The sequence below is a fragment of the Solanum stenotomum genome, chromosome 1, assembly GCF_019186545.1.
Source record: "Solanum stenotomum isolate F172 chromosome 1, ASM1918654v1, whole genome shotgun sequence".
Lineage (NCBI taxonomy): Eukaryota > Viridiplantae > Streptophyta > Magnoliopsida > Solanales > Solanaceae > Solanum > Solanum stenotomum.
The window spans coordinates 15,622,229-15,763,432 of NC_064282.1; the positions used below are offsets into that span (position 1 = coordinate 15,622,229).

Below are 141,204 nucleotides of genomic sequence, written 5' to 3' on the forward strand. Positions count from 1 at the left end.
TACTAACAAAATTTTAAGTCAAGGAAAAAATAAGGACAACCCCTTAATTGGCTTAGATTTTTCGACAAAACTAGACGATGGCAAGCACACGCAATACTAAAAGAAAAAGATAATTTAGTATTCCCTCCGTTTTTATTTGTGTGTCATTAATCATTATTTTAGATTTCGTATTCCTTAAAAAACTATGTGAGTTGATCATTGTACCCTCATTTGATATTTCTTTATAGTCAAGTTTTCAATAAATGAACATAAACTAATTTATTTTGATTAATTAATTGACCAATGAACATAAATTAATCATTTAGTTTTCATGTGTTAGTCAAATTCATATTTTCAAGGCTAATAACCCTCAAGGATAAAATAGAAAGAATAGTGTCATTTATGCATTGATTTTCTAAAATGACAAATACTCGATCCGTCCACTTTTAATTGTCATGTTGCCCTTATTGAAAGTCTATTTGACTAATTTTCAAAGTTAAATTAAATTACATTAATTCGATATTTTTAAACAAAAAAATTAGATATTCAAAAGCTATAAGCAAAGTACTATAAATTGTAATTTTTTGCATATCAATATGATGAAAAATACATCATAAAATATTAGTCAAAGTTCTTATAGTTTGACTCTAAAAAATGAAATCATGACAATTAAAAGTGGACAGATGTAGTATTAAGGACTATCTATATTTAATAAGGACGATATATAAATAGAAACAAAGAGGATAACCAAGATAATTATAATTCAATTAATTCAAATAACATCAGTTATAGTTTTAAATTTCTATGTACAAACTGATGAATTAATCGCTATCTTTCATAGTTGAAAGGAAGGTTTCAATTTAATTCTATTAACAAAGTTCACTCTTATTTCCTATATCTCTCCAGATTTAAAAACATGGGTTATTTTTTTTCAACAAATGAACCTATTATCCTAATTTACTGTCATGAACTATTTGTAATTGTCTCTTATATAGAATTTTTACAAATTGATTTACACAGCTTTCAAAAATAGTCACGCAATTTAAATATGGTGGTGATTCACTACTCCATTTGTTTCAAATACTTGTCATGTTTTAATTCTTGATAGTTAATTTGATTAATTTTTTAAAATTAAATCAGATTAGATTAATATAATATTTTAAATTTAGATATTAAAAAATGACATGAAAAATACTATAAATTGTAACTTTTCTCATATCACCTTTTAGTGAAAAAATATATCTTAAAATGCTAGTCAAAATGCCTTTAAAATATTTTAGAATTATCAATTGTTGCGATTTGTAGTACCTTTTATATAGTTTTTATAAACATAACTTTTAATTCAAAAAACTTAAAGATCATATGTCCGAATCTATTCAAATTTAACTTTAAAAATTTAAAAGGTGCCACAAAAATTAGAATGAAAAGGAAATCTTGTTTTCCAACTATTGAAAGTTTGAAACATAAAGTGTTGTGTGTGAAAAAAATGGAAAAAAAAAAACCAAACCATCACCTATGATTAGTATTGACTTGACACGCTCCTTAAAAAATTATAAATAAAATCACAATTTTATTATAGTACTTTTTAACATAATAGATTCAATGATTTGAAAAATATATTGAAAAATGACAATAGTTAATAATAATGATAAGATAGAAATTAAGTGATAAATTATATCTTAATTTTATAAACCATATAAGTATAAATAGACATCTATTTTTATCACAGTGACAAATAAAAGTAGAAAAGAAAAGTAAGAATACAATCATCTTTAAAGTTTCATTCACATCCATGGAATGATATTAAACAATAGAATGCAAATACAATTAAAAATAAAAAAACAAAATAAAAAATAAAATTAAAAAAGAACCAAAAAACTCAAAGGACGACTTAAGGGTGAGACTAGAAATGCCTTTACTTTAAGCGTTTAAAATTTTGAGGCCGCAAAGTTATTTAGTGCTAATTTTATAATCTAATTTTTCTCTTAAACAAGATTGAAGATTCTAAAAAACAAAAGAAAGAGTATACAATTGTATTAAAAATAAAAGAAAGAAAAAATACTTAGTTCTTAATAGGAGTATTTTAGAGCTTTATACTAACTATTTGAATCTTCATAATAACAAATAAAGATTTTTATAATAACATCCAAAGCAATGTATATTGAGAACACATGGCTAATATATCTTATTAACTTGAACTAATTGTTACAATTATAATAATGTAATTACTCTATGAAGTCAAAGAAAATAATATATTAAAATAATTACTATGAGAAGGAAAAAAAAAAGATAACACTAATATTTTTCTATGTATGCAAATACAGTAGACTTCAAATTAAAGTTTGGTAGGTGGATAATGTTTCTAAGGGGTATTGGATTACTTATTGTCATTTTATTCTTTTCTTAATCAATCAAGTCATTATGGATATAAATATTTCTTTACATTAACCTAACATATTGAAGTGTATGAAGATTAATGATATCCTAACGGATTGTTAATGCTATATATGTTGATGATGTGCTATTGATTATTGAGTGAATAATATAGTTCCTTTGAAATATTATAATTGGAGAACATATAAATAATTTTTTGATATAGTTCGAGAACTCAATCTCAAACTCCAAATTATATTTTTTTTGTTTCTTATATTGTATTTTTCATGGTAAACAAAAATGACATGTTATTTGTTTAGAAAGTATATAGGTAGGGGTGACTACTCTAAACTTAATTTGTCAATATATAAATAGTCTTAAAGTTATTCAATATATATAAATATAAATAATTATGTATTTATGTTAGTATGAATTAAAATTTTCTTAATAATTTACTCTTAATTTTTTTTTTCAATTATAGGGCATATATTTTCAATTTTTTAATAATTTTTTTAAAATACGATCAATGTAATTATAAGTAAAAATGATAAGACAATCAAAATTTATAGTTACTTTCTACTTCTTAATTTGTCTCATTCACTTCAATTTGAATCAATTGATTGCCTTCAATTCTTTGAGGTGTTTTTTTTATAAAAAAAATATTTCAAGTTATAACTAATTAGATTACTGAATCAATTGAAAAAATAAAAATTAAATATCAAATTATAATTAAATATCATGTATTTTAAGAGATAATGAAAATAAAAAATTCAAATTTCTTATTAAATAAACATAAGAACTCTTTTCTAAATTTTGATTTATCCATTCTGTTGAGCCGCATCAAGCCCCACACATCACTAAGTGGGTTGCGTGACCCAAGCCAACCAACTCTATTAAGAAAAGAAAAATAAAATATATTTTGATTTATCCATTCTATTGATCCGCATCAAGCTCCACACATCACTACGTGGGTTGCGGGTCAAGCCGAGCCAACCAACTCTTTTAAGAAAAGAAAAATAAAATATAAATACATAAATTTAATTTAATTCTAATATTAAAATGTTCATATAAATATCTAGCAAGCATACTCCAATAACGTGAAAAAATAATATAGGAATGCTCTAACTGGGCTTAGCCACTATTAACGACTCTATATACAAGTCCCGATGTTCTTTGTGGAGGTAACGTTGGATATGACGTACACATTGTTATTCCTCAATGGGGAACCAAATGCAGATCATTTTTTTACCGATAGATTAGAAATTGTTTCTTAATCAAAATTGTAAATTTATGAAATATATTCCTCATTTTTTGTTATATTCATATTAATATTTTCTATATGCAAATTCTAGGATTTTTTTCAAGGTCCTTGAGTATTTTGATTTCTTTAGTTTTTTTTTTTTTATTGAATAATGATTTTGTATTTATGTAGATTGTTTGTAAATTCTTCAATTCTGTCAATTTTTTTGAATTATTAAATGTCTCGATATGTTTTTGTGAGACTTTTGTTTAAATTCTTTGATTATTATTAACAAGATAAAGTTGTTGAATTTTAACACTCCTGCAAATTTGTATACACCTGAAATTTGTTGCAGGTAGGTTGTTGTACCTCAATCAAAACTTGTATACATTTATTGTATACACCTACAAATTTGTTGAATGTATGGATCCTCAAGTGCCAAACTTTGATAAATCTTACAATTTCAAAGGTTGGCAAGCTTTGGAAGAAATTGAATATACATGTGCCAATTTACTTGGCTTACTCCCCCTTATTTTCGCCTTAATTTCATTTCAAGTGAATTTAAATACACCCTAAGTTTATATGACCAGTCTCACAATGGCAAGTGCATTCCACACGCGCCATATGATCGACACGTCAGTACCATGTCACTGCCATGTCAGTGCCACATTGATAATTATTTAAATTTTGAGTTTTTTATTTTTTTTTTGTTTTCTTAATTCAAAATTTTAGAAAGGAAAAAAAAAGATAAAGAAAATTAAACCAAGATTATAAAAAAGAAAAATAAAAAGTAAAAATTTCTCAAAAAAGATCAAACTCCACAGATCCAAAAAACTCAAGACTATTTTCACTAAAAACATTCAATCTTTAAGGCACATCATCAAAGTAAATACATAGTTACAACTAAAAATTTAATTTGAGATGAAAATATTATAAAATTTTCACTAAAAAGAGCTTTAAGTTCATCAAATCAATAAACACCTTCATAAGTAGTGATCCAGAAGCAAGAATAAGTTGTTGATTTTTTCATTTTTTTCGTTGTTCATCACATCTAAGAATAATAAGTGAGAATAATTTGAAATTATTTTCATTTAGTGATGGAAAATAAATAGGGGTATGAGTGTCCCGAAGAAGGAGAAAGAAGGGGAAGAAAGAGGTTCATCGAAGAAGAAGAAGAAAGGGATGAGTGGAGTTCGAAAAAAGGAGAAAGAGGGGTGTGGATGGAGGATTTGAAGAAAGAGAAATAGGGTGAGGGTGAAGGATTTCGAAGAAAGAAAAAGAAAGTGGGGAGTTCGAAAAAGTATATAAGGAAGTGGTCGGTGCAGGTGATGGCTAAGGGTGGCAAGGGGTAGTGGGGTGTGAGGAAGAAAAGGGCTAGGGTTGTTGGTGGATAGGGGAGGTGGGGTGTGAGGAAGATGAAGAAAAAAATTCTTATTGGCTGAAAAGAAAATAAAAGTAGCCCAATTTTTTTTTTCTCTTTAATTTTTAATTTTTTAAGCGCTATTCTTTTTTTTATTTGACACATCAGCCATTAAGAGGGTATTTAATTCACTTGAAAGTTGTTTAGGGGGGTATTTGAATGCCCGTATAGTTAAAGTATTAAAGTAAGTTTTGCAGCCAAGTTCGGGGGGGATTTGATGTATTTCCTCTTCCTTAAAGTCAAATGTTGGTAAGTTGTGAAGAAAGAAAAAAAATATTTTTCTTCCGTAGCATATTTGGAGGCTACTGCATTTGTCCTCTAAAAAAAGGGATGGTCATTCTTCATTCTCAAATACACCAAAAACAGAGAGAAAAGAAGAGTGAGGCATCACAGAGGGAAATAGTTTGAGGAAAAATAGAGAGTGTGAGCGATGCTGTAGTGAGGTGGAAAAATCAAAGGAGGTTATTTCTTTTGAGTGTGTAGTAGTCTTTGAAGTTTTTACTCAGACCTACAAGTGTAAAATTCCTATATTTGTTGCTCGTCTCGGGCCGTTATTTTCCCCTTATTCAAGAGGGTTTTCACGTAAAATCTTGATGTCATTATTGCTCTTTTCATTCTATTTATTCGGATTTATTCCCCACAATTGGTATTAGAGCACAAGTTATGCCCATTCACAGATATATTTTTTGTAATCTGTTGTACTATACTTAGTGACAAAAAAAATGTCTGGAGTAAAGTACAAGGTAAGAAAATTCAACGATGTCAGTGGTTTCTCAACGTGACAGAGAAAGATGATGGATTTGCTCGTCAAACAGGGTTTGCACAAGGCACTAGTGGAAAATCCAAAAATCCAAAATTCATGAAACTTGTGGATTGGAAAAAAAATGGATGAAAATATTGCTAGTGCAATCAGGTTGCACTTAAGTGATGATGTAGTTAATAACATCATCAATGAAGAAAGTGCATGTGGCATTTGAACTAAGTTAGAAAGTCTATATATGTCCAAAACGCTGACAAATAAATTATACCTAAAAAAGCAGTTATACGCATTACATGTGGGTAAATGTACAAATTTTTTGTCCCATTTAAATGTGCTTAATGGTCTAATCGCGCAGCTAGCAAACCTCATAGTAAAGATCGAAGAGGAAGAAAAAGTCATAGTGCTCATAAACTCGTTGCCATCTTTCTACGATAATTTGGCAACAACCATTTCTTACATGGTAAGGACTCTATTGAGCTGAAGGATGCCACATCAGTTGTTCTACTTAATAAGAAAATGAGAAAAAAACCTAAAATCCATGGATAGGCTTTTATAACAGAAAGTAAAGGTAAGAGTTACCAAAGAAGTTTGAGTAACTACGATAGATCCGAAGAACGTGGAAAGTCCAAAGTCCGATCAAAACAAAAATCAAAAATTGCTACAATTTCGATCAACTAGGTCACTTTCTGAATCTAAAAAGGAGCAAAGAATAAAGTAGTAGCCAGAAATGACAACACAGTTGTCGTGGTACACGATAATAACAATATTGTTCTATTCATAAATGAGGAAGAGAAATGCATGCACTTGGCAGGTATAGAGTCGGAATGGGTGGTCGACACAACAACATCTTACTATGCTACACCGGTAAGAGATTTTTTTTGCAAATTTATAGCGGGTGATTTTGGTAATGTGAAAATGGATAACACTAGTTACTCAAAAATTGCGGGGATTGGAGACATTTGCATTAAGGCAAATGTCGGATGCACGTTGATTTTGAAAGATGTGCACCACGTACCTGATTTGCGGATGAACTTGATCTCGGGAGTTGCTTTGGACCGTGATGGATACAATAACTACTTTGCAAATAAAAAACAGAGACTCACCAAAGAGGCATTGGTGCTTGCAAAAGGAGTTGCTCGTAGCACATTGTACAAGACAAATGCAGAAATATGTCAAGGTGAATTGAATGGGACTCACAAAGATATTTCTGCAGATTTGTGGCATAGAAGAATAAGTCATATGAGCAAGAAAGGATTGCAAATTCTTGCCAAAAAATCACTCGTCTCTTTTGCCAAAGGTATAAAGGTAAAACCTTATAACTATTGTTTATTTGGTAAGCAATATAACATCTCATTTCAAACATCATTCGAAAGAAAATTGAAAATACTTGATTTGATATATTCTGATTTTTTCGATTCAATGGAGATTGAATTGATGGGCCGTAATAAATGCTTCGTTACTTTTACTGATGATGCTTCATGAAAATTGTAGGTTTATATCTTGAAAACCAAAGATTAGATGTTTCAAGTATTTCAAAAAATTCATGTTTAGACAGAGAGATGAGTCAAAAGCTAAAACGTCTTTGAACTTACAATGGGGGTGAGTACACTTCAAGAGAATTTGAAGAGTATTGTTCAGACCATGGAATCAGACATGAAAAGACAGACAATTTCTGAAACCCCACAACACAATTAGAGTTGTCAAAATGGGGTTAGTCTGTTAAGTCGGCCCAATCCAACCCTTGAATTAAGTGGGGTTGGGCCTACATTTTTTTAGCTCATTTAGGAATGAGGCTTTTTAGCCCAACCTTATTTGGACCGCTAGCCTTGTAGGCCCAACCAACCAGCCTTAGAGGCCAGCACGTGGGCTATGAGTTATTAAAAATATTTACTATAAATATTCTAAGCAGTGTTTTATTTATAAATATTTTGTCAATAAATATTTGTAAAATATAAAATCAAGTTAACTCTTTTGTTGATCTTTTACATTTTAGGGTCATTAGCCCACTTTTGTCCTTAACTTAGCAGCTTTTCTCTTTCATTTTAGGCATTACGGTTTTGAAGTTTTAATGTTTAACAATACAAATTCGAGTTCAACAAATCATTTCAAACTTATTTGAAGTGTAATTTCAAGATCCATATTGATACATGTAAGCACTTATCATTTTCTAATTTATTTCTTCTCCAAAAACGAGCTGAATTTTGTCCTAATCGAGTTCATCTTTTGTGATAGTTTCATATATATCATCTTTTTTTCTTAATTATTTTCTTGATGTATGATATCATGTGTATCATATAATGTTATTTTTTTAATGGTGGATTATTTCAGTATATGAGGAACACGTTTCTTTTTGAAATAATTAACACAATGAGTATGACAAAACTTAGTGAGAGATAGAATTTTATTTGGGGCACAATGAGAAAAAATATTGACTTTTAGTACCAAAACTATATGTATGTATTAGTTACTTCTATTGAATGTCTCTAATAAATAAATTTTTGTATGTATTGATGTCGTGTTCATCATATATCAACGTTCGATACTCTTAGATACTCTTTCTAAGAAATCAATGTTCATTTTTTAGTTGAATGACCGACCCGTCCCAACCTGTGGATCGCTAAGGGCTGGGTTAGCTGCTATTTTATAGGCCTTTAATTTAAAAAGGGTCAAATCGTCCTAACCCGTTTAACTCTCTAGCCCGTTAGGATTAGATTGTGCCAGTCCATTTTGACAACTCTAAACACAATGGTGTAGCTTAGAAAATGAATAGCAGCATTGTTAAAAAGGTGGTAAGCTGCTCAGAATGGCTAAATTGCCTAAGTCACTCTGGGGTGAAGCAGTTCGAATAACACATGTTATCTTATCAATCGTAGTCCGTCAATTCAATTGGTATTTGACATTCCGGAGAGATTTTGGACCAACAAGGAGATGTCTCACTCGCATCTAAAGGTGTTCGGTTGCAAAACTTTTGCAGATCTACCGAAAGAGTAAAGAATCAAGTTAGATGATAAATCAGTTCCCTGCATATTCATCGGATATGGAGATAAAAAGTTCGGATACAGACTGTGGGATCCTATAAAGAAAGTCATCAGAAGCAGAGATATAATCTTTCGAGAAAGTTAAGTTGAAACTACTGATGATCAGTCCGAGAAGGCCAAGAAAAAGAATGGTATGGTCTCCAATCTTGTTACCATTCATTTTACTTATAACCATCACTTAAGTGCAGAAAGTACGATCGATGAAGTTGTTGAACATGAAGAACAACTTAATGAGATTGTTGAGCATAAGAGCAACTTGGTGATAATACCGATCAAGTGGACTATTGAGAAGAAGAACAACAACAATCTCAACCTATGAGGAGATCAGAAAGACAAAGGGTAAAATCATCCAAGTACCCTTCTTCAAAGTATGTCATCATCAATGATGAAAGGGATCCTGAAAGTCTTAAAGAGATGTTGTCTCACCCAGAAAAGAGCCAATGGATGAAAGTCATACAAGAAGAAATAAAATCTTTAGAGAAAAAATGACACATACAGGCTAGTTGAACATTCAAAAGGCAAAAGACAGCTTAAGTGCAAGTGGGTCTTTAAACTCTAGAAAGATAGAAATGACAAGTTAGTTAGGTACGAAACTCAATTGGTTGTAAAAGGCTTCGAACAAAAGAAAGGTATTGATTTTAATAAAATATTTTCACTTATTGTCAAAATTACTTTTATTCGAACTATTTTGAGCCTAGTAGCTAGCCTAATCTTGAAGTGGAGTAATTTGACGTGAAAACTGCATTCCTTCACGGAAATTTGGAAAATGATATTTATATGGAGAAACTAGAGGGATTTGCAGTATTTGTAAGGAAACACATGGTGTGCAAATTGAATAAGAGTCTTTATGGGTTGAAAAAGGCACCAAAGCAGTGATACAAAAAGTTTGACTCTTTTCTGAAAAGCCAAACTTACACAAAGACCTATTATGATTCATGTGTATACTTCACTAACAATAATTTTATTATTTTGTTGTTGTATGTGGATGACATGTTAATTGTAGGACAAGACGAAAAGTTGATTGCTAAGTTGAAGAGAGATTTATCCAAGTCATTTGACATGAAAGACTTAGGTTCGACACAACAAATTCTAGGGATGAAGATTGTTTGAGAACGAACAAAAAAAAGTTGAGGCTATCTCTAAAGAAGTACGTTGAACATGTATAGAACGCGCTAACATGAAAAGTGCTAAAATTGTTAACACGCCTCTTGATGGTCATCTAAAGTTGAGAAAACGAATATGTACTACTACAAAAGATGAGAAAGGGGGAATAACCAAAGTTCCTTATTCTTCAACAGTAGGGAGTTTGATGTATGCAATGATGTACACAAGACCTGACATTGCTCATGCAGTTGGTGTTGTTAGAAGATTCCTTGAAAATCCTGGAAAGAACACTAGGAGGCAATTAAGTGAATACTCAGGTACGTAAGAGGTACCACAAGAAACTGCTTATATTTTAAAGGATATGATCCAATCTTGAAAGGCTATCCAGATGTTGATATAGCAGGTGACCTTGATAATAGAAAATCCACTACCGGATATTTGTTTACCTTTTTAGGGAGAGCTATATCATGACAGTCAAAGTTGCAGAAGTGTGTCACACTCTCTACAACTGAAGCAGAATATATCTCAGCTACTTAAGTTGGCAAAGAAATGATATGGCTAAAATGATTTCTTCAAGAACTTGGATTGCATCGAAAGCAGTTTGTCGTCTATTGTGACAGTCAAAGTGAAATATACTTGAGCAAGAACACCATGTATTATGCAGGGACAAACCATATCGATGTGAGATATCATTAGATTCGGGAAAAGATATAGGACAGATCTATGCAGGTCATGAAGATCCCTACTAGTGAAAACCCTTAAGATATGTTGACCAAGGTGGTATCAAGAGACAAGTTTGAGCTATGCAAAGAACTTGTGGACATGCACTCAAGCTAGAAACTTAAAGTTACCTCCTTTAAGTGAATGAGTTTGGAGGGGGAGATTGTGGGGGTCTATCTTCATGTGCCAATGTTTGATAAATATATATATATATACATATATATGTGTGTGTGTGCGCGCACGCGCGCGCCAATTTACTTGGATGATTTTTTCAGTTTTCCTTAAAGTCAAATGTCGGTAGCCTGTGAAGAAGGAAAAAATGTTTTTCTTCTATAGCATTTTTCCTCGATAAAAATGAGGGTTGTTCGTCATTCTCAAATACATCAAAAATAGAGAGAAAAGCAGAATGATGCATCACAGAAGGAAATAGTCTGTGAGGAAAAATAAAGAGTGTGAATGATATTGTAGTGAGGTGGGAAAATCAAAAGAGAGTTATTTCTTCTGAGTGTGTAGTGGTGTGTGAACTTTTTACTGAAACCTACATCTGTAAAATCCTTACTATAGTGATATATGTTGCTCCTCTCGGACCGTGGTTTTTTTCTTATTTAGGAGGGTTTCACGTAAAATCTTAGTGTCATTATTGCTCTTTTATTCCTTGTTGGTTAACCGTATTGTTGTGTTCCACTTATATTGCTTTTATTACAACAAATATTATTCCTGTGGCAAGTTTATTCCCAACAGAATGTACATATTTTTAGTTTTGATGTTGTTGAATTTTAACACTCATATTGTATATACCTTTCGATTTTGATACATATGATAATCTATAGTTTAATCTATTGAAACACACAGATATTCATACACATGACGTATTCAACAGACTCAAATTGCAAAAGAAAAAAAATCTTATTTACCAATTTGTATATCAATTGTTCTACAAAAGATGGATACATACAATCATATATATAAGTTATAGCATAGCGTAGGATCCCATTCGAAAAAAAAGCTCTCTATCAAGAATTTTTTCATACCATGACTCGAACCTGAGACATCGAGTTAAGAGAGGAATAGCCGCATTCACGCACCACATCTTTTCGTGGTCTTAAATATCAATATTGATATACAAATAACAAAAATATATACAATGTAGTTTATACACAGAGTAAACAAATTCTATGTACACATAATATTATAAAAAAACAGAGAGAATACATAAAGTCCTCTTAAACTAATACTTTATTTTTAAAAAGACGTTTAAACTTTACGAAAATCCTATTTTATCAGGTGAAAAAGCAAATGGTATATGGGCTAACAAAGTTGTCAAATGTTTCTTAAATTGTATTCAAGTTATATAAGCTAACAATATATATATCACACTAAAATCTAATTAAAATATGTAGTTACAAATTCTACCCATCTCTTGTGCAAGTTCAATACTTGGCTTATTTTGGCACGTGCAGAACGTGTGAATCGCACGCTTCGAAGATAAGATCACAAAGCACTTCATCCGTGCCAAGCATATGCTTAGACACGCTTGGCTTCCTTCACACGCGTGAGAAACCTAGCCTTCGCATGCTCGCCGTCTACCACCCTCGATCTCTCCCTCCTCCGCCGGATCTTCGCCGGAAAACCTTCCGGAACACATAAATCTCCTCTCCTCTCCTTCTGGTTCTTTCTGTAGGAAATATCCTTCCTTCACTCTGCTCCGGCCAATTCGCCGGAATATTTATTCTTGTATAGATATGAATCTGGTTACTCAGCGATAATCGTCGGCTTCGGTGCATTTCTTACAACAACTAGATGCCAGACGAGACCGGTGTAAGTCATCTACGTCTTTTTTTTTGTGAATTTTTTGTTGAAAGCGATCTAAAGGATGATTTTTTCTAGATGACCAAACAAACAGGAGTGGTCATATAAATGTACCTTTGTTGAAAAAATATGTATTAATGGACCTGAATTGAGCAGAATGGAGATAGATGAATCTTGTAGCCAAGCTCAACTGAATTGGAATTGGATTGGGATGTAGCCAGATTGAAAAGAAGGTGGTAATATAAGCAAAATTGATGTCTTTATTAGACGGTGCCAAAAATCATGCTTTGTTTGTTAGCTCAGATAGTCGAAGTAGATGGATTGTTGGTAGCTTCTAGATGGATTTGGGAAGACTACTGCATTTTCTTTCATTTTGTGCATGGAATTTAAGTTTCACACCCAGTAGTGTATTTTTACAGTATCTATAAGTTACTTACCGCTTTCCAAAGAAACTTGTTCAAGCTTATTCTAGACTATCTGCATTTGGTTGTTAGCTAATCTCATGGTGTAAATATTGTGATATGGTTGTTTATAAAATGTAAAACTTTACGCATATTGACTTGCAATTTGGAAGAGTAAGATTCCTATTTGTTATAAGTTGGCTATTGGTGTTAAGATTTTTCTAGTTAAATGGCCAATACCTTAAGTAATGGCTCCATTCTTCATGTCTTCTTTGAAATGCCTTTTGTTATCTAAACATATTGATATTTTTCTTTTGAAGTTCTTTTGTTGAAATCAGGGAGCTGAAGAACCAAACTTCAGTAATCATATCAAAAATGTCTTCTGGAATACTTTAGTCCAATTATTATGCTGAAGCATGATAAGTGTAGGCAATGTCATCTATATCTGAGGTTTGAAATGTAGTAAAACTCGAGTAAAAGAAGTGGTAGAAAGCTGGAATGGCATCAGAGATGCAGAGATATGATACAAACGAAGAAGACGAAGAGATGGGAATGGATGTGAAAGAAGAAGATGATGAGGATGAGGACGATGAAGAGAAGAATGCTGCCATGCATGCAATAGCAGGTTTTGATGGGGTACATGGATCGAGCAGCAGTAATAGGTTTCAACACCATCAGCAATATCACGAGCAACCAACCCCAGGGGGATCCCGTAGATGTAGGCCATTAGAAGAGAAGGAAAGAACAAAGCTTAGGGAGCGTCAGCGAAGAGCTATTACTGCAAAGATCTTGGCTGGACTCCGAAGGCATGGGAACTATAACCTTAGAGTTAGGGCCGATATCAATGATGTAATTGCTGCTTTGGCAAGGGAAGCAGGTTGGGTTGTTCTTCCAGATGGAACCACCTTTCCCTCAAGATCACAACCACAGGTAACTCTCCTCCACCATTTTAAGCAATGTGCTTGTCTTTTTTTCCTGAAAACAAAGTTCACATATAGTCTCACCTTTTTTAAGTGAGGCAAGATGAAAAATCATCGATTTGGAGGATTTTTGTCTACTGATACTTGTGCATCAATCTTGTTTTGTTTCTAGTAGATCTTGAGAAAACCCAATTGTGGTGTTGTTTTTCAAATATCTACAGGGCACAGATACTGCTGGTGGAACACCCACCACAATGGTGGCTTCATCATCTTCACATATACCTACACAACATACTCCACCTGGTTCGTTGAAAGGTGTGCCTTCTGGGTTTCAGAACACAGACGATCAGAGTGCCTGTCAAATGAAAAGTGTTTTTGTACCTACTTCATCCCCTTATGATTCATCATCCACTGCGCGATCACAAACTTCGGCCACGGTGGCAGATGGACTAGACACACAAAATGACCCATTTCTTGTAGGTTCTGTGGATTCAATTGACAAGCAGGTGAAATGGGTAGCTTCAATCTGTTGTAAAACATGTAAATTAGTACGAACACATTTTCACTTTGCCAATTCATTTGTGTGTAAATCTGTTGAAGTGTCAAAGCAAGAAAAAAATACTTTTACAATCCTGTATATATGGTGTATCATATGTGTGAAGTTGACATTTTTGATTGAATACCTTTTCAAACCGTAGTTTTGCTGTTTCAATGGACCTGTAAGAGCATTTGATAATGTTACTGTTTCTGAAATACTTTGTTAGGTTGTTGACATGCACACAAAACTACAGGAGCGTGATTTTGCTGGGACACCCTACATTCCTGTTTATGTTATGCTACCTGTGAGGCTTCTGAACTTAGACCTTGTTAATTCTTCCTTGTTCTTCCCATTTCTCAATCTCCTGTATCTTTTCCCCATTTCCCTAGCAACTGGATCCTTTTGACATGGAATTTTTGTCTTCAATCTACTTCCATTCTTATTAAAACTTTAGAAGTCAAGGGCTGTTGTTTTACAGCTTTCTGCAAGTCATATGTGGATAACCTGATGTTTTTTTGCATGTTGTTATATTGGCAGTTAGGAGTTATTAATATGAAGTCTGAGCTTGTTGATGCGGATGGTCTAGTGAAGCAGTTGAGAGTGCTAAAATCAATAAATGTCGATGGTGTGATGGTGGATTGCTGGTGGGGCATAGTAGAGGCAAATGCTCCACAGGATTATAACTGGAATGGATATAAAAGGCTTTTTCAAGTTGTGAGGGAGCATAAACTCAAAATAAAGGTGAGATTGACATGTGTTTTGTTGTGACTCCATTTTTCTTCCACTTCATCTAATTCTTTTACGTGAATGAATGCAATAATGGGGAAATAGGATGGTGTTTTTACTATCAACTGTTAAAGATAAGTACTTAATTCGTAAACAAAATGTTCATTTGGTACTTGTGATTGTCACCATAGTTATTGCATCAATTTAGATTGCAATGTTTTGAGGTTTTAAGTGGAATCAGGTTGTGATGTCTTTCCACGAATGTGGAGGTAACATTGGTGATGATGTTTGCATTCCACTGCCTCACTGGGTATCCGAAATCGGTCGAAGCAATCCTGATATATATTTTACAGACAGAGCAGGACGACGGAACCCTGAATGTCTCTCATGGGGAATAGACAAAGAACGAGTTTTGAGAAGCCGCACCGCTGTAGAGGTATGTTATGTGACCTCGGTCAGACTGCATATACTCTTATGATTATGACCTAGTGCTGTAATGATAACAGGAATATTTGTGTAGTGAATGTCTTCTAGTTATTTTGAGGTTAGAGATCATTTCCCATCTTTCTTTCTTCTTTTTGGATCGAGGATGGGGTTGAAGAAGAAAAACAACCTCTATTGACCACAAAAACTTCCAAGTTCGCAGACGATCAAATGTGCTAGAGAAGTGAAACATTCTGAGTAGTTGATATATTTTTGATGTTGAAAGCCTTACTGACCACTAACGCTAGCACAATACGTAGTTTTTTTTGGGTAAGTAATGACAATTTTGGACAGAGAGGGTTGCTCAAGTGGTAAACATCCTCCACCTCAAACCTTGAGGTTGTGGGTTCGAGTCACCAAGGGAGCAAAGTGGGGGAGATCCTAAGAAGGGGTTGAAAAAAAGTGATGGCAATTTTGTTATCTAGCAAAAAAAAAGATTCAGAGTTGTGTATAATTAGTGGTTGTAATGATTCTATACCATTATTAAAAATAATTAGTGATTGTAATTAACAGGTATCTAACATGGGTTAAGTGATCGCCCAATGTGTTTTTACCATTTTAACTTGTATATTTTGGAGATTCTCTATTGTTCTCAGTATATGTTATGCTTAGCAGCAATAACTGATTGGGAGTTACTGTTGCTAAATTGTCAAGGGGTTACTCAAGAAAAATAAAAATCACAGCAGTTGAAATGGTGGTATTTTTGTTTAAAGAAGATTTGCTTTTCGTGCTGTACTCTGTGTATTGGAAAGGCGACGAGGGTCTTCCTCAAGTGATGCGCCAATTAATTTCAAAAACTTAAAATATTTAATTGCATATATAAATAACCAAAATCTCAATAGCAATAACATATGAGCAAATATTTCAATTCAAAAACTAAAAGTAGATACTAAAGTCTAGAACTTGAATGACTCAATAATTCATATTAATTAGATGCCATTGAAATTGTTGTTTCTGGGCAAATAATTACTATATTTATTAGTATATAACTAAATTGAATTAGGCAGAAATAAAAATAGAAGGACTAGATATTTTTTTAAAAAAAGGGCAGACTGCAGAAAATAGAAAACAGAGTATTAAAAACAGAGAAATGAGAAGCTGTGCACAGTGGCATACCGGTTAAGAGTCGCGAAAGAAGAGCAGAAGAAGAAAGAAGAACAAAAAGAAAAAGTTTCTGACTGTCGCGAAGCAGAGGAGAAAGAAGAAGAAGAGAGAAGAAGAAAAAAGTGCTGACTGTCGCGAAGCAGAGGAGAAAGAAGAAGAACATAGAAGGCTTACTTGAAGTTGTTGAAGTCTGAACGTTGGAGAAGAAAGTTACAGTTTGTGGCTTTGTGCAAATAAACCCTAATATTGCCTTTTAACCACCCGCCTTTGCGAGATCGCCTCACCTTGCTAGTAATAGGCGACCAGGCCTCGCCTCTCGCCAAAGGCGATAAGACGAGCGCCTTTCACAACACTGGCTGTACTCATCATATTAATTTTGCTTGTAAGAGGTGTTACAATTCACAGAAATCCAATTTTCTTCTTTATGTGACTACCTTTGTCAAAGATTTTGTCATACACAGATACTCGTAAAAAAAGATAATAGTGATATCTTACCTAGATATTTATCTTTTTGACTAATGTAGGTCTACTTTGATTATATGAGAAGCTTTCGAGTGGAATTTGATGAGTTCTTTGAGGATGGTATTATTTCCATGGTTGAAGTTGGACTAGGACCATGTGGGGAGCTAAGATATCCCTCTAATCCTGTAAAGCATGGCTGGAGGTATCCTGGAGTTGGTGAATTCCAGGTAATTTCTTTTTAATTCTCTTTGAAGTTGTGGTTAGTAGTTGACATAACTTAGATTTGTATGAATGGCATGCAAAAGAATTTGATTTGTCAAATCTTTCTCTGTTTATACGTCACTATATTCCTGTCTGAGGTCAGACTTGAAAAGCCAAGGTTTGTCTAAGTGATTACACTATATTAGGGTCTCTGTCAAAAAGTAGAGCCAAAGATGTACTACAGTCACATGTGTGTGACCATTTATGGCCTCAATATGACTTTCTTGTCTCCCATAGTTTTTTTTTTTTTGACAATTGATTCTTGTCTCCTGTAGTGTTATGACCAGTATCTGCTGAAAAACCTGCGGAAGGCGGCTGAAGCAAGAGGACACTCATTCTGGGCACGAGGACCCGATAATGCTGGTTCTTACAATTCACGGCCACAAGAGACTGGATTTTTTTGTGACGGGGGTGACTATGATGGGTATTATGGTAGGTTTTTCCTGAACTGGTACTCTCAAGTTCTGATTGACCATGCAGATCGCGTGCTTTCTTTGGCCAAGTTAGCTTTTGATGGGACATGCATTGCTGCAAAGGTTAGTCATCTTTAAGGAAATGATTTTAATTTATGATACATTACCAGTTGCTATATTCTTCTCACTACAAAATACAATGGCAATTTTGACTGTTGCTATAATATGACAACAATTCCTTTTCTTCTGTCTATAAGTGATTTCCTTTTATTTTCATTTTTATACCAATAACAACATACCCAGTGAAATCTCACTTCATTTTTATACCATTTACTTCTTATTTTCGTTATCCAAAAAATTATCCTTACGCTGATTTAAATAAACAGGGACTGTTCATAACGTGTTTTGAGCTTTCCTGTAACTGTCCTTACGCGCATCAGAGAACTGTTTCGTTTGCGTTGACGTTCTTTTTGTTTTTTTTCTAAACAAATTTCAAGAAGCTTGAATCAAGGGACAGATGTACATGACCTCATAAGAAAAGAATGAAAAACGATGTTTCCTAACCAAATTATAGTGGAACAGCCAGCAGTCAAGTTGAACTAACAATGTACTATTAGAGGCAATTTAGCCTTGAAAACTGAAAAGGAGGAGTAACCAACTTCTGTTCTGTCATGTTCACATTGCCGGGACCTTATTTATTCTCTCTCCATCTGTCCTCTTGCCCAACCTTGGTAACCTTTGCCTATGGAGAGCAACTTGGTAGTTAGAACTGAGAAATGACTCAGGGGTGGCAATCCACCAAGCCATTGCAAAATAACTTGCATTATTTACCAAGCAGGGTTTCCATATAGCTTATCCTCAAAATGATGATATGAACAACTACTTCTAAGTGATTAAAGAATTCCAAGACATGATTCTACCTCCTGGACTTCGGAGTGTAAAGTTTACAGCTTTACACTCTGAAGGTTCCACCTATGATCAGATTGACAAATTTGGAAAATTTATATAGCTGATCCAGCTAGTTCGGAATTGAGGCATAGTTGATTAATTCACTGGTCCAAAAGCCATTAATGACTTTAGGGTTTTCCGTATGCACAGCTGTAGTCTCAGACTGACCAAAACATTTAAGGAACAAATGTTGGTCGCAAATCCAGACTAGTTCTGCACTTCCGTTTCCAAGGCCATAGTGGAGAACAAAATGTTTGCTGCACAAAATAGCATTAGTCTGTTATGAAAAAGTGAAAACCTTAAAAACCAGTTTATAGCTTTATGGATATTTTCCCAAATGACAAACCCAACTCATACCTGCTAAAATCAAAAAACAATACCAATTTTCTCAGATTCAAACCCATACACTCAGAAGAGTTGTTTTCCTTAAAAATAGTTTAGAGCTTTAATGGTATTCTTGCAGATGACAAGCCCAACATTAACTCTCCAAAAAATAATAATCTCAAATTCAAATTCAAATCCAAACACACAGAAAAAAATTCCATAAAAGAGAACTGTTGTAAGTATGTTTTTTTTTTCTTTCTGGAGGTTCTATTGGCTGACTTTCCGATACTGTTTCGTGTTCTAGGTCTCACAAATCTGTTTTTGTTAAATGTAATCATTCAGGGTTTCTTGCAAATTACCCAGGTTGTTGAAATTCATGCACTTGAAATGGAAAGTAGATTATCCTTGCTTTGTCTTTTATTTGAAGTTTGCAAGAAGCAAAGAGGGTTTTTTAATTTTAGGTATAGTTGATCCAATTTCTACCATATTTTAAATCTAAGCAGCTATCAGGAATTCATTGGTGGTATAAGACAGCTAGCCATGCTGCTGAATTAACAGCTGGTTTTTATAACCCTAGCAATCGAGATGGTTATGTTGCGATTGCTGCAATGCTGAAGAAGCATGGAGCTGCATTGAACTTCAAGTGTGCTGAAATGAGGATGTTAGAGGAGGCAGTGGACTTCTGTGAGGCTCTAGGTGATCCTGAAGGATTAGCCTGGCAAGTAAGCTTTGAGTACTAAAGCTTGAGTTTCACCTCTGCTGAAGGATAAATGTCTACTAAATAGACAATTTCCTATCCCTACTTGCATAGTCGAACCATTATGTTAACTGCATCTGAAGTTATTTTGCCTTTGAACATCTCATAACAGGTGCGGAATGCGGCTTGGGATGTTTCTCTGCCAGTTTGCAGTGAAAATGCACTTCTGTGTCATGATAGAGGAGGCTACAATTGTTTACTGGAAAAAGCGAAACCGCTGAATGATCCGGATGGGAAACATATTTTTGCTTTTACCTACCTTAGGCTCAGTCCCCTTCTCATGGACGGACAGAACTACATGGAATTTGAACGATTTGTTAAGCGAATGCATGGTAAAGGATTTGAAGTCTTTTAACTCTTCAATCAATTATTTGGTTAGATTTGTGGTAGACTAGTTTGCGATTAAATTGGGTAGAATTAGTTGGATCAATATTCGAGGGTCCAAAACATGTCTACAAAACTTTAATATCAATATGAATTGGACTTAGGATCAGTGCTATTGTGAATATTCATCACATCACTAGTGTTGTCTTGCAAGATGATAATTGATAACTAGTTAACCGGGGCAGATGCTAGTTGATATCATGGCTGATGGACATCATATTGATAAGTCAGTTCATTGCCTTCATCGTCTAAGATTCTTCCAGTAAATAAATTGATTATAAAGCATGTTATTTATCTCAGTTAGTGCAAATAAATTGCGTCTTAATGAAGGTCATTATTCAGCCAGCTATTTATTGACCCATCATCCTCAAGATCATCTCATAGAGACAATTATGGTGACCTTGTGGTTGGTTCTTGTCTGTTTTGCAGGGGAAGCAGTCCTTGAGTTCCCATCGTAGTTTGGGAGAGCAAGCAATCTTCAAAATGTGCATAAGTTTCATCTTCCTTTGGGAAAGCAGGATTATATTTATTTTTATATTATAATGCAAGTCTAATTCAGGAGAGCAGGCAATCTTCAGCTTGTGCACATGTGGGGTTATATTTCTTTAGTACAGTGTAAGGATACACTTCTGAAGGAAAAATGATGAAGCTGCAGTGCTATCTGTGTATCTTCTGGTCAGTGTTGTAGCGCAACGTGACCTAAGATAAATTATTCGTGTTGAAGATGATCACATACCGTATTGTAGAAAGCAAAACTAGCTTAAGTTGCTGAAAGGATGGATTACTAGCAAGAAGTAATGAAGAAACTGAATCTTAAAACAGTGATGTACTTGTCATATAGATTATTCAATCCGATTGCAAGGTGTAGGAATTATGTTACATGTGCCTTTAAATAAGCATATATTCAGCTCAATAATCTTTGGAACTGCAAAATATGTTATGCAATTTTACTGTCAATTTGCATGTCTAAAACAAATAGCAGAAAGGAAGTGAGTACCAATAATCCTCATGCAGCGGCAAGTTATTTTCAAGATGAATTGGCAATTAGGGCCTGAATGTTGGCCAGCATCTCTTACCATTGGCATCTATATATTTAATCAGTAGCCTTTTTGTTAACCTGATAGGTGTGCTATTACTTTCAAGGTGAATTGACAATTAAAAGTTTAAATATTATCCAGCAAACTGTGTTCCAAGACAACATGCTAACACCAACTACCTGGTGAAAGTATACCAGATGAAAAGGAACAATTACTAACATCTGTCAACTGTGTAATCGAGACGGCGAGACCTGAACTTCCATTCATTTATATTACTGTAACTGAATGTTTGGGCACCCAAAATTTTGTCCCTCTGAGCTAATAACTGATGTGATCAGGGAACATGCTATCCTTTAGTAATTATGCCAACTAGTGAACTAACAAGAAATTTTTTTGCCTGTTCTCTACTAAAAGCCATCGTACTAACCTATACAGGGGCATTAAATATATTCCAAGACACCCTAAAGAAAAAAACAATGAGTATGACACAGACCAATATATGACTTCTTCAACCCAGTTCACCCTCACTCATCTGTCTAAAAAAAGACGCCCTGCTAACTCATCCCAGCTTTCTCTCCTTTTTTGGGAAATGGTGAGAGAGGACTCCCCCGGTTTTCCAAAATCCGGTCCTTCCTCTATGTTGCGGAAAGTTCCATATGCAGAAGGAGAATATGCTTGGGGCACATCCAGTGCTACTGCCCTTTGCAAAGCAGCCTTGTGTTCCTCCATGTGCTCCTTAGCGAGAGAGTCCCGTCTCTCCATTCTCTGCTGCTCGGGGATATTCATAGAATCTGTACTCTGATGCCTCTCCAACATCAACTGTGTATAAAGAAAATGGAAACAATTTCATGAATAACAGTATGAATGTTAGCTTTAACTGATCATTTTCCAAAAAAGTTTCTCATATTTAAACAAATCTGACGGGACAAGAATTTGTTTTTCAGATGCTGTACGCAGAGATTCCTCCTCAGGCTAATAAAGCTATATTTACACATCAAATTTCTTATGCATTTACCAAGACATCTACCACAACAACGACTCTGAGTCCACACCATGATTTCTAAACCAAAAAAATCTAAATGCACAAGGATCCACTTTCTGAAAACTGATTTTACCAATTTATTTTTCGTAACAAGGTCCTCTAACAAATCAAACTTCCTGAAGCCAAAAAATCTTAAGCATTTTTTAACTTTGCACCAACAGCAAGATCCTACTAAAGAATGGAGCTGTGGAGAACTTACATCAATTGTTCTTTGTGATTCTGTCAGTATCCGAAGAATGCCATGATCAGATGTCATGTTGCATGAAAGAACTATGTGCTCAAACCGTCCATCAACAGGTATAGCAGTCCTCACAATGGGTTTAATATTAGCAGAGCTGCAGCAGAGGCAAAGAGAAGAGAAGAAAAAGTTTATGCATCAGCACATTCCTGGTAAAAAGGTTCAAAGACTTGCATTTATGCACCTAAATCATTGCTTCGAAATGGTAAAAAAGAAGTTGGGTAATAAGATCTCTTTCTCTTTTCATAGCATACTACAGGAAGCTAGTTGGGATTAAGGCTTAGTTATTGAAACAGCTGTATTTGAGAAAACGAATGTACACAAGTAATTAAAGGGAAGGAATTTTGGCGCCACTTCATGATAATGAAACCAACCAGCAAAAAGCATTAACACTGCAAAGACCAATGCCCTTCAGAGAGAAGAACCCCTCCCTGTGGACTGCTAGTTATTGCTCTTCAACTTGTCTCCACCAAGTAAAAATTTTGTAGCCAAGCTAGGTCCTTAAACGGTACCAAAATCCTAATGTATACTAGTGAAAGCTAGCACATGAAATCCTGCCAAAGTTTTACCATTTTATTTTATGAATCTGTTTGTGGCAATGGAATTTCATATACCTGAAGGGCTTCCTGACAATAATATGATAAAGACGACCTGGAGCATAAAGGCGTCTTGGATCTTTTAGCATCTTCTCCTCCATCGTGAATGTATCCTTTAGGCACATTATGCACATCAAGCATGGGAAACTAAAGAAAAACAACACTTGTCAGCTTATGGGTCTGTCATACTAGCTCTTGGTATCATGAACGTATGACCTGATACAATGATGAACCAAATATTTAAGTATCAAAAAATGAAGGAAAAAAAAGCGTGGTATTAGTCATTCTTCCTAACAGTGATAATAACTCCATTCATTAAGCTTCCCACTATAAGTTAACAAGAAATTTTGGGCTTCCTATAGTAAAGGAAGTATATTTGATTTACTAGGAAATGGCTGTTTGTACAAGTGGCATACATCACATTGGCAAGAAATTCTTATTTTGCCGTGAATAGACAAAGATTTTGTCTTAGACTGTCATTGATTCTATCACGCTAAGAAGTTTTGCATTCGATCTTTAAATTTTCTCCATTTTGTGATCACAAAGTGATACTGCAAAGGACCTTCACCTCCAATCAAGAGCTTGGGGGTTCGAGCAGCTGGGCAATCAAAACTTATGGTGCGGGTTTCCCCATATCCAATAAAAGGTGAATAGGTGACAGTGACACCAAAAAGATAACGAGCAATGGACAGAGTCACATTATAAGATCGGAAAATTGAAAGTGTATAGCATCTCTCAATATTCAAAGTTTCATATCTAAAGCAAGTTTTCAAGAAACTGCTCGAGTTTTAGCAAAAGCGGCTCTCAGGACTTGTCTAGGCAAAATTTTGGAAATGATACCTTTATTCTCGTTTCTTCCAGCTAATTTATCGCCTATGATTTCACGTTTCTGTGAAATCATGTATTGGTTGAGATATATCCATTTTTTTATAAAAAATCAAGGACTAAGAATCTCGTGACTTTATTCACCTGACCAAGAAACAAAGAAACTTGACCCTTTTTTATGAGCTTGGTCTTACTTCACCGTCAAGAAAGGAAAGAAGATTTTCACATCTCGAAGTTTAACTCAGATGTAGCTCCCTTCTTTTTTTGGTAATATTCAAACTTGAATCTTTTGTTTTCTAATTTAAATAATGAAAAAATGGAATGTTAGTAGGGGAGGGGGGTATCCATCATTTGAGTCTCCAACAATTATTCCAATAATTACTTATCCGATTTGGTCTATGGCACTTGAACTAAGCTATTAATTACTCAATGTAACTGTTGTATTTTGATTCCGTATATTTACTTTAAAATCACATACAACAGAGACATCAAAGGTCATGCTAAAAGAAGAGAAGACCTGCAATCTTTTACCAGATAAGTGACTTGAAAGCATGTTCCAGTGCTACAGTGGTCCGAGGTAAGAAATCATCCTGATTGGTCCATGGCAAAGATGTGTCAAAATGTGACAATAAATTCTAGACGAACAGGTATATCTTGGGCATAGAGCATCCAACAAGAAAAGAAATATACACGAGATATTAGACCTTATCGATTATTAAAAAAGGTATCTTCCTAAATTGTGAATTAGACCTACCTTTCTAGTAGGAATTGCTTCACAAAAACAGAATGTAATGTCTACCTTCCTTCATATGTTTGTGTAAGTATAGATCTACATGCAATCCATAGATTTTGCTTCCAAATAACAGTTCAATTCCTTCAAACTAACAACATTTGATTCACTAATTGCAGGGAACAACTATCTGCTAAAAAATATAAGTGTCACTTCATCCCACAACAGCAAGGATAAGACACACAACTTACTAAAATATAAGCACCATTCAAATGCTTTTCGTGTTACATCTGTCTGAAGAGAAACAACTTATAAATGTTTCCCGTGTTACTTCTGTCTGAAGAGAAACAACTTATGTGACGTTAAACTACCTCAATACGACAGATACATTCACACCATGCAATAAGATCAAGCTATTTAACATTGCACTTCAAATATGAAGCATAATTCCAAAAGATACACTATGTGCCACTTAGGATCAAATTTAAGTAAAGAAAAAAGAACCTCCCTTATGGAACATTCTTTGGTAGAATGATTACATAGTCTCATATCAAAAAAAGAAAAACATCATCGACCTTGCATATCTGGTTGGCCTTTTTGTTAAGATAAGTCCAATAGTACAAGTCAAATCAAAGAAGATGTGTATCAGACAACAAAGAGAACCTGCATGCTTACCTGAAGTACAACAGAGTTTATGATGTCCGCATATCTCACAGCCAAATTTAGCGAGACACACCTTGTAGGAGCAATCGCAAAGCACCTAATCCTTTTTCTGTCTAAGAGCCCCAACTTTTCTTTGTTCTTCACAGTCAACATCGTCAACAGCGTTACCACCCCTGCCCCTAAAGAATGCCCAGCATATGTCAAGGTATAATCTGGATACCTCTCCACCAATTCCCTTAAAAGTTGTGATTCAGCTTCCCAAACCCATTCAGCTGCCTTCAGTAGACCATTATGAACATACCCCCCATCAAATTCTGCTTGTCCAAGTTTATCATCAAGGAGGACCAAAAAATCACTATCCTTAGCCATATTAAGACCCCTAATTGCTACAACTATATCAGTATTCTGATGATCAACATAAATCAAATAAGGAGACAACTTCCCTTGAGTATCTTCATGACTTTTTTTTACAATAACCCAATCTGGATCAATGCCATATCCACCAGGTGGAGTCGATATGGGATTTCTAATATCATCCTCATATACCGCCATAATATATCGACAGAACCTTGGCACAGGCTCAAACTCACTGGCAATTGCAAGTCCCCAATTCTCACTTTCACGGCCAGCAGTATAAAGGAACTTCTTCCACACCCAACGTACACAACCTAAGCAGTATACACATTCAACAACTGGAACACAACAGGCAACTGACATTGGCTCTACCAAACAGTCATCTTCTACCAATTCAAGAATGACAATTATTTTCAAGAAAACAAATGACAAAATGGGTTCAACAAATGGGTCATATCTCAATCAGGCAACAATATTGCTGAAGTTCAAATAATGGGGTACCAATATTCTCTGTCTAGAGCAGATATCAAGGTTTTGTTAAGCAGTTGAGCTAACTCAGTAATAAAGATTGGATCTTTATTAGTAAAATAAGAGAAAGAGGGCATTAAATTAACAACTACAACGAACTGAGCAAACAACAGCTGTAATCATCAATACAGACTTCAAGAATGGAACTTGAAAAAAAAAAAAAAGGAGAAAAAGGGTCTGCTTTTAAAACATGAAAAGAGAGAAATCACTGAAAATTGAAGGGAATAATGGGAGAAAAAGCAGTAACACACCTGCAACTACTCGTCAAAGACACCATATTTTTTGTGGGGTCCCTTACAATTGAGTGAAAGAATATATTGGGATTATGCCAAGATCCTTTCTCTAATGAGACTGTTTAATTACAACTAATACTAGTACTTTTTTAATGGTTTTTGCAAGAAAGATGACATATGATGATGGTTGATGGCCTCTGCTTCGTTGTGATTTATGTGGAGAAAACAGTTTGTATAAATTCTCTCAGGTTGGTAGAAGTTTCCTTTGAAGTGATAAGGCAAAAAAAAAAGAACAAAAAGGAAAAAAGGTTGTTTCTTGTGAATTATTGCCATTTGTTAACTTTTGTCACACTTCTACTTTTGTATCCTAGCAATCGTCTCTTTACTAATTTCGATAGAACTCTGCCTCTTCTTCTTTTTTCCAATCTTTTTGGTAATATTAAGTATTCATTTAGTCGGGGCTTCAATGTGGGTTCTGAACATCAGTTGAGAAATTAAAAAATATTAAGTATTTTTTTTTACTTGTCATAATTGTTAAATATTTGTAAATATGATGAAAAGTAGAGTAGTATAATATATAAACGGACTTTTTAATTTAATTTCAGCTGATATTTATATTTTTGATATAATCTAATACACACTTAAGTTATCATAAAGTTGAAAAGGTAAACGCATGATAAATCATGTGGTGTTACAATATGAACTGAATGGATTATCCTATCACTTACCATTCTAATTGGTCAAATAATATTTTTATTGACTAATTCATTTCATGGTTCTCCTGAAAGATAGTGTTACTGTTTTATAGAAAAAATCATCATTTTGTTTAAAAGTATAATTTGTAAATTATATATAAAAAAAAAAAAAAAGAGGGGGGGAGGTAAAGCACGTGGGTTTTCTTTTATTAAACTAATAAAGTAGGAATCGAGTACAAAAATATAAATTATTGAATGTAAAAAAATGCAAGAGAGAGAACGTCGAAGGTCCTAGTAACACATGTCTATACTTTGATATTAGGTTTGAGGTAGATTAGGAGATTGTTGTTGAACTGCTCTAAAGGTCAAAAGGTGTTATAACTGTAAAGTGATTTGTCTTCGAGAAAAGATTATGTCGTCTAGTAGATTACACAACAATTTCGATTGCGAGAAAATATCAATCCAAGATTTTCTTGACCCAGAAAAAATATGACAAACGTCTCTCCAATATCGACTCAACCACATGCCATAATATGGTTTATCCGCTTTCCAAATACCTTTTTTTTTCAATATAGTTATTTCTCAAATTAAGTGTCGAAGATAAATATAAATAGGCTGCTAATGTGGCTACTAAATCATTTGATTACATTAAATATATATTCTTCTTCGTTTATCATAATTCATAACTAGTTTGTGGCAATATTAACAATGTTTATTTGGACCACAATCCTGTCCAACATGATCACATTGAGCATATTAATAGATATTTTGTTTGTAAAAATGTTATATTAAATACTTTTCTATTTCTATAAGTTACAAATTAAGACTAATTAATTCTTAGCTAATTAAAAGTAGCTTATTTCCCATGTTCATCATTCTTTTTGTAATAAGTTTGGGTTTAATTTACGATAATTATTTCAACTTAAATATATTATTTTCAATCAACACAATTACGTTAGCACATAAAATTTCCATAATTTTATCAATTTGACAAAAACAATGTTTTATGTGTGGATATTTTATTAAAAGAAAAACACAACCACTTTTGAAAAAGTCTCAAAGTATTTAACCTTTAATATGGAATTCGAGCGTCAAGGTATTAACTTGGACCAAAATTATTAAGTTATTAAATACGATTTTTTTAGAACAACTTTCACTTATAACAAACATAAAAATCATATTTATATGTTATAACTATAGTTTGTATAATTGTGCTCCACAACAAATTTTATGTTTGCTGTGGAGCTTTTGATTTGTATAATTCGCTAGATACATCTAATTTTATACAAATTGTTCAGTTTTGTATAAATTCATTTATACATTGTAATTTGTATAATAAGATCTGTATTTGTATAATTATAAGTGTATAGGACGAAAATATATGTATTTGTATTTGTATATAGACTTTTGTCTCACTTTATACAAACACAAACGCATTTTATACATTTGTATACCAAATGGGTAATTGTATATCGAAAATGACTAATTGTATACCGAACCAGATGACAAAAAAATGAAATATTTCCTACGAATTACAAATAAAATACACTATGACTATAAAATTTAATTTGAATTAATAGTTTGTTATTTCATACAATTTTCCTTTTTTTTTAACGAACAAAAAAGGCAATCTGGTACTAAAAAAAAGGAATTCATCAAAATATTTACTTGAAAGGGTGTACTTGCAACATTTACAAATTTGAAGGTGCTAACTCTATAATTTAGAAACTGCGTGGCTTTATCATCAAAATGTTAAAACATTATCATATGTTAGATCATTACCAAAACTACCCTTCTTCCCGTCATATATGCAGAATATAAATTCTGTATTGCAATCAGAAAAAACCCTAGCTCTGCTCTCAGTGCTTCCGGCGACTATTTCAGTCGAAGGTCAAAACCCTAGATAAATCAAACTGGAAATCTAAATTCTCTGTAATTTGTTATCTCACTAATCTTTTGCCCTTTGTTTTTGCACTTCTGCAGGTACTTGGTGAAAATTCTAGGAGTAACAAAGTTCTATTGGAGCTGATTAGGTTAGTGTGCGATTTATATGCTGTTCAGTAATATATGCTTCGTTTTCTAGATTAAAATAGGCATTTAGTAATAGATAGTACATATACGTGTGTGCAGGTGCATCCATTGTTTTAAAACCTAGTATTATATGTATAGAAAATAATTTTACAATAATTTTATACTGAGTTGAATTTGTTGTCGCGGAGGGGTGATCAATGCAGTTATATTTTGAATCCGGTGACTTCAGCTAAAATTGCATTTACTATTTTGATAAAGTGATCCCACTTATCTTCCGCATTTCAGAAAGTTAAGCTAGGGAGTACTTGATGAAGAGATATGCTACTTTGGTGTAGTATTAAGCTATTTTACATAAAGGGTAGTTGGATATGTATTTTTGGTGTTTTGATCGAGAATGAAATGACTTTGCTTATTTTTGTTAAGCTATGGATTGTTTTGATTAATACAGACTTATTTTCCCTTTTAATCTATTTGACACAAAAGGGTAGTTGGATCTCCATTTTGGTGATTTTATCAGTTGATTATGTTTGCTTAAACAGCATTGCTGCAAGAAATTAAGTTAGACATGAACTTGGTTTTTGGCATGGTATCTTGATTTTGTATTAGTATAGAATTTAATGAGAATATAAACTATAGTGTGCCCTTTTGGTTTAGATTATTTTGAGAGTATGAACTATTTTCTTGACTGGCTTCTAAGTGTAGGAAGTGTCAAAAGTCAAAACCAACTTGTGAAGTGGATTAGTTTATGTTCCTCTCTCCATTTCCTTATATCTATTTTTTGGCCGGTTTGAAAAAAAGAGCATCTCACAGACATTATTCACATAACAGTACCTGTTACTGTGTAACCACCTAACAGGTTCTATTGGTTTAGACGCATACATTTTCTACTCTATGGGATTGTTTGGTAGAGTGTATAAGAATAGTGTTGAATAGGATGTTTTAGTAATGTTGATATTAGTTATTCTAACATTAGTTATGCTTAGATTATTTTTTATGCTCTGGTTTGGTGAATTAAAAATAGCATGCATTGCATAATTTCTAAAATTAATTATTTGTTCACAAATATTCCTTCCACAAATATGGTGGTAAGGATGTGGAAAAGGTTTTGAAGGGCAATTGTGTCTTAAACCATGCTTATGCATGCATTATAAACTCTTGCATTGCTAATACCATTTATTAGTTATACATAGCATAATACCAAATAGAGTGTATAACTAAGGCTTGCATTAGTTTAACATAGGCTAAAAAAGTTTACCAAACAAGGTATTAATAATACACAAAGCTAATGCATGCATTTTTGTTTCTAATGCATCCTTATCAAACGATTCTGATATGCTCTGCAAATTCAGTATGGTCATCGATATACGAGTGTTAATTGTAGTTTGTAGGACCAGAACCAGACACGTGACATTTATGCCTACCATAGTTGAATAATAGCTGCTTATAATCACTAGTCTGGTTCTTATGTGCCTTGGTTATTTGTAGGGATGGCTCCAAAGCAGCCAAATACAGGCCTTTCTGTGGGTCTTAACAAAGGACATGTTGTTACTAAGAAAGAGTTGGCTCCCCGCCCTTCTGATAGGAAAGGGGTAAGTTGTTTTCTGGTTTCCATGCTTTTGATCTCTTTGTTTCTTAATGTTTCAGATGTTACCCATTCTGGATATCTAACCAATATCTAAACTCATCCACACACAAAAGTGATTCTCAAAATCTAATTCGATCAGGACTTCTAATAGGTTTGCTTCTCTTTGTCTCTTGTTCAGAAAACCAGTAAGAGAATACATTTTGTTAGAAGCCTTGTCAGGGAAGTAGCTGGTTTTGCACCTTATGAGAAGAGAATTACTGAGCTTCTTAAAGTTGGAAAGGACAAACGTGCTCTTAAGGTAGCCAAGAGGAAGCTGGGTACTCACAAGAGAGCAAAGAAGAAGCGTGAAGAGATGTCCAGTGTTCTCCGTAAAATGAGGTAATTGACAGCATGTCAACTTGAATATTATACACTTTTATGACTATTGTGTTTGACTAGGTGCTTATCTTTGTCTTTTTGTGATCCAGGGCTACTGGAGGTGGTGAGAAGAAGAAATGAGTTGCATGCTAAACACCTCTCTTTGAAATTTTAGGGTTTAGAAATTGCTTTGCCTAGATCTACTTCTCATCATTTTTATTGTTGAAACACAACTCTTCTCTTTGTGATCTTTTGTTTCAGAACGAGAATGGGTCAAACTGTACCAAGTCTTGTATCTGGAATACCATATAGATTCCAAATATATTTTGAAATATAGGTACGGACGGGATCAATATAAAACACGTAATTAGGGTTTTAAATAATGAGATTTGTTTTGTTTGCCCATTAATTAAACCCCAAACCTAGGCTTCACTCAAGGATTTGAGGTGATGTAAAATGCCAAGATGGAAATAAAGAGTCAGGTGTTGAAATACCCAATTAAACTGGGTCAATATGGGTCGAAAATTACTAGGTACAATTTGGACGTACCATTCCTTAGTGCTTTGATCGTCCCAACACAACTGTTAGTTTTAAAAATATTGTTAAGATAAGATAAATTTATTTACCATATTTCAATTTCTTAAAATTAAAACAATTGCTGTCCCACAAATTAAGGGATCAATATTAGTCCTATTTGTGTGTATTTATGTCCTGCCTCTGGTCGTAATATTTCTTTTGACTAACCACGAGAATAGAATAGATTCAATGCTTTAATGGTCGCGCGAGAATTTAATATCACGAAATTTATAAAATAATACTTAAAATTTATCAGCCATTAAAACTAAAACACTATATTATTTTTCATACAAGACTATGTAGTAACGAACATTAATAATGTAAAGAAAAATGAAAATTATAACATCTTATCATTTATCCTTAATAACATAAGCATAAATTTATGACTGTAAAAAAAAATACCAGGATCTGTAACATAAGCAATGGTGTAAGTGAGCAACTCAATAGGAGCAAAGTACACAAATGTTTAATTGTGCAAAAGAAAAAGAATAAGAAGTTCAGAATTTTTGTTGTTTTAAAATGAAAGAAAATTCCTCTATTTATAAACAACAAAGAATAGTGTGAACAAATATTTGTTGTGCCTTATTGGAAAAGTTGCAACCCTTCGAAAAGTTCATAACATTTCATAAAAGTCACAATTTTTTCATAAAAGTTACAACTTTTCATAAAAGTCACAACTTTTTATGAAAGGGAAGACTAGTTTTGAAAATAAATAAATTAAAAGGAAATCTTGATTGTGGCGCCACGTAGGCGGGCCTAGAGTTCTCTTTTATATATATATATATATATATATATATACACACACTTATGATATATGATTAATTTATATATAAAAAATATGATTCAAGTATTAATGTATTAATATTACGTGTATAGTTGCATATTAGTTATAAGTGAACAAGGCAAATTAATATAAGAAAGCTTAAAAGAGAGCTCAATTCTTAGTAGTCACAACACTCATGAAATTACATTGAAAAAATTTTCTGAAACAAACAGTGTTCATACACATACACGAGTCAACTAAAGACATTTAACAAATGATATCTTGAAATCAAATAGTTATTTGCAACATTTTGTTTATTCTAATAGCGAATGTAGAACATGAAAGTTGAAAAAAAAACAATAACTTTTAACTTTAACAATCTAGTCGATCAATGTAACAATTTCAATGCCTCTTTTCGCGGGGGTTAGGATTATATAAAGGTGAGGTGAGAGGTACAGAGACTATGGCGGGGATGTTCTGACTTCTGTATGATAAAATACAGATACAGTCATAGCTCAACTCTATCACAAGTTAACCCGCTATCTTTATTCTCATTCACGACCTCTGTAGTATTTATTTGAGCTCTTCAGCAGTGTTACTGCTAATGAACCTGTAGTGACTACTCCTCTTTTCTCATTCGACCTGGCATGGATTAGAGCATTGGTCGAAATGCAGGTAATTTTCTGGCTGGCCTCAATAAGCCCTCTTGAGTAATTGACACTACGAGCTAGAGATCAACAAGCATTAAAAATAGGCACATTAACAAAGCAAGAAAATAAAACGAACAAAACACAACTTTGGCAGCTCACAGAATACACTTCTCAGAACTAGTACTTTACCTCTCCCTTCTTATTAAACATTTGCCCCCACACAAAGCCACGTGCATTATAAGCAGTCGGACTGTTGATCTATAAAATGATAAACAGTTAGAGCGAAGGCTGCAAGTAATGGAAACCACTAGTAAAGGGATGGTGGTTCTTAAAAACATCACGAGTACTTTAACTTTTCTTTCTTACCACAAACAGTATCCAATCATCAGCTTTCACAGGTCTGTGGAACCACATCCTGGGAAAAGGGACGGAAGTAAAAATGTAAGTACATTTGCATGCCAAGTGCCTTCCTTTAACTAGCAATAAAAGAGATAAAAGACACTCATGATTCAGGTAAGATATTCCTTGAACACTATTTTGATCTTTAAATTCCATGTGTAACGTTATGGGAGAATCTCATCAAAGACCTATCAGAATCTGGAAAGTTCGGATTTCCAGATTTTCATGTCAATAACACAAAAATCACTAATTTGGAGACATTAATTTCCCATCCTATAAGAGACAATTGTTACAAGAAGTTGTGATTAGCAAAAAGAGGTCCAACTGAGACCATCTGGGACGGGTTTCAATGCCCTCCAGCAACTCCTTCACCAGTAGTGGAAGTAAAACCTAGGCTTGGACGTCAATTACCAACATCACTCCACCATATCCCTTCACTGCCGCCTTCTATTGTTCTTTTACCTTTCTATTTATTTTCCCAACCAAAGGCAGGGATCAGACCCACACGGGTGTGTTATGAGCAGCCTTAACTCAGGTAAGGAAGGCTCTGTAGAAGTTTGTAAGGACTACAGATTGCAGGTTTCCCAACCCTGTATAATGCCACTTAACCATCAGAGGCCTAGTGGCAATTTCTTAAAGAGACCATAGTTCATGGCTGAAGAATCAATAGTTGAAGGCATGCATAGGCAAATATGTGATGTTGTGTTGTTAGAAGTAAATATTCATGAGTTTGAAAGGCAATACAAGCAACAATTTGATGATAAGCTGCTCAGGCAAACATCGACATATTCAAGATAAATATAAAGCTGGCACATTAAAGAAAAAAAAACAAAATGGTCTACAAGTTGTTGGAACTCACGAATGATCCAGACTAACAGAACTTGTCTCGAAACCCATCTTTCGGTGAGGATTCAGACTGACTGTAAGAAAGATTAGATCTGATGTATATGCTGCAACACATCTGCAACCAGCAAAAATATTGCATGAAAAGATGCAGACTGAAATATGGACTCAATTCTGCAATAAATGTAAAAGCTTTGGTATGCTAAAATAATATGTTCCTGATTTTAATTTCTTTTATGTTCCCTTTTGATGGTAAATATGAACCTACAAGGAAGAAATGTGATTTTGAAGAAAAAAATATACGACTTTTTAAGCACTAATATTAGCTATACACGGTCCCAAGTGGGAGTATACCCAAAGAAGTGCAGATAACAAAGTTGTGTTCACTTGTGTACCCCAAGTCCTCAAGTATCCTTTAGAACTCTTTCTCTATCAATAACAAATCTACTCATGAGAGTCTCTTGCTGACTGATTTGCTACCAAACAGACTGCTTTGCTCCTTTTAAGTATGAGCTCAGCTAATTAGATGAAAGGACTGATAGCTTACCTATGTAAAGCCTGGTCATCTGAAAGTTTTCCTTTTGCTCTGAACCAATATCTCAAACTGCGTAGGAAAGAGATGATGCAAACCTTGGACTGTCAATTTAGTTAATTACAGTTGCTACCTCAGAAGGGAAATTAATAGCTGAAAGCACGACCAACCTTGGAGGAGACTTGGTGTAATTAGTGGCATTGTTAGGTTCACAAAACCTTATTTCTATTGGCCAGGGAACAAAATTTGCAGTAGAAACCTTATTTCGGTATGTCCTGTCAAAATTCACTGTTAGCATCACCTAACCAAGGATCCCAAAAATAAGTAACCACAAACAGAATAAAAAAGCTTTATGCAGCTTCAATTTTCAGGTCTCGGGGCAAGGTAGGAAAATATGCAATCAATTAATCTTGATAACGTTATCCCTCACATTAATTAAATTCAGAGTTGTCAAAAATCATTTGAGGTTTAAATTAGTGTGCTAAGAACAAGAATGACCTTTATTTCTCAATTAAACCTTGCTAAAGGAAACGATAATTATGTGCCGTGTCAAGGCCTAATTTAAATTTTGTTAATTCACTACGTCACGATGCCTTTCATAAGATGGCAACTAATGAAATGTTTTGAATTCAAACAAAAAGAGGTCAACTTCCAACTTGTTGTGTTTTCCTTTTGACAGAAGAATCCAAAAGAAAAATCCCATATCCCCTTAAACCCAAATCCAAATGCTCCTGGAAAACACAATGATAAACCTAAAATAAAAACAAAACAAAGCATTCCTTTGTTCACATGTCAGACGGTTGCATTACAGGCTTTAAAAGCTAAATATGTCCCAGCTCGGTAGTTGGACCTGGAACCAGATTGCCACCACAAAAGGATGCTCATATTAACAAGAGACTTCCACCATCCTTACTCCTATTGCTAAATTGTGTACGCAGGGTTAGCATTTTCCAACCTTCTCTCACTTACATTCTCTTATGATTGTTCCTTTCCTTATTTTTTGGGATAACAAAGAGTTTTTGTCAATGTAGTCTAAGATTCATGTAGCTAAACCCAACTTGCTTGGGATAGAGACGTAGTTCTTATAATATAATTATAAGAATATTTTTTTTGCTTTTTCACTGGCTTGTTTATCCATTGTAGTGACTTGTTCGGTTAAAATTGTTTCCTAGGTGCTACAGTTGGAATTCCTAGTGTAAGTAGCTTGAGAGAAAATTAGATCCGAAAGGATTGATAAGTGTAACTAGGAGGTATTTCATAACATCAATAAAAAAGTCTAACTAGGAAGTATTTGTCACAAGAAGAACCATTTTGCTATATTAAGGATCTTACTAATCCCTATAGCTTTTGTGTCTACTTGGTTTCATTGTCACCAAGTTGTCATCAGTCATCATCATCACAGTCATATGTTTCCATCTGCGAATTTATAGGTGCTCCATCATATTTGGAGCTTATGGCATTTTCCTCCATAATGAGAGTTAAAACTACCTCTTTAAGGGTGATATGACCAATGTCAGAAACAAATTTCGTCGTACCGTATTCCAGATATCTTCTTCACTCTCTTTCCTTCTCCGCCTTGAGTTCCTTCTTCCTCCCTAGTTATTCCCTTCTTTCAGATGTCTAATTCACTTGTTCTCTTCTCTGCCTGTACCCTTCTCTCTTATCTGTTTTCATACAAACTGCAGCATCTATACTAATAGATGATATAGTATGGATCTCATAGTTTTGTAAAACCGTGTTGTAAATATCTCCATTCTCTCTCTATCTCTCCCCATCATCCCGCTTGAGTTATCCTCCCAATGCAACAGCATCTATTCTAAACCTCTTATTTCATCTCATTCTCCTTTTCCCTGTTATTCTTTTCTGTCACAAGTCCAGTTTCACTTCTTCCTTTTCTCTGCGCTGCCCTCTTCCGTATCTCTTATTTCAAAAGCGCCCGCATCTTTTCTGCACCTCTTTCTTTATCTCTCCAGCTTCAAATAGTTCTGCATTATTTCCATTTTTTACAACAGATTTTTTCCCAGGTCTTTCTACATGCAGTTTTTTCTTCCATCTAAAGGGCAGGGGTGGCTCAATGCCCTTTAAAAATGAGGCATATGGCTTAGGCCCCCAAAATCGAAGGGCCTAATTTTTTAGTAATAATAAAATAATTTAAGTTTTTTTACCAAAAAAATAAATAAAGAATGTTTTAATTTGTTTCAAAACATTAAAGAATGTTTCTATTTTATGGATCAATTTTTAAATTTAACTTCCACCTGATATGTTTAAGATTAAAAAATATTTTGGTATATATATATATATATCTTTAGTTTAAGATCATAAAAAAATAATTAAAATTTAGGCCTTCAACTTATTTTTGGCTTTAGGTCACTAATTAGTCTGCTCCATCAAATCATTCGTTATTTGGTATTCAATCTATTTAGAGCCAGACTCACAAGTTCTAATAAACATTAGATCTTCTAGAGTGCAAAAGAATCTACATAACCCGACTGAAATCTCATGTTTCTTTTCTGCTAAAAGGAAGTCTTACAAGTGAAGAAATGGTTAATCAGGCTTGCCATGAGAATTGTTTAATGAAACTCATGACTAGCAAAAGCATGTACTACTATATCCACTTTGAAGCCAAAGTATTCAAAAATATAAGACAGTTCATGCTGGAAAAGTTACACTTCCAAAGACACAAGTTCAATAGTGTAGTGTATCCCATACGATTTGCTAAATTACTTCCTCTTCACCTAATTATTTTAAATGGTTTCGTCAAGGCAAATACTTTTAAGCCTATGGACCACACTATTTACAACACATTACCACATAATATATGTGTACACCAAATTATAACAAATTTAAAACATTAGATTATGATGGCATAACTGACCTGGGAAGTCGAGGATCAGTCTTGCGCATTTCTCTCAAATCTTCCATTGACAAAAGCTGTGATTGGATTTCAACAAAAGCACAAGGAAAAGAGGGCTTAGAGCACAATCACAGACATAGCAAAGCTCATTGAACTGTAAGAAGGTTACCGTTTCTGGATCAGGCACATCAGGCATTTTTGCTTCTTGGTGATCAAATCCATCTTCATCTTTCTGTCACATTATATACCAATAATAAATGCAGTTTTAAGAAAAATATTACAAACATAACAACCAGTAAAAAGATAATGGTGTAATGAACACATAAAGTGTGTCATATAAAGTTGCATCTGACCAAAAAAGTTACTGCAATATTCTAGGCAAAAACAAGTGATCCATCGAAGTCCCAATCATCATTGTGAGTCTAGGGTTTTCGTGCAGTTGAATCAGGAAACGATCAGAAGAATAGGGTATTCCATGGTAGGAATTCAAAACGAGCAGAACAAAGCATTTCAGAAATGACTGAAAGTTATCAGCCGATCCAATTGTTTTCCCTAGTACACCTAGCTAACTTTCAACTTTCTTTGTTATTTTGTGAGATTAGAAGATTAAAAGTTAATATTAACATGTGATGCAAACATGATATCCACAGATGGAGAATATGAAGGACAATTTAATAGAAATCCCAAGTTGAGTTGAATTCATTCATAGCAACACTTTCTATATTGATACTTCCAATGCTTTTTCTTCACCGTTTGTATTTCTACCACAAATTCTCATTACATAGCATGCAAGTTCATGCCTTCACATAAATAAAATCAACTTGCTACAATCATATTAATTAAGGAAACCTATTTATGCTGAATTACAAAAGTGAGTCACAAAAAAGGGTATGCTAAGATGTGACCAACTTGATGAAAGGCTGATAAATCACCTGAAATGAAGCTAGCAGTGTGAATACGACATTCCCTTTCTGAATTGCATCCACCCTCCGTGTAGCAAAGCTCTTTCCATCACGTACACGGTAAACTTGATATATGATTGGAACTACAATCATAAGTGTGAGACTAGGTAAGATACAAGTTTTTACTCAACCAGATTTACATTGGTACATGAAGAAGAGGTTTATATAGATAATTCTACTGGGATCAAACACTCTATACCCTAGTGAACTGACTCCTCAGTCTAGAACACATGAGAAAGTAACAGAGTAAATAAGCCATATTAGCAAACTTTCTTCAATCTAACAGCAATCATTTAGTAAGTCAATAAATAAAATGTATTTCATAAATCGTTCAAGGCTTAAAATCCTACAACCCATCAATAGCCAGACAGGGAAACACTTTAGTCCAATACATGTTAGCCAATTATTTACTCATAATTTGAGGAGAGCAATGATGACATGGAAACCATATAGAATCTAACATTTAAGGTCAGCTTGTGAAGGATGATGATTCTTATATCTTGGCAACTAACCAAAGAGCCAGAGCAGAGAAGAAAAGTAAGAAACTCATATGGTCAGCAGAGTTCAGCAAGCTGATACATACTAGAACTAGCAGACCCCAACATGAACACACTGGTTTCTTGGAAGTTTTTTTCTTAATAGTTCAAACCACAAAAATACTAGTAATACTTTCTGATTTCTTGTAGATTTGTATTACTTCAATAACTCTGGCTATAGAATAAAAATCAAACCAATCTGAGGGTGTTATACTTCCTTAACTGACAGCACATGCAGCAAGTTAGCAACAGAAGAGGTTTGTTCGGTTCCTCCACACAACCCAAACAAGGCACAACATGAAGAATCACGGAAAAAGAAATGAGCTTTTATCAAAAAGCCTTCAGCATTCTAAGAACGGTTAGCAAAGTGGTTGATGCCTTCATTTAAAAGAAAGTCGCAATCCAATGAAAAGCAGCAGTTGAGCTACTAAAAATGCCTAACTCCTACAGGTTGGATGTTTTTCATTCTTCAGCACCGATATTTTTATGACAGACATAATCAGGGTGGAGAACTTTTGGCTATAATTATAAACAGTAAACAATGATTTAGGCTCCATTAAGCATCTAAACTAAGTTAGCAGCGCTACTACCAAGTCTGTTTTCTTTCTAGTTTATTGAACAAACATATATATGTACATATACTGATATACAAATATATGAAGTGGAATTTGAGGATAAAATAAAATAGAACTTGTCTTGAATTGGTTTTCTAGACAGTATACAAGAGGCCCCTTTACCAACATTGTGAAAGGTCTGATACCATATAAAAAAAGATATTAGCTCTTTGGAGCTCCTAATATGGAGTTTTGGCTACTAGAAACAAGGTTAATTCAGATTCCATGAAGAAAAGTTCACATCAAGAGAACTTCCCTAATTACCGGCAAGTATTCCATAATCTTAACCTATATATGTAAGAAGATAATTGATAATAATTATAAGTGCCTTGCAGAATAAGGTGGAGAGAGAACTGAGGTGAAGAATGCGGTAGAAAGCCAGACTTCAAGAATAAGAGTAGGGCTGTTTGAAACTGTAGAGGCTCCAGCATACCCCACCTTTTCCTTATGTTGAGATATTAGGCCTCAACCCCAACAAGCCACTTTCTGCGATTTAGAAGAGGGCTCCCATATGGGGTAGTGAAGAGGTCAAGAATTGATGTTGTGTAGGTAGGAAAGATTCCTGCAAAAAGTTGTCACCCCTAGCCAGCTTGTTATATATCTTACCAGCATCCAAGGATCAGTTGGCTATGCGGGTTAATGATTGGCAAAGGCATTCACTAGCTATACCTGCCTGATGCCCCTTCAATTAAAAGCCAATTTGTCCAATACCACACCAAAGCAACATGCCTACAGTAACACAGAGCTCACACTGGGCCTCTCATCCTCTTTCTGTGTCTTTTCTCGTTGGGGGTGGGTGCAGAGAAATCATTCTAGGTTCTAACCTCCACCTTAGAAAGGAAACCAAAACCGGCTAGAAATTCAACTAGATGCGAATATGTAGTTGTCGAGGGCACTAAGGAGCTTTACCATTGCAAATTGATTCTTTTCATCAGTAGTTTTGATTCAACCTCTGTTCAAAATGTTGAGGGTGTTAAAATATTAAGAATGCTAACAAACTGAAAGTAATAATATGTTTATATTTACTAATTAAAATTCAAAAGAAGGTTAAGGTTATTAACATAAACAAGTCTCTTTTTTCTGCTCAGCATTATGCAAACCTGTAATTGCGCACACGTTGTACCTCTTGGAAACCGAACACAAGCATGACATAAATTCTTTCACGCATTGCCACTCATTAAAAGGGAAGATTTCCAAAACAACACTAGATAAATCATACAGTTGTGCGCACTGACATAGGATTCCAAAGAACTCAAAGATATGTGCATTAGCTTATATTGGCTATATATTTCAGACATAGCATTGGCAGTAGGCATAGAGAATTAAGTAATCACTAAAAGGTTTAAAAAACGAAAGTGCTTAAGGCAAAAAATAATAAAGGAAAGCTACTTACTTTCAAGATCCCCAACAAGAAGGAAGTAGGCATGCAAACTATGAACAATTTTGAGAAAATCGACAGTTTTTGATGCAGCAGCCAATGCCTGCATATTAGAGCATAGAGAATGAAGTAATTATTGACAAAGAGGTCCCAAGTCATATGAAGTTAAACTCCAATTAAAGTGAGTGGCTCACGGTGTGGCGGGGAAAGAGGGCATTTTAATTTTACCTGCCCAATAAACTGACCTCCAAACACTTTCCCAAATCTAGGGGCATCTGGCAATGTTATACCTTGGAAAATGTTCACCTTCAACAGAACATTTATGTTAGAACTCCCAAATATTCCTATTTTCTAAGGGGACATTGAACTGGTAATACAATGAAACATCAATCCTCCAAAAAAGAAATGTTCCAAAGGGAAACAATCTGCAAGCGCATGTGATTGGATATAGCAATTATCCTGATCTACCAAATTATCTTTGAACAATTCAAGCATTCATAAGAACAAGTATCTTATTTCTTAAGCAAATCAAACCTTTAAAAGATCTATGAGCCTGTTAAAGAAAGCATATGAAATAAATGGAACCATTATCCCACAAAAGAAAGACAAGTGACTCGGAGTTCAAAGTGCAATGGTAAAGAATGAAATACTATCACCGGCTATGCACCAAGAAGTTCCTCTTTTGCATACTGCCGACAATAGGTTAAGCAGAAATAACCGATGCTTTGAGGGGAAATCAAAGATATTTTTTAGCATTGGACCTCATTGACTCCTTGGCCACATAGAGCCTAAAGGAGTCAAGTCCTGTGAGTTTTCTGAATACACTCATTACCCCCTTGTGCTGCAGTTTATTGAATAAAATTATTTCACGGCAAAATAGAAATATAAATAGAAACTCACTAGTAGCTAGAAAAAGGATCATTTCTTAGCCTAAGTAGTTAAGAATATCAACATCACTTATTAGCAGTATATTCCCGATGCAAGTCAATTAAGTCTCTACTCTCTAACATGAAGCGAAACCCATTTGCCTTACAAACCGAACTCCTCACTAGTTAACACCATCAGCTATCAGGTGCAACCCATATCTCTAAATGGGGAGGAGGAAAGACGAGAGAATTCTTTAGTGTTGAGAATTAAAGACAGAAATATAAAGGAGATTAAACTCCTACATTTTGTTAAAGGACATAGCATGTCATAGGCGGCAGCATACCCGAGTATTGGTACATAAATTGGCAAAGATGACTGAGTCTAACAAATTTAAGAAGGAAAGAACAGAAATTTACAGCCAACATATAAAGTAAAAGGCATGGGAGGTCAACGATTAGGTTACAGAAGGCATAAATAACATACCTCAATAGGCTCCAAGAGCAATATGTGTTCCACAAGTGGACACAGGTCTCTTTCTTGATCTGCGTTCCAAATTGATTTGGGCTGGAGCAGATTATTATGCTCATGAGGCAACACTAAGCAGGTCAGCTGCCATTAGAGAAAGTTAGAACATGTTACTCGATTACAGGAATCCTAACGATTCGAGGATCGAAAGATTGTCCAGGAGAGAACTCGAGGATTCAATCAATGGAGATGAATAGAAGAAGAGAGAAACAGAGAGAAGAGAGAAAGTGAATCTGTATATTTCATATCTTGTACAATGAGTTGATTACAAGCTATATAGTGATTGAATTGAACTAACTTGAACTTTTAAGCTAAAACAGAATCGGTTACTAACTAACTGCTTAACTAACTTTTCACTGAAGTTAACTAACACGTGGAATTGTAACTAATCATGTATCAGAACATAACTACAAAATGAGATGCAGAATCCCCTGGACATCATGAAATAACTACGGAAAAGAAAACCGTTCTATGGTTAGAAAGAGGCAGTACCTTAGACAATGCGATCACCTCGGCAGGCTGTTTAGATGTCGCCAAACCTGCCATAACATCTTGAACCTTGTAATCAACCAACATTTAAGATTGAAAGTCTAAAAGTGATTGAACATGACTGTGGTACTAATTTAATAGAGGCCAAAAAGAGACCAACAGAGAGGCAATAACTGAATCTAGACTCTGAAGCAACATATAAAAAATTTATACAGTAAAAGGTGATAACACTGAGTAGAGGCCATAACAGGACAAGATAGTCAATTCAAAAGATTCCTTAATTTAGGAAGTTGGGATCAAGAGAAAATTAAAAGGCAAAAAATTATACGAAGATGGCAAGGAGCACCTCACCATGACCAAAATAATCAAATTTTTTCAGCTGGAATTCAGGACGATTTTCATCATCAGCTTGGCTGAAACCGCAGACTTCTGCCTGGAAATAAGATTACCATAACAACAAAAAAAATTCAATCTCATGATTTATGTTCACACACACTCAGTACAACAAAGCAAAAACAACACTCAGAATTACCTCTCCATCCCATATGAAGTAAATTCCATCCACAGCTTCTCCTTCGCGGATAATATAATCTCCACAATCTGCAACGGTAACACAAAATAAATTGAAAAAAAAGGTGATCGTTTGATATTATAGTTTATCATCAAATGATAATGCGTCAAATACCGTAACTCTCACCTTTACAAATATTTTCTTTCTATATAGATCTACCATCAAATGAAAACTCTGTGAGAACTATGACCATAAACTAGAAGAAACAACTTAAGCTTTTCAAGTAAAAGCAACGCATGCCACCAACAAGGATTGTGGTGGAGTGGTAAGTACTCCTTCATCATTAACTAAGAGGTCCCGGGTTCGAGCCCCTTTGAGTACGGAGTCACCTTTGTTAGAGAGCGTTTTATCCCCAATGTGGGACTCCCGGCGCAAATCCGAATTTAGTCGGGCTCCAATGTGGGTACCGGACACTGGGTGGGAAACGAAAAAAAGTAAAAGCAACGCATGCCCACTTCTAAGTAGTAGAATAAGCCAATAAGGGCGGGGTATATACACTATTTCTTCAGAAAAAAAAAAAAACTATAAATCTATTAATCAAATGATGAATCTTGATTTTCTTGATATAGATATAATGAAAAATCCAGTACAAACTAGAATAAGACGAATTATTAAAATTTATCAAACTTATAAGAAATAGCATTAACTATATAACCTGACTAATGATGAATCTTGAATTCTTGATAACATAATATTGAATTCTTGATAAACATGATAAAGAAATTACCATAATGTTTAACCTTGACGAGTTGGGCAATTTTCTTGAGAGATGAACTGGGTAGCCTCTGCAACAATGGCACCTCACCCAAGAACTCAATCACTACACAAACAAGAATAACTCAAATTAGATCAAATTTCAAAACCCCAAATAGATTTCATTCCAATTCTTAAAGATTTACCTGATTCAGTATCCATATATTTGTATGAACAGAAAATTAAACCAAGAAATCGACCGTGGAAAGAATTCAATAATTTTCAGTGGAAAAAGGGCTACAGTTATAATGTGATTTTTAATTTTTAATTTTGGGTTCTTGTACTGCTTTTATATAGTCAAATTTCAATGAGAACAGTAAGGACCACACAATTATCGATTTCTTAAACGTGTCAAATTTGGACAATCGTTTACTTTAGGACAGTAGTGTCAAATTTGGACAAAATATGAAATCATGAAATGAATAAATTAGATATATATTGTGCCCTTGTTTTCATTTGGAGGAAAATAAAAAATTATTTTATTTTATTTGAAAATTTTTAAAGTTTAAGTTTGGTCATAAATTTGGAAAAAGTTAAACACTTAAATATATTTTTTATAAATATGATTTATATTTTCAATCTCTAAATACTAGTAAAATAATTCAATTTAATTCTTACAACTCCACTATAATATGAAAAATAAATAATATTACAATTAAACATTGTCGTTTGGTATGTATTAGAGTATGTATAGCTTATACGACATTTGATAGGTGGATAAGAAAGAAGTTATTCGTGCATATAATTAATATGATGTTTGGTAGGTGGATAAGAAAAAAGTTATTCATGTATATAATTAATATGGTGTTTGGTAGGTGAATAAGAAAAAAAGTTATTTATGTATAAAATTAATACGACGTTTGGTTGACAATTTAAAATATTAAGGAAATTTGTGTATTATTTATGCGGAGTAGAAGGTGAAATAATTAATACATGTATAGCTAATACATGAATAAAAAGTTAAAATGACAATATTACCCTTATCACTCCAACTTGACTACTTTCTTCTTCTACATAATTAAAGAAATATTTTAATTCAAATAAAAGTTAAAGCAAAGTTAAAGAAGGAGAGGATATAATTGTAAAAAATGTTATAATTTAAAAAATATATAATTTTATTAATTTTTAATATAAAAACAACACCCAAAGAAATAATTTATGCATAACTAAACCATGAATAGCTAATACTTGTATAACGAATGCATAGTTAATACTTGCATAACTAATACCCACATTACTAATATTTGTATAATTAATACCCACATTATTAATACTCACATTGCTAATACTTGTATAACTAATACACACTACTAATACATATATAACTAATATCCACATTACCAATACATGTATAACTCTATTCAGCTACCAAACGATCCGGAAATCAACCGCATGGAGTCATGTTTCTGTCTCCCATAACATCATTGGGATAATATTTTTAAAATAAAGAGATAGTAAAAAGTTGAGGTGATAAATAAATGAGGTGGTTCTTATAAAAAATAAAAAGAGTTGGGTAATACTTAAAAATAAAATGATATTAAAATGAAAAAAAAAGTGAAGAGGTTGTTTCCAAAATTATAAATACAATTTCAAGTTATAATGAGATTTATTTATTTTTTTAAAAAAAAAGTTGGGGTAATATTTAAAAATAAAGTGATATTGGGGATCTATTCTTCTTTGTGACATAAAAAGGTACTCCACATAACTAGTCAGTTATTTCAAGGGAAAAGACATAAATTTACCCTTAAACTTGTTTTAAAATATCAGTTACATGCTTAAATTATCATAACGATCTATTACACATCTTAACTGTTTAAACATGAATTTTTTTACCCTCTAAAATTGAAGTGGCAAAAAATAAAAATAAAAAATAAAAGATTTTACAGTAAAAAAAATAAATTAAAATCTTCATTTTACTATCATTCTACCCCCACCCTCCACCCCCAACCCAACGCCTCTTCTTCTTCTTCACAGGCAACCATCTTCTTCTTTTTTATTTTTTTCATCATTTTTTTATACCCAATTTTCATCCACCCCACTAAGGGTGTCAAAAATGAACCCAAACATAGGTAACCCGCCCAGAATTTTAAGAGTTGGGCTCAAGATAATTTGGATTGAGTTCAATCTCAACCATTCAAGCCTAACCAACTTTAAGAGAATCATTAATTAAGCCCAATTCAATCTCCAATTTCAACCCGTTTTAAACTCTTTACTAAGATATGTTCTTATATTAAAGGTATGAATTATTATTTATTTAACATCTTTAGGATTTATCTATCCATTTGTTACTTTTTTTTTTTGAAAAAAATAATCTTGAGAGTAAATTCGAATTGTGATTATAAAAGTTAAAAATCACTATGTTAAAATTATTGAAATTAATCGGGTCAAATTGGGCAGGTCAAGACCCAACCCGTTTTTTAGCCCATTTGAATCCAACCCATTTGAGCCCAAAGTAAACTTGGGTGGGTCAAGACCCAACTCGATTTCTAACTCAACCCATTTTACTATCTCCAATTTCAATCCAACCCGNGTCAAGACCCAACTCGATTTCTACTCAACCCATTTTACTATCTCCAATTTCAATCCAACCCGCCCATTTGACACCCCCACACCCCACTATACCTCCACCAATATCCTCCCCCCCCCCCATCATATCCTATTTTAATGCTTATTCGATTTCACAATTTTCATTATATTTGATTTTTCTCTTTGGCTTTGTTGGTGGTTGATAAAATTGATGATTAAGTTTAAAAAATATAATATAATGATGGATTTGTTGGTGTGGGGTGACAAAGAAGCGGGAATTGAAGGTGGTGGAGAAGAAAAAATTGATATTAACAATGGTGGTAGTGATATTTGGTGGTGGATTTGTACCTTTTGATGGTGATGATGTAATTTTGGCGATGAGTTTGTTTATGGGTGTCAAATTTTGTTGTGGATCTTTCTAATTTTTGTGGAGATAATGGTGATAGTATGATTTTGATGGTGAATTTGATCGTAGGTGGTGAAATTTATGGTGACTAGTTTGATTTTTATGGTGAAATATATAGATTTGGTAGTAATATGGCAGCAATGGTAGTGGTTTCATGGTGGTGTTCATTGAAGAAGAAACAATTGAATGATATAGAGAATTTTAGTCAAAATTTGATATGACATCTGATGTGACAGTGGCATGGCATTGATGTGGCGCAAGTGTAATACATCTTCCATTGTGAGAGTGGTGCTACACATCTTGGGGATTAAAAAAAATCACTATTTAGTAGCAGAGGTGTGTAATAGGTCACTATATTAGTTTAAGCGTGTAACTGACATTTCGAGACAAGTTCGGAGGTAATTTATGCATTTTCCCGTGATTTTAAATTTGAGTTGGACATGTGTTTGGAATTATTACTATTAAAATTGTTATTCTAGATTTCAGAATTACAAAAAAAATTGGTCAAAGGGTGTTTGGATTGACTTAAAAGTTGTCAAACCTATTTTTAGATCAATTTTTTACTTCTGGAAGTGTTTGGCAATTAGAAAAAATGACTTAAAATAAGTTACGAAGTTTTTGACAAGGTAAACAATGACTTAAAATAAGTCAAAAATGACTTAAAATAAGTCAAAAACCAAAACTAGGTCTCTCCCTACTTCTTATTTTTTGACTTGAAAGTCATTTAAATTTGACTTTTTATATTCGACTTAAAAGCTATTTTTTTAAGTCAATCCAAACGGGCATAACTAAGTATGAATGGATTGTTTGTGCCACGTGGAAAGGTCATATCAAGAATAGTCACCTATTGTATTATTGGCTAGTGAATCGTTATAAAATTATGTAACGACAAATATTTATTTACAAAAGCATTATGTAGATATGTGATTTATCAATGCGAGGATATTATGATATCTTATTTATGAACCATATTTTGCTCTGTTGATAAAATTATATAAGAATTGATTTTTTTAATGTAGTTTCTCACAACTTGTTAGGAACCCTATCCGAACGAAGGACTTCCTCTACCTTGAGTTCTATTTGGAATTAGGCCTCTAGAATATCTTCTCTAAGATACTTGTTCATTTTCATGTTTATAAAAGAAAATATAACTTAAGAAATTCAATTTGCATGTTCAAACAAACCTAATCATATTGTGATTTCATATTGCATGTCCAAATGGTTAAGGATAAAAATATAGATATAATATCGTTTTTTCTCAATTTAAATGACATTCTTTCCTTTTAAGCCTGTCCAAAGAGAATGTCACCTTTCTCTATTTGACAACTATTTAATTATACCACCCTCATTCCACCCCAGTTGAGTCTCACTTAACATTATTGTCAAGAGCAAAATTAAAAATATTTGTTTGACTTGATTTATTTTAAATGCTTTAAGTACTTTTATAAAGTTTGGTAAAATTTATATATAATATAAAGCTAGATAAAAAAAAAGTGATGTGGCACCTTTCTTTCGCCAAGGATCCTATTTATCTTTTTTCTCATTTTTTTGACATCTTTTGCTATTTTTTTTTATTATTATTGTAAAAAAATGAACAATTACTACTCCATTTATTCATATTCTTTAATATAAAAACATTAATTGTCTTTATTTCCATTACTCCCATGACTTTTGATTATCATAACTTCTAATTCATTTTAATAGTCATGTTTGTGATATCTTTTGGTATTCAATATTATGGTCCTATAAATAGAGGCAATAGAAAATTTTGTTACAAAAGAAATGATCAAATTTATATGTATAGTAGAGCTAAGGATTAACTTGGTGAAGTCATCTCATGTTTTTGGTCAAGAATCTGATTTTTTTTTATAACTTTATAAAATATTATTTTATATCTTAGTTTTTTTACTTATATGAGATTTGATTATTTTACTGCAGATTTTTTTGTTGAATGGAAAAATTTCATCTTTTTCTTGACATCCGATGAACGGAACGAATTTTATTTATATGTAAGTCGTACTTTTATTACTTGAATTTTATTGTACGAACTTGACAGGAAATTCAAGTAATGAAAATTTTATATCAAATGCTTAATGTGAAATTGCTGCAAAATTATTTTTTAATTTTCTTTAATGTAAAACTTAATGGTCTTAATTTTCATTACTCTCATGACTTTTTATTATTATAACCTCTAAAATATAACAATTAAATTCATGATATTATTTGGTATTCTATGTTGTAGTCCTATAAATAGAGATATTGTAAAATTTTCTTGAAATGAGCACATTTAACATTTTAAGTCGTCATGTTTTCAGTGCTCATTAAGTTGATGCGTTGGTTGACTTGAAAGAATAAGATCACGGCTATTGAATGGTGATTGTGGGTTGTGGAAGTGAACATCGACAAAAAGCTCGGAAGATTGTGCATTGATTTATATTTGTTTTAAATGTTTTAATGATTAAATCGTAAGAATGATATTGTATTATTTATTTATTTATTTTAGTTATTTCATCTCTTTATTTTGTATTTTATATAAAAAACTTATTGTTGTAAATTTATATAAAAAAAAATTGGTTCAAAATAGTAAGTTATGACTTTGTTGGACATAATTATCTATTTCTCTTCTTTTTTTGCCTTTAACTTCCTCAAAAATGTCTAAATATATTTTTTCCCCGTGAATTTTCAATTACGAATGCTTCACTACAAGTTTTAAATAACACTAAAAGCCACACAATCATGCCTTGAGTCTCTTGAGTTTTTCATCTTTACTAGATAATCTTTGGCTTGGAATTCTATTTATTTATTTATTTTATTTTTATAATATTGTAGAATAATAAATATATCAATTAATTGTTCTTTCATATTTTTAATGCAATACTTATGATCGTTATTTTCATTACTCTCATAATTTTTATTACCATCAACTCTAAAATAATTAATAGTCATATTCATGATATTATTTGTTATTCATATTATAGAAGCATTGTAATATTTTGGAGAGATGATCACATTAGTCTTTTAAATTGTTATGTTTTCGGTACTTATTTTATTCATATTTTAGTTTGACTTGAAGAATAAAATGAATGCTATTGAATGGTGATCGGTTTGTGGGAATGGATATTGACAAGAACTCTAAAAATTATGTATTGATTTCGTATTACTTCTTTTTATTTTTCAATGCATGATTAAGATTATGAGATTAATGTCGTATTTTTTTGTAGTTCTCTTTATGACTTCTCTTTGTTTTTGTATTTATAAAGAAAAAAATTAGTAAGTTTATATTTTCTTTTGGTTCAAAAGAGTAGCGTATGACTTTGTTGAAGGTCATCTAACTACTAACCAAATATTTTTCTCTATGAAATCAATTATATGTCTCAATAAATATATATTGATATCTTATCATCTTTCATAACCGTGCGAAGCGCGAACAAGTTAACTAGTAATATAATAATTTCAAACACTCATTCTAAGTCAAAATAGCAAAAACAAATTGAAATCCATAAGTTAGACATCATAATTTATGAATTTTTTTAAGTTATAAATTACAAATCAATCCAAACAGATGTCACATAAAGTGAGTCGGAGGGACTTGAAATGTTTTAATGGTTTACTCAAAAAGAAAAAAAAGTAATATGCTCTCGTACTGATAAATTGTTAATTATAAATTTAATTTTATTTATCAATAATGAATTCAATAACTCAATATATATAATTTAATAAAATATTTTAATGATTTAACTATCGATTACGATTCAATTTTAAACCATTCAAATTATGACTCTCCCTTGCTTGTTATTGCCCAAAAATATAATAATAAAACAAAGTTGATTTGGGTAAAAGAAATGAGTTATATTATTGAGTGGGTTGGGTCGAGTTAAAATTAGGTAATTTAAATAAAATCGGATAATTTTAATTGATTTGAGGTTTTCCTTCCAAGGAGGAGAGGGATATATTTGTTAAGTTTATTGACGACAAAGGTAAAAATAACTTGATTCTAACAACAGAACTTAAGTCAACCAATAAAACAAATTTGAGGGTCCATTTTCAACGTATATCCATGACTACTCCCGAAAAACCCTAATCTTCAAAACCCCTTCAAAGCTACACACTTCCTCCAGCGGCCGGCGGGGACTCTCTGTGCCACCCCTCTAGCCGGCGTCTCTCCGCTTCTCAAATTTACTAAAACCCCCAAACTCCATTTTCGTTTTGCTTCAAAATTTCACCCAAAATGTCGATGTCAAAGAGTTCCAAAATGCTTCAATACATCAATTACCGTATGCGTGTTACAATACAAGATGGTCGTCAATTGATCGGAAAATTCATGGCTTTCGACCGACATATGAACCTTGTGCTTGGAGACTGTGAAGAGTTCCGTAAACTTCCTCCCACAAAAGGGTCGAAAGAAGAACGTGAAGATCGCCGTACACTTGGTCTTGTTCTTATCCGTGGCGAGGAGGTTATTTCCATGACTGTTGAGGGACCACCTCCTCCTGATGAATCACGAGTCAAGGGTACTACTGCCGGTTCTGCAGTTTCCGGCCCTGGAATTGGTCGGGCCGCTGGTCGTGGTGTTCCTACTGGGCCGTTGGTTCATGCTCAACCGGGACTTGCTGGACCTGTTCGTGGGGTTGGTGGGCCTGCTCCGGGTATGATGCAGCCTCAACTTTCTCGGCCTCCGATGCCTCAAGTTTCTGCTCCACCGATTAATTACCCACAGCAGCCGCCGCCAATGATGAGACCGCCGGGTGGTGGGCCACCAATGCCACCGCAAGGTATGCAGATGCAAAGACCTGGGGGCCCTCCGCCTATGGCACCACCACCACATTTCCGGCCTGGTGGTGGTCCACCACAGTTTCCACCGCAGTTTGGTCAGCGGCCCATGGTTCCTCCACCTCCCATGATGAGGGGTCCGCCTCCACCTAGACCAGGAATGCCTGGTCAACCGCCTCACCCGGGTATGCCACCCCCACCTCCCGGTGGTCAGGTTCCTGTTTATGGACCTCCTCGTCCTGGTATGCCTCCACCGCCCAATCCTCAGAACCAGCAGCAATAGTAGAAATGGTTCGTACTGAGTTTATAATAATTTTTTTCTAGGTTTTGATATGTTAATTTGAGTTACTATTATATTATCGTGTTAATATTTGAAAATTCAGGGGATATAGAGGTAAATCTAACTTCTAAGTTAAAAAGCTTAATGGATTAGAATGCTTGGGAATTGCAGAGCTTTGTATATAATATGATATTATAATAATGGAACAATGGCAACGCCCTAGGAGGTAATGCCATGTATAATTGTATTGGAAGGAGTATAATCTATAATCCCTATTTTAGCTCAAATTCTAGTAATTCATGGAGAAGAATTTATGTCTCGAGCATTTTTTGATTTTGTATACAACTTCAAAGGGAATACAATCCTCTTTAGGCTAATTTTAGATCAAGCATGAGGAAAAATTATTGGTTTGGAGCCTCATTTAGTTACTACTATTATAATTATAGCGTGCAGTTAGCTCAAGCATCAGAAGTTATTTGATTTGAGGCTCCTTAAGTTTTTGTTGCAAATATTATATTTGTAACGTCCTTCTAATCTTATAGATTGGTCTAGAAAAGTATAATCTACATGATTGGTTTAACTAGCTCTCATGTACATGATTCTTTGGAAGGTTTTAGGTTGAGCTTCTTTGGTATCAAATTGAGAACAGACGACGTTTATGAATTCTTACATAAAGTTATTTAAGGACATTTTCTTTTTGGATGTTATTTTTGGACATATGCTTGACCACTATCTAATGCTAATGATTAACATCTTTTGGTAAGATGTTTTCTTATCAAATCCTTGCTGTAGTTGTGTTTATATAGTTTCTCTTCTGTTTTTCAGTAGTTGTGTGGTCTGCATAAGATTTGTTCTATGCCATCTGACAGACCTCTTCTATTGAGTTTTCGTTTTATGTTACACAGCAAGCTTATCAGACATGAAATCTAGGTCTGATGTGCATATAGTAGGCCTATTTATTTTGATGGATTTTGCTATGATTGGTTTAGCATGTCCTCTTTGAAAAATAAATTGAACTCTACACCATTTAAAAACATTTTCACCTACTCTTCATTCAGGGAGGATCTTCCACCTTTATGGTCATAGAACCCATAGTTGAACATGTACTGTCCTTGTTAGGTTCATCTTTTTTGGATGCGGTGAGGTTCTTGTCTGAAGTTGCTTGTTTATTGAACAAACGTTCTTCAGTCACTGCTATAATTGACCTTTAGTATCAAATAATCTTGGTTGGTGTTTGTTTGTGTAAGCCTTTCTGCAAAAAGTAAAGTTATTTTTTTTTTTGGAGAAGAGTGTCAAATTTTTCAATTTTTGTAAAAAAGGTTGAAATTTTATTTTGAAGTTGAAGAAGTGTCCAGACATTATTTTGATCCTTAACCTCTTTCCACTCACAAAACTTTCAGGAACAGTAGAAAAGCTACTACTACCACCAAACACATCAGCTTCCATAGACTATTCTTCCAATGAAATTCTTCAAAGAACGTTTTACCAAATGCTACTGTCTAAAGTTTGCAAATCTTCCCGCGAGTATTATTAAACACAAAAACATAAATTGTATACTCTCCATGGAAAGGATAGCCACCAAATATATGATGAATGATCCATCATGAATCTACTACCCTACCATGATAAGGAATGTGTATGACTTCCTTGCATTACTAGGAAAAGAACAATTTTATAAGAATCCCTAACCAACTCCAAGTCATTTAATGAAGAATTATTACAGATGCATCTCTTTTCTACTTTTTTGGATGCAACATATCACAATTGATATAGAAGCCATGATAGACTTTTTGAGCTCTTTACACTTGCAACTTTAAGGACCTTTATAACTCTTTTTCAGAATCTCCCTGCTGCTGCATTGTCTATAAATTACCTTTAACATTAATAATCAAAAAAAAAAAATTTCTCTCCTTCCATCCCACCCCTTGGTTGTGTCCCTGGTCCAGCTTGAATGATAAACTCATTTGTATTGTTTTTTCTGTGAACAGTGTAGAGTTCCTGTAAAGGTAAACTAAGTCATACCTTCTCCTGCATGCCTGGATGGCGGTGTTGCAAAGAATCACTGGGCTATGGCTATTTCAGCTATGTTGACAGGTGATCAATCTTCATGCTGTACGCACCCAACATTCATCGGTTTTTGCTAGAGTTTTGTAAAATTCGCGAGATAGGAGATTTCAAATCGATGTACTTTACATTATCTGTCTTTCTTAATATTAAAACTGTGATTATTTGATATCGACTGACGGAGGGAGGACTTTCAGTTGTGGTAAAGGGTGCTGGTATATGCAGCTCATGTCCTCTATTGATCTTTCTCTAGATGGCACATATAATTCTTCAACTTCACGTTACATTTAGTTTTGTTTGGATTATTTTATGCATCTAATAATATTAGAATACTGAACAAATATTTTGCTTAATTATACCTATTAAAAATCAGCCATCATCTTGCAATTGGACATGTTTTCCCCTGAAATTATTGAGTGCTTACCTTTTTCCACGATATCTTGGTATATTCTGTTGATATAAACAAAAGAAAAAAAATTAAGGTTGACAAGAAAATATTCAAATTAAAGTTAAGAAAAAGTGACAAGAGTCTTATTTATTGAGAAGATGGTGATAATTTTAAGATTAATGTTATTGAACTAATTTAAAAAGTTCATCAGTTTAATTATTTACATAAAGATTCACCTCCTCCTCCTTCGCCGCGATCACCATCTCCTCCCCCACCGGCACTACCATCCCCTACTCCTTGGCCATGGCATTGAAGGGCTGCAATAACTCGAATGATTATTGAAGTTGTTGTAACAATTTCAATGTATTGATGTTCATAATAATTATTGTAATTGTTTTTCTTCTCAGAAATTTCTTTGAATGACTTAATAAAAAAATAATCATTTTTTTTTTAAAATTCATATAATCAAAGCAAAACACTTTAGAAAAATAAGAATATTAAGGGAAAAAAGAATTGCAATAAAGATGAGGAATGACAACAACAAAAAAGAAAGAAGATGAACAAGGAAAAAAAGGCAAGAGGGAGAATTGAAAGAAAAAAGAAGAAAAAGTGAGGGAGAACTTATTATTTTGAAATGTGAAATTTAAAAGTTGGAGAAAATATTTTTTTAAAATTATCATAATTTTGATATGCACTCCAAATTTTTTTGGGTTGTTTGATTTGAAAACAAGTTACGATAAAATTAATTATGCAGAGATGATTTATGTTGAAATTAATTATCTTGATATTATTTTAAGGAAATGAATGTTTGACTTATTGTATTAAAAATATTATGAATAACATAATCTCTAAAAATTGTTTGTTTACCTACATAACCACATATAAGTGTAAAATGTGTGAAAAAATAATGTATAAAAGGAATTTGAGGGGGTATTTTTTTTTGTAATCATTTTATCCCGGTCCAACAATAGTTGTCTACTTTTACTTGATACAAGAATTAAGAAATAGTAAATGATTGAGGTAATTTTACCAAATCACCCTTATTAAATACAACTTATCTAAAACTTGAAAAATGAATAGTTTTTAATAATAAGGATAAAATAGATGCAAAATAGTAAATTATGATTTTATAAATTGAACAAGTATTGTTAGACATTCTAAAATAATAGTGGACAAATAAAAATAGGGGGAGAGAGTAATTATTTTATTCCAAAACAAGTTATTAGGAACTATTATTCCACATCAAAGACAAAAATAACTTATCCAAATATTACTCCCTCTGTTCAACATAGTTGTCTATTACACTAAAAATAGTTGTTTAATAATACTTGTCCAATTTAAAAAATCAAGAGTTAATTTACTTTTTGTGTGTATTTTATCCTTGCTATTAAATACTACTATTTATTATATAACACATTTTTCAAAGCATTAAATTTAATAAAGTCAAAGGATAAATAGTAATATCACCCATGTTATTTAGTCCCTCTGTCCCTATTTACTTGTCCACTTTTCCTTTTATAATTGTCCCTAATTACTTGTCTATTTTGACAAATCAAGAAATAACAATTTTTTTCATATTATACCCTCAATTAATTACTTTTAAAAAAGTAGAACTTTTTGAAAAGATTAAATTTTTAATTCATCTACTTCAAAATTAATAGGAGCGAAATGATAAATTCACTATGTCAATAATTGTTTTGTTAATAGGTGTATCAATTCAAAAATGGATTGCTAATTAGAGATATATGAGTATGATTTTTGAAGGGGTATGTCAAGTTAACCGTGCACAACTATTGTTGGAGAGAGAAAGTATTAATATTAAATAAGTTATTTAAGAATTAAAAATTGATTAGCACAAGATTACTTCTTTTATGTGCCACACACCAAACGTCCTCTGTGCACTAGTATGTCACATTTATTTCATTTGTAAGACCTGAAGTATCTTTTGACTCATTTTGCTCTGCAATCATGGATACTGAATCAGGTTAATTTTTACCTGTGAAGTTTCAGAATCCGAATGAAATTCCGAACTATTTGAGTTGTGAATTTGATTGTTTATTCCTCTTGTGATGCTCCTTTCAAGGAATTCTGTAAGAAATTATAATGTTTTTTTTTTTTTTTGGTTTTTTTTTGTAGTGATTGAGTTTTTGGGTGAGGTGCCATTGTTGCAGAGGCTACCCAGTTCTTCCCTCAGAAAAATTGCCCAACTTGTCAAGGTTAAACGTTATGGTAAAATTCATTCTTATTTTTCCTGAGTTCCCATAAATTTAGCTGCTAGTTTTTCTGTATTCTGTTCTATGTAAGTGTTGTGAGTTTCAGAAGTTACTTAGAACTTAATAATTTGTTTTCTGGATTAATACGACTATCGGAAACAACTGCTCTACCTTAGATTTTTAATGTAATGGTAAGTTCTGAGTACACATTACCCTCTCGAGATCCCACTCGTGGAGTTACAGTGGGTGTGTTGTTGGATTAACATAATTGTGGAGATTCATCATTTGATTAATCAGTTTATAGTCAATGAATATAGAGGGGTTATATCAGATTTTCAGGTATAGCTCTTTTCTTCTAGGCTGTTAATATTTGATACCATTGCAGATCGTGGAGATTATGTTATCCGCGAAGGAGAAGCTGGGGATGGAATTTACTTCATATGGGATGGAGAGGTAATTTTGAGTATTGTTTTTGCTTTGTTGTACTGAGTTTATGGTGAACAAAAATCATAAGATTGAGTTTTTCTATTGTTATGGTAAACTTATTTCCAGGCAGAAGTCTGCGGTTTCAGCCAAGTTGATGATGAAAATCGTCTTGAATTCCAGCTGAAAAAATTTGATTATTTTGGTCATGGTGAGGTGCTCCTTGTCATCTTCGTAAAATTTTTGCCTTTTGATTTTCTCTTGATCCCAACTTCCTAAATTAAGGAATCTTTTGAATTGACTATCTTGTCCTGTTATGGCCTCTACTCAGTGTTATCACCTTTTGCTGTATAAATATTTTATTGTTGCTTCAGAGTCTAGATTCAGTTATTGCCTTTCTGTAGGCTCTTTTTGGCATCTGTTACATTAGTAGCACAGTCATGTGCTACTGCTTTTAGACTTTCAGTCTCAAGTGTTGGGTGATTACAAGGTTCAATATGTTATGGCAGGTTTGACAACATCTACACAGCCTGCTGAGGTGATCGCATTGTCTAAGGTACTGCCTCTTTCCAACCATGGAATAGTTCTCTTTCCCGTAGTTATTTCATGATTCCTGGGGATTCTGCATCCAATTTTGTAGTTATGTTCTAACTTTCTCTAATGGCAGCTGACCTGCTTAGTGCTGCCTCATGAGCATAATAATCTGCTCCAGCCCAAATCAATTTGGAATGCAGACAAAGAAAGAGATACATGCGCCCTTGTGGAGCACATATTGCACTTGGAACCTAGAGAGGTATGCTATTTATGCCTTCTGTAACCTATTTGTTGACCTCTCATTCCATTTATTTCATATGTTGGCCGTAAAATTTCTGTTCTTTCCTGCTTTATGTTAATTATACTCAGTCATCTATGCCAGTTTATGCAGTTGGGAGTTTAATCTCCATTATATTTCTGGCTTTGAAACCTGTAACACTGATTCTTAACACTTGAACATTCTCTTGCTTTCTCCTCCTCCCCATTGAGAGATATGGGTTGGGCCTGATAGCTGATGGTGTTAACTAGTGAGCAGTTCGGTTTGTAAGACGAATGGGTTTCACTTCATGTTATTGAGTAGAGACTTAATTGACTTGCATCGGGAATGTACTGCTAATAAGTGGTGTTGGCCACTAGTGAGTTTCTGTTTGTATTTCTTTTTTGCCAAGAAATAATTTTATTCAATAAGCTGCAGCACTGAGGAGGTAATGAGTGTATACAGAAAAACTCACTGGACTTGACTCTTCTATGCGACCCAGGAATCAATGAAGTCCAATTCAAGAAATATGTTTGCTTTTCCCTCAAAACATCAGTCATTTCTGCTAAATCTATGCAAACGAGGAACTTCTTGGTTCATAGCTGGTGATAATGTTTCATTCTTTACCATTGCACATTGAACTCCGAGTCACTTGTCTTTCTTTTGTGAGATCACGATTCCATTTATTTTATATGCTTTCTATAGGAAGCTCTGTTAGTTCTTTTAAAGGTTCGATTTGCTTAAGAAATAAGATACTTATTCTTATGAATCCTTGAATTTGTTCAAGATAATTTGGTAGAGCAAGATAATTGTTCTCCTATCACCGTGCACTTGCAGATTGTTTTCCTTTGGAACATTTCTTTTCTGAAGCATTGATGTTTCATTATATTCCCAGTTCAATGTTCCCTTATAAAAGAGGAATATTTGGGAGTTCTAACATAAATGTTCTGTTGAAGGTGAACATTTTCCAAGGTATAACATTGCCAGATGCCCCTGTAAATAACAATGTGTTTGGAGGTCAGTTTCTTGGACAGGTAAAATTGAAATGTCCTCTTTCTCCACCACTCACTTTTATTGGAGTTTAACTTCAGATGACTTGGCACCTCTTTGTGAATAATTACATTCTCTATGCAGGCATTGGCTGCAGCATCAAAAACTGTCGATTTTCTCAAAATTGTTCATAGTTTGCATGCCTACTTCCTTCTTATTGGAGATTCTGACAGTAATTAACTTTCCTTTATTATTTGTTGCTTTAAGCACTTTTTTATTTTTACCTTTCTAGCCTTAAATGTTGCATGCCTATGCCATAACTGAAATAAATAGCTAATTCTCATATCTATGAGTTCTTTGGAATCCTATGCCAGAGCGTGCAACTTTATGATTTGATGAAACTAGTTTGTGTGCTGGTATGTTTGTTTAAGATAATTATCACATCCAGTCTTTTCACTGTGGGTGTGTGGATGCAACAGTAATATTAAGCTTTGGGGTCTGCTCGTTCTAGTATGTATCAGCTTGCTGAGCTCTACTTTCTACATGCGTTCCTTACTTTCTTTTATTTTATGTCTCTTTCTGTTTTTTGCCAAGATATAAGAATCAGCATCCTTCACAACAACAACAACAATATACCCAGTGTAATCCCACAAGAATCATCATCCTTCACAAGCTGTCCTTAAATATTAGATTCTATATGTTTTCCCTGTCGCCATTGCTCTCCTCAAATTATGAGTATATAATTGGCTAACATGTATTGGATTGAAGTGTTTCCCTGTCTGGACGTTGATGTATGACATACATTTTGTTTATTGACTTACTAAATGATTGCCGATTGAGGACAGTTTGCTAATATGGCTTAATTACTCTGTTACTTTCTCATGTGTTCCAGACTGAGGAGTCTGTTCACTGGGGGTAAAGAGTGTTTAATCCCAGTCAGAATTATCTACATAAACCTCTTCTTCATGTACCAATGTAAATCCGGTTGACTAAAAACTTGTATCTTACCCAGTCCCACACTTATGATTGTAGTTCCAATCATATATCAAGTTTACCGTGTACGTGATGGAAAGAGCTTTGCTACACGGAGGGTGGATGCAATTCAGAAAGGGAATATCGTATTCACATTGGTAGCTTCATTTCAGGTGATTATCAGCCTTTCATCAAGTTGGTCACATCTTAGCAATACCTTTTTTTATGGCTCACTTTTGTAATTCAGGGTAAATATGTTTCCTAGATTTATATGATTTTCTTTAGCAAGTTGATTAGATTCATGGAAGGCATGAACTTGCATGCTATGTAATGAGTATTTGTGGTAGAATTACAAATTGTGAAAAAAAAAAGCATTCAGGAGGAAGAATCAGAATAGAAAGCATAGTTTCGAAAGAATTCAACATAACTTGGATTTATTTTAAACTATTGTTCACCTTCTTCATTTGTGAATATCATGTTGACATGACATATTGATATTAATTTTTAACCTTCAAATCTCACAAAATTATGAAGAAAGTTGAAAGTTAGCAAGCTTCACTAGTGAAGACAATTGGATCGGCTCATCAACTTTCAGTCATTTCTGAAATGGTTTGTTCTGCTCGTTTTGATCCTACCATGGAATACCCTATTCTGATCTTTTCTTGGTTCAACTACTGCCCCCACAAAAACCCTAGACTTACAATGATGATTGGGACTTTGATGGACACTTGTTTTTGCCTGGAATACTGTAGTAACTTTTTGGTCAGATGCAACTTTATATGACACACTTTTATGTGTTCATTACACCATTATATTTATACTGATTGTTATGTTTGTAATATTTTTCTTAAAACTGCATTTATTATTGGTATATAATGTGACAGAAAGATGAAGATGGATTTGATCACCAGGAAGAAAAAATGCCTAATGTGCCTGATCCAGAAACGGTAACCTTCTTACAATTCCATGAGCTCTGCTATATCTGCAACTGTGCTCCGAGCCTCTTCTCCTTATGCTTTAGTTGAAATCCAATTACAGCTTTTATCACTGGAAGATTTGAGAGAAATGCGCAAGACTGATCCTCGGCTTCCCAGGTCAGACTCTGCCCACTGTTATGCCATCATGCTATGATGTTTTAAATCTGTTATAATTTGGTGCACACGTATACTATCTGATAATGTATTGTAAATAGTGTGGTGCATAAGCTTTAAAGTATTTGCCTTGAGGAAACCATTTACATTACTGAACTTGTGCCTTTGGAAGTGTAACTTCTCCAGCATGAGCTGTCTTATATCTCTTGAATACTTTGGCTTCAAAATGGATGCAGTAGTACACGTTTTTGCCTAGTCCCGAGTCTCATTAAATATTTCTCTCTGCAAGCCTGACTTTTCAGGACATATCATATGTCCTGAGATCTGAAAATTAGAAGATGCATAAAGCTTTTTTATTCTGTTTGTGGTTACTTATTTTTGGGATCCTTGGTTTGGTGATACTAACAGTGAATTTTGACAGGACATACCGAAATAAGGTTGCTACTGCAAATTTTGTACCCTGGCCAATAGAAATAAGGTTTTGTGAACCTAATAATGCCACTAGTCACACCAAGTCTCCTCCAAGGTTAGTCATGCTTTCAGCTATCTGTTTCCCTTTTGCGGTAGCAACTTTAATTAACCAAACTTAAAGTTCATGTAAGCTTGTATATAGTAGTATCCTCATCATGTTTGCGTCATCTCTTTCCTACACAGTTTGAGATATTGGTTCAGAGCAAAAGGAAAACTTTCAGATGACCAGGCTTTACATAGGTAAGCTATCAGTTCTTTCATTTAATTAGCTGAGCTCATAATTAAAAGGAGCAAAGCAGGCAGTTTAGCATCCCCATCTTATCTCAGCGAGAGACTCTCATGAGTAGATTTGTTATTGAGTTAGAGAAAGAGTTCTAATGGACACTTGGGTACGAAATGAACACAAGTTTGTTATCTGCACTTCTCTGGGTATACTCCCACTTGGCAGGGGTGGCTCAATGCCTTTAAAGATTAAAAAATATTTTGGTATATATATATCTTTAGTCTAAGATCGTAAAAAATTAAAACTTTTTATATTAAAAAGAAAGAAATAACTTGAATCTCAGATGAAGAAAATAATTAAAATTTAGGTCTCCAACTTATTTTTGGCTTTAGGCCACTAATTAGCTTGAGCCGCCATTGCCACTGCCACTTGGGACCATGTATAATAATATTAGTGCCTCAAAATTGTATATTTTTTTCTTCAAAATCATGTTTCTTACTTGTAGGTGCATATTTACCATCAAAAGGGAACATAAAAGAAATTAAAATCAAGAACTTGTAATATCTTAGCATACAAAAGTTTTTATATTTATGCAGAATGAGGTCATATTGCAGTGTGCATCTTTTAATGCAATATTTATTCTGGTTGCAGATGTGTTGCAGCATATGCATCAGATCTAATCTTTAATACTGTCAGTCTGAATCCTCATCGAAGGAAGGGTTTCAAGATAGCTAAAGTTAGTCTGGATCATTCGTGAGTTCGAACAACTCTTAGATCATTTTTTTTTCCTTTAATGTATCAGTTTTATATTATGGGGAATATGTCAATGTTTGCCGGAGCAGTTTATATAATTTCTTCGTGAAATGCTTCCCAACTCTTTCCATGTTATCACCAAATCGTTTATGTCCTTTATCTTTAGTTAAAGACAAACATTTGACATGCAACTGTACTTATATCTCCGCTTCTATTTACCTTTTCCAGGATTTGGTTTCACAGACCTTTGAGAGCTGATGATTGGATATTGTTTGTGGTAAGAAGGAAAAGTTAAAAAAACTTCTGATGTTTTTTAAGAATTGTCTCCCTTTTATTAGTGGTTTCCATTACTAGTAATCTTCCTTCTAACTATCATTTTATAGATGCACAGTCCGACTGTTTATAATGCACGTGGCTTTGTGACTGGCCAAATGTTTAATAGGAAGGGAGAGGTAAAGTACTAGACCTGAGAAGTGTCGATGTCTGAGCTACCAAAGTCTTTTATATGTTCTTTCTTTGTTAATATGCTTATTGTTAATGCTTTCTGATCTCTAGCTTGTAGTGTCATTGACTCAAGAGGCTTTATTGAGGCCAGCCAGAAAACAACCTGTATTCCAACCAAAGCTCTAATCCATGTCAGGTCTAATGAAAAAAGAGGACTATGTAAACCTGCAGAAGAGCTCGAATAAGTTCTATAGAGGTAGCGAAATAGAATAAAGATAGTTGTTTTAATTGTGGAAGAGTATGATGTATCTATATTTTATAACTATTATACAGAACTATCCCGCTATTGTCTCTGTAACTCTCATCTCACCTTTATATATAACCCTGCCAGAAGAGGCATTGCCATTGTTACATTGATCAATCTTATGATTGTTGCAAGTTAAAATGTTTGTTTTTTTTACAAGTTTCATCTTCTGTATTCACTATATTAGAATAAAAATGCTGCAAAATAATGCTTTGATTTCGAAATGCCATGGGTTTAAATTTCTTTAGTTCACTATCCAGCCAAAGTAAAGCGGTCATGTTTATTGACTCATCAAATTATCTTGAAATAATAATTTACAATCCATGGGTTGCAGTTATATTTCTTTATTTCCTTTAGATAACATAATCCAAGTAAAACTATTTTCAAAAGAAGTTTTTCGAAACTAATCTAAACGCAAAAAGATCTCTTCCAAAATTATTTTGCAAAAATCAGAACCAAAGTGTTATTTGTAAGAATGGCTCTATTTTGGGATGATTTTTAATTTTAGAGAAAATTACACAAATTAGACTCATTAGGTAAAGTAATACCCAAATTGGATCCAACCTAATATATTTATTCTGATTGGACTTACAATTCAAACTAATTATCCGATTGCCCTCCTTGTTCTATTCACTGAACCACTGATGATACAATTTACTTTGATGGTATTTATATACCTTGATAGTATCAAACAATAATTGAACAGTCTTCTCATTGAAGCACTGACTCTTCCTCCTTGATGTCATTAGAGTATGGTATCATGGAGTAATTGATTATGGTTTTCACTGAAGCACTGCTTCTTCCTCTTTGATACCATCAAAGTATATGTATATATATATATATATATATATATATTGATGGTATCAAGCACTAAACGAATTAGTAATTAAAAATAGAGGGATATGAAAGTAAGGAGGTAACCGTTTGTAAATAGTTTCCCTTTTTGGACAAATGTTCTTTTGCCTTAATTTTATCCATCAAATTGGTGATCTTTAATTTTTAACCTTTAATATTTTAAATAATAAAAAAAGTGGTCAAAAATATCACCGACCACGAGAAAAGAAAATTGTCTGACAAAAAATTACTTTTTTATAAGGTATAACAAGTTATGCACTTTATTCCTGCGGAACTTAATTATACTGTTAGAGACATCATAACCCACCAATTATGCCTTACAAGCTATAACTTAGTAAACTTGTGTGATAGAAACATACTTGTGCGCACCCAAAGGATAGCGGCTGCGGGTTTTCCTTGTCATAAAAAAAAAAAAAAAAAAAAGAAGAAACATAAGTTCAGTTTAAAAATGTTATACCTTAAAGAACTTCATAACCTATAAGTTATGTCTTAAGTTAGTTTCTACCGAACTACATCAGACATAAATTTATGTATCGCAAAAGGATCTTAAGTATTCCGCCAATAAAGGCCCACTAAATTGGTTCAGCCCAAATGCCCAATCAACACACAACTCCTACAGTTTATAGTTTCAACCACAGAAGAATTACAAATTACGTATCTTCCCCCTTAAGAAATTGTAAATTGTTCCTTTCGACTTCTCATACTTTCATCCTTCTTGTTTCGTCTGAGATCGTCAAATGCAGTCCTGCAAAGCCGCTCCCAGTAACTCACAGGTCAGTTCTTGCTATTTATTTTTTTTTTAAAAAATTGAATTGATTAAGAGGTGAATTGTGGAAGGAAAAAAAAAATGTAAATGAAATTTTGTATCTGATCTATTGGTTTGTATTCAATTTCTCACAAAAAAGGGTCGTAGAATTTGTATCCTTTTTTTATTGAATTGGGTTTTGTTTTGTACAGTTCTGGATCTCTGAATTTGAGGGATCTGAACTTTGAATTTTCGTTTGTTTTAGTGCTGATGATAAAGTTATACTGAACATTGTGATCTTTGTTTTCTGAATTTTAGCTAAATTGGTACCAGAGATTTTACCACATCTTGATTTCCTGTACCTTAATTCCTCCGAAAAAAAAATGGGTTGCCAATGTAAAGATAAGTGTGAGATTATTATAAAACTTGTAGTTTTAGAGAATGGTTAGTGTATGAATTATTGAGTATTGGAGTGAAATGCGCGTAAAAAGCTGATCAATATTAAGGGATTCAATATAGTGAATATTTTTCGAGCTCTTGATCACCAAATGAAAAAGAATACTGTATATTTCTTTAGTGTTAAATCTTAACATTCTCCCTAATGTACTTTTGGATCTAATAAGATTGATTGGTTTTGGCTCGTGTACAAGATAGAGCAGCTTTACTGATATTGATTAGCTTGTGGATCTCTGCTTTGTAGGGTACAGGAACAAACACGGAACAGGTGTATTCTGAATCGGAGAATTTTATTGAGATCGAATATAGTTTGGATAATGACCAGTCTCTGGATGTTGAGGACAGTGGTTCGGGGGATAATAGTGAGTTGGATCCAGAGGCATCACGATTAATTCCTGGGCTTCCTGATGACATTGCACTTTTCTGCTTGGCAAGGGTTCCTCGAAGGCATCATGTGCTTCTGAAATGTGTGTCAAGAAAATGGAGAGACTTGGTTAGTGGTGAAGAGTGGTACTCCTATAGAAAAAAACATGATCTCCAGGAGAGTTGGATTTATACCTTAGGTAGAGACAAGTCTGAACAGCTGTGTTGTTATGTTTTGGACCCAACTCGATTAAAAAGGGGATGGAAGCCCATTCTAGGACTTCCACATCGCTGCATAAGGAGAAAAGGTGTAGGCTTTGAAGTGTTAGGGAAGAAACTATTCCTATTCGGTGGATGTGGCTGGATTGAAGATGCTACTAACGAAGTCTATTGCTATGATGCTGCCATGAATAAGTGGAATCAAGCTACTTCTTTGGTGGTTCCAAGGTATTTTTCCAACTTGCTTTTATGGAAGCATTTTGAGTTTTTGACTCAACCTATAACTAATATTCACTTGCCATTTTTTTTCTGTGTACTCAATCTCCAAATGCTTGTATGGTTTTTATTTTTGAGATATCATTGTTATTGTCACATAACCTCTATCTTCCACATTTTTGTATTTCCTTTTAGGAACATTAATCTTTACAGAGATCAGTTTTGTTATGGAACTTATAGGTTAGGCTTCAGAAGACCTTTAGAGCAGGCATGAGTTGATTGCTTAGTTGCATGAGAAACCCTTTGGCTCTTTTGCTTATTGGGATTTTATTCGCTGTGATTATTGTGTTTCCTCCTAGGCTGGTGTCTTTCCCATTTGGTGAATGTATGTTGTTGTATAAGTTTTTCTCGGTTACTACCATGCAGTTCCACCCTTCACTTACTGATGAGAATAAGAGTCTACCAGTTACATATTATTATAGTCATTCAAGTTAGCCTTCTTAAACTTCATTGTTTAATTGGGCAATACACCAATCTGAATCGTCTTTTTTCCCAGGTGCTACTGTGTATCTGAAGTGTTAGATGAAAAAATCTATGCAATTGGGGGCATAGGGCCAAATTCCAATAATTTACCTTCCTGGGAAACTTACAACACGGAAACAACAAGTTGGACTTTGCATGAAAACCCTAACATTTTCCCAGATATTGAAGATTCTGTAGTCTTGGGTGGGAAGATTTACATTCGCGGGGGTTCTTCGCCTCTATCTTCATTAGTGTCTGCATTTGTCTATGAACCATCAAGCAACACATGGCAGCTGGCAGCTTCTGAATTAGTATCAGGTTGGTATGGTCCAGCAGTTGTCGTAGATGGGACGTTTTATGTGTTAGATCAGTCTTCAGGTACCAGGTTGATGATGTGGCAAAAGGATATTAGGGAATGGGTGGCAGTTGGGAGATTGTCACCCCTATTGACAAAGCCTCCCTGTCGGCTTGTAGCGGTGGGGAATAATATCTTTATTATTGGAAAGGGCCTTAGCACCGTCATTTTTAATGTTGAAAACGCAAGGAACATGGATGGTGTGTTAGTGAGCACTTCCATTCCAAAGTCAATATCTGATGATGATGTAATAAGTTGTAAAGCAATCACAATCTAAGTGTAGGAATATCAAGTGTAACAGCTTGCTGTGACTTGTTAATGTCCTTTACTACCATCTGTGACACATCTGTTTCGTGTATGATTCAAAGGGCTCCTGTTCAGCTGGCGTTAGGTTGGGACTCTCTCTTAAGTTATACAAGCAAAATCTGTTAGTATTTCTGTACTCTGAATTTCATACCTTGTACACATACTGTTGGATTTCCATTGGGAGGATTCAGATTTGGTGGGTAATTACATCTCCATTTGTATCTTTCTTGTTTCTCTAAAATGCTTTAGCTATTGACTGAAAGAATCTAGCTGATGACATGTTAACTTTGTAGCCATTTAGCAGGGCTACAGATTGTGATGAGCTTCATGAATATCATATCAATCAATCAAATATACTGCGATCTGTTTTATTATGACTTGGCTTCATGAAACTTACATAGGCAAATCTACCTTACAATAAGTGTGAACTTTGCCATGGTCTGCCTACATCTATAATGCCATACTAACAACTCTCAATAAGTCCGTTTTCTTTTAAAGGCAGGATGGATGAGTCCATTGCACGATTGTAATTTATCAATCATTTTCATACATTCCTTCATCTTAGTCAATACAACAGGTATGGCAGAGGCATTCTCCGAAATCTTCTGTTTAAGGAGCTGTACTTTCTGCTCATCTCCAGCTAAAATGGCAATATTTCCAGATTCAATTGGTCCTTCAACGTCTGTAAAGAGATCAAGATAACAATTACAAACAAAACAAAAAGTTCCTGAATACAGTAATCTAGTAAACTAGTAACATATGGTAGACTATCTTTGGACTGTCGCGATAAAACTTTGTACACTGTGGTTTGATGCTCCTACTATTGTCAAATATTAAACACTAATGAGAAGATTTGATTAGAGTGCATTTAGCACTCATGGCACATCACTGAGCTCGAACTCTGCAACAAATAAAAACCTGATATTTAAGTGGAGAAGAGTAGAGGGGCTGAGCAGCCTGTATAGATCATTTTTTCATTGTGTCTCATTTTTTGCTAAGTCTTCGTGGATTCCAAGAAATTGTAGGTAACTTTCGGTCTACCTTCTTCTAACACCTTCACTTATCATAGTTCTTCGCACTAATATTACATTTCACCAAATTTATATCCATTCAAACACCACACAATGACTTGAAATCAGAAAATGGCGTTCTTAGGTTTTGTCAAAACATTAAATCAATCAAATTGGGCCTCTATTCACCGCTTTTTCTACACAAACACAGTTTCAGAAACAGTTGAATGGCCTTTTCGAACATTCCAGAGCAAATATATGGAATTAAGACACTATGCATCTGATAAATTTAGAATAACATAATTGAGAAAACCCACGAAACGTACCGGAGCTTGGATCGCTGGAGTACCCAGATTGAGATTCGGACCCATCGGGTCTCTGAGCGGTAAGAATGGAAGAGACAGTAGTTTTGAGCTGAACCGAAATTGCTCCCCGGTACTCTGCTATTCTCTCAGCCATTTGGTTCACTTCTTCCTCTATTTCTTCCAGCTCCGATACGTCATCGTTTTGCTCTAGAATTTGCTGCTGAGGTTGACTCAACATTTCGTCTAGACTCGTTTGCATAACCCACTCTGTTAGTGTTCGTGTGTTTCCCGGCGGTGGTGATGGTGGTTCCGGCGAAGGACTGGAGGAGCGGAAAATTGAGGAAGTTTGAAAATTTGAAATGAAGTTAAGGACACCTTTTAAATATTTTTTAAATATTCTTAAACTAATATTAAAATCATTCAATCTTTTTTAAATATGTCATGTCATTTTTATAAAGAATAGTTGATAATTTATTAGAAACAATCTCTCTACATATATTACCCTTTTCAAACCTTGACTATACTAAATATATTGTTGTAACTTGTATGTCTCTATAAACGAATATCATAAAGTTTATAATCAACGAGATGCTTAACCACCCATTGAATTGAAAAATCCATTTTAATTACAATAACTCTCTTGCTCTTATTTTTTTTACTTGAAAGCGACACCATCACCTTTATACAAAATTTCAAGTTGTCACAATTCAAACTTCAATAAATTTTGTGAAGATTTAAATTGAGTTTAAACTAATTGAACTTCAATTATTATTTTTAAGTTCACAAAAGTGCAATTCAAACTTAAAAAAAAGTCATGAAGTTTGAATCGATGAATTTTAAAATGTAGTAAAATTTCTTGAACATATGAAACCCAAATATTTGTTTCATTTGAATAAAGAGTCAAAAATATCCTTAAACTATGTGAAATGAACAAAAATGTCCTTCGTTTATAGTTTGACTAAAAAATGGCCTTACCGTCAATACTTTGGTTCAAAAATACCCTTGTAGTCAATACTTTGGTCCAGAAATGCCCATATAGTTACAAAATGGGTCAAAAATGCCCTTTTCCGAATAAATATGTTATTTTTCTTTTTAAACACATCTTCTTCCTAATTAAAATATTATTAAAGAACACTATTCTTGTTTTCTTTCTTCTAAAATCACTTTAACAAATAAAAATGTAGGAAATATTTTTTTCTTCTTAATCTCATTTTATCAATTAAAATAGAATAACTTCATGTACCCTTTCAACATATAATATATGTCATATATATAAGATCATAGTATATCCATCATTAATTTATATTTATATAATGATAAAAAATAATGATAATAAAATAAGAAATATTTTCATTTTTGATTTTTTTTCTGTAATTGAAGTAAGATAAACATTTGCTAATTTTTTTAAATAACATTAATTTAAAAAGAATGTGTCAAAAAGAAAACAATAATATATTTATTTGGAAAATGAGCATTTTTGACCCATTAAATAACAATAAAAGCATTTTGGATCAAACTACAAACGGAGGACATTTTTGTTCCATTCGCATAGTTTAAGGGCATTTTTGAGCCAAAATATTGACGGTAAGAGCATTTTAAGCAGGAAAAAGGACAAATATACCCCCGAACTATTGTAAATGGTATGCAGATACCCTCCGTCATACTTTTGGGACATTGGTGCCCTTACTATCCAAAAATTAGAGCATATATACCCTTTATACTAACAGACATCCACATGTCATAAACGGAGGACATTTTTGTTCATTTCACATAGTTTAAAGGCATTTTTGACTTTTTCCCTCGAATAAATTCCACAAATGATGATGATCTTCCTGCATGAGCATATATTGAATAAATAAAAACAACAATTGAACATATCATCTCATCTATTAATATAGTAATAAATATCAATGTCTCACTTTATTAATTACAATGTCTCACCCTTCTAAGCATACAAGTCGCAAATTTGTTGTGAAGAGAGTTTGATATTTAAATTGGAAAGCAAAACATAAAAAAATAAATGACTTGGCAAAATTTTGATCTTGCAGCAAATTATTCATTTGTTCCCCAACGGAGTGAACAACATCTGCAGTTTATATAAATTCAAATTTGTGCATTGACAAGCAAGTCTGGGTGGTGTAGTCGGTTATCACGCTAGTCTCACACACTAGAGGTCCCCGGTTCGAACCCGGGCTCAGACATCATTTTGTTACATTTTTATTTTTTATTTTTTATTGCCTCTTCTTTTAATTATATACTGGATACAAGTGCCCATGTATTTTAGTATTTTTTAAAAAAAATTTATGTGATATAAGTAAAATTTAGAAATGTGATTAAATTTTAATATGATTTTTAGATATTTAAGTTGATAATTACTTTTGTTTGCGCAAATTTAATGTGAAGAGGTCCATACTGAAAGCATTTTTCGTTATCGATCATTGATATCTTTTTAGGAAAAACTATAGAATATGGCAAACACCAATATATATTTAAAACAAATAGCTATAGTTTTTATTTTTTATTTTTTATGTTTTATGGATATAACTATACAATAAATAGCAAAGTTAATTGTATACAAATAATTAGGAAAGTTATTAAATATTAAATAGGAAAATTATTATCACAAGGATAATTAATTATGTCTAGACACATTTTATGTGATCAGTTTTTCATTTTTATCCTCATTAATACTTTCTCTTTCATCAATATTCCTATATCACATATTCTCAATATTTTCCTCCCATATTCCTTCCAATTTAAGATCTTTTTGATGATTCTAGGACCAATTTTTGTGATTTGAATTCATCAAGTATCTTTTAATTGATTTTCTCTCTCTTTTTTATGAAGATTATATTTGTATCCATCTATATTTTCGTCTATTTTTATAGGGGTTCGATTGAAGAATTGTTTTGCTTTCTCCGTTACAATGGTTATAGTTATACAAAAAAAAAAGTAGTAAAGGAAGAACATGAGCAAAAAGAGATTGAAGTTTGTGTGATTGTCAAATTTATATATAGTAGAATACATAATACATAGATACTTGTATTGTAATATTAACACAAGTTGAAATGGTGATTTGTGCATACAAATATATCTGGATACATAAGTAATCTATCCAATTTAAAAGATTGATTAGGCAATACAAGTATAATTAAATACATTAATACTATATTTTTATAAACAAATACATGAGTTAACACCAAACCTCAAGTATTACAGAAAAAACTTGACCAAAAAGAGATTGACGTTTGTTGGATTTGTCAATTTTTTTATACAAGCGAATACTTACACACTTTGATACCTACACATTCTATTATTTTCCATTTTTCTTGTTTCTATGTTGTCCAATGTATCCATCTTTTGTTTAACAACAACGTATTCATATATATATATATATATATATATATATATATACTATATTGTATTCATTTTTTGAATAACAACAATGTATTCATTTTTCAAATTGCCGTGTTCATATGTTAATTGTCATACTTTACCTTGTTTGATATATTAATACATTAAGTTTTTATAAATACTTGTATCCTTAATATATTAATACTTTAAGTCTTATAAATAGAGATACCAGTTTGAATTCAAAGTATTCATATGCTACACAATTAATACATGTTCCTTATTTAGTTCATTGTAATTAAAACTGTATTAGTGTATAAATAGAAAAATAAAAACATATAAAGAAATACAGCTAGAAAAAGATATAAATTGTAGTCATTTTTATAAATAACATACTTATAACTATTGAACTTCAATAACCCTATAAATATAGTCATTTTTTGTAAGTTGCTCTTTTTTTAACTCAAAGTTGTTATAAGATATAAATAAATTTTACCGAAATTTAAAATAATAAAGCAATAACTATAGAATATGAATTTAAAACTAAAAGTCATAGCTAAAACATATTTCATAATTTCGAAAAAAGTATACACTAATTAAATTAAAGTAGAACAAAATAAATAATTTTTTAATTTTTTTCCCGAAACACGACAAGTCTTGAATTTAAAACTAAAAGTCATAGCTGAAACGGATTCCATAATTTCGAAAAAATTATATACTAATTAAATTAAAGTAGAACAAAAGAAATTATTTTTTAATTATTTTGAAAAAAATTATACACTAATTAAATTAAAGTAGAACAAAAGAAATTATTTTTTCCCCGAAACACGATGAAGCAGGCACGTCGACGAAGATGCGCCTGCTTCATCGGAACTCTCTCTTATATTCTTTTAATTATTTATCTTTTTTACTGTCTTCTTCATGCCTCTTTTATTTTATATATATTTTTAGGCATAATACATAAGCATATTTTTTAATTTGAATCCTCTTTAACTTGACTTTATGGACGGTTATGTCCTTTAGAGCATGTACAAGTAAATATTTAAATTTGTATAAACTCGAACAAGTATATACACATATGTTCTACATATCATAATGTGCATATGTCCTACGTATCATAATACACATAGAATGTCATGTGCGATACATGAATTATCATATAGATGTCAAGTAAGACGTATGTGTCTATTTTATTTAATTTTATACAAATTTAAATGTATAAATATAGATGAAACCAAGTTAAATAACATATTTGTATTATGCTTATATTTTATTCCTATTTATGCCTTTATTTTTTATTGCAATCACTAACCTAGTTTAATCCAGAAAATGTAGCTAAAATTTTCGGATTTATGATACTTGATTTCTCTTTCTTGCCTGAATCCGTGTGGCTTCTTCACTCCTCCAGTCGCCGGAGCAGATTTTGCAGCCAATTGCTGCCAGTGGACTTACGGTCAGTGTTCTTTGTACGAGCCATTGAGAATCTAAGATTCAAAAGGGATATTTGTGATTTGTTTATACAGATTTGAGTATAAGTGCCCCTCCTCCTATCCTATCAACTGAGAAGCATCACTGTCGAATTGGGTGATTTTTTGGTGAAAATGTACTGCTGCCCACTCTCACCTTCAAAACAGAGTCCTTATTCATCTGCTCATTTTCTTTCTCCTTCAGCGACATATTTTGGGTTTTGTAATGCAAGCAAAAGGGTGTCCATTTCTCTAATTAATTTGGGAAATGAATCAAAGGAATCGGTTTCTACTTCGAGACTAAATTATGGGTTCCTTCGTGCAACCAAAAGGGTGTCTGTTTCACTGACTAGTTTGGGAAATGGGGATCGTTTGGTCAATGTTAGGTGTGGAGAGTCGGCTGTGGAGCATGATGATGGGTTTTATATAAGAAGGTGTGTGGAGATTGCTAGGAAAGCAGTTGGGCATACCAGTCCTAATCCTATGGTTGGGTGTGTAATTGTTAAGGATGGGAAGATTGTAGGTGAAGGTTTTCACCCAAAAGCTGGCCAGCCACATGCTGAGGTGAGTTGACCATGAAGTTCATTTGGCTATTGTTTGATTTCATTCTTGAATTGATATTGTGCGCTTTTGACATCCTATAACTGAGACAACTATAATGATGTTTGGCTAGTAGTTTTTAAGTTAAAATTCTTGGTTTGGAAGCACAATTCAAATGATTCAACTACTCTTAGATTGCAAGTTAAGCTCAATATTTTGGCCTTTCTCCATTTCATAGTAAATTTTCTAACAGAGAAAGAACAGAAAAGATTAGACTGGGGATTTGAGGAAACAAATATATTTAACCTGAATATTAGAGTATTAAATTAATAAATATATGTGACAAGGCATGTCTTCGATCCCATGAAGTGGGAAGGGAGCTTGACACTTTGTCTGTGTTGAGTTTTCTATGAGGTGAAACTCCTTTATATGTAACTTTGGTTTGATGAGGAGCTGTAGATAGTGAGTATGCAAAATTTGTTGTGCTAAATGCTTAAAACATGAAGTGTAAATGTAGGTTTTTGCACTCCGAGATGCTGGTGATTTAGCAGAAAATGCAACAGCCTTTGTGAGCTTGGAGCCATGTAATCATTATGGAAGAACTCCACCTTGCACTGAGGCATTAATCAAGGCCAAAGTGAAAAAGGTGGTTGTCGGGATGGTGGATCCAAATCCTATTGTAGCTTCAACTGGTGTAAGTAGATTAAGAGATGCAGGAATTGAAGTGATCACAGGTGTTGAAGAAGAACTCTGCAGGAAGCTTAATGAAGCTTATATACATCAAATGTTGACCGGAAAGCCATTTGTCACACTCAGGTATAAATTTGATCTTTCCACAATTATTGCAAATTGTGACACCATGATTCACGATCACATCATTCAGTGTGTGTATATCAGTTTCTCGATTACCCAATAATTAATCTGTAACAACAGATACTCTCTCTCAGTCGATGGTGATCTCTTGGATCAGCTGGGTGCAGAAGTCACGGAGTCTGGTGGATACTATTCAAAATTGTTACAAGAATATGATGCAGTTGTTGTTTCTTCCTTCTTGCTGTCAACAAAGCATTCTGTTCTTTCATCTAAAGAACCAGGAGCAAAGCAACCTCTTCAGATAGTATTAGCAAAAAGTTCAGGTTCACTACAACTCCCTGCCGTTACAGCGATATCATCTAAAACTATAATCTTTAGTGATGAGGAGATTGTTATGGAGCTTGAAGCAAGTCAAAGAGGGATAGAGACAGTAGTTTTGGATAGGATGAATTTAACAGCTATCCTTGAACATTGCAAGCGTCAAGGACTGTGCAGTGTGATGCTGGATTTGAGAGGAGACTCTGCAGAATTTGAGGAAATCCTGCAAGAGGGTTTTGAACAAAATTTGTTTCAGAAGGTTATTGTGGAAGTGTTGCCAATTTTGGGTGCAGGTTATAAAGAGGCTTTCAAATATATGCAGCAAAACCGAAGGCTGAAGAATTTAACATCGAGGACCTTAGGCGAAAGTATTCTTCTGGAAGGATATTTCTAAGTGGATGGAAGATTTTATAATGATGGTGATCATACAAGGTTATCTTCCGCTTATCACTGAAAGCTGCAACAAGTCTACAAGCATATCAAAGTTACATTCCTGCCTCTAAAAGAGGGAACTTGATTTCTGAACCAGTGCTACTTTATTCATGTCACTTCAAACTATACTGAAAGGTCCATGGTGAGATCAAGCTTCTCTTGTTAACGTTGTAGAACTGACTATGCTTTGTACTAGAGTCTTTAGACCATTCAAGTTTTAGCGAGAAAATGTTTAAGACAAACATATAATGTTGCTTTCCGTTTGTTGCATTTCAATTGACAATAAAGATGTCTGCATTTTGATCTTTACTTTCGTTTGATCATGTGATAAACTTGTTAGCTGCTAATTCAGTACTTTAACTAAGGTGTAACAAATAGTGGATCCAAGCACCATTTTCAATGAGAACAGCTCACTTTGGAATACTACAAGGATGTTTTTTGTTCATAAGTTTATTTAAAGGAAGTAGTGCGTACACAACAGGGACTAATCTTCATTGATACACTAAAGACTTGTCTTCTATTTCTGTTAGTTCATATTCATGAAAGAGGACATAATGGTGATGTGCCCAGAATGCCCATGATATGCAAACTGCTGTTGTTTTGCTTTCAAATATAGCATCGTGGCTTTGAAGATGCTATTAAGTTTGTAAATTTTGCTAAAACATGTGCATAATTAATTGTCTTTTACTAATATACATTATCATTTTTTTCTCATGTTTTAGTCTTTCATCCTTACCTCTTGAACCAGGTAACCTAACATGGTTATGGGCTGTACAAGTCACAACAAAGGTTAGTCTGTTTAGTTCTTCCATCATATCTTCTATAGATAATTTTAATCTGTATAAGCATGCCAAGAGATGAGTCATTGCATGGTGAAGTAGCTTATTTATTTAATTTTCTAATACAAATACATGATTTACGGAAAAGTTATTGAGTTCATTCAAACAGTGTTCTTTTCTTTTAAAATTGTAGTAAGAGTTTACTGAACTCGTGAATATTGGAACCCAATCATGCAATGCTACCCTTCACTTCAAGGTTCACACCCAGTGTTTGATTCATACGACTAAATTGAATGCATGTTGCGAAAGATCTATTAAAAAGAAAAATAGGTTATTTTGTACGTCCAGCAACTGAAAAAAAAGTTATGAGCTAAAGATCTTATTTAATGAGCAAGCACAATTTGAGAAAGAAAAATAATATGACACATAGTACTTGATAATAACTAACAAACTATAATATATGAGTAAGGATCTTTTACAAACAACTTGTAACTTTATCAAATTAATAAGTAGCTAACTATATCACAAAGTCATATTCATCAAGATTGATATCAACATCATCATTCTTTGATGCAGTGGCGGAGTCAAGATTTTCAAGAAGGGGTTCATGAGTATTCGGTCATCAAACACTCGTCGAATAACTCCTTGATTATTGACTTTTTGTTAGTGCAGGGTGTGTACTTCATATGGTGGACATACCCCATAAGTCTACCTTTTTCATCAAACACTTTCTTCGCAGGGTCTTGTATCTTTCATGTGCCCTCCCCAACAATTCGCTTAAATCTTTTATGATGTGGCTTCTCTTTCTTCAACAATGTAATGTAGTAACCTGCGTTGGTGTTAGTGCCCTCAAGAATCTCCCATGACTCCTTGTCCGCGTAAAGATCAACTAGTTGCATGTATTGATGTTGCTCAAGAAGTGGCTCGTCTATCATAAACACTAGTAAATACTTGATAACATCCCTCTCCTTCGGGTAAAAACAATAGTTTGAATATCTCTTAGGTTGATGATCACGAACAATCATTATACTTTAGTGATGAATATTAAACAAATTAACAGTAGTGGATGAATCAAGCTAAAAGAATATCCCTAAAACCCTAGTAATTAAGACAATATGATCGATAAAAGAGGTCTCACGTGTACAAGCCAAGTCTAAGTAGCATCTCGAGGATCGGTACGGAGACGTCTGTACTTATCTTCGAGAGGCTATGGTGACTTTTAGGAAAGATCTTTATTACTTGATTCTCTATTGTGTGTCCTTGGTCCAATCTAATTCTTATCATTTCACTTTGTTCTCTCTCATTGTAATGACTCGTGGTTGGTCCTGCGTGGGTGCGAGTTTAGGTGTCATCGCGTGATTTTAGTGTTAGATCTGGTTTTGATGCGGAGGTGATAGGCTTGTGGAAAGGAAGTGTGATCAGACATGAAATTCTCTTTGAGACGAGTGAGTAAGGTTGTGGCCAAGGGATGTGTTTTGAGTTTATGGTATTGGAAGATGAACATTATTAAGAGACTTCAGGAACGTCTTAGTTCTCCGGTCATTTATTCAACAACGAGAATAGTGCTTGTGTGACTTATACGACGGAAGTGGCTAGACAATGAAGAATGGTGTAAGTAAGAGAATGACTATGTTGAGAGTGCTGCGACTTTGGAAACTACAGTTTGTGAAGTTCGTCATAAGGGAATAAATTGCGTAGTATATTATGATGATGAAGTTGCACCAACCAAAATCAGAAGTTCTACGGTGGTTTTATAGTGTGGGTGTATATCATTACAGGGTCATTGTACGGCGACTACGACGGTACTCGTGTTATCTTGGTTAGGGTTATGGGCTATGTTGCTTCTGCCATCGATCGGGCTTACGAAATTGTGCATATCATTTTCGGCCGGAGACTGAAGTGCTTTGGTAATGTTTTGCAACTATTTAATGAGTGTAAATGAACAGGTTGTTTGAGTACGACCTTCTCAATGGATCTGATGTCTTCTAGTGGTGGATTTAGCGGTTGTTCATGATGTGGTACTAGTGATATATGGAAGCGGAGAAATCTGAGTTGTCAGCTGTTTCACCTAATCGGGTCAGAAGGTTGATGTTGCATTCTCGATTGAGAAATCAAGTGGTTGCTACTATGAACGCTTGAGTTAAGCATTAATTATAAGGAAAGTTATAGTGGTGGATCGAGTGAATCGATCCTGTCTTGTTTCTAGGACAAGGTACGACCCTTGGGTGGTCATGATTATATTGGGAACTAATGACTTCATGATGAGTCAAAAGAAATGGGCAACAATAAGCCATGGATGAAGAAAGTTTTAACAAGTATACTCGTGTAAAGGCAATTAAGGATTTTAGCGAGAAGGTACGATTAAAAAGGAATCGGGTTGGTTTTGTCAAGATGTGGGTTGGCAAGGTAAGAGATGATTGGTTGTATCAACTTTTTAGCCATTGGAAGGACTTTTGCATGGTTTGAGTTGTAGCAGTTAAATACTTGTGATTGTAGAAGAGTTCGATGAAGTTTCATTTGAGAAGTTTGACTTAAGGTAAAAGGTAATATGCGGTGGATGTTTGGCCAAGAAACTATAATGATAAATGATTTACGGGAAGAACAAGAGTCTTGCGCGATGGATATAAGTTAAGAGATGTGAAGGAATAAGACATCACGTGTAGATCCTTAGTTTGAAGTTGAGGATTGTGTAAATTTCTGCTTTTATGTTAGATATGACAATGCAAGGTGGACTGGTTCAGCACAAATGTATGATGTGTTATCAGCTACTTTCTGAACACTTGGTATTGGTGTTGGTGGTAAACGTTGATGTATGAGGAATTCTGCAGTTTTTGAATTGGTTTGAATTGTTCAGCTTATGGTAGGTGGCTTACGAGTGTCCAACCGGAAGGACTTATAGCTCTACATGGTTATTGAGGATTTTGAACTGGGTTGATAACTCTATTTATGGAATTATCCAGACTGTTGTAACGCGTTACATAGATCCTTGATGGTAAATAGAGGTTGTGTGCTCATAGTATACGGAATTATTGGAGTGACCAAGAACTGCTTCAAGTTTCGGCATGAGATATATGATGGTTTGAATAATAGTTGAAGCTGGGTAAGTAAAAGATCGCGTGTAATCGATATTGATCGTGATTCAATAGTTCTATCTCAATGAAAAGTTACTATGACAATGGTATGATGACTTTAATTAGTGCACATATATAGTTATAATCCTAATTTGTATCCTTCTTGGAAATGAACTTGTTAAGATTACCAATTTGGTAACTTAAATGTAGTCGTTTCATATTTTGATCAAGAAAAGGATAAAGAGTGGGCTCCTCCAAAGAGCCAAAGCCTCTTGCGGTAGAGATTTTGAATTTTTTTTTCTTTTCCCTTTTATGTAAGAAAAAATAGTTACTTTATTCTTTTTGAAAAAGAAATAAAAGATTTATTTATTTATTCCGTTTCGTATTTTGATTTGAAAAAAGGATAATCACTCAGAAGTTTCCTATTTTTTCCATTTCATATTTCAAATTACGATATTCTTTTTCAAAACCTAACTTCCTAACAATATAAGTGGAAAGACTTGTCACGAGATTATCTTTTTCTCTTTTCTTGTTTGATTTTTCTCTTGTCATGACTACTCTTGCTGCTTCTTTCTTAGCAGATCTTGATGAATTGTCCGATAACGAGTAGACTCGAATCTCGATCATGGATAGAGGAAGATGATGGAGAATTGGATGAGCTAGATAATGCTTCCAAACTGCAAAAATCAAATTGATAATTTTAATTTCACTTATTAGAAAAAAAAAACTATCTACTTTTTTTATAACAAAAAGGGAAAATTACAAGAATATACTATTTAAAACTTTAGTTAACAATATATACATATACTCTTTTTTTATTTACAAAACTAAGTTTTTAATTACAAACATAACAAAATATTTAATTTTTTATTTGTTAAAAATATAGTTGGTATCCGTATCTGTTACCTTTTTTAGGGGAGGTTATGTGCTAATTTTATGGGATTGATAATTATTGTTTACATTTTTTTGACTTTTTCAACCACAGTTTTACTCTTTTACGTTACTTTGTTTTTCTATATATTGATTTTCTTCTCTCTTAATTTTTTATTCAATCAAATCATAATATTAATGGAAGCCTTCTCTCACATTTTTACCATTATTTTTATTTAGGTAAAAAACATGTAGGTTTCATCAAGTATGCATAGTGTTTTCACAATTATAACTGCATCGTAATTTCACCAAATATGCAACCATGTAATATATAAACATAAATACATACCAATTATATAACCATCATTTTGCCAATAATTATTTTACTACTATATATAAATATATTATTTTATACCAGTAATTATTACTATTTTATACCTTTTAAATATACTACTATATATTGCATAAATATTTTGAAAATCTTTATTACTGTAATAGGCTGAACAATAATTTTTACCATGTTTGTTATTGTATCTGATAGCAACAATTGCATGACTATAAGAAATTTCATCATGTTGAAATTTTTCACAACTACATATGTCATAAACGTTTTAGCACGATCTGTAAATAAATGAAGATATTGTTAATATAATTAGTACAAAAATTCATATACAAAGTTCAATCTAACCATTACAAAGTCTTATTCACCAATATATACTCAAATATACATAAAACACTTTGGTGTATCTAAAGTTGATTTTTTGGTGTATTTTTCAAAACTATGAATCTTCAATAGTGGAAACGGATCAGTCACAACATATTTGAGTTCCAACTCAAAAACAATCATGTCCACACCTAATTGAGAAGCAGTAGTATTAATCAAGTCTTGGTAATTGGTGTCCACATCATATCACTCATTCAATCTTGAAATTCAGATACTTTCCTGCGACATTACAAATATTTGTTAGTCAAAATTCAAAAAAAATTGGTGGCAGATAACAAAAATACTCATTAACAACATATGTCTAATACACCAATATAAATTGGACCAAAAAATACACCAACACATACATCAAGCTATTAGCTTGGTGTCAGTTTGTAGCAACAAATATATCATCATATGTACCATATTACATACCAATCCAATTTTTCAAATTGATACATACATCAGGCTATTAGATTGGTGTCAGTTCGTAGCAACAAATATACCATCATATGTACCAGATCACATACCAATTCAAATTTTTCAATTTTATATTTTATTAGGATACCACCAATCAATATATGAACCTTTTTTTCTAATTATTATATTATATACACCAACTTAATAACTATAATATAGACAATAATGTAACATACTTTCGAACCAAATCATATGAAACCTAAACCTTAATATAAAAAAAATTGACACTTCAGTTTACAACCAAATCATATGTAGTTATTGCAATTAAACCAAAATTTCGAGGATCCAGAACATAAACCAAATTAGATGAATTCAATTTCACCAAAATAGACAAACTAAACCAAACGAATAACTCTCGAAAAGTACAAAATAGATATTTGTGATAAATCATATATAACCACGTAATAAAACACCATGCGAACTATTTTATACAATTACCTGATGAGTCCCATCGTCCGTTGTGTTGAATTGGAATTGAAAAATTATTGGTATTCATTTTTCGATAGTTATTCTTATCAGAGAAGGGGAGTTTTGTTTTGGTAGGAAACCTCTATTGGAAGATAATATATAACAAATTTGAATAAATAAGGAAGGTAAAATAATTGGAGAAATTTATGGAAATAGTGATAAGCGTGGTTGATTTGGAATTTTTTTTTTAATTTAAATTCTACTTTTGAAAAAAAAATTGCTAGATGAATGAAAGAAAAAGTATAGCTATTTTGGTGTAAATACGGTTCTTAATTTGTATACTAAAAAAATCGGCCCTAATAAAAAATACTTTAGGACTTTGAATTAAATAATTTAAACTTCATATATTAATAAATAAAAAATTTACAACACCATCCAAGACAATGTATTCTAGACATATTAGTAACATCTTGTTAACTAGAATTAATTCTTATTTTTATAAATAACAATAATAATAATTTTACTATCTGAAGGTAAATGATTTACATCTTTTAATAATACTAAACTAAAAATAAGTATATGCCAATAAATTCCGTTATTTATCTACCCCACGCCGCCCCAGTTATTGTTATTGTAAATAGGGTTAAGTAGGGATTAGTCGGACGGAATGGACAAGTGAAAAAAACACTTAATCAGTAACTTGAAAGAATGTCCCTAAAACTCTAGCAATTAATTAAGTTGTATAGATAAAAAAGGTTGATACTAAATGGTATAATGACTTTTAAGCACAAATATATAGTCATAATCCTAATTTGTATCCTGCTTGGAAATGGAGTATGAAGCTTGCCAATTTGGTAATTCAGAGAGATTTTGGATTTTTTCTTTTTCCTTTTACGTAAGATAAATAGTTTTTCTTTTTTGAAACAAAAAATCATTTGTATACCAAATTTCCAGATATAGCAAAGTGGTTTTGTATAATCTAAAACTTACCTAATTAGCTCACTCATCTAAATTATTTAAATTCAAAAATAAAAATAAAAAATAGAACCATTTTTTAATGATAAATTTGAAGAATTATATATTAAATAGAGTTAAGTATCATTTTATTTTTATAATTAAACAACAACCGAACTTTTCGGCTAAAAGCAGAACAAATATTAAGTTTACCACTTTGGTAACTCAAAAGTAGCGGGAGAGACATTTTGAATTTTTTTCTTTTCAATTTTATGCAAGATAAATAGTTTTTGTTTTCGAAAAAGAAAAGTATTTTGATTAGTAAAAGGATAAAGAGTTGGCTCCTGCGAAGCAGCCAAAGCCTCTTGGTAGGAAGAAAAAGATTAATAAGAATTAAGATCAATCTCCTCTAGTAAATAAAAACCAAAAGAACACATAAGTAAATGATGGATACAAAGAGGCAAGTGAACTACTCTGGACATGGTGCTTTTATCGGGTCAGTCTTGCTCCGAAAAGACCCACAGAAAAAAGTTCGATTCGTATGTATTACAACGGGTTTTTGCTAAAATGCTTCCTGAACTAAGATTAAAACTAGAAACGCCTAATGTCTTTGGGAGGCTTAAAGTGAAGAGGATGAGTTTCTGGGGTGGCAGTTTCGTCTTCTTTCCACATCTTTATGGTCTTATCAGCTTCACAGCTGATCAGCCTTGAGCCAGTTGCGTCGTAGGTGAGGGCATAAATGCCAGCCTCACTGTCCAGTGACCCTGAAACATAGTAAGTACTAGAATAAACCTTTTGCTCCTCGTGATAAAGTCAACAATAAAAGTAAACATCAACTTATCAACACACATACCAGGTTGAACAATAGTTTGAGATTGCTGGAAATTGTGACCACTTTTCCAATCCCAAAACCACATGCTTCCATTGTCACCTACACAAGGAGATGCACAATACATCATTGACCTCCAGCTTAAGAACCAGAAGAGGAAAGTGGCGAGGAGTGGAGAAGAGGCAGAACAAAAAATGAGTGGAATGGGTGAGTGGGGTGGTGACATTAACTACTTCTCACCTCCAGTGACCATTACACCTTCATCATTAACTGCCATCGCATTGACTATGGTTTTCTGTTGGGAACTGGGAAAAAATGTTGACATTACTTTAGATTCAAATTTACTAAGAAAAAGGTATACTGAATATGATATATATTAAGATGTAGATGTCAAGGTTTTATGGCATATCATGAGACTTACAGCATGTTGTGCATAAATTCTCCTTTTGGAAGACTGAATTTTTTTATGTTGTCAGCTGATGCAGAAGCAAAACAATCCCTGCAAGAAAATGAAAAAACAATTAATAGTGTACTCCGAGGAGAAGTTAGGGAATCAGGAAAATAGCAGGGCATCTGTTGTGTAAACATACTCCGTAGGATGCTGAGCCATAGCTCGAACAGATTTCTTGTGATGTGTGAGAGTTGCCATTGTCTTACCTGCCAGGCAAGGAAAATTAATAATCATAGGAAATTAGAAACTGGAACCATTATAATAATAAACACATATAGTCCAGTAAAGAAATCCTAGTTACCATATCTAAGGTCCCAGAACTTAATGGTACTGTCATGAGAGCCAGTTATAACCTGTGGATCCTGAAACAAAACTCCCCATCATGAAATCTGATTGTTAACTTTAGGCAATAATGCAACTATGAAAGAGTTGTTAACATATGATTAAGACATCATAAAAATGAGACACCATGCGTAATGCTTTTAGTAGACCCGGGAGTTCTTTGCTTCATACCCTCTTTGCTTCATACCCTAATTGTTCTAATCATACAGAAACCACTTCTACAAAGAAACAGATACATGGATGCATTAGTAGTTGCTAAGGTTTAACTGTCTCATGAAGGTGCATCAATTTGCACGCGCAGTCTGTACCCTGTTTATACTATGTGAACCAGCCTTACCAAGAAATATTCGGCCGCCACATTAGGGGTTAAAACAGAAAGTATCAAGAAAAGGTAATTAGAATCTTGTACTGGTATAGATTTTAGCATAAAATCACATAAATCTTTATATGTAACACTTCACACATTCCATATGATTAACAGCTAGACCACCACCACTACAGTTGAGCGTTTTTGTTTTCAAACCAAGTATTTTGATCCAGAAACCCATTTTGTTTTATTGTTTAAATAGCACCAAAAACAAATAACAACCCAAGACATGTTTTTTGTTTCCACAAAAGGTCAGCTCAAGTGTTTTTAACTTCTATATGTTTCCCTTGGATTTTATAAATTGCAGCCCTACCCTCCTTTTTCCCCATTTTTAGCCAATACAGATTTAATCTCTTTATTTCTTTTCAACAAAAAGTTAATGAGATATTCTCTTATAAGGAAAAAATTTAGTGGTGGTGTAGACAACTTAGGACCCATTTGGCCATAGATTTTCCAAGTAAAATTTGGCAAATAGTATTTGTCCATACAATTTGTCATTATTTGACACATATTTTGGCAAATAACCCAAATTCTCAAATACTAGAAAAAACTAGTATTTTTTTTTTATAACCGAGAAATCCGTTTGTGACCCGTCCCTTTGGACCAATCACAACCTTCTAAACTCGGTGGATAATGGGCCCGTTCCTCTACCCTTCTCCGCTTAAATACTGGGTTTCGCTTAGCATGGTGTGGGGCTTGAACGTGTGACCTAAGCCACAAATCGTCCACCTTTTGCCAATTGAGCTAGGCATTGGGGGGGAAAAACTAGTATTTTTTTGGCCAAATCTCATTATTTGGAAGCTTTTAAAAATTCAATTCTACACCAAACTTTTGTCTTTTACAAAAACACCCTCTATAGTTGTTGTTTGCACTGTTTTACACATTTTTACGTGAACAACAAAGCAATGATGGAATATTCAGTGAATATGAAAGTGATGATATGGCTGTTGATGATAATGACAAACAATCGGCTCAGGGTAACAAAGTCATTGGTTTCGTCTACTTCATGCTGTATGGAATGATGTTTGTTGCACTCGCTCTGAAATACCACATTGTTCTAGTGTCATGGACACTACTTGTTATTTGTTGCAACGAAGATCCAATTGACTTGTTGCAGAAGTTATGAATCTTGTTACGTCAACGTTTCTATCTTGCTATGTAATACAAACCTATGAATAATTTTGATGGTTTTTAAAACTTAGGGGTATAAATTATATTTCTTAAAAAAATGAAATATGTTTTCCAAATACCATGGCCAAACACATGGTGAAATTTCACCCAAATAATATTTGCCAAAAATATTTGGAAATCTATGGCCAAACACTAGCTTAGACTGTTAACAAGAAATACATTTGGTAGCATCAAAGATGTGAAGTCCGTTTGAGGAACTCCAAAAATATTACATCAGTTTGAGGTGACTGGATGAGAACCCGTGAAGTGAAGGGGACGAGAATAGAAATATGTGCAAGTACAAGTGTGTACTTGGGAATTAAGCCTAGTTTAATATATTAAAATTCTTGAAAGTTGTGAAAGCTGCATGGAAATATAATGGTATCAAACATTTTTGGATGTTCCAAAATAGGAAAAATCAAAATTTGAGACGAATAGAGCAATAAACACAGTAGTACATATTATGTGAAGCATAATGTGTCCCGTATAGAAGGAAACCTAGATTTCCAGGATCAGAACTAAAGTCTAAATTAAATTTGCTCCTAACAGGCAGTAATATAGACATAGATTATGATTAGCTTCAATGAATAAAAGAAGAAATTTTTAACAATCACAGGATGATGAAAATTGAACCTAATTTCAAACAAAGAAGATGAAAAAAAAAATCTGATAGCTAGGATAGTTCCAATGAATTGACATAAATAAAAAAAATAGGATGTTAATTGGGTTCTGGAAATAGGTAGAGGAAGTCACAAGGGGCAAATACAATTTCATGATATTTTATTTATGTTCATTTGCACTGCTCATGGAGCATTATACCCCAAAAATTCCAGAATCAAGCTCCTCTTTGAGTATGATTGGTTCCTGCACTGGTAGGAGCTTTGAGTTCTATTTTCCAATGTTGTATGAAATTCACTTTTGTGATTTGTGCTACTTCCTTTAGTTATTGGTATTGTCTCAGTCTAGTCAGTCAATTGATCCACTTGTGAGTGTGTTAGTATAGTAGTAATCTGGTAATCCATTTTTTTTACTTTTTGATCAGTTTGTCTGGTAGTCCAGTCTAGATTAAGACTCCAGAAATTTAGGATTTTCGTTAACCAAACTATGGTTTCAAATCAGGATCAAATTGCTACTACATCTAGATTTTTTAAGCTTCCAGTCGTGAATTAATAAGTAACAGTGTTATTGCCTCATGCTTAAAATAATAAGACAGATTTATCATTAGACCCAACTATAAAGGAATCCTTACCATCGGCCTGGTAAAAACAGAACAAACAGTATTGTCATGTCCAGATAGAGCATGAATTTGCATTTTGCTACGAATATCCCAAACCTGAAATCATGATAAAATTTAAATAGAAGTCAGAACTAAACCAGTGTTGACATAGGAAGTACAAAATGAGAAAACTACTAAAAGCTTCAGTACTAGGATCTGCTATTCCTCAAGAGAAAAGGCATCAATAATGTACCCGGCAGACAGAATCACGACCCCCGGTGAGCAAGATGTCAATGGTTGGATGAAGAGCCAAGCAATAAACACCGCTGAGGTGGCCATGATAGGAGCGGATCACCTGAAAATACATATAAGCCAAATGTACCCAAAAAGAAACATTGACCTGAGTTGTGAATGGCATTCAGCACTGTCATAATTACCTTATTTTGTTCCAGGTCCCAGCATTTAACTAGCTTATCATCACCAGCTGAGAACATGTATGTGTGTTTATTGCTAACAGCAAGGCCTGCGAGGAGACTCCTATTGTCACTGGTCTATATCTTAGGTTAGAAATCAATATCCTCAGGCATGTTATAATATTTGATCATATTTCTGAACAAATAAAAGTTCTGGACAACAAACCTCGGACTTGTTCAATGTGCCCTGTTAAAGTGAGCTTCAGTCTTCCACTTGCTAAATCCCATATCTTGTACCATCGCAGAAAAAAAGAAGATATACTTAGTGCATGATGGACAACCAATTACAAATGCCTAATGCATGCGTAGCCATCTATATATGAAAATGAAAACTGGTAAAAAATCCCACCACTCTAACAAAGACACAGGCAAAGAGCAGAGGTGTTCTCACCAATTGCCATTATATAACTAAATGAATGCCTTCGATAACATAGGACTGTAGTAAGTAACTTTGTCTCAAGTACCAACTCTAGAGCCTTATATCAAGTCACACACAGATATTCCAACTAACCTCCAAGATTTTCAGGACTCATGATCAGAAATGGTAGTAATAGGGTAAACAGTATATAATCACAACTAAATCATCTTCATTGCTGGCTGTGCATACCATAAACCTTTTTTATGCAAAGTATCCAGGCGGCATTCAAATAAAAACTGCATAAATGTACATTAAGTTTCACCCGAACTTGGAGAGAACAACCAGTACAGTTATCACTCTCTCAAAAATAATTTCTCGTACCAGCAATAATATTTCAATTTTCTTTTTCTTATTTTGATTGGAGCTGGTAGAACTAGTCTAAGGTGCACAAGCTGAAATGGTGTGGGCTACAATCCAGGAGCCATTACACCTTAAATCCAATATTATTATTTTTTTGATAAAGATAAAGTTGTATTCTTCAGCATTTAGGGTGTATTGGCTACCTCCAAAAAGTTACAAGCTATATCCATAATTACACAGATCCTAGGAAATCTACCAACTGTTCTACACTTCTACTTCTTCTATATCATCTTCTTTACACCAAAAATGCAACATGTTAATGCAATTTTGTTCAACTTTCTGAATAGTGTGAGTAATATTCTCATGACACCTGAGGTTTCTTTCTCTCCAAATAGCCCACCAGACACACTACAGACCACCATATCTTTTGGGTCTTGCTCCCCCCTTCCAACAGCTCAAAATATCAGCAGTATGTTCTGGCATATACACCTTAAATCCAATATTACAGCAGCTTTTAAATTAAAAATTATGGTCCACAGGAAATAAAAAAATAAAAGAGAATAGTTTCATCTCTGCAAAAACTGGATTCCTGACCACTTCCACCCACACCCCAAAAAAAAGGCACTTCCAAAGACACACTAACAGGTTTATTCCCTTTTTGGTAATGGAATTTTCCGGATACAATGTTTTACCTTGATAGTTCGATCTGCTGATCCTGTACAAAACCAAGTATTACTAGGATCCACTGCGACAGACCGCACCCATCCCAAATGGCCACTAATAACCTACACAATTAAACAAAGTCATACATTAGAACTTAGATCTATAATATGCCATGACACATTGAAGACTGAACAGCAAAAATAGTGCAGGTGTAAAGTATAAAATAATGAAATGAATTATTGACAGTTTTTTGAATGAAATAAACCCTATGTAGAGTTTATCCTTTATGGGACTAGTACATAACAAGAGGTCTCATGATTTAAATTAACATATGTTTAAATTGTTATGAAGCCACCCACTATCTTGCTCTTTTGACCAGACTGCAGAGTATCGGAATCTGGAAGACAAATCTTCTTAGAGATCAACTCTTAATAAGTTGACAAATTAATCCCAGTAAAGTGGCTCTACAGTTTTAAACATTCAAAATTTACAGAAAAGTAGAAATATTGAACTTATTAGCGATGAATTTTTGTAATCTAAAAGCAGGTCATAAGTACAAAACGTAAGGGAGGTGAAATTTAAGATATTAAGTGTAGTTTCATACCCTCCACTAGATATTTGACATAGTTAAAATCCATATTTGAGGACTAAAAGAATAACTAAACGATAATAGTAAGAAGGTAAAATTGATCCATACACACTGACCTTCTCAAAGGGGGAGCTTATATTTAGCTGGAGTTAGGTGATAAAGAATAATTGAAACCACTACATGAAAACTTGGAACGATAATAAATTTACTAGAAATCAAAACATAGAACCACAGCCCTAGGCTTTATTCGGTGTACAATAATGCCGAGTTACTAAAACAACAGAATTATCTTACCCGGTAATTTTTCCAGGGAGCACGCCATATTGGACGAGGCCATCTGCTTGGTATTCTTTCCATGATTGCAGCAGTTGACAGATTTCTGAAGGGAATTTAAAGTAAAGAATTCATTGCATAAGCACAACATATGATTGGCTTAAGGAAGAAAATTCTTTTGCAGTTAATTCTCAAAAAAGAAAAAAAAAATCTTTTGCAGTTTTGTCTTGGCAGGTTGATTAGAAAGCCAATTTTGTTAAGAAGAAAAAAACACACACAGACGCAACCAAAGGTGTGGTCTTGGTTGATTGATTAGAGAACCGATTTTGTTAAGAAGAAGAAATACAGACAAACGCACCCAAGGGTGCGGTCTAATGTTTCAATTCAGAGGGTGTAAACCATGAAAACCAGAGTTCAAATCCCAACAAGAAGCGCTAGATACACGAAAAATGTCCTAAAGTAAACACCACTATTATAAAAAAGAAAAAGAAAAAATACATGCATGGACGTTGTTGTGGCACTGTTAAAATGGCAACAATCAGATACCAGCACAAGCATATAGATGTTGCACTCAAGATGAACTTTTGATATGATAAATGCCAAGACTAGGTATCAACAGGAACTTTTGGGAATTTTTTTTTAATGTTAAGGTACTGCATTAGTCATACAAAATAGAGTACTACATACTTGTATATTCCGAGTTACATAGTGTCATTTGATTAAAACTCCTAGAAGGGAATACCAACAAAAAAGGATAATCCAACAATTTTGATTTTTTCTCTTTAAGCAGGTAACAAATTTGTGTATTAACAATTTTGAATCATCCGTGAAGAAACATGAAAAGTGAAATACAAGTTTGACACAGTCATCCCTCTAGTTTTATATAGTTCTCTTCCTCTAGTATTTTGACAAACACATTATTTGGGTATGACCATATATTCATACATAATATGTTTTGAAATGATACTTTATACTGGAAAATTGGCAATCCTGAAATATTATAAGCACAACATCAGACAATTACAGGGCACCACTTAAGTGTCTATAACATCTCATAACATGACCACTAACTATTAATGACGATTGCTGGACATCACATGAAACTAACCCCTGAACTCAAGTTTATGGATAAACTCTATAAAATTGCTTAAAAGTTTGAAGCCTTCTTTTTGGAGGGGTCCGAGCTTAAAACATGAAGCCTTGTAAATACCCATGGCAGAAGTTTATTCACTTCACAGAATATTGCGTACACCATATTTGAATAAATTATTAAAGAGTGCTACTTTTTTGAAAGAGAAAAGGTCAACAGAGCTAAATAACAAACAAACTCATATTATGTTTACTACATCCACTCTCGTCTTGAATCTTGATACTCTTAGGGGTCGTTTGGTGTGAGGGATAAAAATAAATAGTGATGGGATAAAAATTTTGCATCTTGTTTGGTTGCCATGTTTGGGATAACTTATCCCACCATTTATATCATAGTGATGGGATAAGTTATCCCAGGATAGCTAATCCAAAGGTAGCTTGTTCCCAACCAAACGACCCCTTAGTCTCTTGCTTTAGCACAGGAAATAGCAAATAACTAATTGAGTGGTTTCTAAACACTTCCCCATAGCTATTTACAGGGCCCCAATAAGTTCCCAAGAGGGCAATATTATACCATGTCCAAGTTTATTACCCAAATTTGTAAACTACCCTAGTCCTATGTAGGGGGGATGTGAAAAAAGGCCTAGTAGACAAAGTCACTACACCACAAAAATAGATATGACATTTCAAAAAACAGCCAATATTTCATTTAATATAGAGAAATATAATACGAAAGAAAGGCATGCATAACAACCTTTCAGATGAACCGTGAGAAGGAACAACAGCATTGCTTTTCCCTGAGAACCTAACATCAGTCCTACAAAATAATTCCACAATATTGTAAGCATAAATTAAGTATTGAAAGGCCAATCAGTCCCTGCCAACACCATATCCTCTAAATAAAAAAAACCAGTAAGATTTATGTGGGTTGCATGTGAGTGTCTAAAGAAGGAACATAAAGTACTTACGGGCCATTTGCTGGTATGGATGGACCAAGAGCCAGTTCATTTCCGGTTCTCTCGTCTCTTGTATTTTCAGGACCTGGCAAGAAAAGCTAAATGTATATCACAAATGAGAGAAAAAAAATAAACCGAAAATTCAGAAATATAATTCACTATGGCAGGTTCCAAATTCCAGCAATATTTGTCCATTAGAAAACAAAGACAATATTGTCAATTTGCAGAAATTCACACCAACTCGTTCAATCTCAGATCAAATAGTCCTCAACAAACCAAAGCTACCCTCTGATGATGCCCCAAAGTTCAAAGTTGTGATTTCTCATAATATGTTTCTCTCTCGTTAACACGCTCCAAAATGCATACTTTAACAATTCAAGTAATCTTTCTTTACTCAACTACAAATTCATAATGCTAACAACAAGTAGCAATGCACCATGTGGATCCGTGAGAATTTTCACAAGAAGATACTGCTGACCAAGTTTTGCACATATGTTGCTACAACTATACATTTCCCTTTATGCTTTCTCCCTTCTCTTCGGAGAAGCTGGCAAGCAAGTTTATTACAGGAAGAATTCCAGTAATCCATTCACAATATGGAAGGTAAAAGAGGATTGCAGGTCACTGTGAAAATTCTTGACGATAAGTGTGTCACTATGAAAGTTTAATGAATGAATTGAGGGTTTTATAGACTGAATGGCTCACCCATCAAATAGTCAGTTTTTTGGGTTAGCTCTCCTATTCAATCTGTAACAAGAAAGTATTTTGGGTAGATGGAATACCTGGAAGAGCAAGGGCATTGGAGGGTGCAGAAGCTGGTTGAGCTTGATTCTGCACACCCGCTTTAGCATTAGAAGACGGTTCAGCCGATGAGCCTTTTATCCCTCCATACTCGACATTTAGCTGTAACATTCAAAACCCATCAGTTTGGTTTGAATCCCCAAAACACATAAGATAGAAGATACCGAAGAATAACACAATGCCCTACAACTTGTAAAGCATGCTCACTAAAAGCTAGTATTGAACATCTTCCTTTCTTATCTACTTAGCAGGAAAATTACAATCTTTACAAAGAATCAGCATGATTACTGACCTTAAAGCTCGTTCGAATTTTCTTGCTGCACAAAGGGATTAAAAAAAACGTAAATAATCAGATAAAGCAATAATATTAAAGAAAACGAAAATTAGGGCTAATTAGGGATTCCAAACAGCGGCGGGACTAGAGAGCAAAAAGGGTAATTGACATTGTACTTTCAATTAGATTTTAAGGGATACCTTTCAGGGTCAGGAAGAGGGAAATGGCCATGGAGAGGTGAAAATAGGTCAAGAGATCGTTTAAGGGACTTGAAGCTTAGCTTCTTCAGCGATTGTGGCTCCACTGGAAATTCTGATTCCATTGTTGGACCCGGCATTCCTTACAGAGGCCGCGTAAGAGAGTCACTTCTTCTACCGACGCCGGAGTCGTACTGTACCGCCGGGAGGAGATGGCCGGAGTATAGAACTCTTTTCCCTGCAAAATAATAATACAACATTTTGCGGTTTGCATATAACAAAGGAAAAAACCGTTCAAGAATTCCTATTTTTAATAAATAATTATTTATTTTAACGATATTTTTTACCATTTATAATATACATAGTAATATTATAAAAAAATTATTAGTATGTATTAAAAGTGAATTATACATGAAATATAAATATATTGTGTTTTAAAATGTATTAGGCTTGTTTGTCAAGAAATTGACACAATATACTAGAAGTATATTAAAGTGTGTGATAATATATCACTTGTGAATAAAATTTGTATATTTGTGTTTGTTAAATGTTCTCTATATATACTAAAATTGTATTATATAATTATTATAAGTGTCCAATCAAAAATATTATTATTATAAATAGTAAATATTTTTTTAATATAAGATATCTATGTAAATTTCTGAAAAATAACCTTCAGTGATTTAAATAAACTAAAAATATCATGATTGTTTCAAAACAAAAAAAAGAGCCAAGTTTATACCTAAATTGTTTTTAAAATGTGATAATTTGTTCGTTCCTCTCAAGTGGGACAAAAGAAGTGAAAAGAAGTAAGTATTCTCAACTTATGACTGATGTCGTATAAATAACTATATAAATTACGATAGACTTAAAGAAAATATTAGCCATAAGTTGAGAATACTTTATTTCTTTTCACTTTTTTTGTCTCATTTGGGAGGAAGGAGCAAATCATAACCCCTAAAAAAAAAATCCAACCAAGTTTAATACTCTCTCCGTTTAAAAAAAAAAAAGACTTTATTTTCCTTTTTATCTGTTTAAAAAATAATGACTTTTTTCCTTTTCTGACAACACTTTAACTTTCACATGACATGTTTGAGACTACAAGATTAAAAGGACATTTTGGTATATTTGACATAATTTTAATTTAGAACCACAAAATTAAAAAGTCTTATTTCTTTTCTTTAACTCCGTTTCAAGTCAAACTAGGACATTCTTTTTGAAACAGAAGAAATACTTCTTTCCATTTTAAAATGAATAACCTAGTATTTTTTTAGTCTATTTTTTAAAAAATGATTTTTTTCTTTTTTTCGCAATTCTTAAATTTCAGTTTTTCAAGTGGCATATTCAAAAATCATAACATTTTGATATATTTGATATAAATTAATTTAGATCATGCGATTGAAAATTTTATTTTATTTTTTAAAAATGTATATCGTGTTAAATTAGATCATTCTTTTTTAATATGATAGAGTAATAATTAAAGAAAAAGATTTATGAGTGATTTGTATCCCGAAATAGTCTGAATTCGAAACAAAATCAAGTTTCTAATAACCGCATTTTTGGGTGTGGCGATAATTAATCAGTCCCAAGTGGATTAGAATGCTACTAGTGTTTAGTCATATTATTTTGATCAAAAGAGACGAGGAGGTTGAAGAATCATCGTCAGAAAAATCTCTCATGTGAGTTCGTTTTCTTCCTTTCAAAATTTATCAAAACTTTTTTGAAAGTTTAAATAAAGACTGTTTTTAGTGGTNGATTCTATCACCAATACTAGATATGATTCCATATCCATTTGGTGTTAGACTTGCTGCCCTTGCTTCCTGCAAAGGACTCATAGATTTGGAGAAATGGTTGAGCAGTAACTTGAACGCATATAAAGATGCATTCTATGAGGTATGTTTTATCCACTATGTATAAATTAGACATATTTGGTTTACATTGTTTGCTGTTCTCCAGACCTAGTCTGCCTTGTCATTTTTCTTAACATTGGAGAAAATATTTGCCTGCTATAACCCCGCATTCAACCATTGTGCCAAACTTCACATATATTTTGTAGGAATGCATTAAGTTCTTGAAGGAGGTGCATCTTGCTGCTCAAGTTGTTACTTCCAACCACTTCTGTTCTCCCAATGCTCTTAGGACTATTTATTTGGAAACTTCTTCAACATTCTTAAAGGTCCCATTTTGACACTTGAGATTGATTAGTTCTAGCAGCATACACTTCAAATTGATTTTGCTTACTTATGGATCTATTCCCTGCAGGTCCTCCAGTCTCATTCTGGCCTAGTTTCTTCACCCCACTTATCTGTGGAAATGGATAAGTTGCACGTAACATACATGGGAACTAATTCACGGTTTAAGAGTTCTGGTTCTGCTGATTTGTCATCATCTGATTATTATTCTGAAGATATTGAAGCAGAAGCAAACTTGTACTTCCATCAACTTTTCTCTGGTCAGGTGACTAATGATGCAATGATTCGAATGCTTGCTCATTTGAAAGCATCGACTGAAAAGAGGTTAATTACTTACAAAAATCCATTTCAATGATCTTTTAATTTTACAATGGTTGCACAGATGCAAATCGTGCATTCCTTTTTCTTTTTGCACTTCGTTGATTCTTACAATTGCTTCTCCTCTGGTATTGTGCTCACTAATTCCAAAAAAATCATGCAGCAGTTGGATATATACTTCGTTATTCCTTACCAGAAGGTAGTATTAGTTATATTCCAGCAAAAAAACTTATACCAAGGGGGGCTAAGCCTGACCGCAAAATATAATATTTGACTGGTTAACCAAGCCATGTCAATGCGCAAAAAAGAGTAGGACTAATTACAGAGGATCCTACTCTAAGGTAAAAATATTTTAACTAACTAAATAATTAGCTTTATCTTATAGAATTCACAAATTAGATACTTGACTCTTATCCAATTGATAGGATCCCTTGGCTTTTTTGGCAATGTTTGGAAGGAGTCAAAGTGCCTACCAATATCTTATTTGGAAGCATACTTAGTGTCACAACCTGAGACTACCCCTAGTCGCAAAACGGTGCGTAGAGCCACAAGTGACCCTAAGCTAACCTCATGGTTTATGTGTCATGACACTAAGATAAACATGAAATAGTGTCTTAAAACAACTGGATGCGGAAGCTAACTGAAATAGTCTATTATACTCAATTGTATGGTAGATATTTAAATTTTTAGTTTTACCCAAATCCTGGCACCCGTATCCATACATGGATCTGTATCTCCAAATCTTAAAATTTAGATCATAGAGGATCCGATCTCTAGATCCGCACCCATATCGAACACTCGCACCCGAGTTCGAACAACTTAGGAAATAACTGTATGCTTGGTCATGCAATAACTGAAAGACTGAACTATGGGAGATATTGAAATCGACATATAACTTTGTGAACTACTACATGGAGTTTGATGTATAATTCTCCTATCAAAAGGGCCCAATATACTTTGCCAAGGTATAAAGGCTGATTTGAGCTAATGTGGATCCACTAAGTTAATGTCCTTAAAAGACTAAGGAGTCGGCCTCAACTAGTGAAATACCCCCTTAAACCCTACGGTGGCACGTAGTTGTGGAACTTAGGGATTGGTACTAAAGGAATCATGCCTCAATAACGGGTGAGTCTTCATCCTAGGTCCACTCGGTGTTAAGTAAAACTCCTAATGAAAAACATGGAAATAATTGAAGACAATAATATTCTGGTAATACTAATTTATATTGATAATAATTGAGTAGCTCATGAATCATGATAAAACTGATAATATCTGAAAGATACTTTATCTAAAGGCATAATACATAAATATGCTCTTTAAATTGACTTTATTTCACATTTATGCCCTCCAACTTTGGGTGTGCACAAGTGAACACTTAAATTTGTATAAAGTTGAACAAATAGATACACACGTCTTATGTGGCATCCTACATGGCAATTTACGTCTTATGTAGTGTCCTACGTGTATTATGTCACCTAGGACGCATGTGTCTACTTGTTCAACTTTATACATGTTTAAGTGTCTACTTGTGCACACCAAAATTGGAGGACATAAATGTGAAATGAGGCAAAGTTAAAGGGTATATTTATATATTATGCCTAAACTGAAAGTATCTAAAATCATGAAACCTGATAATCTGAAACATGCATTTGGAAGTACATAATTCTGAGTCATGAAAATACTTATATACTGGCTGGAATGGAAGCCTTGACTTGAATTTCTTGAATGGAGACTTGAAGCTTTGAAACCCTAGTTCTTGCTTGAGAGGAACTTGAGAGTAATGATTCTGAATTTGGAAGTTATGTGTGAATGGTCATATGTGAATCTGCTTTCAAAATATAAGGATGTATCTATCGTGGTTACCATGATTCGAAGATAAAGCTAAGATATCATATTTGTGAAGTCATGATGATAATGAAGGTGCATGGAATTAATAGTAGCTTTACTGGAGAGTTTCTTACANAATTTATATTGATAATAATTGAGTAGCTCATGAATCATGATAAAACTGATAATATTTGAAAGACACTTTATCTGAAGGCATAATACATAAATATGCTCTTTTTTTTTTTGAGAAAGGTAACATACATAAATATGCTCTTTAAATTGACTTTATTTCACCTTTATGCCCTCCAACTTTGGGTGTGCACAAGTGAACACTTAAATTTGTATAAAGTTGAACAAATAGATACACACGTCTTATGTGGCATCCTACATGGAAATTTACGTCTTATGTGGTGTCCTACGTGTATTATGTCACCTAGGACGCATGTGTCTACTAGTTCAACTTTATACAAGTTTAAGTGTCTACTTGTGCACACCAAAATTGGAGGACATAAATGTGAAATGAGGCAAAGTTAAAGGGTATATTTATATATTATGCCTAAACTGGAAGTATCTAAAATCACGAAACCTGATAATCTGAAACATGCATTTGGAAGTACATAATTCTGAGTCATGAATATACTTATATACTGGCTGGAATGGAAGCCTTGACTTGAATTTCTTGAATGGAGACTTGAAGCTTTGAAACCCTAGTTCTTGCTTGAGAGGAACTTGAGAGTAATGATTCTGAATTTGGAAGTTATGTGTGAATGGTCATATGTGAATCTGCTTTCAAAATATAAGGATGTATCTATCGTGGTTACCATGATTCGAAGATAAAGCTAAGATATCATATTTGTGAAGTCATGATGATAATGAAGGTGCATGGAATTAATAGTAGCTTTACTGGAGAGTTTCTTACAATCGACAAACAGCATTTGAGTTGATAATGTTCAACTTACGATCTCAGTTGGGTGGGCTGCCCTATACCTTTTCAGGGTATATAACCTATATGTCTAATATAGATCCACTAATTGAGCCTCAAAGGGCTAAAAGAGTTGACCGTCAAAGCGGCATACTCAAATCCTACGGTGACATGTAGTTATGGGATTTGGATTTTCTAAACCAGCGTCCTCTCGGTGCTAAGCAGTTCTCCCAAAATAATACTTATACGATATGCTCATAATTTGGTAAACTATTTGTCCGTCTAAATAAAGTATGAGACAAAGCTCAAATCTTTCTTTCTAAAGTCATATACTGAAATCTCTTTGAAAACATAGCTTTCAAATTATATTCATACCTTAAATCATGAGAAAATTTCTAGAACATGTATATCTTGTGACTTCTCAAAATAACTTTCATAATAACATAAAAACTCTAAACATGCTTTGAAATATAAGTATCATGAATCAAAAACAATAACATGTCAAGAACTAATAAGGGTCATAAATATGATGAGTTCGAAAGTGGGTTTGATAACCCTTAACTATTGAATCAAGTTCATAAAAAACTTATGAGTTTTGGACATAAGGATGAAAGGAATTCCTTGTTGAAGTACTACATACCTTAGTGAAGGAACTTGACAAAGAACCTTGAACTTGGAGCCTTTAAATCTTGTGAAAGTGGAGAAATCCCTTTCTTGAAGTTCTTGGGTTTCAGAAGAAGGAAAATTAAGGATTGTGGAAGTTACAATGCGTATTAGGAGGTTATTAGGCTATGATATGGGTATAGGGAAGTTAATTAAGGGTAAAATGTTAGCAATACTCCTCTGGAAACATAAGAAGACCATAAAAATTAAAGAAAATGACCTTTTAATGAATTGTCGACCAAATCGGTGATCTAGAGGCCCCATCACCAAATTATTCGGTGGATCGCCAAAATGGGACTTTGAATCGCAAAAATTAACAATTTTTAAATGTCTTTGGGTCAATTCGGCGATACGCCAACCTATTAGGCGATTCGCCGAGTGGACAGGTGTCATTGCTGAATTTCCCAGTCCGGACAAGTTCAAGTAAAACAACCATATCTTTCTACTCTGAATTCTAATTAATGCATACTTGGTGGCGTTGAAAAGAAATCATAAACCTTTTATTTGATAGTTTATGGGTCACCTAACTCTCTATTTGCTGAGAGATATGATCTTTTGAAGTTGACCCTTGTATGAACTCATGCGGAAACTTAGCCTATAGAAAAGTTGTGAACTCGACTTAATGCTATAGAGGTCTCCTATGACCCTAAACAACATATGATATACTTCCTACACTTGGTAAGGACCTTAACACACATGAACAAGTAGGACATCACCTGGTGTAAGCTTATATATTTATGACGAATGGTTCTGATCCTTAGAGTAGAACTTGCGAGCTAGGTGTTACGTAATTTGGGGGAGAAGTTTGTGAATCTTGTTTTTGATCTGGTAGTCTACAATTTGCCTGATTCCACCTGAACTGGCCACTACCCCCCAAAAGCTAGCAAAATGTTTCCAGGCAACCTGAACAGATTCACCTTCCACAATCACATGCAATATTTTCCGATACTGGGGGTTATGCGGCATTTACATATAGCAATTAAACTAGTAATGGTAGTAACAATAGGCTGTGTGAAGAGGGAATTTGGGTTTTTTTCTCACTGAGAAAATTCCCTCCAGTAAAGATTAGTACCTTTGACTTAATCAAATCTACGTCTGCAAATTTCTCTACTTTGAAGGCATGTTCTCGTCTGAAACTTAAATGTTTGCAGAAGAAAAGTAAGATGTTTTTTCATATTTTAGTTGTCTATGTTATTGTTAAGAAGTGATGAATGAGTTCTACTTCCACTGTTTTGGTCTATTGTGATGATTCACTAAAATTTCTTCCTTGGGTGATATTTGAAACTTTCAGGGAACAAGCAATTTTCCGCTGCATGATCGTTAAGCTGTTAACTGAATCTTTTGCCAAGTACCCTGTGAGGCAACTCCAAATGTCTGCTGTACTCTTTGGTCAGACCTTCAGATACTAAACCTTGAACTGCTCTCCTTCTTTTTACTCTTAAACTGTATTCAAATTTATACGTAGTATATTCCTTGTTAATTTGAAGAATCCTGGCCAGCTAAGTAGGTTAATAAATTCATTCTGATTTTCACTTACAAATATTGTTAATAATTTCATGAAAAACGTTTCTATTCAGTTACCACCATTGAAATTACACTTAAGTTCTAGAATGCTATGTTATTAAGACCGGACAATGATAATCTACTTGCGACCTAGATTAACAGTTGTTAAAGTAATGCCCCCAAGTGCCGGGAGGACTTCGAATGATATCTTCTAGATGGACCGGAAGGACTCTAGTTGTACCTAAGAAAGTTGATCCTTTTACCCTTGAGATTACTTAACTAGAGTTTCGTAAAAACAACTAGATCAACATTACAACCTAAAATGGAAATCCACAACTTTAGTGTCATATTCTTATTGATAACAACTAAGTTTTTTGTTACTAAGCAATACTACAATCAAATCTCTTAAATTTTACTTTCAACCATTGTTTTAGAAATAAAGACTATTTGTTATGGTTACGCCTACGAGTAATATTCTCAGTGGGATTCGACCCCAACTTTAGTGGATTCTATAATTGAACAACGATTGCTTTATACTTCATTGAGATGTGTAATTTGAGCGTATCATGAACCTCCGTGAGATGGGGACCTTCGTTATAACGAAGCGCTAGCAGCAAGCCAGAACCTGACTCCCATTTCCTGATTTTTACTAACTCTTACCCCATGGAGACTTATGCAGGGGTACTATGGTCCTAACCATCCATAATGACAAGACAGATCATTACAATATATTACTTATAAGTGCAAGATATTATTCCCTTCAAATGCAATTAGTCCCAATGCTACTCTTAGTCAACTAAGAGACGGGGAATGTTGGGGTAAACTTATTAGAAATAACAATATAACTGAAGTGCCTTGGAAATTGATTTGAAAAATCAAAACACCACAAAACTAGCCTGCTTCAATTGGTTGGCTATCATGGGCCATGTCTAATTCAAGGGAACCTAAGGGAAAGCGGTACAGGAGTCTGCTCTAGGTGTTACATATGTTTGGCAGAGAATGAGAATATTAATCATCTATTTTTGCATTGTCCTGTAACAAAAAATGTTTGGGATATTTTCTTTGCTTATTTGGAATACAATGGTGTTGCCTGGTAGTCTTAGAGAAGCCCTCGTTAGCTGGGGTATAATAGAGAATTGGGAAAATCCATCAGAAAAAAACTTGGCAGTATCGATAGTTCCGCTTTGTGTCACATGGAGTATCTGGAAGTAGAGGAGCTAGAGGAGTTTTGAAGGAATCTCAACTCCACTTTGTTTCTTGTTTTTTCAAGCTCCTTGAGATTTTAGACAGGAGTTGCAGTTGTACAGGAGCTAGCTATTTTTGTCATTCAACTGCATTCTCTAGATGTGTTGTTGAATGAAATCTACTTTCCGTTGATTAGAAAGAGCAAACAACATAAATCACACTAGTTTTGGTCCTAATTACGTGCACTCACATCAGTTTAGGAAATTACATTCCGTATCACTTTTTCTTCGCCAAATACATGTATCTGGCACACTCAGATACATACAAGTCAAATTTGAATTGTTTTAGATTCACTATATTCATCGTAATTTGCTATATCTAGGATACATTAACTCTCTCGCTCGCCTCTCTCCTTATGTATCTGTATTTCTGAATGTATATGAATTTCACAATTTTGATGTATATGTGTATCCAATATCACTTTCATGTATCTAGTAAGTTTCATCACTATATCTGGTATCAAATATTTAGTGTATCCGTGCATAGACACATATCTATATCAAATATTTAGTCTATCCGTGTATAGATATGTATCAAGTATAAAAAAATGCACTGATACATTCATCAGTGTATCCGTGCATAGAGAGTGAGCAATAAAAGAGAGGAAGAGCGAGGGGGAGAGAGAAGAAAAATGAGAGCGAGTGAAAAGGAGAGAGTGGTGTATTTGGCTTGAAATCTGGTATGAAATTATTAATAAGTGAGACAATATGTGATTATTTCATATTATAGAACGGATTAGTATATATGACAGGCATGTTTGTGTAATTAGGTAGTTTCTCCTAAAAAAAACACATGATAATGCTCTTCCGTTGAAAAGGGCTCAGCATAACGACAACTTTAACTTTTCATTTCTTACCTAAAGAATCAATAAGTAAATAAATGTACAACACACTCTTGATCCCATATTTAAGGCCATCTTCTCCTAGTTATTGTTTTCTGTATATTTTTTTAAAAAAAAACACAAGTAGACTTTAAAGTTAAAAGTTTATTATTCACAAGTTGGAGATTAATTATTTTTAGAACTATGCACATTAATTAGCGTGCATGAATTCTAGTTTGAATTACTTCACCCCTTTAACTACTTTTTGCTTCCTTTAAGCTATGATTCTTTTTACAATTGAAATTTACTTTGCAGGATCACTTATTAAGAATCAGCCCATAACTGATCATACGCTTGGGATTGCTTTGCTGGCCGTCTTGGATGCATTGCACGAGTGTCTTTTTTCAAATGTTTGCTCTCAGTAATAACATGTTAATTTATCATAGACATTATGTTAGCTTCCGTTAACTAATGGCTTCTTTTCTTGCAGATGTTTGTTTTTGGTGTTGGAGCACTGGCACAATTTGTTGACCGTCTGACTGAATGGCCTTATTATGGCAGCCTTATCGTGAAAATATGGCTTCTGCGTGAAATGCATTCAGATTTGGTTGTGCTCATTGAGCAAGCTCTTGCTAGGACTTCACAGGCACATGCAGGCCATTGTCCTGCTGTAGACGAAGTACATCAAGCAGAAGCAAGCTTGTATTTCACTCAGTTGTTCTCTGGTCAGCTGACTAATGATGAAATGATTGGAATGCTTGCTCTCTTTAAAGAATCAACTGATAACAGGTCAATTTTATGGAATCTATGTTGATAATCTTTTTTTTTTTCTGAAAACTTACACAAGGCAGATCATGTGTTACTTTCCTTTTTCAGCATTTTGCTTTTATGTTTTAAACAAATCTTGTGGCAGTTTGACTAAATATATTTTCATTCTTCTCCATTTGTTTGTTTTCTTCTTTTCGATTTGCTTTTGTGTTGGTTGTGGGTGAGGTTTTGCAAATTTACTGTAATTTCTAAGCAATTTGAAGCTTTATAACTGCTTGCTGTTTCGCTGAGTTAAGAGGGCATTCCTTTTTTACTATGAGAAATTCACGGTAGACCTTAGTTGATATGATCAAAGCTAAACATGAGAATATTCCTGCCCTAAATGCACGTTCTTATCTCACACTTGATATTTGCAGAAGATATATTGCTTCATATTTTTGGTGTTTCATGTTGGTGTTCAGAAAAGAAAAGGGCATGAATTGCCGCTGCTTCACTGTTTTGTTTTATCTTGATGTTCTATCAACTTTAGTTCAATTCTTAAGTGATAAGAACTTGCAGGGAACGAGCAATTTTTAGTTGCATGATTGTTATGCTGTTCAGTGAATTCAAACTGTTCGCCCATTTCTCAATGAGGATAATCAAAATTTACGCTGTTTTTACAGGTAAGAGTTTCAGATGCTAATTTTCAACTGCTTGTCTCCTACTATTTTTCTTTTAGTGTGTATTGAAATTTGTTAATAATTGACTTTGAGGGGTTTAGCATACTTCCTTAGTAATCTTAGGTATGGGGGTCAGATAGATATGATTGGTTCTTATATAGATTGATCCTTTTCAAATCTGTTTAAGCTGTTCTATTTTGTACTAGTAGTTAAAATCCATGAAAATATACTACATATTCTTAGTGCAATTGTCTAACAATTTTATCTTTAATTCTAATATAGCTCTAACTTTTTTCACTATCTTGATCTCTGTCTCTCCATATTGCTGTAAGTTCGAAATCCGCCAACTTCAAACTTATAACTTCAATAACACGGAGATAAATATGTCTGGTCATGCACCCAAGTGAGTGGCTTAGTGGTTCATGGAAGTGGAGTGAGAATCATGAGGTCTCAAGTTCAAATTCTAAACGAGGCAAAAACTCTAGATTGTTCAATCCTTAATAGACAGAGTTATCCGGTATGCGGACACCATAGTTATAAAAAAATTGTTTAATCACTCAACTCTCCTAGCTTTAAGTTCTACTTTTATTCTATTTTGTGTATGAAGTTATCTTTTAAAAAATCATATCCAAAATTATTACTAATTATTGAAAAAATGGCAGAAACCTGCACGTGCCATGAATTCCAGTCTAAATTACTTTGCCCCATTAACTATTTTTAGCTTCCTGCTTGAGCTATAGTTCTTATTATTGTTGAAAATTTCCTTTACAGGGTCTCTTATCAAGAATCAACTTCTAACTAATCATATTCTTGATATTGCTTTGCAAAATGTCTTGGATTCATTGCGCGAACCTGCTGATTCAAAGGTTTGCATTGGCCATAACATGTTTTTCTTAAGGAACATCACTTTGTAATTACTAGGTTGTACAATAATTATAGTAATTATCAGTTTGGATTGCACATGCTAGTAAATGCATATACTTGTCTGTTTGTCACAACGTAATTATAATAGGATTTCAATATCATGTTTGATTATACAAGTTGTAATTGGATATATTGTTTGATTATTTTTTTAATAATATAAATCTTCATTCTAAATTATTTTTTTCATTAGCTGAACAGGTAAATAAGCTCTAGTGGGTGACAAATGTATGTGAATCTAAGAATTATTATTAGTTGTATCACTAGGTATTTGAAAAATACATTTTTTCTGTTAAAGATAAATTCAATAATTATTATAGGATGACTAATATTGTAAAGAATGTACCTTATCCAAAAGATAGTATTGTAATTTGAATCATTTAATATGAGATCCTATGACTAATTAAAATTTTGACTAAGATGGATCTAAGATGTGAAGTTTCTTTTCCCAACAAATATTTATACTAATGAGCAGGATTAGGAGCATTAAAGTAGGAGTAGGTTTGAGGAAAAAATTATATTTGAAAAATAAATATTGTTAAGAAAATGTGATTGCCAGCTAGTTTCAGTCCTTAATTCCACATTTAACCAACTAATTAATTACTTAGGCACAGAAACAAGTAGTTACGCTAGAATTCAGTTCTCATGTGGCTTTCTAAAAACTTAGCATTACTTATGGCTTCTCTATATGCTGATGTTTTATTTAGGTATTAGGGTGTTGGCGCAGTTTGTTGACCGTGTGATTGAATGGCAACAATACTGCAATCGGATTGTGCAAATATCTCATGTATGTTCAAGTCATCCAGAGCTTGTTGCATTTGTCGAGCGTGGACTTTCAAGAGTTTCACAGGCACATGCAAGTCAGAGTTCTGCTGGTGATCGTTATTATGCTAATGATATTGAAGCAGAAGCAACCTTGCACTTCCAGAAAATGTTCTCTGGTCAGCTGACTAGTGATTCAGTGATTCAAATGCTTGCTCAATTCAAAGGATCAACAGATAATAGGTCACTTTGTTTACCAGACTTTCATGTCTATGATCTTTTATTTTCTCAAGGCATGCTCATGTGTTTTTTTTCATTTACACTTCTTCGGTTCTTACAACTTCTCATATGGCATTGTGCTCTTTAAGCAGCTTACAGATTATGCAGCAGTTTGACTAATTATACTTTCAATAATTCTCTTCTTGGTTGTGCCATTATTGTTTACAGTAAAGAACAATATATGCTCACTCGATTTTTATTAATTGCTGTGTATGAACAGGAAATTTGGACATTTTTCTCACTTTTAGAGTTTCACTCTATGTAAGCTTTAGTCTGATTTAATCAACTCTAAACTTGTGTATATTTACTTTATATGCACACTATTTTCTCAAGCTTAGCTTTGCAGAAAACAAGGACGATGCTATTCGTGCTGGTTTGAAAAAAATGGCATGAATCAATTCTGCTGCACTGTTTTGGTATATCGTGATAATTCATTAAAATCTATTTGTTAAATTAGGCCTTACTCCTTTTTGCAATCAGAACCTTTATATTTTTCGGTTGAGGTAGCAGCTAGAATCCCTATCTCTTTGATAACATGTTGAATTATGTGAATGCTTCATGTAAAAGAAGTTTAAACTATTAGAATGAGCAAAGTTTCTTTATTTAAATTTGGTCTTCACCAATGTTGATTGATTTTGAAATGATATTTGAAACTTGCAGGCAGCAAGTAATTTTCCAGTGCATGATTGTTAAGCTTTGTAGAGAATACAAAATTTATGCCATTACCCAGAAAAGCAACTGAAAATTGCTGCTGCTTTCTTAGGTAAGATTTTGCAGATTCAATGTTTCAAGTGACAATCTCCTTAGTTTTGTCTTTGATCATATTAAAGTTAGTCCTTGACTTCGATTGTGTTCAGCATATTTCCTTTCTTGGCCTTTACTATTATATTTGTATACGCTATAATCTGTTTCGACTGTTCTTATTATATTCGAAGTAAATAAGTTTTTAAACATGTTGTTTGCATTTATGTTCCTTTGGGTGGTTGTCTTCCCTATTTAGTCCAAATTTCCACCTCAAACTTCAGTAACATGTGATAAATATGTTGCGCTCTCAATATCCTACTTCTAAGGTCAATTTCCTAAATTTAGAACATCAATTGCCTTTAAACTCTTTAAGGTTTTATATATGTAAAACTTAAAGATTGATCTATTTTAGAAGTATATATGTGGGACATGTGTTTTAGTTTAAATTCCTTGGTCAGCCATTTAACTATATTTTTTGTGCTTCCTAAGTGAGTTAATTTCTTATTGCATTGAATTTGGTTTTGCAGAGTCACTGACTAATAATAAGCTCATAACTCATCCTACGGTTTGTAAAATTTGTAATCAAACTTTGCGAGCTGTCTTGGATGAATTGCATGAGTCTGTGAAATTTGATCAAAGGACCTAAGGTAGAGTCGAAGTATATATGTTTGGACCACTGACTTTAAGATATTCGATTCATCTATGAATTTCATATCTTGTGAATAGTTTAATTTGCTAGAATTCCTAAGTGGTGCATTTAGAATTAGGGCTTGGCATCAACTTCTGATGGTTATTGAAATATAATTGAATTTAGAATTTGTTTTTGACTAATTATTTTTTTCACTAGTTAAGTATCTTGAATGATTATAGTGAATTTACTGTGTTCTTACTATAAATGTAACTCAGATAGATAAAATAATTTTTTTTATATATTACATACATATATAACCCCCTACCCCCGATCATCTCCAAATTCACAATATTACCAATTCAAAAATCCATTCAAACATCCAAGACCAAAAGCCGTATGGGTGCTTTCTATTATATCTCGATCATATTGACTATACTTCATCCATCTCAAAATATGTGGTTATTTCTAAAACGCTCAAGTTATCGATAATCCATTAAAGTTATCTGTATAATTTACTTAATTCATCTCAAAATATGTGGTGATTCCTAAAACACTTAAGTTATCGATAGTTCATTAAAATATTTTGTATAATTTATTTAGACACTTTAATTCGGTGTTGTACCTAACACTCTCAAATACTAACAATTAGTTCAAATAACGTGTGGCTCACTAGTGAAAATTATGATAAAGATACGAATAAAAATTTGACAAGTGGCATTGGAAGGTCTGCTACAGTGTTTAATAGGTACATATATGTCAATAGTGAGGTGTGTAATAGGCATAAGGGCTAAGGATGAGTGAGAGGTATCTAAGTGAATTTTTCGGATAATTTTAAAACACAATGACTTGGGCATTTCTGAAATAATTATATTTATCTGTTTAGAATTTTAGAACTAAATTAATTATTTTGCCCATTTTTTTTCCAGATATGTTCATTACACTTGAGTGATGAAAGTGCATCTTTCCAAAAGTTATGAGATCACCAAGGAAAATTTTTATCATGGTAGAGGTCCGATCAACAAAAAGTGTGTGAGGCTCCATTAACTTTTGAGATGTAGATAAGTGGGCCATTTATCTACTTTAAAGCAAAAATGCTATCACTAACAAGAGGGAGAAAATATATTTACACAATAAAATTGAGTTGAACAAATATAAAAAAATGCAAGAGAAATAATGCGTGCATTTGTTGCTTTTTTTTTTAATTGTTAATACTTTATTAATTTTGAGATTACATTGAATATGTTATTATTATTATTGTAGTTTATGTTATTATTATTGTAGTTTATGTTAATTTGAAGAATTTTTATAAACCTAGAACAAAAATAACAAAAGTAAAATAAATTTTCATCACCGAGCCTCTACCTAATTTATTTAATTTATGTTAAGGTGAAATATTTTGTCCATGAGAAGTGTCATGTGACAAGAATTTTTTTAAATAAAAGAGAGAGTGTATCACCACTAATGTATGTTTCTCAAATTAATGAGCAATAGTTTATGTATGAAACTCATGCTCCCAATAGTTTAGATATCAAACTCAAAAAGAAAAAGAGATAGCTTAGATGTATTTTTGACACTTGCCTCATTTAAATTTAAATCTATAAACTTTCTCACTAATATTTGCATAACTCTAAGGGTCGTTTAGTGTGATGGATAAGAAAGAATAATCTTGGGATAAGTTTTTAGTACTCCTCAATTCTTTGTTTGGTTGCAAATTATGAAAGGAAAAATCCTTTTGGCCAGATAATTTGGTCAGAATGGTATTTTACATGTGTTATTTTATCTTTTTGAATATTTTTACCCTTTTAACTTTAATACATTTTAACTAAAAATGGAAAAAATATCAGTTTATTTTAAAATAAAATAAAAATATTATAGCTTTTTAAAATTTTTGGTTAAATTGTGGTCAAATTTTCTGACCATTTAGCATTACCATTATGAAATAGCTTATCCTAGGGTTAATAATTATGATTGGGATAAGTTATTTCTACTTATGGGTTGAATACAAATCCCGGGATGACTTATCCCGAGATAAAAATGTAAATAACAAAAGTATCCCCTTAAATACTCTTTTATACCTCACTTTTAAATACATGTATATTCAAATAATAATTAATATCATTTATAATAACATTCCCAACCTTCATTATTTGTTATTTTTATGATTTATATTTTTCCATTAAAAAATTACACCATATAATTAAATATAATATTATTTATGAATATATTGTAGTTGAATATATTTAACTAATTCTTATGTTTATTTATATTTTGATTTCTCTTGAAATGTTCACTCCACTATTCAATTACATATTTTAAATTAAATGAATTTTTAATCACTTGAAAATTTATATTTTATATATCAATTAAAATGAAAATAACTTTAAAATTTTACAATATATGAGTGATATGTGCTTAAATGAAGTGACATCAACGATATAATCTCTTTTATTTTAACAAATTTAAAATGAACATTTTATTTTCCAGCTAAATAAGATGGATGTTTTATATTTAATCTAATCTATGACAGACCCAATTAAAAGCGCTAGACGAACTAAGGACAAGGGAGCTAATAAAAGAGATCCACATTTCGCAGAAAAATACTCTAAACCAAACGGGCCCTAGGGTTTAAGTTATTGTTTGTTGGTAGAAGAAGGAAGAAAATCGCAGAGCGGCCACCGTCGACAAAATGTCGAAGAAAAACGATTTGGGTCGCCGGAAAAAACAGCATGAGTTCAATCTTCGGAGTATAATTCTTTACCTTGAATGTTATGTGTTACTACAATCTCGATGTGATGCTAATTTTTGATTGATGGTGAAATTACAGGGGAAAAAGAAGAGAAAGAAAAACTAGCGAAGAAGTTACAAGCAAAAAAGAACAAGATGAAGGTATTTTCCCTCCTTAATGGCTGATTATGTGATAAATTCTCTGTGTATTTACTAATTTAATTTAACAAGTAAAGTTATGATCTTTGCTGGGTAATCTTTGATTGTTCAATAGTGATTTGGATGATTTTGTGGTTTAGGTGGATGGTAAGGACAAGAAGAAGAAAGGTGGTAATGGATTTCAAGTTGGGAAGAAAAAATTGAAGACAAGGATGACTCCATTAGCCAAAGCTAAAGCTGCACAAGCAATGGAGATTGAAAAATAAGATTTTACTGTAATTCATTCAGGTGTATTTGGTATCTGAAATTGAAGCTGTTTACGTCTTTCTTCTGCAATTTGCGAAAAAGACTTGATATTTGTTCATGTTTCATGTTGCTATCTATATTCTTTGTTGTGTTCTTATGCTTTTAATCTTTTTCTCTGCATTGTTTTGGGTCTTGGCATTACAATGTTTAACTGAGTTTGAGTAGTTCAACATGGAGACAACAATGGAGATTTGGAGTTCATATCCTGAGCAAACTTATACTCTGTTTACAATGATAGGGGACAGTAGTTTTTGTATAACAAAACAATATCAATACTGTCATTTGATATTTGAAAGCATTACTGCCCAGTTATGAGTTCACAAAGATCTTGTCTTTTTTGAAATCGAGTAAGCTGTATTTATTACTGTACTACAAATTATCATCTTTAATCATTAGACTAGATTTTTTTTGGTCACATATATACCTCCTAAGGTAGGGTTAAGGTTTGCATGCACTCTATCCTCTTGGACACCATTTGTGGGGTTACACTATGTATGTTGTTGTTGTCACACCTTAATCAAGTCAAAGTTAGATTTTCAGGCCGGGAGAGTTTGTAATAAGATCTTAGCAATGGGTATTACAAAACTGTAACTGATATGGATATGTTGCTGGCAGTGCATTGCTTTGTGGCAGTTTATTGTGCCCACTAAAGAGTTAATTGTGGTCTATTTGATTTCAAAATGGTAGTTCTCTTTGGGGCCTGGAAATAGGTGGATTCTGCTAATTAACCATCCTCCGCTCCTGCAAAAAAAGGGAGTCGGATAAAGAGCAGCAGAGAAAGGAGAGGTTTGTGCACTGTGTTGTGACTTGTGAGCTTCTCTAGTTTAGCTATTTACCTATGCTGTGGAAGTTCATTGAATCCCTGGAACAAATAGTTGAAGTAGCTGTAGTTTTCAAGGGTTATTGCGTTTGTGTTAGTTATGAGTTATGACTTAAGCTTATATTGCTGCGTTGGAGCTGCGAAGATCCCTGTAACCTTTTACTTACTTTTGGCCGCTGTACTTTGTTGTGGATGTTTTCTGGGAGTAGCTACCTGCATATGTATGGTTTTAATTCTGATGTAATATTAAGCCCATTATGTTACACATAAGTTTCTTTGCTTGTCCTTTTGGGATATTAGGAATAAAATGCAAGATTATTTTATCTTCTCTTGGATGCCCCATTGCGAGCTGATGTTGCTCAGGTAGATGTTCAAGGATATCATGGAGAGTTTTCTCGGTTCTCCCCGATCCCTTGCAGACATGCCTTCGTATTTGGTCTCATCACTTGTTATGGTTTGATTCACTTTTTTCACTATATCTGATTTTGTCCCATACGATACAATCTTAATGGATCGTGCAAGTGATGTTATCTTAAAACTCTTTTTTTTTTCCTTAACCAAACTCGATATATTCCATAGCATGTTTGTAGTTGCAACTGATTTTCTTCACTAACTGATCAACATAAATTATAGTTCAATGCATTTACTCCCACAAATCACATTTGGTAGTTAAGAGAGAGAAATCAAGGTGGAGGAATGTGAAAGAATTGAGTTGATATGTATGTGAACTGATACATATCCTTATTGGCGGCTTTACCAAAACGACCAGTTGGTGTTACAAGTGCTCTACAGCAAGTAGCACAATCCAAGTTGTTTGAGGTGAAATTTGGAGGCCAAAATTGGTGCCGCTCTCTCTCTCTCGTCATCTCAATTGTCCCTTTCACAACCCCTCGGCCCTACCTTTTAATCATCCTACGCGCCTCACTTTTCCGCAGAGACACTTTTTGGGAAGACAACTTGTTAAATTTGTTCTAATTAAACACTTGAATATATAATAAATAGAAATTAAATGTTTTTATTAAATGCTTTTGACTTAAATTTAAAATTATTTTTTGTACATGTTCTAAAAATGTGTCTATTCGTAAAGAAGCTAAACAAATAAAATATGTCGCTTCTTTAATTATACGCATCAATGTTAGTTGGAACATGCCTAAAGTATTACGATTTATTGAGGTTAATGCATAAGTGGTTAACTTATTTACATATGGGACACATGAGAATACACACAATAACTTTCTCAAAAAAATTGAGTTAAAAGAGTTTAATACTCATTCGGTTCAGTTTAGTTGTCTTATTTTAATACTCATTCGGTTCAGTTTAGTTGTCTTACTTTCCGTTTAATCCGTTAAAAAAATATCTTTTTCTATTTTTTGGCAACTCTTTTATTTCAACTTTTTACATACGGTTTAATGATATTTTTAGTACATTTGAAATATCTTTAGTTTAAGATCATAAATTAAGATTCAAAATTCTTCTTTACTTTTTAAAACTTTGTGTTAAGTTAAAACTAGATAAACAAATTGAAACGAAAAAAATAATATTTTATTTTATATTTAGGTACTCAATTTACATAAATTAAACTGTCGAATTTAAGACAATTGGATTTATTTTGAGTAAGCTAATTATAATAATCGAGGAATCATTTGGTAGGATGTATAAGAATAATGTTGAATAAAGTGTATTAATAATGCTTGTATTAATTAGGCAAAGATAATTTTTAGCGCATTGTTTATTCGGTTTATTAAAACTAGCTTGCATCGCATACTTTTTAATATATTTCTTTACATAGATACCCTCCACAAATATAGTGAAAAAGATGTAAAAAAAAGTTCAAGGGGCAATTGAATCTTTAACGTGCTAATACATATCATAATTTTTTATGTATTAATAATATACTCCCTCAATACACAATAGAGTATTAGTTATACATAAATTAAAAAATATATAAAATAAGATATTATTAAAATACACAAAATTAATACATACATTATTTTTTCTGGTACACTCTACCAATCGAAATCAAAATTTTTAGGATCAAAAGTGAACATTATGTGAGGACAGAAAAAAGGGGTTGCCAATGCTTCACAAGCTGCGCGTGGGAATGAACAGAGCTTGAGAAATTGTTATTAAATTAATTTTTGAGCGCAATAAATATTGGCATTATCCATTCAGCGCCTTTTTTCAGGTTTGAGAGTATGCTTAGCTTTCTCTTCAATTCAATCTTCTGAATCTGTTTGCTCAAACAAATTGGCATCACTCAATTTCTCTCTCACATACCACACAATGACACAACACATATCTATTAGTTCTGAAACAGAAACAACTCTCTCTGCCCCACATTTCCATTTTCATTTCAGATAAGGACTTGTCACAGGTTATAGTAACTTCACCATTTTCCCTCTCTAAGCTTTTAACTTTCTTTTTTCCCAAAAGGGTCACCTCTTTTTTGCATTTTAATCCATATGGTGTCAGTTTCTTCATAAAAAATAGCATAAAGCTGTGATCTTTATTGAGTTTGCAAATCAAGAATTGTTTTTTATTAGGTGTTCATGACTGGGGTTCTTGTTCTTGATGTAATGGCATTGATTTCTCTGTTGGGTTTTGGCTCTTTCTGTTGAATGTGCAGAAATTTAGTGTTTTAAGGGTTTGTTTTGAATGGTAAGGTAAGAACGGATCAGGTTCAGTCTCTGTTTGTTTTGCATCTATCTTCATTGTAAAGCCCTTTTCCTTTTCAAATAGTTTTGGCAAGCTGTTAAAAGTTATGGTACTCTTGCTTTTCTTTAATCTTAGCCCTTTTGCTTTGAACTTGCATTTCTCTGCCTATGAACATATCTTAGCCTCTTGTTTTGCTTTTCTGTGGATTTTTTTAACTCTGAGCGCTTTTCCTTTCCTTCTCCTACTATAATGTGTTTTACCCTATATCTATTTTGCTGAGTTTGTTACTTATTTCTTAATTTACTTTGTGTCATTCACTGACAGTACTCTTAAATCTTTTCAGATTTACTGAGAGGCTTTGTTCTTGAAGGAGCTTTCAGTTGTTATTCTTTGTGCTAGTTAGGAAGTGAAATTCACAGCTAAGTACATTCTTGGATTTTAAGGAGATCTTGAATGTGCATAATAAAGTTCCCTTGAGAATTTAAAGAAGTTCAGTCTTTTTGTGCCATTTTCTAATCAAAGGCTGCAACTTTTACTGGTTTTGATGTTGCGAAGACCACTTTCCATGTTTAGGAATAAAGAGTTGTGACTTTGATTCCCTTCCCTTATAGATTTAAATCATTGTTCGAAGGGGATATATTGTTTACGGAGTTCTGAAAAAAGAAATAAATGTATGGATCGAAGGGAAGCTATGATGTTACCTGGATCCTCTCCTTACTATATGCAGAGAGGGATGAGTGGGAATGCCCCTGGTTTACAGGGATCACCAAGCATTAATCCTTCGTTAACTCCTACTAATATTGCCTTTCAATCTAGTGGCAGTGGCGCTTCGATTCCACAAACACTAGTAATGGATCCTTCATCAACTATATCACCCAGAGGTAGTGTTGGTGCATCCTCCGCAATGCCACAAGGTGTGCCTGTGCGCAGAAAGAGGGGTAGGCCACGGAAGTATGGAGCTCAAGCGGCAATTTCGTTGGCTCTGACTCCACCTCCATCTACTCAGGCAATGTCATTAAACCCAACTCAGAAGAGGGGTAGAGGAAGGCCTCCAGGGTCTGGACGAAAGCAGCAACTCGCTTCTTTTGGTAATTTTTCCTTCAATTTGCATTTCCATATATCCTGAACAATTGGAGTGGTTTGATGTTGGTGACCTAATATGTTTCTTTTTACTCTTAGTTGTTGTTTGTTAAGTTCTTTGTTTTATAAAGAACTTAATCTGATTGACGAAGTTTTACCAACTTACTTCTGTGCAGTCCTCTTAAGCCACAGCATGTTCCTTTCTTGCAGTTGGCTATCTCCATCATGATGATGTTGTTTATCATTGTGTATCCTCCTCAACAGTGAACAAATTTTTCTTGCAAGAAAGATACCTCAGATAGATAGATAGATAGATAGATAGCTATTGTTCTGATAAGTACACTATATAAAGCATATTACAGTCACATAGGAAGTAAAATATACTACTATTTCATGTAATAAAAAGAAGATTTCAAGCATTTTAATAATGTATACCACATGTTAAAGTGGTTTATAAAACCTCAGAACTATATATTTTGGTTTCATCATGCTGCAATTTAGGCCACCAGTGTTTTATGTGGGGATTAGGATGAGCTCACATATCAAATATGGTCAAATGATGATAAGGCAATATTAAAGTTGGAACAAAACTTTTTCTACATTTCATCCTTCGTACTCATCTTAAGTGACAACCAAAACTTAAAAAGAAAAGGACGAACCATCTTGTTTTATTTTTTGGGTCAGTTACTTCTTCTCTCTAGTTTAACAAAACTTAGTGGACCTCCACTCTGGTTTGAGAAATACTTGAGACTTCCTTCCTCAAAGGTACAAGTTTTGGGTCAAATTAATTACTTTATTATTTTAACCATAAATACATAAAATTTGTCTCCAGGATTTAGTTTCAAAATGAATCACCAAAACGAGTACTTGAGAAGTTGCGATATTTTTAGCATCTGAACTTGCTTTCTACATGTGGTAGTCAAGGTTGAAATTTCATAAAATTCTACTATTCCTTTATTAAGTGTCAATGTTATCATCAATGTGAGTATCCTTTTCAATCTATGAGCATTCTGCGAATTTCCGGCATCGGGATGTGTCTTTGCCATGCTTTTGGTGGCTGATTTGCTGTAATTGTGACTTATATTTGATTGCCATATAATTGGTTGATCTTTTGCTAGGTGGATGGTTGTCCAATACAGCTGGAATTGGTTTTACCCCGCATGTCATCATGATTGCTATAGGAGAAGTATGTGATTCACATGTTTTAGAGTGTGTTAAATTGTATAGCATCACATAGATAGCATGACTGAAACTACTATTGCATCTATTTTCCTCACTTCTATCATACTGGCAAATTATAGCTTTATGGGTCACTTGTATACATTAAATTTGTTAGAGCATGGGAATGAACTCTCTCTCTCCCCCACCCCCCACCCTGTTTATTTTCCAAGTTAGGCTTTCAAGAAACTTGAGCAAGAAGTAACATAATGAACTCAATGGTACATTTAGTTTTGGTCCAAGATATCTTAGGGACCTTAGACTGATCATTACATGTGAGTATATGCAATAAGATGGATACTTTTTGGGTTGTGATAGGATTGGAGTGAGTTTGCTTGTGGAAGGGGAAGACGAGAGAGCAAACTGTTGGCACGTCTTGTATGCTTAATTATTGCGCAGGAACTTACTTATCATTGACTGGAAACAATTAAAATTAAACTTGCTTTTGGTTATCAAAAAAACAAAAAAACTAGAAACAACTCAAGATCCTTCTTTACAGGGTTGCAATCTTAATATATTGGTAAGTTTATGGGTGCCTTCTTAGCTATTGTTGGCTTAATGAATTGAGTATCTGGGGAGAATGTGCAGTCAGTTAAGCTTAGGAGGTTCCTTTTAATAGATGAAACTTGAACGTGAAAAGTCATATTATGTTTGGGATTGACAAATAAAAGGTGATTCCATACTTGATGCAGAAGCAGTTTTGACCTTTTAAATTCTCTTATCACCATTTCCTTACAGGAAGCTAGGTGCTCTCAAATTATTTGTATAAAACAGAAGGCCTTTGAGCGCAATAAAACATTGTTACAACTTCAATTTGGAAAAATGCATCTGGCATACCTTTAATCAGTACTCTTTCAGCCATTCAATTACTTCTCTATTTTAGTTTTAATTGTGCCACTAACAATACTAATGGAAGGGTTCATTTGCATTTCCTGCAGGACATCACTACAAAAATAATGTCGTTTTCGCAACAGGGGCCTAGATCAATATGTATTTTATCGGCAAATGGTGTCATCTCCACTGTAACTCTTCGTCAGCCATCAACTTCTGGTGGCACTGTTACATATGAGGTCTGAAGACTAACATTAATTTCAAAAAATATAATTTTTCAGGCTGATAACAGTAAGTTGCTATCTCCTAAAATGGAGAGCATAAATGTCTATGGCTTAGACTGATCAGCAGGAAGTTGTTATCTTTTCTTGAGGTACAACGGTGGAATTGAGTTGTTTGAGACTGGTTAGGAAAATAAATTTATTAGTGTTTTCAATATTTGTTTGGTCTAATAACTTTACATGGATCTGTTAGTAACCCTGAAATAACTTTGCGACTTAGTTTCTGATGTCCTTAATACCCAATTGGAAAATATTTTAACACATAGGTTAATAATTTTGAGGCCTAGACTTTTAAGGTTGCTTTCTTGATTCTTATGTATAAATGTTTTAATTCACTAGTAATTTTTTCTTGATTTGACATTCAAATTGCAATAGTGAGGAAACTAGACATTTCTTATCCCTATCTATGATTGCAGATTCTAGGATTGTGCCTGTATCTCTTACAAATTTGTTGACCAATCTTTTCTCAGTTTTCTTCTACACTGTTGTATACCATATGATGAATCAGCTTTTTGGTATAGTTTCTGGGGATCTAGGTGTCTGGGTGAGGGGGAACCACTTATTAAAGTGGGTAAAGTTTTCTCTATATTAGGAGCTCGTAATCTAGTTAAGTACTGATTTAAGTATTTTATTGCATTTTACCTAATTTACCCCCTCATTTTCCATGCCTCTTCTGCAAAAATGAACTTCCAAGCATATGTTCTTATTCCATACAGGGACGGTTTGAGATATTATGTCTATCGGGCTCATTCTTGGTCAACGAAAGTGGTGGATCTCGGGGTAGGATTGGTAGTCTAAGTGTTTCTCTTGCTAGTCCAGATGGTCGCGTGATAGGTGGTGGAGTTGGAGGTGTTCTAATTGCAGCAAGTCCAATTCAGGTATCATTTTTAATCCTTCTTCGAATGGAAACCATTCGGTATTTGGCTGTCTTCATCATATGATACTGTCATGAACTCATTTGCAAATTAGTATGAAACTTTTTTTTTTTTGATGACAAGTATGAAACTTTTTTTAAGGTTGCTTCCATTTTAATCTTCATGCACCTTTGAATCTCAAAAAAACTTTGGCTGGTTTTAGATTATATAGCTGGGTGATCATTGTTAAATCATGACAAAATTCGCCTACCTTGTGGCACATTCAGACCCTTGACTTTTCACTTACCTGTTCAAAGCCTTAAACTGAGAGTGAATAATTTTAGGTAATAGTGGGAAGCTTCTTATGCTCAAGTTCAAAGGCAAAGAAAAGAGCTGCAGAAAGTGTACAGAGTGCAGGAACTTCAGATCTTCAGACCACTGACAATTCCGTTAATCCAGCTGATGCTCTTTCAAACCAGAATCTTGCACCATCCTCTTCAATGGGAGTATGGCCTAGTTCAAGGCAGATGGATCTACAAACTGGCCATATTGACATTGATTTAATGCGAGGATGACTATGTCAAATGTAGGTAAACGAGTGAGCACTGTATATATTGTGTTCTGATTTCTCCAGTCCTACCATCTTGACATAAGACATGTTCTCACAACCATCAGTAATCACCTTAGATTGTAGTGATATAGGAGTTCGTTTGCAGTTTAACTTTAACATGAATCTACTTTTCTACTCGGTAGTAGTTCAATTTATGCTGTAGGCTTTAGTCTGCGCGTGTAACATATTGTGGTTTGTCTTCCAGTTGCAAACTGTTCCATCAATGTAGCTAATTTTTTCTTGATCTTGTGGTGGATGACATATTATCTCTGCCTGATTTTGAAATCTGATCCTCTGTAATTATTCTATGCTTGAAGTGTCCTGCATGCGTTTTTTAACCATTCCATGGAAAAAAACAACAAACTATTCAAATAGATATAAGTTTGCTATCTCATCTTGCCCGAAAATACAAACTTTGCATCCTAAACTTGTTCCGAAAAGTTATTTACATGCTGAATTAACTTTGATCCTAATAATCATGTATGTCAGACGATGAAGATTTTTGGAACTTACAGTACCTTTTTCAGAACACAAATTTATTTAAAATACATAAGGTCAGTCAATCAATCGACACTGGACAACACTATATACAGTGACTTCACAGGGAAACATGCATGTAGACTTAAAATAACTCACAATTTTTTTTTGTTGCAAAACTGACACATTGAGATAATGAAGTTAACAAATAGGACTGCAGGGCAGGCAGGGACACTGCGCTTTCCTGTTATTAAACTTGAAAATCAAGAGATCAACTGGTTTGGCTTCCTCTTTCATATGAGGCCAATTCTCAACTCTGAATATGTACAAAGTATAGCTAGTTCCAAGCTCGGATGAATAAGGAGTTCGTGTAAAAGTAGTCTAGTTGTTGGGGCCTAGTTGACTGATTGATCTTGGTTAAACTGTAGTAAGTCTAGATTAGCCAGTTTCAGATTTCATTAGTTCTGAAAGATGGGCATGAAATTTTATTTACTGTGACTTCAAAGGTTTATTAGGAACAGAATTTCATTAACTGTAATTTCAGAATAGTGTACATGCAAATTTACCAGTAGTATATATCTATGCCACATGCCCACATAGTACACATAATCACACCATCATCATATTCAATATGATACCATCAATATTATAATGATGCACTAAGCATCAGACCATGTAATGTCATAATCACCCCAATCACCTTCTGGAACACCCAAGGCTTTCCACACTGCTTTAGATGCATCAACAATGTTATTGGGACATGGAGGCTGATAGTCGTGTTCGTCATCACATCCCATGGTAGAGTCACACTCATCTACAACTTTAGCCTTCACACTTCATCCATTAGCACTTATGGTGATATAGTTAAGGCACCTATCTCCTCCACTGTACCATCCGGTTGAAAGAGCAACAACTGGAGTGTCATCAGAATGGTATTGGTTATCACATTCCGATGGTCCACCACCATCTCCACCCTTTTGGAAGCTATTTAAGGTTAAAACAGCCTTGGTATTACTGGTCACAGAAGGTGAGCATTTGTATGTGGTGTACATCTTGCCTTGTTTGCAACAATCTGAGTCGTTTTCAGGGTTACATTGTCCTGGTGGTGGCTTTATGCCTCTGATACTGCCACTTGGCTGACAAGCCTGTAATCTTGCATCTAAGCAGTAAGTTAGAGTGGCGAAAATCAGCAACACCACAATTGATTTTCCCAAGCTAGAGTTCTTCATGGTTTCTGTTCCCTGTTTCCTTTTATGGTTTTGTTTTCAAATGTTGGTTGTGTGGACTAGACTGGATGATCTAACTGGTTTATATAGTCTTCTGGTCACACAAAATGACAATATTCTGCTCAAGGCATGAAAATTTCTTATAATTAAGTACTTTATACAGTAATTAAATTTAGCGTCTATTGGAATGCTTCTTTATCCTTTTAGTATTTTGTTATAGTAAATTTGGACACACTTGATTATAGTTTATTTATTTTTCTTTAAGGTTTCTATCAGCGGATAACTAATTTAGAATTATCTGCCTCCTGCTGTAGAAAGGCATTCTACCACAACCTAATACGGCAACAACTTGACTTGATGGAGTATATTATTGTCTTGGATTCTTTAGTTGCTGAAAATAATTTTGTATTTTTGTTGTATAGTAGAAGTATTCTTATTATCTAAAACAGCTAGATGGTTAGTTTATTTAAGCAGTGAAAATTTCAAAAAATAATAAGAAGAAGATGAAGCAGACATACAAATAATAACCTTATGTCCTTATCAAATATTAGATTTTCATCAAGACAACTATCACTAGGATAGAAGATTTGGTTGCTTGAAACTCTATTAAGATGACAATACAATACAAAACAAAAGTAAAACTATATTTAGTAGACTACAATGTTTCTCTTGAGCATGATCCTTAATGATGCTGGATCACAAATACATGGTACAGATTATTTAGAATAATTTCATCAACATTTTTTATGATTATTATCTTCTTAATGAGTATCCTCTCAAAAAATTACCCACCATGAAGTTCAAATTTTGTTTTCCAATCATCTCAGCTCTTCCTTGCTCATTAACAAAATAGCTCATCTCGTGGTACGATATAATTCTTACATTTCCACTTGCAATATAAACAGATAAAAGTAGGAGAAACGTGATCTTCAGAGTAAGCAGAAACGAAATGATTAGTGCAGTAGAGGCTCTCAATGTGTTGTTCTTGAATACTTCTAACCTAAATTAAATATTTTTTCCTTCCTCCACGTCCCCGTAATAGTAAGATAAATCATTCAAAGAGATCTCGTCGTTTGTATTAATAAAAAGATCTAGATGCTTATGATTCAGTTGTAGGAGACAAATCTTATGCTAAAGAAGAAAAATACAGAACTTCCTTCTCTTTATTGCTTTAGACTTCATCCTCAGACACATTCATGTTCACTGTATGATTATTATTTTGCTGCACTACTGTACTGTGATAGTACACATCATTAGCTAAAACTTCTTATCCGGGTAGGTGTATATACCCAACCTCAACTAATTTAAGATGGGGGCCTAGTTGATTGATTGATAGATGTCGGTCAAATTGTAGTAGTTTTAGATGAGCTACTGAACCAAGTCCTGTTTTAGATTTCACGAATTATGTCTCTTTCATTGGCATGATGAATTTGATGTTGTGATATTTCAAATTTCGTTATACTGTAATTTCACAAGTAAAAAACATGTAGTATTTACACTACATATTACACAGGATGTGTGTACTTAGTATTTACGCTACATATTACACGTGATGTGTGTAAGCACATAATCATTACATTGGAACGGTACATAATTACTATATATAATGCACTAAGCATCAGACCATGTAATGTCATAATCACCCCAATTATCTTCTGGTATACCCAAGGCTTTCCACACTGCTTTAGAGGCATCAACAATGTTATTTGGGCATGGAGGCTGATAATCGTGCTCGTCATCACATCCCATGGTAGAGTCACACTCATCTACAACTTTTGCCTTCACACTTCTTCCATTAGCACTTATGGTGATATAGTTAAGGCACCTATCTCCTCCACTATACCATCCGGTTGAAAGGGCAACAACTGGAGCATCATCAGAGTGGTATTGATTATCACATTCCGAGGGTCCACCACCATCTCCACCCTTTTGGAAGCTATTTAGAGTTAAAACAGCCTTGGTATTACCAGTCACAGGAGGTGAACATGTGTAAGTAGTGTACATCTTGCCTTGTTTGCAGCAATCCGAGTCATTTTCAGGGTTACATTGTCCTGGAGGTGGCTTTATGCCTCTGATTTTTCCACTCGGCTGGCAGCCCTGTAATCTTGCATCTAAGCAGTAAGTAAGAGTGGCAAAAACCAGCAAAACTAGAAGAGATGTTCCCATGATAGAGTTCTTCATGGTTCTTGTGATTCTGTTTTTGAAATGTTGGCTGTGTAGATACTGAGATGATCAAACTGGTTTATATAGTGTTTTGGTCACACAAAATGCCAATTTTCTGTTCAAGGCATGACAAGTGTCTTATTATTAAGTATATATAGATGTTATGAAGTTTAGCAGTCAAATGGATTAATGAGAGTATTTTTATAATTCTTTTAGTGTGACAATAATTGCTTTACTTTCCTTGATGGTAAAAACATTTGTTTTCTCTATATAGATGTGTAAATTAGATTTTTGTGCGTCAACTTTACCTCCACGCTTAATCCTAATCACGTTATAGACAGGCATTCTACTACTACCTAATATGACAAGAACTTGATGGATTAGTTTATTGTCTTGGATTCTCTTGTTTCTGAAAACAATTTTGTATTTTTCTATAGAAATAGAACAACAGATTGTTTCATCAGGTTACTGTGAAGTATTCTAGCATCTGTATGACTAAAGACTTCATTTTGTTATGATCCTCCTTTCCCGACCCCACTTGTGGGATTATACTGGGTATGTTGTTGCATCCTCCCATGTGACATCAGTTATGATAGTCGATATAGGAGACTACGACTAATTTAAATGTGACAATGATCAACTGATGTTCTCCATGCATATTGCTCCATTTGCCTGTTGGAAAAGAACATTTACTGCAGTAACATAAGAATTAAGCCTTCAATTCATTAAATTTCGATGAACTATCAGAAATAGTTTTTGATCTGTTGTATGATTTTCCACCTGACTAATTTTGCAACTTCTCTCATAAATGAATTAGTGAACTAGTCGGAACCATAGGTTTCTCAGGTTTATGATGAGGTAATAGGTAAGGTCTCATTCATTTTATTGATCTCGAATTCATCCTGAACCTTTAAGGTTGATTCCAATGCACGAAGATAAGTTAACATAGGACCCTGAAATCAACTCCTAGAGTTAAATCATACTATTCTGCATTTGGGACTGATGAATTCCACCTTATTTTTAACTTTAAATCAGCAAATGTTTTTTTTTTAACTGTAGTGGCTAGGTTAGTTTAGCTACGGAACCAAGTCCTGTTTTAGCTTTCACTGATCGAGACAATGTCTCTTCTCTTTCATTGGCATGAATTTCATATTATGATCAGTTCAAAAGTAGTCATGAACAGAATTTCATTAATTATACTGTAATTTCACAACAACAAATTACATGAGAAATTAGATGACATAATCTGAGTACAAAGACAACCATCATATGCAAACGATACCATCAATACTATATATGATGCACTAAGCATCAGACCATGTAATGTCATAATCACCCCAATCACCTTCAGGTATACCCAAGGCTTTCCACACTGCTTTAGAGGCATCAACAATGTTATTGGGGCATGGAGGCTGATAATCACGTTCGTCATCACATCCCATGGTAGAGTCACACTCATCTACAACTTTAGCTTTCACACTTCTTCCATTAGCACTTATGGTGATATAGTTAAGGCACCTATCTCCTCCACTGTACCATCCAATTGAAAGAGCAACAACTGGAGTGTCATCAGAGTGGTATTGGTGATCACATTCCGAAGGTCCACCACCATCTCCACCCTTTTGGAAGCTATTCAGGGTTAAAACAGCCTTGGTATTACCAGTCACTGGAGGTGAACATTTGTAAGTGCTGTACATCTTGCCTTTTTTGCAACAATCTGAGTCGTTTTCGGTGTTACATTGTCCTGGTGGTGGCTTTATGCCTCTGATTTTGCCACTCGGCTGGCAAACTTGTAATCTTGCATCTAAGCAGTAAGTAAGAGTAGCAAAAATCAGCAAAAGCAAAAGTGATGTTCCTACAGTAGACTTCATGGTTTTTGTTCCTGTTTTCTTGTTAGGTGTTGTTTTGAAATGTTGGTTGTGTGAAGATTGGATGATCAAATTGGTTTATATAGTGTTCTGGTCAGACAAAATGCCAATATTCTGCTCAATGCATGAAAGTTTTCTTATAACTAAGCATACAGCTATGAGAGTTTAGCAGTCAAATAGATTACTTCTATTTGTGGTTTGGCTGTACTGGAATGGACATATCACATACTATATTATAATTTCTTTACATTCCTTGACGGTCACGCCCTTTTTTCTATAATCAACAGTTATCTAGATTGGAGTGGTGAATACAAGTTTGTATCTTTCTGTATATATTTAGTAAGAGAAGAACAGACTGTTTCATCTGGTCGCTAAACATGAACACCTGGATTTCTAGCAATCATCTTTTCAATTATATAAATAAGTAGACAAATACAGTGTCGAAGAGCTCATATTCATAGTTTAAAATATGAAAATATTATGATTGCATAGAACTGAATCCAATAAAGTTTACATATACACAGCGAAAAATGCATTTGTGATCGAAATGATGGGGACTATAAAATTACATAAGCAAGTTCTTAGACCAAGTTATAACAAACTAGACGAAAGGAAACAGACAGCTTTTGAGGTAGCAACCACATTAGCTTGTCATGGAGGCCAATCAACACCCCGCGGTTGTCACTCTCATTGGGTACACGTCTATTACACCACCCAGTTGAAATAGTCAGCACTGGTGGATTGAGTAGGGAAGAAGACCTCATTCTCCTTGTTGATTCCAAATTCATCTTGAACTGTATTATGAAAAATTGAAATTGGACAGACTCAAACAGTACAACAGCTTGCGTTTGGCTACTCTATCTTGCTTTGTCAACCCTGCAACAGTTTCTGCGACCTGGAGAACCTGATTATTACCTAGTCAAATCATCACCAAACTGCTCTGGTGTCGTGAAGGCAAACTTTACTAGAAAAAATGGCCACATTCAAGGAACAATCAGAATTTTTGGCTTGACTATTGATATAGACAGGAGTGCTACTCAAGTTTTTTCCTACAGCTGAATATAAGTTATCACAACTAAAGTGAGTAGAGGAACCTGAGAGCAACCACTTAAGGAAATAATATTGTATTCTTCTATTTTTTATGACAAGGGAACCTGCAACTGCTACCCTTTGGGTGCACATAGGGTAAACTCGGCGGCCCATGCAATAGCTTGCAAACTGGTGCACATATGGTAAACCCCGCTCATGTGCAATAGCTCGCAAATCACACAGGAGAGATAAACCGCACTAGGCAAGCCCCATGAGACGAGACCCATAAGGCCAACCCCCTGTTGTCGCAGGTAAGGGGTTTCAAACTTGAGACCTCCATTAGGGAAGTCCCAAACCAAACCATTTGAGACACCCCAAAGAGTAGCAACAAATTTTAAAGCAACAAGATGACTACTTTCTTTATTAATCAAAAAATTAGGCAGGAAATTCTAACCTCATAAAATGTAGGATAAGGAAAAAATGATTTTCCCTATGTGTTTGTAATTCCACTCAAGGCCCCAATATTGACTTTCTCGCTATTCTCCTTGCCACCAAGGGAGTCCTTGCCACGATCTGGGCCATCACTACCATGGCCATTATTAGCGTCAAAACCATTGGAATCACCATCACCATGTCTGTCATGGTGGCCATCTCTTCTATCAATCTGTCGAACAATGGAACATAAATTACAATAATATGAAGAAACGGCAAAAAATATTAGTGCCGGGAATTTTACATGCAATGCTTCTGAATTATCCTTTTCTGACTGTTTCTTCGACAACGACTCGATTGCTTTAAAGACATCAGCAAATGACACCATCATTTGTTTCTTGAGCAACTCAGTTGCTTTGAAGACCTAACAAAGCCCACAAAAATATAAAATGAAACAACTGTTTGTGTTTGGATAAACTGAAATGTTAAACTATAAATATACAAAGATCTGCAACTGCCCATACCTCTCGAATATTACTCTTCAACTCTGACTGTTCATCTGAAAGTCGTTTGAGCTCGGCACTCCTCTCCAAATTGTTCACTGGGGAATCCAATTTGGTTTTGGGCTGAGTTTTGCTTGTTTTAGGAGGAGAGCTAAAGTCATCATCACGAGGATGAACTTCAGGAAGATCTCTGTATGCCACCTCCTTATCATTTGGATTTCCAGATGATTCAGGCAAATCCAAGTGAAGTTGCTCAAACTCCGTGGGAGAAACATTCTTGAACTTCAACTACATAAAAAGTAAATCAAATGAGTAGAGATGAAAGATGAAAACATCCCCATAAAATTTAAAAATTTTACAATAAACATTTATGTTAACATGCTGCATACACTGCATGTATACATTATTATCTATATTGTATATTTGACTTTGCAATTTACCTTGTCACTTCTGATCTTGAATAACCCACCAGACAACTCATTCAAGGTCGGTTGCTTCTCAATTTTCCAATTAAGAATACGAGGCACTTTGTTGTCAACCCGGTGAGCCAACTTACCATCAGCATTAGTGCAGCACTCGTAGAACCAACACTGCAAAGCCAAAGGTAAACCCCCAAGCCTATACATCTTTAGACCCACACGCAACCTATTGTTTATGGACTCCATCATGGCTCTAAATACAAGTATACCCCAAGGGAATGTCTCATAATCCCCGCTCTCAACAATACAAAAATCAGCCTTTGTGATGAATGTGTTAATATTAGCAGTTGAGATCAAGAATGTGTGTATGAAATACAACACAGCAATCTTGACCGCATCCTCATCCGACCTCCATTTCTTTTGGAGGAAGCAGTCAATCAGTGATTGCTTGGGTACCTTTTCAAGTCCAGGAAAGTACATATCCATCAACCTATTGGTATCACTAGATTCATAACCCTTATCAGCATCACCACAACATCGCAAGCCAGTAATAATCCCCAATTCTGCCAGACCGAAACGCAACTTGGTTCCGTTCACTTTAAACCACAGTTCATCCTCTCTTTCTGGGACCACCTGCCTGAGCAATAGGGAATGTATAAGCTGGTTCTGTACAACTACACGAGGCAAATCTAGGAAGTACCCGAATGGGGTTCCCCTGAAGATCTGGAGCTGTCTATCATCCAACTTGCTTTTCAACAATGTAACAGCATTACAATTTGTGTGTGAACTTACGCGCGTGTGGAAATGTTTGTTTGGTGGGATGTAGAAATCCCAAGTCTGCATTCCCAAAAGATATTGATGTTAGCGAAAAACTATAACATTCATCAAGTACTGCCTATATACTCATTATTGTGAACATTGTATATACAATCAAACTTCTCTATACGCGAGACCCTTTATATGGGAATTTCACCATGACATGCCAATTTCTTTAGAACTGATTTTTTATGTTATATTTTACCTTTTCTATAACATTTTTTTTACCAATAACAACATCCATCATTATAATGTTACGCTCTTTGTAAAACTTCTATAACGGTCTTTACCCAAATATCTGTATACTTATTATTTGATGACAACTAAAGAGCAATCTAGTAATAAGTACTATTTTATAAGAAATATAATCTTTCTAAGTTTTATAAGTTTTAATGAAAATCTGGAATGTCAAAATCTCTTGTTAAGATGAAGTTGGGGACTTTTTACAATCTGCCATTTTCCCACACCCCCACCTTATTAATATTGTATTAGCCTAGTTAATTTATAATTAAAGAGATATGAATATCATTTGAGATTTAAAAGTTCAACCATTTTATTATCTTTTATAACAAAACAAACTGATTTTTTTTTGTGTGTTTTTGGGTCTTTTTGATCTATAACCACCAAAAAGAAGATCTAAATAATCTCTGTAAAACGGCAACAACAACAGGTCCAGACAAACTAGGTGTTATAGAGAAGTTTGATTGAACAATGAATATATACTGTAATAGTTGTGTATGCAACTGCACTGTATACAATGTATATGCACACACCCACACACTTCATATACAGTATATAATGCTTGTATACATTGTACTATACACATTAAACACAACCATTCCAAGTGTAAAAGGTTAAAAAAGTACCTTCAAATTGGAGGAGCTGGGAGGCTCTTCTTCGTTTTGTCCATCATACACCTTTCTCTTTTTTGATGTAACAACTTCATCCACCTGTAGAGATTTACCCTTATTTTTCCCAGCAGCATTAACATCCTTCCGTTTTCTAGATAATTCACCTTTCGTTCTAGGGGATTTCTTCGAATTAGATTCAGTACCCACAATTGCTCCATCGGGAGTCATCTGAGAGCGAGTCCTTCTTCCAGTGGAGTTTTTCCGAGCAGATTTAGGGGTTGAATTCAACTTGGAATCGACAGAATCAGAACTAATTTCTACTGATAAATCATCATCAGTAAATTCATAAACAGACAAAGGATCGATTTTCGGTCTTTTCCTGCTTGCTATTCGAGTCGACTTTTCCACCATTCTCAACAAAGCCCTAAAATCAAACAGAGGATCTCGTCGGAATTGAAGCAGAAGAAGGGTTTGTGGTTAGGTTACGGTAGAGAAGAGAGACAAAAGAAGATTTGTTAGTTAGCATTGTACGGAATAATAATAAGTAGTGGTATTTTTTATATTTATATAAATCGATGTGGTTACCCATAAATCAAAATAGTTGCTATACTAAAAAAAAAATAAGTGTGTCGATGCGAGGGATAAAAGATAACTAATTTTAGAATGAATTTCTTTTATGTTTGATTGAGATAAATGTGAATAGTTTATCTGAGATTAGTTCTCACGAGATTGTAGTGGTATTTTTTTTCATCTTAAAATAATAATTTTGGAATGATTAATTTTGGAATAGTTAACTCTGAAATAACTTGTTTTCCAACCAAACGATCCTTTCACTTTTACTTATTACTTTAGTTTATAAAAAGAAAAATATCCTCTTTCATTTTTTAACCTTAATATTAATTGGAGAAAATCTTGTTGGAGTAACACCCCGAAATAGGCCTTATCACACATAATTCGAATTTAATGGGAGCACCAATATAAATAGCGTACACGGGATGGGAAACAAAAAAATCTTAATACTAATTACTTAATCATCAAATTATTTTACAAGACTTAAATCTATATACTAAATGGATATTCTAGTAAAATATATATAACATTTATTATTTTTAAAGAAAAGGGAAAATTCATTATGGACAAGTAAAAATGAATAAAGGTATTAACTTTTAGGGGAAAAAGGTAAATATACCCCTCCTCAATTTTATAATTTAAAGCTAATATATTCTCGTTATCAAATAAATAGAGTACAAAATTGAGGGGCATAAACTGTTAAAGTGGTTATAAGATGATAAACTACCACTAGGGGGACCAATTTATGACTCATGAGCAAGGACAGAGTTAAAGTTTATTGTACGATTCATCTGAACTTAATAATTTAAACTCTATTTGTCTCGAGCAATTTATTTATATTGTATAAATTATTATGTTAAAAATCAGCAAATGTTTTTTCTTTCTTTTTCAGGAAGTGACTAGTGAGCATCACTAACACAATTACTAGTAGTAAGTTAAATCTGTGTACGTACAAAGTAGAGTAGGCTCCATACTCGGATTTAGAAGGTGTTTGTGTAAAATAAATGTCTAATCAGTGACGCTTTAAAGATAGAAACGAAGATCTATATAGCTGATCGCAACTAATTTGAGATCGAGGACTAGTTAATTAGTTTATTGATTGATCTTGGTAAACTTGTAGTAGGTTTAGATTAGTTACTAACCAAGTCCAGTTTTAGATTTCACTATTTTATGTCTCTTTCATTGGCATGGATTTCATATTACCATCATTTCAAAAGTCGAATATGAACAGAATTTCATTATATTGTAATTTTACAACAACAAACATGAGAAATTAGTAGTATGTGTGCCACATAATCTGTGTATGAATAGGACCATCATATGCAAAATGATAGCATCAATACTATATATGATGCACTAAGCATCAGACCATGTAATGTCATAATCACCTTCAGGTATACCCAAGGCTTCCCACACTGCTTTAGAGGCATCAACAATGTTATTGGGGCATGGAGGCTGATAGTCGTGCTCATCATCACATCCCATGGTAGAGTCACACTCATCGACAACTTTAGCCTTCACACTTCTGCCATTAGCACTTACTGTGATAGAGTTAAAGCATCTATCTCCTCCACTATACCATCCGGTTGAAAGGGCAACAACTGGAGTATCATCAGAGTGGTATTGGTTATCACATTCCGATGGTCCACCACCATCTCCACCCTTTTGGAAGCTATTTAAGGTTAAAACAGCCTTGGTATTACCAGTCACAGGAGGTGAACATGTGTAAGTGGTGTACATCTTGCCTTGTTTACAACAATCTGAGTCGTTTTCGGGGTTACATTGTCCTGGTGGTGGCTTTATGCCTCTGATACTGCCACTTGGCTGGCAAGCCTGTAATCTTGCATCTAAGCAGCAAGTAAGAGTAGCAAAAATCAGCAACACCAAAAGATATGCTCCACAGCCAGAATTCTTCATTGCTTTTGTTCCTTTCTCTTATCTTGTTTTTTGTTTCCAATTGTTAGTTTGAGGAGATTGGGATGATCTAACTGGTTTATATAATGTTCTTGTCACACAAAATGACAATATTCTGGTCAAGGCATGAAAGTTTCTTATAATTAATTATGCAGTTATTGAGAGTTTAGCAGTCAAATGGTCTGGTGGAGCACTCTTTTATCCTTTTAGTTATTTGGCTATAGTAGATTTGAACATATTTGATTGTAACTTCTTTATTTTACTTGATGGTAACGGCATTTGTCTTCTATAATTGGACATCTAAGTTGGATTCTTATGTATGAGATCCTGATGTTCTATTGTCTTGGATTATGTAGTTGCTGAAAAGATTTCGTATTCTTGGTGTACAGATGGAGCACCATTGCACAAAGCAGTGTTAAATAAAAGCTTGGTGTGTTTCAAAGCTGGTTAAAAATGGAAACTTTGCTGTATATTGGCTAAAACAATGAACTTCAGGTTTGAAGATGATCAAAAGTCATGAGGGGATAGATTCTCATAATAAAGACGACCACTTGCATAAAATAACTCCATTCAGATCAAGTTTTTGAAATTCTATTGATAGGACTACAACACAACCTCACTAAGCTAAAAGGAATATTGTATCCAATACACCTAATTGTGTATGTATTAAGCTTGGTCCATAATGACATTTTGAACTTTAATGCTTTTATTAGGAATATGCTAGTCCTCTTTTTAATCCTTGGTACAGTATAACGACATAAGATATATTAATAGGTAATGCCTTCTACTGTTTATTGATTCGTAATTCATCACCACTTATGTGAATTCTATTTAGACAAATGGCTAAACATTACAGCAGCTTATGATTGCAGCTAGCTACTGTCTTATTTGTCCCTTCTTTCAGATCATCATCAAGCTTGTTCTGTAGTGGGGTTAAGGCAGGTTTAACTGGCAAAAGAGACTGTACCTGAGGTACCTTCCATTGGACAGGACCTGTACGTGTTTACTAGATATCTAGTAGTTTCAAATCATAAGCAGAGGACCCCCAAAAGCAATTGCGGAGCTAAATGGAAATTTGCATTTATGGAAATGCAAAATTTCACATTATTAAGTGTATAACAACAAGAATCTTTCATTTCATTCCAGGAACTGATCATCATCATACAAGTTAAAAACAACAACTTAGTTTTCAACCATTTGATGCCAATTTGTAACTATAATGTACCAAGTATAGCTTGTTCCGAAGCAGGATAAACTAAGAGCTAGTATAACAATAATATAACTTTGATGCAGCCACTTCTAAGGTAATTTATTTATATAGCCTTCACCAACTAATTTCGGAGGTTTTGTTGATTGATTGATTGATTAAGGCAAAACTATTGTAGATTTAGATTAGCTACGAAAATCCTTTTTTTCAGATGTTTTACTAATCATATCTGTATCATAGATATGAAATTTCATATTGCTGTCACTTCAAAAGTAGATATGAACATAATTTTTCATTAGCTGTAATTTCACAACAAACAACATGGAAATGTAGTAGGATCTTTGCCATATATTACACATAACCTGAGTATGCACACGATCATTGTATTCAAATGAAAGCTTAATTACTAATAATGCACTAAGCATCAGACCATGTGATGTCATAATCACCCCAGTCACCTTCAGGTATACCCAAGGCTTCCCACACTGCTTTAGAGGCATCAACAACGTTATTCGGACATGGAGGCTGATAATCATGTTCGTCATCACATCCCATGGTAGAGTCACACTCATCTACAACTTTAGCCTTCACACTTCTGCCATTAGCACTTACTGTGATATAGTTAAGGCACCTATCTCCTCCACTGTACCATCCGGTTGAAAGGGCAACAACTGGAGTATCATCAGAATGGTATTGGTTATCACATTCCGATGGTCCACCACCATCTCCACCCTTTTGGAAGCTATTAAGAGTTAAAACAAGCCTTGGTGTTACCAGACACAGGAGGCGAACATTTGTAAGTGGTGTACATCTTGCCTTGTTTGCAACAATCTGAGTCATTTTCCGGATTACATTGCCCTGGTGGTGGCTTTATGCCTCTTATTTTGCCACTCGGCTGGCAAGCCTGTAATCTTGCATCTAAGCAGCAAGTAAGAGTTGCAAAAACCAGCAACACCAAAAGATATGCTCCAAAGCTAGAATTCTTCATTGCTTTTGTTCCTTTCTCTTATGTGTTTTTTGTTTCCAATTGTTGGTTTTATGAAGACTGGGATGATCTAACTGGTTTATATAGTGTTTTGATCCGACAAAATGCCAATATTCTGCTCAAGGCATGAATTTATTTATTTTTATAATTAAGTATACAGTTATTAAGTTTGCCAGTCAAATGATCTAGTGGAGAAGTTTACTATTGTTTTTTTTGAATTTTACTTATTTGGACTATAGTAACTTAAGATATATGTGATTATAACTGCTTATCTCTCCTCGACAGTCACAGCCTTTGTCTTTTATACAAAGATGTCTAAATTGGAGTTTTCAGTTTCAGCAACTTTACCTTCACGGCTACAGCAAAGGGACAAGAACTTGATAGGCTAAATTATTGTCCTTGAGTTTTCCAGTTGCTGAAACTAATTCTGTATTTTTTTCTGCACAATATATCGTTTCATCTGGTCTATAAGATAACAAAGGTGCAGTCCAGTGCCAGTACCAGTACTGAGCTTGACTTCATACGCCTCGCGGCAATGTGGAGTAAAAAAGAATCTAACTGAAACTTGAGTGATAAGAATGTTGTATAATCAAACACAAATTTGGCATCAGATGTTATTAAACACCAAGTACAGAAAAAAGATTTATATATATATCGACAGGATTGCATGCACTTTGTAGAAAATAAACAGTACACATCTGATATACACACACAGATAGTTCTCAGTATCTTTGCCTAATTCATTTTACATTCCATGAACCATGGCAAAGCTGCAAAATGTGCTAAGAATGCAAATAACATACAGAAACAAATCAAACTTTTGAACATTTCTTTGGTTTCCCGGTCTTATTTATCAGGTTCCCGAGCTTTGTTCAACTCCTTGACAATATGACAATTTTCCTCGAGGATGATGATTGAAATCGGATTTCAGAAAATATCTCAGAAAACTTACAACATAACACCAGCAACCTATAGCATACTATCAGTCTGAGCTGGAAGCCGGCGAAAGAAATTCAGAGGTGCTGATGGCAATTTGTGGCGGAACCTGGGATGCCTCATTGCATAAAAGCCAGACAGGCCAGCAAATATCTGAAAAGGTGTAGAATACAACATAATGGCGGCGAGCAGGCAGAATATAATGAATAGTACAGTGGCACGCGGGTCTCGCCAACTAAGCAATGCCTGGATTCGCTCACCTTGTGTCGCCACATCTCCTACTACTGTCTGAATTCGACCAGCTAGACTTCTAAGACGATCATACCTCATCCTAACAAGATCTGAACTCCGTGATGTAGGAAAGGTGTCGAATTCCTCATCAAGCTCATCAGGATGTGTTGAATCAGCATGTGATATTCTTATGTTCATATGAGGAGGGTACCTTGGCCGGTACTGATAGTTCCAAAGCCCTATTAGGCACATGTACAGAAACACCGTTGGGAGGATTAATTCTGGGAAACAGACAAGCATAAGGAAGAGAACATGTACTAATGATGTCGTGATAGGATTCTTCCACATGCATACATCTCCGAACCAGTTCCCAACAGAGAGTAATCCACTAAAGACAGACATCAGTCTGAAAAAGTTCGCTTTGCTACGCCTCATGCTCCAGAGGTGTGCATCTGCATCACTCATGTATTCAACCACTTCTTTTCTGAGAGGAGGTTCTGCACGGCTTAGCCTTGCAGCCACAATATTTACAGCTTGATGTCGCAGTATATCTTGCTGTGTTACAGACAATGGCTTCACATAATGCATTTTTGGTAAAAGCGGTCTAGAGTAGAGAAACATCATGTTGACCATTGATGCACATGAAAATCGTATGGCGAGATGCAATTCTCCCATCTTCTTCACACCCGAGGGGTGAAGGATGAGCAATGGATAAGAATGCGTGTATACTCGACCAGTTTCAAGTGTTGAGACCCGAATACGAACCTTCCCAATTTTCATGTCTCTTTTGCCATTTGAACCTTTTTCCTCAAGCTGTCCATTGTCAAACACCCCAACTGTCAGAACAGTTGCTGGGTCATAGACTTCCCAAGTGTATTGCTCATTAAACTTCGGATTTAAGCTGTCGATAACCGTCCTGGTCCGCACCCACTTATGACCATACTTTGCCACACAATATGTATCTGTTGTACCCCTTCCATCTCTTGTTTTTGATGGGTGTAGTCCATCAACATTCAGGATACCTAATTCCAAGATACCAATTGATGGCTTCCACAGCTGCTTTGCCGTAGGTCGAAGATCACTACTATAATGAGTTGACTCATCAAGTACATGGTATCCTCCATCAAGTGTTACACGAAGATGGATCCTACTGGAAAACTTTTCTTTCTTCTTTGGCTCTTCAATCTCAGCTGAACCTGGTTCTTGGAGGTTGTACCATCTTGATCGAACAAATCGATCATCTGCACGCTTTTCAACAGTGGTTAATGGTATAATGACCACTCCCAGGGCCTCATCTTTGTTGGAAGCAACATGATCCTCAACTGAAAGTATCAGATGTTCTTCAAATGGCTCAGCAGCAACGAACATCAGATCCTCATTCCACATAGCATTCATAGTTTGAGATCTAATTGGCTTAGTCCTCAGAAACTGGCTACCAATCCGAGCCTTCACAAAGACATCAGGAATACGATTTTTCTCTGACACAACTAAGTCTTGTGCTTCAATAACATTGACACGAACATACCACAGCCTAGGAGAATGGTACACTTTTCCGCGGATTTGGGTGGACGGCACTGACATATCTATTGGACTAGCTACATCTGTATGGAAAGCATCAGGAAATGCTTCGTCAGCTTGTGTACCAATCCACACAGCAAGCATCAGTTCCCCCTTCTTTTTCTCCCCTTTCTTGTTTTCCAGGCGATACCACTCTGGAGCCAATGGACTATCTGGAGCAACTCGGGTTGGAACTTCATGCAGATCAACTCGAACAATCCCAACAAAGTCATCTTTCAACATATCCTTATCCTTGACCACAACATCCAAAACAGAAGACTGCATTCTTTCTTTAGAAAAAGCAAATACTGTATTCCATTCTGGACTTTGATTTTTCTCGAAGTGTTGTGTGACTCCTTTGTAGTTCCCAACTCTTACTTCAACATAAGGGTCAAGACTTCCTGTGATATCTTTAGAAGGCAAATCTCGTGCTTTCACAACTCTTACAAACAGGAATTGCATAGGCTCAACAAGGTCATATGTGCTGGATTTTCTGCCACCTCGAACAACTCGACCCCCTACTATACGCCCTCCTCCAAGGACAGGGCTTGTCTCTTTCAATGAATATTCAGCTGGCTGTGAAGATGAACCTGAGTACATCCGCACTACTTTCGGCCCCTGAGAGGTAGATTTCATCTGATCAGGCCCAAATCTTATCGGTTGACTGGATTCTGCAAAGGAAGAATTAGGCTCTTGTTGCTGTTGCTTCACGTTTGGCAGGTGGTGGAATGTGCGTCTAGTCCCTTTTTTACCATTAGCGACTGGTTCAGAGATGAAATCCGGAACTCGTTGTGTAGGTTCATCATTTAGGCTTGAAAGGGAACCAATATGTGATGAAGAATCTGTTGCAGGAAATGAGTTTGATACCCTAACAGATGGATTATCAGTTATAAATACTTTCAGGCCAAGCTCTCCCCTAGTACGCGAGAAAACACCTGCCTTTTCCAAAGGGTAATGCAAAACAACAGCATCAGAGTATGGAACAAAGGATGATCCATTGATCTTGACCTTCCCAAGAGATGATTTAGATTGGTTTGATTTGTTATTGTTGAAAACAAGAGCTTCAAGTGTGAGGCTGGACAAGTCATTAGGATCAGAAACGTTGAAATAGAAAGTTTCATTCCAAGCAGGGTCCAAATCTTTTTCTTTGATTGTGGTGCGGAATTTTTGGCCATCAAAGTGAAGCTCTACAAAAGGACTAGATGAGCCTTGGCCATCTTTAGACAAAAGATTGTGGGCACCAACAACTTCAACCCCAAGCTTGAGGTTACTCATGGCGTATGATCGGTATAGTTCTGACTCAATTCAATAGGGCAGATTCAGCAAATCCGGTCAAGCAGGTGAAAACTGCAAAACAACATTAATGTCATCATAAAGGAATATTCTCACAGCGGAACACTACAAATCCAACTTCGAAAATCTACTACATAAAGTCTGCCATTCAGTCGCAAAATGAAGATGCAAATGGAGCATAGCCCAAATCAGTAATGCTTTTTCTTAGAAGAAAACACCTGACATTACTTTTAGGCGCTCATATCAGAGAAAACAACCGGGAAAATCCACAACATTTTAAAAAAGCTTCCTTTTTACCAAATAACATGAATAGACAAAGATAAACCTCTGTGAATGACATAGTCTTCTTGAGGACATTAGACCAACCAACGGAACATGAGAGAGAAGGAGAGAGAGAGAGAGAGAGAGAGAAAACACTCTTTATCGCGAATCAATTCAAGATTCCACCCACCAGGATGTATCAATGCAAGGAAAACTACTTAAGAGACGCCATGCTCAATTCAAAAGAAAAGTAACTACTGCAGGGCAGTGTCAAAAGTGAGAATTTTTGTTAACCATTAAATTCTGTAGAAATAATACATCTAAAAAAACAGTAATAGTACAATTGTTCGTAGAAACAAGAGACTATTGGCATCTCGACAACAGGAAAAGCCTTCAAGCTTTACCTGTAATCAGACACATGTGTAAAAACACAACAAGCTAAAAGAAGTCAAGAAGTTCACCTTTTTTATAATTTTATCTTTTATATACGTTCAAAAGTAATATAGACAAAAAGGCGTTAACAGTCAAAGCAAGAAAATCAACCATCTTTGAAGGAGAAAATTGGACAGAGGAATCTTTGATAATATAGATAACATAAAAATATCAAAGACACTTTTTTTTTCCTGAAAATGTCACAGAATATCCTTAAAACTCAAGATTGAGAAACAAAAAGAATCTGAATCCAACATAGAGCTACTTTCTGCAGAATCTTTGACAGATACTAATCTTACAGGAGGCTTTTGGCCATGAATTTTTTTCACTTTTTTCTGGAGTTCAACACGTTTGGACACACAATTCCATTACAGAATTTTCAAGAATTTAAAAAACTTCACAAATTCTTTCACAAAACTACTGATTTTTTTCTGAAGGAAAAAAACACCCACAAGCCTAAATTAAAAATAATAGTATACCCAACTTACATAAAAAATATTAAATTAAATTAAAAAGTAGACAGCTAAGCTGACACCCTTTTGTATACCTAACACTAATTGACACAAACTCACTCACAAAAAGTTAACTCAAACCCCAAAAGCAACAACACCATAATCCATATGATTTTCACTGATTTCAACAATATAATCTTACCAAGGAGAAAAAATACAGTAGTATGACAAATATATTAAGCACAAACTAGTACAAAAACATATTATAAATCAAAATATTAGATAGTACAAGATCCTAGCAGAATAATACTTAACAGGAAAACAAAAGGGAGAATTTTTTCGAAAAAAATTAATAATAATGATAAAAAGTTCACCTTTTTCCTTCTCAACTGAATCTTTTTTGAATAAAATCTATATGGGTTCTCAAATTCTTTGATTTTCAGCTTAAAATAGACCCTTTTATTTGTATGATGGAAAAAAAAAAAGGAAGAGATGAAGAAAATGAAGGGAATGGTTGAAGATGGTACAATGAGAGAGAGAAAAAGAAGAGACAAAGTTATGTATATTTCAGAGTCGTGGAAAATGAGACACTAAAAAATATTAAATGTATTAAATTTTATTTACAAAACTTTAAACCTTTTATGTCCGAATTTATTACTTTTCTTATTAATTACTTACCAGAAAATTAAAAGATATTTCAATAAATTTAGAATATTTTTAATTTAAAATTATAAGATATATAATATTCTTTATTTTAAAAATTTTGTATCAAATGAAAATAAACCAAACAAATTGAATCGAAGAATTAAATGGTATTAGGAAGAAAATTAAAAAATATTAGTGTAGCTGTCAGTGTGGCAGCAAAATAAGAAAAATATTGAATAATAGAAGTACTAAAGGCCTTTAAGCAAAAGGACAAGTATGTAAAAGATGATGAAGCAGTATGAATGGTCCACCACTTCTCTTATTGGTTCATGCTCCCTCCGTCCCTATTTAGTTGTTCATATTTTCTCTTTTAGTTATTCCTATTTAGTTGTCCATTTTGATAAATCAAGAAAAGACAATAATTTTTTTTCTATCATATCCTTATTTAAAGTGAAAAGTTGTCATAAATAAAGTAAATAAACTTATGAACTTCCCAGCATTTATTAGTTATCTTGAGTGAACTTATTTTGAAATTGTAAATTGTACTATAAGGGTAAAATTGTAACTTCACTATGCTAACTTCACTATGCTAATCATTGTTGTCTTAATTTGTATGTCATTTCTAAAATGGATAACTAAATAGGGACGGAGGGAGTATAATATAATAATAACTTCTTTAGTCACTATTACTAACCTTTATTTCTTTATTCTTTTTTGGTTAATTATACTAACCACCTATGTTTTATGACTCATGACTTGTGGATAACTCCCCCTAATTTTAATATCAAACACTTACACCTTGTTTGTATATAGTTACTCGATGTATTGTATTGTATTATATTATATTATTAGTTTAAATATAATATTTGTTTTGATAGTTACTTAAATTTTATTGTATTGTTTAAATTCATTGTTAGGTGACGATCAAAAAATTCGTTTTATATATAGATTGGTTTGGTATAATCGCGTCGTTATCTTAATATTTTCTTCTTATTTTGGCTTTATTTATTTAATAATTATATATCATATTTACCTTATCTTTTCATAGTAGCTCTACCTCGTAGCCTACTTTTTTGTAGGCTTATCATTCAAATTATGAATGTGTGACATTATGTAACGACGGAGAATAATAAAATTTATTCAAAATATTGTATTCATTAAAACAATAAACTATACAATACATATCAACTTTACGAACAAAGTGTAAATATCTCTTATATTACGAAAAATTTTATACTTACATGGTTACACCTCCAATAATGTTATTCCTAAGTATTGGCACGTTTTATATAACAAAATACTTATACAAATAAAATTTCGTCTAAGTAAATATACTTAATTTGAAGCGGAAGAATAAATAAAAAAACTAAACAAAAAAAGAGAAATAGTATATAATTAAATAAAAATTATAAAACACTAACGTTTTTAAGGGGCAAGAAATTATTACTAGTAGTTACTAGTTAGTATATCTTATTAAGTAATTTTTGTTCATTTCTTCTTTATGAGTTTCAAAAAATAAATGTTCAAAAACTGTTTATTTTTTATTTTTTAATTAAATGCATGAACAACTAAATATTTTATTAATGGTTTTAAATTTTCTTTTAATAATTACATTTCAATAATATATTTGCTTACGGATACATCTCCTAAGAGGATGTAACCAGGCGCGGACCCATTCGAGGGGTTCACCCGAACTTCCTCG

At 33.8% G+C, this 141,204-nt stretch overlaps 16 protein-coding genes, 1 non-coding gene and 2 pseudogenes across 26 annotated transcripts in view; 10 read left to right on the forward strand and 9 right to left on the reverse strand.

The window, feature by feature from the left end:
• LOC125845665 (60S ribosomal protein L36-2-like) overlaps positions 1–31,353 on the forward strand; it is a 102,050-nt gene extending 70,697 nt beyond the window's left edge. The window contains exons 1-5 of one of the 2 annotated variants that reach the window (XM_049525211.1): positions 28,912–28,995; positions 29,089–29,138; positions 30,622–30,725; positions 30,900–31,099; positions 31,189–31,353. In XM_049525211.1, coding sequence (XP_049381168.1) covers positions 30,624–30,725; positions 30,900–31,099; positions 31,189–31,219 — 333 coding nt within the window. In that variant the 5' untranslated portion in view covers positions 28,912–28,995; positions 29,089–29,138; positions 30,622–30,623 and the 3' untranslated portion in view covers positions 31,220–31,353. Of the gene's footprint in view, positions 1–28,911; positions 28,996–29,086; positions 29,139–30,621; positions 30,726–30,899; positions 31,100–31,188 lie in introns of those variants that run through there. The other variant, XM_049525218.1, reaches the window with a different exon arrangement.
• LOC125845621 (beta-amylase 7-like) lies at positions 12,062–21,637 on the forward strand. Of its 3 annotated transcripts, none has more exons than XM_049525175.1 (11): positions 12,062–12,452; positions 13,165–13,774; positions 13,986–14,279; positions 14,529–14,606; positions 14,840–15,043; positions 15,270–15,464; positions 17,140–17,304; positions 17,614–17,874; positions 19,527–19,745; positions 19,893–20,112; positions 20,594–21,637. In XM_049525175.1, exons 2-11 carry the CDS (start codon positions 13,343–13,345, stop codon positions 20,620–20,622), a joined length of 2,097 nt encoding a protein of 698 aa, XP_049381132.1. In that variant the 5' UTR covers positions 12,062–12,452; positions 13,165–13,342; the 3' UTR covers positions 20,623–21,637. The 3 variants fall into 3 exon arrangements, 2 of the variants coding, with proteins under 2 accessions (XP_049381132.1, XP_049381137.1); XM_049525180.1 differs by having other exon boundaries at positions 13,986–14,270; XR_007444303.1 differs by lacking the exon at positions 20,594–21,637 and having other exon boundaries at positions 19,534–19,745.
• LOC125845642 (uncharacterized) lies at positions 21,435–26,685 on the reverse strand. 2 transcript variants are annotated; one of them, XM_049525194.1, is made up of 6 exons: positions 26,429–26,685; positions 25,308–26,032; positions 24,434–24,492; positions 23,096–23,224; positions 22,443–22,578; positions 21,435–22,020 (listed from the first exon to the last, which is right to left on the reverse strand). In XM_049525194.1, exons 2-6 carry the CDS (start codon positions 26,010–26,012, stop codon positions 21,730–21,732), a joined length of 1,320 nt encoding a protein of 439 aa, XP_049381151.1. In that variant the 5' UTR covers positions 26,013–26,032; positions 26,429–26,685; the 3' UTR covers positions 21,435–21,729. The 2 variants fall into 2 exon arrangements, with proteins under 2 accessions (XP_049381151.1, XP_049381149.1); XM_049525192.1 differs by lacking the exon at positions 26,429–26,685 and having other exon boundaries at positions 25,308–26,329.
• A 1,626-nt stretch (positions 31,354–32,979) lies between the features above and the next one.
• Positions 32,980–44,671, reverse strand: LOC125877364 (acyl-CoA hydrolase 2-like). The gene is made up of 17 exons (XM_049558682.1): positions 44,537–44,671; positions 44,365–44,457; positions 43,599–43,666; positions 43,418–43,499; positions 43,070–43,116; positions 42,536–42,661; positions 41,414–41,491; positions 41,201–41,288; positions 38,628–38,740; positions 37,865–37,927; positions 37,717–37,772; positions 35,012–35,116; positions 34,857–34,913; positions 34,326–34,427; positions 33,434–33,482; positions 33,257–33,325; positions 32,980–33,144 (listed from the first exon to the last, which is right to left on the reverse strand). The coding sequence occupies exons 1-17, from the start codon at positions 44,550–44,552 to the stop codon at positions 33,070–33,072; spliced, it is 1,287 nt and encodes a 428-aa protein (XP_049414639.1). The 5' UTR covers positions 44,553–44,671; the 3' UTR covers positions 32,980–33,069.
• A 6,706-nt stretch (positions 44,672–51,377) lies between these two features.
• LOC125851891 (uncharacterized) lies at positions 51,378–54,705 on the forward strand. Its single transcript, XM_049531640.1, has 2 exons — positions 51,378–52,383; positions 54,361–54,705. The coding sequence occupies exon 1, from the start codon at positions 51,551–51,553 to the stop codon at positions 52,373–52,375; it is 825 nt and encodes a 274-aa protein (XP_049387597.1). The 5' UTR covers positions 51,378–51,550; the 3' UTR covers positions 52,376–52,383; positions 54,361–54,705.
• Positions 54,706–56,707: 2,002 nt separating this feature from the next.
• Positions 56,708–63,615, forward strand: LOC125851424 (acyl-CoA hydrolase 2-like). The gene is made up of 17 exons (XM_049531221.1): positions 56,708–56,808; positions 56,961–57,053; positions 57,423–57,490; positions 57,590–57,671; positions 57,970–58,016; positions 58,128–58,253; positions 59,207–59,284; positions 59,385–59,472; positions 60,273–60,385; positions 61,097–61,159; positions 61,251–61,306; positions 61,725–61,829; positions 61,958–62,014; positions 62,649–62,750; positions 62,979–63,027; positions 63,134–63,202; positions 63,306–63,615. The coding sequence occupies exons 1-17, from the start codon at positions 56,793–56,795 to the stop codon at positions 63,378–63,380; spliced, it is 1,287 nt and encodes a 428-aa protein (XP_049387178.1). The 5' UTR covers positions 56,708–56,792; the 3' UTR covers positions 63,381–63,615.
• Positions 63,616–64,979: 1,364 nt separating this feature from the next.
• LOC125852260 (F-box/kelch-repeat protein SKIP4) lies at positions 64,980–67,909 on the forward strand. Its single transcript, XM_049531996.1, has 3 exons — positions 64,980–65,126; positions 65,799–66,364; positions 66,909–67,909. Exons 1-3 carry the CDS (start codon positions 65,091–65,093, stop codon positions 67,504–67,506), a joined length of 1,200 nt encoding a protein of 399 aa, XP_049387953.1. The 5' UTR covers positions 64,980–65,090; the 3' UTR covers positions 67,507–67,909.
• A 99-nt stretch (positions 67,910–68,008) lies between these two features.
• Positions 68,009–69,109, reverse strand: LOC125850245 (uncharacterized). Its single transcript, XM_049530109.1, has 2 exons — positions 68,872–69,109; positions 68,009–68,217 (listed from the first exon to the last, which is right to left on the reverse strand). The coding sequence occupies exons 1-2, from the start codon at positions 69,107–69,109 to the stop codon at positions 68,009–68,011; spliced, it is 447 nt and encodes a 148-aa protein (XP_049386066.1).
• A 1,868-nt stretch (positions 69,110–70,977) lies between these two features.
• Positions 70,978–71,051, forward strand: TRNAV-CAC (transfer RNA valine (anticodon CAC)). The gene has a single exon. It is a non-coding gene; the product is annotated as a tRNA-Val (tRNA).
• Positions 71,052–73,548: 2,497 nt separating this feature from the next.
• On the forward strand, positions 73,549–76,673 carry LOC125848625 (riboflavin biosynthesis protein PYRD, chloroplastic). 2 transcript variants are annotated; one of them, XR_007444538.1, is made up of 4 exons: positions 73,549–74,231; positions 74,725–75,023; positions 75,141–75,912; positions 76,519–76,673. XR_007444538.1 is itself a non-coding variant. In XM_049528521.1 (3 exons), the coding sequence occupies exons 1-3, from the start codon at positions 73,803–73,805 to the stop codon at positions 75,730–75,732; spliced, it is 1,320 nt and encodes a 439-aa protein (XP_049384478.1). In that variant the 5' UTR covers positions 73,549–73,802; the 3' UTR covers positions 75,733–76,079. The 2 variants fall into 2 exon arrangements, 1 of the variants encoding a protein (XP_049384478.1); XM_049528521.1 differs by lacking the exon at positions 76,519–76,673 and having other exon boundaries at positions 75,141–76,079.
• Positions 76,674–83,430: 6,757 nt separating this feature from the next.
• On the reverse strand, positions 83,431–93,708 carry LOC125872345 (protein pleiotropic regulatory locus 1-like). Its single transcript, XM_049553065.1, has 17 exons — positions 93,447–93,708; positions 93,265–93,289; positions 92,954–93,074; positions 92,184–92,256; positions 91,970–92,032; positions 90,148–90,232; positions 89,294–89,386; positions 88,050–88,113; positions 87,848–87,933; positions 87,664–87,765; positions 87,444–87,527; positions 84,617–84,677; positions 84,455–84,521; positions 84,286–84,363; positions 84,105–84,169; positions 83,889–83,966; positions 83,431–83,799 (listed from the first exon to the last, which is right to left on the reverse strand). Exons 1-17 carry the CDS (start codon positions 93,581–93,583, stop codon positions 83,627–83,629), a joined length of 1,455 nt encoding a protein of 484 aa, XP_049409022.1. The 5' UTR covers positions 93,584–93,708; the 3' UTR covers positions 83,431–83,626.
• Positions 93,709–95,203: 1,495 nt separating this feature from the next.
• LOC125858657 (general negative regulator of transcription subunit 1-like) lies at positions 95,204–106,438 on the forward strand. The gene is made up of 10 exons (XM_049538512.1): positions 95,204–95,336; positions 95,500–95,619; positions 95,706–95,959; positions 100,657–100,754; positions 103,249–103,343; positions 103,424–103,722; positions 104,260–104,363; positions 105,132–105,226; positions 106,009–106,311; positions 106,415–106,438. The coding sequence occupies exons 1-10, from the start codon at positions 95,220–95,222 to the stop codon at positions 106,436–106,438; spliced, it is 1,509 nt and encodes a 502-aa protein (XP_049394469.1). The 5' UTR covers positions 95,204–95,219.
• Positions 106,439–110,281: 3,843 nt separating this feature from the next.
• Positions 110,282–110,927, forward strand: LOC125876499 (uncharacterized). The gene is made up of 3 exons (XM_049557696.1): positions 110,282–110,441; positions 110,522–110,583; positions 110,721–110,927. The coding sequence occupies exons 1-3, from the start codon at positions 110,384–110,386 to the stop codon at positions 110,844–110,846; spliced, it is 246 nt and encodes an 81-aa protein (XP_049413653.1). The 5' UTR covers positions 110,282–110,383; the 3' UTR covers positions 110,847–110,927.
• Positions 110,928–113,891: 2,964 nt separating this feature from the next.
• LOC125875713 (AT-hook motif nuclear-localized protein 9) lies at positions 113,892–119,477 on the forward strand. 2 transcript variants are annotated; one of them, XM_049556733.1, is made up of 6 exons: positions 113,892–114,080; positions 114,705–115,449; positions 116,560–116,627; positions 117,598–117,729; positions 118,488–118,649; positions 118,970–119,477. In XM_049556733.1, the coding sequence occupies exons 2-6, from the start codon at positions 115,035–115,037 to the stop codon at positions 119,198–119,200; spliced, it is 1,008 nt and encodes a 335-aa protein (XP_049412690.1). In that variant the 5' UTR covers positions 113,892–114,080; positions 114,705–115,034; the 3' UTR covers positions 119,201–119,477. The 2 variants fall into 2 exon arrangements, with proteins under 2 accessions (XP_049412690.1, XP_049412698.1); XM_049556741.1 differs by lacking the exon at positions 113,892–114,080 and adding an exon at positions 114,089–114,369.
• An 894-nt stretch (positions 119,478–120,371) lies between these two features.
• On the reverse strand, positions 120,372–120,941 carry LOC125858739 (putative ripening-related protein 1; annotated as a pseudogene).
• A 1,608-nt stretch (positions 120,942–122,549) lies between these two features.
• On the reverse strand, positions 122,550–124,972 carry LOC125858821 (uncharacterized). Its single transcript, XM_049538634.1, has 2 exons — positions 124,412–124,972; positions 122,550–123,035 (listed from the first exon to the last, which is right to left on the reverse strand). Exons 1-2 carry the CDS (start codon positions 124,970–124,972, stop codon positions 122,550–122,552), a joined length of 1,047 nt encoding a protein of 348 aa, XP_049394591.1.
• Positions 124,973–125,522: 550 nt separating this feature from the next.
• Positions 125,523–129,547, reverse strand: LOC125853542 (uncharacterized). Of its 4 annotated transcripts, none has more exons than XM_049533256.1 (6): positions 129,035–129,547; positions 127,374–128,189; positions 126,955–127,221; positions 126,735–126,854; positions 126,453–126,662; positions 125,523–125,864 (listed from the first exon to the last, which is right to left on the reverse strand). In XM_049533256.1, the coding sequence occupies exons 1-5, from the start codon at positions 129,428–129,430 to the stop codon at positions 126,489–126,491; spliced, it is 1,773 nt and encodes a 590-aa protein (XP_049389213.1). In that variant the 5' UTR covers positions 129,431–129,547; the 3' UTR covers positions 125,523–125,864; positions 126,453–126,488. The 4 variants fall into 4 exon arrangements, with proteins under 4 accessions (XP_049389213.1, XP_049389210.1, XP_049389212.1 ...); XM_049533253.1 differs by having other exon boundaries at positions 125,523–125,873; XM_049533255.1 differs by having other exon boundaries at positions 125,523–125,928.
• Positions 129,548–130,945: 1,398 nt separating this feature from the next.
• Positions 130,946–133,698, reverse strand: LOC125858897 (uncharacterized; annotated as a pseudogene).
• Positions 133,699–134,324: 626 nt separating this feature from the next.
• On the reverse strand, positions 134,325–139,390 carry LOC125853543 (FT-interacting protein 3-like). Its single transcript, XM_049533257.1, has 2 exons — positions 139,232–139,390; positions 134,325–137,766 (listed from the first exon to the last, which is right to left on the reverse strand). Exon 2 carries the CDS (start codon positions 137,692–137,694, stop codon positions 134,665–134,667), a length of 3,030 nt encoding a protein of 1,009 aa, XP_049389214.1. The 5' UTR covers positions 137,695–137,766; positions 139,232–139,390; the 3' UTR covers positions 134,325–134,664.
• Positions 139,391–141,204: the final 1,814 nt, after the last annotated feature.

Excerpts from the sequence above, each read along its gene's own strand:
- LOC125845621 (XM_049525175.1), top strand. The coding sequence starts at position 13,343 with ATGGCATCAGAGATGCAGAGATATGATACAAACGAAGAAGACGAAGAG. Across the intron at positions 14,280-14,528 it reads TTGACAAGCAGGTGAAATGG|GTTGTTGACATGCACACAAA; the intron begins GTAGCTTCAATC and ends ATACTTTGTTAG. Across the intron at positions 20,113-20,593 it reads ATTTGTTAAGCGAATGCATG|GGGAAGCAGTCCTTGAGTTC; the intron begins GTAAAGGATTTG and ends TCTGTTTTGCAG.
- LOC125845642 (XM_049525194.1), bottom strand. The coding sequence starts at position 26,012 with ATGTCAGTTGCCTGTTGTGTTCCAGTTGTTGAATGTGTATACTGCTTA. Across the intron at positions 24,493-25,307 it reads TAAACTCTGTTGTACTTCAG|GATGATTTCTTACCTCGGAC; the intron begins GTAAGCATGCAG and ends TGGACCAATCAG. Across the intron at positions 22,579-23,095 it reads ATTGTCAGGAAGCCCTTCAG|CTCTGCTAATATTAAACCCA; the intron begins GTATATGAAATT and ends CCTCTGCTGCAG.
- LOC125877364 (XM_049558682.1), bottom strand. Across the intron at positions 43,667-44,364 it reads CGTCAAGGTTAAACATTATG|ATTGTGGAGATTATATTATC; the intron begins GTAATTTCTTTA and ends TTACCGTTGCAG. Across the intron at positions 43,117-43,417 it reads ATTTGATTATTTTGGTCATG|GTTTGGCGACATCTAAACAG; the intron begins GTGAGGTGCTCC and ends ATGTTATGGCAG.
- LOC125851891 (XM_049531640.1), top strand. The coding sequence starts at position 51,551 with ATGTCGATGTCAAAGAGTTCCAAAATGCTTCAATACATCAATTACCGT.
- LOC125851424 (XM_049531221.1), top strand. Across the intron at positions 57,672-57,969 it reads ATTTGATTATTTTGGTCATG|GTTTGACAACATCTACACAG; the intron begins GTGAGGTGCTCC and ends ATGTTATGGCAG. Across the intron at positions 63,203-63,305 it reads TGTTTAATAGGAAGGGAGAG|CTTGTAGTGTCATTGACTCA; the intron begins GTAAAGTACTAG and ends TCTGATCTCTAG.
- LOC125852260 (XM_049531996.1), top strand. The coding sequence starts at position 65,091 with ATGCAGTCCTGCAAAGCCGCTCCCAGTAACTCACAG. Across the intron at positions 65,127-65,798 it reads CCGCTCCCAGTAACTCACAG|GGTACAGGAACAAACACGGA; the intron begins GTCAGTTCTTGC and ends TCTGCTTTGTAG. Across the intron at positions 66,365-66,908 it reads ACTTCTTTGGTGGTTCCAAG|GTGCTACTGTGTATCTGAAG; the intron begins GTATTTTTCCAA and ends CTTTTTTCCCAG.
- LOC125850245 (XM_049530109.1), bottom strand. The coding sequence starts at position 69,109 with ATGCAAACGAGTCTAGACGAAATGTTGAGTCAACCTCAGCAGCAAATT. Across the intron at positions 68,218-68,871 it reads CTCCAGCGATCCAAGCTCCG|ACGTTGAAGGACCAATTGAA; the intron begins GTACGTTTCGTG and ends ATCTCTTTACAG.
- LOC125848625 (XM_049528521.1), top strand. The coding sequence starts at position 73,803 with ATGTACTGCTGCCCACTCTCACCTTCAAAACAGAGTCCTTATTCATCT. Across the intron at positions 74,232-74,724 it reads CTGGCCAGCCACATGCTGAG|GTTTTTGCACTCCGAGATGC; the intron begins GTGAGTTGACCA and ends GTGTAAATGTAG. Across the intron at positions 75,024-75,140 it reads AAGCCATTTGTCACACTCAG|ATACTCTCTCTCAGTCGATG; the intron begins GTATAAATTTGA and ends CTGTAACAACAG.
- LOC125872345 (XM_049553065.1), bottom strand. The coding sequence starts at position 93,583 with ATGCCGGGTCCAACAATGGAATCAGAATTTCCAGTGGAGCCACAATCG. Across the intron at positions 87,934-88,049 it reads GCACATTGAACAAGTCCGAG|GCCTTGCTGTTAGCAATAAA; the intron begins GTTTGTTGTCCA and ends GTCTCCTCGCAG. Across the intron at positions 83,800-83,888 it reads TCAAACTATTGTTCAACCTG|GGTCACTGGACAGTGAGGCT; the intron begins GTATGTGTGTTG and ends ACTATGTTTCAG.
- LOC125858657 (XM_049538512.1), top strand. The coding sequence starts at position 95,220 with ATGATTCCATATCCATTTGGTGTTAGACTTGCTGCCCTTGCTTCCTGC. Across the intron at positions 95,960-100,656 it reads AAAGCATCGACTGAAAAGAG|GGAACAAGCAATTTTCCGCT; the intron begins GTTAATTACTTA and ends TGAAACTTTCAG. Across the intron at positions 105,227-106,008 it reads GCGAACCTGCTGATTCAAAG|TTTGTTGACCGTGTGATTGA; the intron begins GTTTGCATTGGC and ends GTGTTGGCGCAG.
- LOC125876499 (XM_049557696.1), top strand. The coding sequence starts at position 110,384 with ATGTCGAAGAAAAACGATTTGGGTCGCCGGAAAAAACAGCATGAGTTC. Across the intron at positions 110,442-110,521 it reads GCATGAGTTCAATCTTCGGA|GGGAAAAAGAAGAGAAAGAA; the intron begins GTATAATTCTTT and ends GTGAAATTACAG. Across the intron at positions 110,584-110,720 it reads CAAAAAAGAACAAGATGAAG|GTGGATGGTAAGGACAAGAA; the intron begins GTATTTTCCCTC and ends TTTGTGGTTTAG.
- LOC125875713 (XM_049556733.1), top strand. The coding sequence starts at position 115,035 with ATGGATCGAAGGGAAGCTATGATGTTACCTGGATCCTCTCCTTACTAT. Across the intron at positions 117,730-118,487 it reads GTGGCACTGTTACATATGAG|GGACGGTTTGAGATATTATG; the intron begins GTCTGAAGACTA and ends TATTCCATACAG. Across the intron at positions 118,650-118,969 it reads TTGCAGCAAGTCCAATTCAG|GTAATAGTGGGAAGCTTCTT; the intron begins GTATCATTTTTA and ends GAATAATTTTAG.
- LOC125858821 (XM_049538634.1), bottom strand. The coding sequence starts at position 124,972 with ATGAAGTCTACTGTAGGAACATCACTTTTGCTTTTGCTGATTTTTGCT. Across the intron at positions 123,036-124,411 it reads ATGACATTACATGGTCTGAT|GGCTGCCAGCCGAGTGGAAA; the intron begins GCTTAGTGCATC and ends GCAAGATTACAG.
- LOC125853542 (XM_049533256.1), bottom strand. The coding sequence starts at position 129,430 with ATGGTGGAAAAGTCGACTCGAATAGCAAGCAGGAAAAGACCGAAAATC. Across the intron at positions 128,190-129,034 it reads CCAGCTCCTCCAATTTGAAG|ACTTGGGATTTCTACATCCC; the intron begins GTACTTTTTTAA and ends TTGGGAATGCAG. Across the intron at positions 126,855-126,954 it reads TGAAGAGTAATATTCGAGAG|GTCTTCAAAGCAACTGAGTT; the intron begins GTATGGGCAGTT and ends GGGCTTTGTTAG.
- LOC125853543 (XM_049533257.1), bottom strand. The coding sequence starts at position 137,694 with ATGAGTAACCTCAAGCTTGGGGTTGAAGTTGTTGGTGCCCACAATCTT.